Source organism: Gossypium hirsutum, chromosome A10 (genome assembly GCF_007990345.1).
Source record: "Gossypium hirsutum isolate 1008001.06 chromosome A10, Gossypium_hirsutum_v2.1, whole genome shotgun sequence".
Taxonomy (NCBI): domain Eukaryota; kingdom Viridiplantae; phylum Streptophyta; class Magnoliopsida; order Malvales; family Malvaceae; genus Gossypium; species Gossypium hirsutum.
The window spans coordinates 115776484-115918634 of NC_053433.1; the positions used below are offsets into that span (position 1 = coordinate 115776484).

General features: G+C 29.3%; 16 protein-coding genes and 2 non-coding genes across 23 annotated transcripts; 11 read left to right on the plus strand and 7 right to left on the minus strand.

The window, feature by feature from the left end:
• The first annotated feature begins 9152 nt into the window (after positions 1 to 9152).
• Positions 9153 to 11338, plus strand: LOC107951592 (uncharacterized). Its single transcript, XM_016886692.2, has 3 exons — positions 9153 to 9737; positions 9827 to 10195; positions 10600 to 11338. Exons 1-3 carry the CDS (start codon positions 9435 to 9437, stop codon positions 11239 to 11241), a joined length of 1314 nt encoding a protein of 437 aa, XP_016742181.2. The 5' UTR covers positions 9153 to 9434; the 3' UTR covers positions 11242 to 11338.
• A 995-nt stretch (positions 11339 to 12333) lies between these two features.
• LOC107951582 (uncharacterized) lies at positions 12334 to 14753 on the minus strand. The gene is made up of 2 exons (XM_016886681.2): positions 13871 to 14753; positions 12334 to 12930 (listed from the first exon to the last, which is right to left on the minus strand). The coding sequence occupies exons 1-2, from the start codon at positions 14221 to 14223 to the stop codon at positions 12684 to 12686; spliced, it is 600 nt and encodes a 199-aa protein (XP_016742170.1). The 5' UTR covers positions 14224 to 14753; the 3' UTR covers positions 12334 to 12683.
• A 4368-nt stretch (positions 14754 to 19121) lies between these two features.
• On the minus strand, positions 19122 to 21822 carry LOC107951568 (transcription factor MYB1). Of its 2 annotated transcripts, XM_016886665.2 has the most exons (3): positions 21407 to 21822; positions 21148 to 21195; positions 19122 to 20256 (listed from the first exon to the last, which is right to left on the minus strand). In XM_016886665.2, exons 1-3 carry the CDS (start codon positions 21753 to 21755, stop codon positions 19364 to 19366), a joined length of 1290 nt encoding a protein of 429 aa, XP_016742154.2. In that variant the 5' UTR covers positions 21756 to 21822; the 3' UTR covers positions 19122 to 19363. The 2 variants fall into 2 exon arrangements, with proteins under 2 accessions (XP_016742154.2, XP_016742161.2); XM_016886672.2 differs by lacking the exon at positions 21148 to 21195 and having other exon boundaries at positions 21407 to 21821.
• Positions 21823 to 67891: 46069 nt separating this feature from the next.
• LOC107951563 (proline transporter 2) lies at positions 67892 to 71676 on the plus strand. The gene is made up of 7 exons (XM_016886652.2): positions 67892 to 68388; positions 69603 to 69827; positions 69905 to 69999; positions 70080 to 70269; positions 70458 to 70585; positions 70670 to 70885; positions 70960 to 71676. The coding sequence occupies exons 1-7, from the start codon at positions 68301 to 68303 to the stop codon at positions 71335 to 71337; spliced, it is 1320 nt and encodes a 439-aa protein (XP_016742141.1). The 5' UTR covers positions 67892 to 68300; the 3' UTR covers positions 71338 to 71676.
• An 832-nt stretch (positions 71677 to 72508) lies between these two features.
• On the plus strand, positions 72509 to 75856 carry LOC107951555 (syntaxin-81). Its single transcript, XM_016886640.2, has 7 exons — positions 72509 to 72759; positions 72874 to 72957; positions 73033 to 73137; positions 73521 to 73661; positions 74400 to 74642; positions 74737 to 74868; positions 75650 to 75856. The coding sequence occupies exons 1-7, from the start codon at positions 72682 to 72684 to the stop codon at positions 75791 to 75793; spliced, it is 927 nt and encodes a 308-aa protein (XP_016742129.1). The 5' UTR covers positions 72509 to 72681; the 3' UTR covers positions 75794 to 75856.
• Positions 75857 to 76747: 891 nt separating this feature from the next.
• Positions 76748 to 78849, plus strand: LOC107951545 (60S ribosomal protein L35a-1). The gene is made up of 5 exons (XM_016886633.2): positions 76748 to 76910; positions 77045 to 77080; positions 77911 to 78139; positions 78229 to 78271; positions 78626 to 78849. The coding sequence occupies exons 1-4, from the start codon at positions 76879 to 76881 to the stop codon at positions 78268 to 78270; spliced, it is 339 nt and encodes a 112-aa protein (XP_016742122.1). The 5' UTR covers positions 76748 to 76878; the 3' UTR covers position 78271; positions 78626 to 78849.
• A 2782-nt stretch (positions 78850 to 81631) lies between these two features.
• Positions 81632 to 85346, plus strand: LOC107951517 (probable sugar phosphate/phosphate translocator At3g11320). Its single transcript, XM_016886587.2, has 4 exons — positions 81632 to 82452; positions 83704 to 83807; positions 83889 to 84117; positions 84798 to 85346. Exons 1-4 carry the CDS (start codon positions 82012 to 82014, stop codon positions 84942 to 84944), a joined length of 921 nt encoding a protein of 306 aa, XP_016742076.1. The 5' UTR covers positions 81632 to 82011; the 3' UTR covers positions 84945 to 85346.
• Positions 85347 to 85912: 566 nt separating this feature from the next.
• On the minus strand, positions 85913 to 89236 carry LOC107951526 (LIM domain-containing protein WLIM2b). 4 transcript variants are annotated; one of them, XM_016886612.2, is made up of 6 exons: positions 88637 to 89114; positions 88163 to 88325; positions 87222 to 87321; positions 87102 to 87133; positions 86914 to 87003; positions 85913 to 86389 (listed from the first exon to the last, which is right to left on the minus strand). In XM_016886612.2, exons 2-6 carry the CDS (start codon positions 88295 to 88297, stop codon positions 86177 to 86179), a joined length of 570 nt encoding a protein of 189 aa, XP_016742101.1. In that variant the 5' UTR covers positions 88298 to 88325; positions 88637 to 89114; the 3' UTR covers positions 85913 to 86176. The 4 variants fall into 4 exon arrangements, with proteins under 4 accessions (XP_016742101.1, XP_016742111.1, XP_016742083.1 ...); XM_016886622.2 differs by having other exon boundaries at positions 88163 to 88319; positions 88637 to 88927; XM_016886594.2 differs by having other exon boundaries at positions 88163 to 88353; positions 88637 to 88922.
• Positions 89237 to 90360: 1124 nt separating this feature from the next.
• LOC107953786 (glucan endo-1,3-beta-glucosidase 12) lies at positions 90361 to 91666 on the plus strand. The gene has a single exon (XM_016889197.2). The coding sequence runs from the start codon at positions 90436 to 90438 to the stop codon at positions 91558 to 91560; it is 1125 nt and encodes a 374-aa protein (XP_016744686.1). The 5' UTR covers positions 90361 to 90435; the 3' UTR covers positions 91561 to 91666.
• A 1413-nt stretch (positions 91667 to 93079) lies between these two features.
• LOC107951503 (uncharacterized protein At2g39920) lies at positions 93080 to 95119 on the minus strand. 2 transcript variants are annotated; one of them, XM_016886574.2, is made up of 4 exons: positions 94878 to 95119; positions 94101 to 94252; positions 93440 to 94022; positions 93080 to 93333 (listed from the first exon to the last, which is right to left on the minus strand). In XM_016886574.2, the coding sequence occupies exons 2-4, from the start codon at positions 94168 to 94170 to the stop codon at positions 93108 to 93110; spliced, it is 879 nt and encodes a 292-aa protein (XP_016742063.1). In that variant the 5' UTR covers positions 94171 to 94252; positions 94878 to 95119; the 3' UTR covers positions 93080 to 93107. The 2 variants fall into 2 exon arrangements, with proteins under 2 accessions (XP_016742063.1, XP_016742068.1); XM_016886579.2 differs by having other exon boundaries at positions 94101 to 94255; positions 94878 to 95112.
• Positions 95120 to 99169: 4050 nt separating this feature from the next.
• Positions 99170 to 102523, plus strand: LOC107951495 (sedoheptulose-1,7-bisphosphatase, chloroplastic). Its single transcript, XM_016886568.2, has 8 exons — positions 99170 to 99442; positions 99547 to 99669; positions 99752 to 99937; positions 100584 to 100665; positions 100743 to 100964; positions 101035 to 101135; positions 101971 to 102042; positions 102157 to 102523. The coding sequence occupies exons 1-8, from the start codon at positions 99329 to 99331 to the stop codon at positions 102436 to 102438; spliced, it is 1182 nt and encodes a 393-aa protein (XP_016742057.1). The 5' UTR covers positions 99170 to 99328; the 3' UTR covers positions 102439 to 102523.
• A 748-nt stretch (positions 102524 to 103271) lies between these two features.
• LOC107889668 (uncharacterized) lies at positions 103272 to 104306 on the plus strand. The gene is made up of 2 exons (XM_016814220.1): positions 103272 to 103304; positions 103800 to 104306. The coding sequence occupies exons 1-2, from the start codon at positions 103272 to 103274 to the stop codon at positions 104304 to 104306; spliced, it is 540 nt and encodes a 179-aa protein (XP_016669709.1).
• Positions 104307 to 112143: 7837 nt separating this feature from the next.
• LOC107951488 (laccase-22) lies at positions 112144 to 114868 on the plus strand. The gene is made up of 6 exons (XM_016886557.2): positions 112144 to 112305; positions 112385 to 112536; positions 112619 to 112863; positions 112947 to 113075; positions 113160 to 114080; positions 114530 to 114868. The coding sequence occupies exons 1-6, from the start codon at positions 112159 to 112161 to the stop codon at positions 114658 to 114660; spliced, it is 1725 nt and encodes a 574-aa protein (XP_016742046.2). The 5' UTR covers positions 112144 to 112158; the 3' UTR covers positions 114661 to 114868.
• Positions 114869 to 115690: 822 nt separating this feature from the next.
• On the minus strand, positions 115691 to 115763 carry TRNAR-CCU (transfer RNA arginine (anticodon CCU)). Its single transcript has one exon. It is a non-coding gene; the product is annotated as a tRNA-Arg (tRNA).
• A 1356-nt stretch (positions 115764 to 117119) lies between these two features.
• TRNAR-CCU (transfer RNA arginine (anticodon CCU)) lies at positions 117120 to 117192 on the minus strand. The gene has a single exon. It is a non-coding gene; the product is annotated as a tRNA-Arg (tRNA).
• A 1078-nt stretch (positions 117193 to 118270) lies between these two features.
• Positions 118271 to 120117, plus strand: LOC107951480 (transcription factor DIVARICATA). The gene is made up of 2 exons (XM_016886545.2): positions 118271 to 118844; positions 119615 to 120117. Exons 1-2 carry the CDS (start codon positions 118693 to 118695, stop codon positions 119961 to 119963), a joined length of 501 nt encoding a protein of 166 aa, XP_016742034.1. The 5' UTR covers positions 118271 to 118692; the 3' UTR covers positions 119964 to 120117.
• Positions 120118 to 122650: 2533 nt separating this feature from the next.
• On the plus strand, positions 122651 to 124587 carry LOC107951473 (transcription factor DIVARICATA). Its single transcript, XM_016886540.2, has 2 exons — positions 122651 to 123697; positions 124071 to 124587. The coding sequence occupies exons 1-2, from the start codon at positions 123447 to 123449 to the stop codon at positions 124492 to 124494; spliced, it is 675 nt and encodes a 224-aa protein (XP_016742029.2). The 5' UTR covers positions 122651 to 123446; the 3' UTR covers positions 124495 to 124587.
• An 8506-nt stretch (positions 124588 to 133093) lies between these two features.
• Positions 133094 to 137062, minus strand: LOC107951469 (coronatine-insensitive protein 1). The gene is made up of 3 exons (XM_016886535.2): positions 136146 to 137062; positions 134358 to 134829; positions 133094 to 134190 (listed from the first exon to the last, which is right to left on the minus strand). The coding sequence occupies exons 1-3, from the start codon at positions 136637 to 136639 to the stop codon at positions 133384 to 133386; spliced, it is 1773 nt and encodes a 590-aa protein (XP_016742024.2). The 5' UTR covers positions 136640 to 137062; the 3' UTR covers positions 133094 to 133383.
• Between the last annotated feature and the right edge of the window lie 5089 nt (positions 137063 to 142151).

A 142151-nucleotide genomic window follows, 5' to 3' on the forward strand; every position in this document is an offset into this window, starting at 1 on the left:
ATAATATGGACAGATCTAATATGGATTTAAGTTAAAATTATTTTCCAAATTTTTCAACTCATATTTCAGATCAGGCTTAAACAAGTATGAAATATGTTAAAATAATATGTAAGCCCGAACTATATCCAACTCAAACCAACGAAGACCTCCATTATTAACGAAAGTAATAATAACATATCCTAGGAATTTATAATCATCCGTTTTAGAATCAAACCCGATGATTTATTGAGGAAATTTTTTTTATTTGCAGGTTTATCCTTGTGGGGGAAGGATAAAGGTGACTTCTAATCACCACCAAAATTACTTGCAAATAAGGAAATTTTCCTCAATCAATCAAATTTAATTACTATACAAATAAATATTAAAATATGATCTTTGATTGAGATTGAAATCACTTAATATTTACTTAGGATTAACCAAAGATTGGTATTTAAATAATATTTTTTTCATCTCAATACTTAAAGAAAAAAATATTTAACTCGTAAATTAATACTTTAATTTTTCTTTGCTACGTAATTTTTTTTAACTAGCTTAAATTAATTTATACTATAATTTCAGTCAATAATAAACTATCATGCCATATAAAAAAATTTTAATTATTTTTTTAATTATTTTATTTCATTTTTTTTTTTACATTCTCTATCTCTCTTTACTTTTTTACATGCTGGATCTAGTAAGATTTAAAAAATTCTTTCATCGGCTAAAACCATGTTTTCAGAATTAAACTTGGTTAGGGTACTAGTCTAAAGATAGGAATTGAATTGATTGATTCATACAAACAAGTTGAATTGGGCTAAAAAAACATGTTGAGTTGGTTTTCTCTATTTTTAAATATATACATTTTTTTATTTTTATAAATATGTAGTAATTTATTTAATCGAACCAAACAAATGATAAAATCAAAAACTAATGATTTGATGAATCCACAATTAACTCGATTATGAAAATATTGATCAAAACCATATAATCCATATATACAACTATTCCAATTTTGGCTACTTCAATGTGTATAGCATGCAAATATACATAAGAAATTTAAGCAAAAAAAAAAGTAAAAAGACCTCAATGGTCCATCTTAATTTTGATATTTAGTAAATTGATCTCTCTAAAAAAAAGAAGAAGAAATTTAGTCATTGCCAATTTCGAAGGTAAGAGAACTAATCATAGCATTCACCATTTCAGTAAATTTATCTTACTTTTGATTGGTATAATAATAAATTTAACCCTCAATATTTATAAATTTTATCATTTTGATCTTAATTTTTAAAGTAGAAACAAATTTAGCCCTCATTGGATATAAATAAATTTAAAATCAATATCAAATTGATGTAAATATTTAAGGCTAAATGGATTTATTGCTTTCATTCCTTGCATTGATTTTAGAGGCCCTACACATCAAGCCTTAGATGGCAAGAAATGTCGAGACCAGCTTAAAGGATATTGCTACTACTATTCTCAAGCATATTGGAAGGGATTAAACAAGGAAACCACAATACATAAACCCGCAACTAAAAATAAACCGAAACTGAACTACCATAATTCTTCAAACCCATAAACTAGCAAAGGCTAACAACAATATTATTTTTTTGATAAATTATAAGAGGAGAATAAAGCCCTAACAATAACACGATTAGCACAATTCGAACTCAGTCCACACTTAAGATGGTGAACACCCTAACCATAGGGTTTAGGCTAACAACAATATTAAGAAGCTAACAAGTAACTATATTCCACATGAAGTGCATATCAAAAAAAATGCTCCCTACAATGTTTGACGCCTATTCCTCTCCTACTGGTTGATGTATTATATGTTCATCATGTTCTTGTCTTCCATTGATTAGAACCAGGCTCTCAACATAAGCAAAAAGGGATATGCAATGTGCGTAAGCATCTAGACAAGTATGGATCCTAAGCTTCTTAAGCTCCTGGGTGGAGAGGTCAAGTAGGACTATTTCATTATTTGTGCTTGTAAGAAACAATTCACCGGTTTTCCAAAACTCCAATGGGTGGCCAACTTCAGGAACAGATTCTATACTGAATTGTTTAGTCCATGCTCCTCCATTCATAACCCAGAAATGAAAATACTTCTCAGGTGCTATCCATGGTTCTATCGCTATGTATGTACTCGGGTAAACAATAGTACCAAGCGATCCATTAAAAACCAATAACTTAACACGGTATGGGTCTTCTGTATAACACCCAACAAATTCTGACATTAGTAAAATGGAAAACTTCTCATTAGCTATGTCAAATGAAACAATCGCGTCTTTATCTTTATCATCGGGATATTCCCTCATCATTATTTTCCAATAAAAAATTCCATCTAAGTACCCCACTCTAGTGGTTGGGGTAAGGAAATTTCCTTCCAAGAATCACTTTTGAGTGAATATAACTCAACTTGGCTTGCAAAACGAAAATCTGAAATTTCTTGTTCACTATAAAAATTAAGAGTAACAAATCGTATGAATTTGTAGTTATCAGTTTCGGAATCAAATCCGAAAGCAGCATCATTATACATGACATGTTGTAAAGTAAGGTAACCACGGGGTGGAAGAAGGATTTTAAACTCATTGGTTGATGGGCTCAAAAAAGAAGGGTGTGGGAGTAATGATGGAGGAAGGATTTTAAACTCTCTTGTTGATGTATTCCAAAGAATGACCTTATCCATAAAACTATTCTGTATACACAATAATCCATGACAAGCACCATAAACAAGAATATCATCATCCTTAAAAAAGGGTAAGTAAATGTTTTGTTTTATTAAAAAAATTTCATCCTTTTCGGTCGAAAGTTGAGAGAAAACATGGGTGTAGGTTTTAGCAACACGCTGTTGGAGAAGGAGATTAAGATTGTTGTTTTTATGGTTGTAGTGATAATGTTTGGAAACGAAATGTGGAGTTCGAAAGGAAGAACACCAATATTTACAAACACAACTAAAGCGAGTAAGGGATTTAACTGGAAGCTTTGATGATGGAAATTCTCTCAAATATAAATAATCTTGGCCTCTTCATCTTCCTCTTTTCCTTTTCTCTGATATTATTTTTAATTCACTTGCAAATATAAATAATCTCATAACCATGTTTTTCTACAAGTCAGGTGTCATCTATGGTGGAAAGGAAGCAAAGAAGACAAAGCATGTAATACATTTAGGAAATTTTCCTTAATTACAGGGTTATCCATGTGAAGAACAATCAAGATAACTTCTAACCATTACCAAATCGGTATATCAGGGAATTCAATCAAACTTAATTATTACAAACATACATGCAAATACAATGATGAAATTGTATAACTTTAATCAACCTCTAAAAAAATTTCTAACTTCGCCCTGTTTGAAGTTACAAGCAGTTTATTGTTGTATAAAAAATTCCCATTTCTTTATCATTCTAGTCCATCAAAATCAACAGAGTTGTATCATTTATACGAAATGAAGAACAAAAAGGTTTAGAAGATTCCTTGGGAGCAAGGAGAAGATCAAAAGAAATTGACGAAGAACCACTCACTAGTTTTCTGTTTCCAATATTAGAAATTAATGCAAAATTTGGGATTATATTTGAAACTTTAACTTATAAAAGATTGAGTTTAATTTATATATTTATAAATTACAATTCAACCCCTTAAAAATTATTAAATTATAAATTTATATATGGTAAATTTACATTTTAGCACCCTCACAAAAAGAAAAAAAATTATATTTTGTTCTTTTAAAAAATATGAAATCATAAAATTATATTTTGATCTCTCAAAAATTTATAATTCATTTCCGACTCCTACTAAAAAAATTTCTTAATTCTCTCCTAGGCTAATGGTAAATTTCTAAAATTACAATTTTTCAAATTTATCTTTTATCTTTTTAGGTCGACTTTTGATTCGTTTTAATTATTTGATAGGTAATTGTTTATTTTATTGTTTTGACTATTTTAATTCTATAAGTTAATTTTATGTTTTATTTATTTTATTTAACTTAAAATTTCACTATCAATTAAACTCAATCGATATAAACATTGTTGTCAATATAGGAGAACGTGGGTTCGAGTGCGTTGAAGCGCATTATCCTATTATTTATCAGTTGAGGAAAGACAAAAAAATCACTATCCGTTGATTTTTACTTTTTACTTTTACTATAATTTTTACATTTACTATTTACATTTACTATATTTAATATTTATGATTAAATTGCATTAAATTCCACAAAAGACAGAATATATATATGTGTGTGTGCTCTACCTTGACATGATCCTATGATTAATTAGTCAAATTGATGTCAGTATACACCAATAGTTGCTATGAACATGCCGTGATTATCGCTGAGGATTAGTCTTAATTAAATTCCAAATCAAAACCCAAACACATCAAACACTATCAATTTAATCCATAATTTTTTTAAAAAGCTTAAAATTTGTTGTTACTCCTTATACTTTTATAAAATTCGAGATTTAATCCCTATATATTAAAATTTAAAATTTCAACCCTCCTAATCTTACAATTTAAAATTTCTAATCCAATCATTATAACCACTGGTAATTTCTATTAAAATTTGTAAACTCAATGAGTTTATTTTTCGTTAATCATATGTCACGTCACATGATGAAAGTCTAATCAACATATTCCAATTTGATGAATTTTAACAAGGAAATACTTATGATTACAAAAATAAAAATCAAAACTTTTTTTTCTCTCAATAAGTGGGAGATCACTCATTATTATTCATTGGATTCCTTTTTTTTTCTTTTTGAAGAAAAAATAATGTAATCTTGGCTTTATTATACCCTACACGAGGGGTTGCATTTCTATAATAATATTATTATTATTTTTTCAAAAAGGAAATTGAATCATGAATTTATAATTAGATTTTTATATGACTTGATTTCTAAAGATTTTGGCTAGATTGTGAGAGATTTTATGCCTTTTGTCTCTCCCTTAACCCTACTAAAGAGGCAAAGCATGTGGTTCTAAAAATTTGTTTTGTTTATTTTTACAATTTAGTTCATATTGGTTAAGCATAATGATTTCGATTTAATTATGGTTTTAGTCCTTTCACTATGTTTAAAATTAGCGTTTAATCTCCTTAATTTAAATTGACTTAATTTGGTTATTCTATTTTTATAGTTTTCACGATCAAAGCTAAATGGAGATTCGATCAAATTATGCTCAACTAATAATAAATTTGCATGTCAGTCAAAATTATTTTAACAAAAGCAACTTTAGACATACTAATAACATAATAAAAATAGATTAATATCAAATTCGGATACATCAAAAGGACTAAAACCGAAATTACACCAATTTATTTTTTTAAAAATCCATAAAGGAAGGTTTAGGTTATCACTTGTTTCCTAAGGTAAAATCATTTGACATAAGTGCTTCTAGGAAATTAAAGATCATCATTGCATCTAGCAATCTTCTTGTTGATATATATATATATAATAATCAATTTTTGAAAAAAAATTATAATATTTGATGTAACCCATATTAAAATTCAAAATATGATAATTACACTAATTTAGCTTTACCAATAAAAAAAACCTAATTGTTTCACCAATATCTTATACATATATCAATAATGAAACGAATTGTCCAACTAAATTCAAATATTCAGTTTAAATAGCTTAAAATATTTTCAAATTTATATATCAATTAACTCAACTCGTAAACATATTTATAAAAAAATAGTAAAAATTAGGAAAAATTGAAAGATAAGAACAAAACATATAATTGTTGCCTTAATTATTTTTCTACATGATCAAAATCCAAAAATTATTAACAAAAATCCAAAAAATAAGATCAATAATATAGGTCCCTCACTACCAACAATCCAGGGCAAAGAATGTCTTATTACCTCAATCTTAGACATTAAAAATCTTTTTTTAAAATACTAAGAATCTTTTGTAATAAAACAAACCCACAGCCCTAAATAAAAAAACAAAATAAAAAAAATAAAAATCTATTAAAATATTTTCAATGAACGTGCATTACATGATTGGATTTGAAGGGAGATTGGGTTCATTCTCTTGAGTCTTATTTCATATTTTATTTAATTAAAAAATCTAAATAAAAAAAAATATTATAATAACTAATAAAGGTTTAGCAATACACCTGTCGTGATACAAGATATGAAGTTAATATTATATTTTAAGGGTGAATTACACCCAAGATCACTAACTATTAGTAAGTTTATATTTTGATCACTCAATTTTGTAAGCTGTAAAATAGTCATTAAATTGTTTGAAAGTTGTCATTTAAGTCACTGAACTATTTGAAAGTTTTTATTTAAATTATTGGGCTATTAATTTTTTTTAAAAATAGTTCAGCTAACAAACTCGAAACAACGACTCGATGATTACTAGTGTGAATCAACCCCCTTAAAAAATTTGTTTAGATTTTAGTTCACAAATTTGCATTCATGAAAAAAAATTTGAATTGTAGAAGAGAAGGGAAAAGAGAGTTTTCGAATAAAATAAGCAATGGAAACAAAGAAGGCTATACAACAACGATTTTAACAACCTAATAACTCAATTGAAATTTTTTAAGTTAAATAACTAAAACGTAAATTTATTAACAATTTAGTGACATTAATTATAATTTACCCTTAATAATAATAAAAATCTATTATTTGAGAAGATATAAATAATTTTGAGATTAATTAAACTAATTAAGAATACATTATTATTTTTTATTTGGAGAATAATAGCACCGCAATGGCGGCCGAGGGAAATAGATTGTATCAAGTTGTCGGTCGCATGCTGTGGCACAAGCCATGTTTAAGTTTACTTTTTCCCTTTTAATTTTGATTAAAGGTGTTTCATTAATTATTTATAAAATAAGTTAAAGGCATATTCTTATCCATTTAATTTCCCCAAAACTTTTTGTTTCTCAAGCTTTGTTGCTTCGAATTTTGAATTTAGGTTTAACTTTATTTACATCTGAATTATTGTTAATATAAGAAAACGTGAATTTGAGTATATTAAAATATTTTTATTTTCTTATTAAATAAGACACGTGTTACTCTTTAAAATTTTGTCTGAAGAATTCAAAAATTCTATTCATAATGTACAGAATAATTTTTCTAATTAATCAATTTTAGGTACACTTTAGCTTTTTTATAAAAAAGTTATAAGTATAGATACGAGTATAACCATAGTTATAATTATTCGAATCAATCAGTACAATGCATTATCAGATTGATAATTAAAATACATAATCTAAAATAAATCAAAGCTAGCAAGTAAGTGATTGGGTGATTGAACTCTTAAGGGGAAGACTCAAATTTGAACTTTGTAAATAACATTATCGAGAGAAATAGTCACGAATTCCGAACATATCGTAATCAAAGTTGTTGAATTGGTTGACATTTGGGTATAATAATATTTTAATGAACATTAAATTTAACCTTTTTATGCTTGTTGAAATATATAAATAAAAACAAAATATTTATTTGATATAAGGAATTAATATAAACCTAACTATTTAAATACTATGCCAAAACATTAACTAAGATCGGGTAGTAAATAGCTGTCAAAAATTTAATTTCACCTTTTCGGAGAAATTTTAGGAGAAAAAGATGGTGGAAATTGGGATGTCAAATTGTCAATATATACATATCTAATCGTATACGTGGGACAAACGGAAAAAAAAGTTTAATTCTAAATTTCATCCCTCACTCTATTAAAATTAAAAATCAACCCCCTTTACTTTAATTTATCAAATTTTGGTCCTCATATTTTAAATGAACATTGATAAGTTAATCCGTTGTTGATAAACACGAGTATGTAAATGGTTGAACCGCTAATTTTCAGGTACAATTTAAGAACAAGGTTTCACAATGTTGCCCAATTGAACTACGTATTATAAAGAAAATTGAGAAGTTAGTCTAATTATTGACAAGTACGAGAACTTAAATAATTGATTTTAACTAATTTATTGCATATAAAGTTCTGACTTTCAAGCAATAATTATCCAATTAAACTAATTTTTCAATTTTAATAAAATAAATGGATGAAATTTAGAATTACACCAAAAAAAATATTTCCTTGTTGAATTGAAGTCCAAAAATTGTAGGACCCTTTTAACTGAAAATTGGTGAGTCGAGATACATCTTATTCTGCCAGGCTTTCATTTTCAAGTTTCAACCTTTTTGAAAAGGAAGTTCCTTTAAGAGAAAATAACACAATTGAATTAAATTTTAAATTAATTTGCAGGATTTTTCTATATTGGGTTACTTGTAATTGTCGTATTTTCCCATTGACTTTCTTGTTTTTTAGTTCACATAAACTCAGAAATTTAAAAATGTTAATAAATTAAAGGATCAAACCACCCCCACCCCAAAAAAAAAAAATTTAATGTAATCCAATGTGAATGTCAGCTTCATTTTCTATCTGTTTTTATAAGTCAAAAAGCTTGAAAAAGGGTTTCTTTTTTCTTATGGATTAAGTACAACGGTCTTAAGAAAACATTGAAAGAAGTACATAATTAATGTAGATAAAAAAAATATTAAAATATACAAATTGAGTAAAAATAGGTTTAGTTTTATTTAACTTTTAAGTATATTAAATTCCGAATATTTATCAATTTTCTTGAGACATCAGAAGTCCTAATGATCAAATAAAAAGGTGAGTAATATATGTTGAATATCAGATTTTAAACTTTTATCGACCTTCTCGAAACATAAAAATAAACCCTAATAATCAAATAAAAAGTGATTAGCATATGTTAAATATCGAATTTTGAACCTTTATCAACCTTTTCAAGACATCAAAAATCCTAGTAATCGGATTAAAAAAGACTAGCACATCAAAAAACTTAATAAATAGATAAAAATAAAGTAATATAAACTTGTGAATTAGGTAGATTATATTAGATTTTGGGTCAAATTAATTTAGATTGAATTAATTTAAGTTTTAAAATTTTGTAAAGTTATAAAATTAAAATAATTTTAAATTTTAGTCATTTTGGATTGAATTAATTCCGGATTAATTATTTAAATCATTTTAGATTAGAAGAAATTCAAGACTGATATGATTAAATTTTACAATTAAATTAAAAATCAGATCCATTGACTGGTTTAAAATTAGTTACTTAATATAACATGGGTGTTAAGTTAGAATACAAAAGCTAACAATACTATATATATATAAACACATACATGTATATTTGTTGATTAACCAAAGATTTGAGAAATATTTCTGTGTGTATATATATATATATGCTTGAAACAAAGACAGAGAGATAAAAGCGTGCAAACACGACAGGGACAAAGCAAACCACGTTACAAAGGGACCAAAGTGGTCGGTTGTTGATGTACATTGTTCACCAGCTATCTTCTTCCTCTTTTTATCTCCCTCTCATCCCAATCCTCTCTTCTTTACTACTTTCATACTCTCCTATTTTTCAGTGCCAAAACACACACAAAAGCCCCCATTTTTTTCTTTCATCAAATGAGGAAACTTTGTCCAAATTATGATCTCCCAGATGGGTTGGAAACAGTCTTGGAAGTACCAATCCCTGAAGAAATGTTTGTTTCAAACAAGACAAGCAATCACCGATCATGGCAAAACATGAAATCATGGATGACTTTAAAACCAAACACCGAACAACAAAGACCTTCAATGGTGACTGTTTTTGGTGGTAGGAACACAGAGATTCAACTCTTGCTTGGTGTTATTGGTGCTCCATTGATCCCTCTCCCTATCAATCATAATGATCATTTCATTACCAAGAACATAAAAGATCATCCCATTGTAAGAAGATTTATAAACTTTAACATTACCAAATCAAAATCTTGTCTTTTTTTATGTTTATGAACTTTGGGTTTTGTTTCATTTTGTAGGAAGCTTCAATGGCGAAATATATAGTGAAACAATACATTGCTGCGGTTGGTGGTGAAAAGGCATTGGGGTGTATTGATAGTATGTATGCTATGGGGAAAGTGAAAATGGCTGCTTCGGAGTTTAGTGCCGGTGAAGGCAGTGTGAATAGTAAGGTTGTTAAGGTGAGGAATTTGCGGCACGGCGGCGGTGGTGAGGTCGGTGGTTTCGTTTTGTGGCAAAAAAGGCCGGAGCTTTGGTGCCTTGAACTGGTGGTTTCCGGCTGTAAAATCAGTGCCGGTAGCGATGGGAAAGTGGCTTGGAGACAAACACCTTGGCACCATTCTCATGCTTCTAGAGGTCCACCTAGACCCCTCCGGCGGTTCTTACAGGTATTGAATCGGATCAAACCTTTCTTCATCATTCGATCCGACATATTCGGGTTGTTAATTGATTTGGGTCATTTTAGTTTTGCACTTTTCACTGATTTCCATGTTTAATCTTTAAAGATTAAATTAAAATTTTATGATTTTACATGGTTAATTTATAATTTTATAAAATTCAAAGGCAAAAATAATCTATTTTGCTTTTGAGAATTTGGGTCAGTGTTTCATGTGAACAATTATTAATAAACTTTTGACCTATTACTTGCAATATGACCCACTTCAATCTGGTCTATGGCATGGTAAGTTCGGACTTACTCATGTCTGATACTCGTATGAGATACATAATTTATGATTTTGTCGTCTTTCAGTTTAATTTTGTTTACTAAATATCATCTCATGCCACTTGGTAGGGTCTTGATCCGCGATCGACGGCAAATCTGTTCACGAATTCGGTTTGTGTTGGTGAGAAAACGATCGATGACGAAGACTGTTTCGTCCTAAAACTGGAGGCCGAACCTTCGGCTTTACGAGCTCGAAGCAGCAGCAACGTAGAGATCATTCGTCACACGGTTTGGGGTTGCTTTAGCCAAAGAACCGGTCTCTTGATCCAACTCGAAGACTCCCATCTCTTACGTATCAAATCCCCGGGGAACGATGGTGTCTTTTGGGAAACAACAATGGAGTCCTCTATCCAAGACTACCGAACCGTAGATGCTATCAACATCGCGCATGCTGGCCACACTCATGTCTCGTTGTTCCGGTTCGGGGAGAACTCCGAGAGTCATTCGAGGACTAGGATGGAAGAGGTTTGGACAATTGAAGAAGTCGATTTTAACATCAAAGGGTTGTCGACGGATTGCTTTTTGCCCCCCGGGGATTTGAAGACAGAAGAGGAAGGTTTCGGGATCGTCCCAAGTGACGTACGGTTGCCGTTTAAGCTCAGAAACGATCGCTCTAGTAGGGTTCATGGATCCAAAATTGTTGCCATTGATGTTGATGAATGTGACGATATATCATCCTCAGATGATGATGATGATGATGAACTGTTTTAAATTTGAATTCCTTGTAATATTAATTTGTAAATATTGATACTATAATATGTATCCAATTTGTAGCCCTCAGCATATGAAAAATGCCAAGTTTTGTGTATTTGAGACCTTAGTTTTTTTCTACAATATATTTTGTAAAATTTTTCCCCATTTTATGAAAACAATATATAGATATAAATTATACTTTGGATGGATGTCGGATCAAGTTATTTGTCGATTTATTGATTAGGTGGGTCAAATTAATTTTGACTTGAATCAATTTAAATCAAGTCTTTGGTTTCGAATAATGAGTTTAAGTCATTTAGGTTAAAAGGTCATATTTTTTGGGTTGGATCATAATGGTACAGTGGAGTGAAAATCTAAAAAGGTGCCAATGGCATCTTGGTGAGCGGTAAGTCTACGGGAGAGACTCTTAATTGGCGCAGCAACGGTTGGGTTGAAGAGAGCCTTTCAAAATAGAGAAAGCAAAGCCTTAAAAATAAGTAAAACACAACAAAAGGAAAAGGCAACCAAGGATCAGTGTTGCCGCCCATCACCATCCCTAGCGGCTCAAGCAACCACCCATCCATTGTCTGAGGACTTGACAGTGTCATTGTCAACGTTGGTCCCTCCTCAAAAAGTTCTACATCAGGTGGGAAATGAGCCCCAAGGAACTCAATCCATCCCCTTGACAAGGAGGCAACACAGCATCCCCAAAGTGACCTCAGTGCCATAACCCATTGTTTTCAAAACCAAATTAAATCAATCAGGGTATCAATCCAAAGAGAAGTTGAATCGGTTGACCTACAAATTAGTATTAACTGATTGAACCAAGTTAAAAAATCAATTAAACCAAAAATCAATAACTTAATCGATTCAACCACCTGTTTAATTCTAAAAACTTTGTTGTCACCACTTGCACCGCCCTTTGTCACCACTTGCATCGCCCTTTAGGGTCACCAGACCACCCAAACCAAAACCAAAAGAGAATTACTCTAGAGATGACGAAGAAAAAAGGAAAATTAAAAGGGGAGGAGGGAGGGAAAGACGGTGGCAGAAAACCGACAACAACGAAGCGGCTTTCCGCCAAGTACACCATAAAATATTTACACCAAATTCAATACAAAAATTATTTACATTTCCTTCACAAATACAACTCACAAACATCATAATTGCTTTTACCACATTCAAAAAAAAAAGCATTTGTTGTAAACAAGCTTCAATATGCAAAACATAAACTACAAAGCGTTTGATAACCTTGCTTGTGTGAATTTAAACCCAGCAAAAACCATAACTTACACACTTTCATTCAATCTCGACGATACTAATATAAACATCATGCTTACGGTTTTAACTATCGTGAGTACCCGAAAATGGAGCTCGATTGTAAAACCTTGAGGCATGTCAAGGCACCATCTTGATCATCGTACCGTAAACAGGTGCCGCAAGCTTGGATACAAAGCATTTCAAGATGGTACATTGAAGTGAAAGAGCCAAGAGATAACAAAGGCGAAAACCATACAGGCTAACAGGAAATTTAGAAACCGATGACCTTGCCAAAAGTTTCGGGTTTCCACACCATGAATGGAAACGGGAGCCGTTGTTGCTGCTGTTGTTGCAGAATCATTCGGTTCGTTCCATGGCTCCATCGTGTCGGTTTCGTTTGCAGCAGCAACAACATTCCAAGCTGTTGATCCGCAAATCTCACAAGTTCTGAGATAATGAGACATTGAAACATATAAGATACAGATTGTTCATCTATGTTACTCGGATTTGAGAGTAAATGTCAATTACACAAGCTTCCGCTTAACTTTTTCCATACATTGAAAGATCATACACTTATACCATGTCGGAATATGTTTAGAATGTATCAAACACGACTACTTCAAGAAAAATGAAACACAAAGATGCTAAGGCAATAAACAGCATCGAGACCACGTAGTTAAAGTCTAGTTATACATTATACACAAGTGTTAAACACGGATATTTCAAGGAAAAAATGAAGGATCGAAGTAATATAGAATGAATATGTTGATTATTTGCACCTTTGAAGATAAACCCACTTTCGGAAAAAGTATAATAGAGGCAGCTGTACTTGCAATTTTTCCGGTCTATTTAAAAAATAGATAAATTAATCTCTATATATTATAGATTAAATAGCAAATTCATCTTTTCTGTTAAAAATTTTATTCAATCATAATGTTAAAAACTATCATAACTAACAAAATAATCAAACAATAATACCATATGATAAATAATTCTTAAAAAAAACCAAATTCGATGTTCAAAACTAAAGTCCTTACTTAATAATCTAAGAAAACAGAGAAAAAATATTCTCTGATTATATATTCTCCCCCATTGTATTTCCGGGCCATTAACAACAAAAGATTCCTCAACTTTTTTTCTTACAGAACAAAACCAAAAATAAAAACATAAAAAAAGGTCAAAAAGGGCAAAAATAAAAACAGAACCAAAATAACCTTAAAATAAACATCATGGATCCACCATTGTTTTGACCACTTTTTCAATTTAGTTACATAAAGCCCTTGCATTTCCATTTCAGTCCCAAAAATCACTGAAGATTCAAGCAAGATATACATAAATCATGACAGTAAAGACAAAAGACGGTGACAATGTCTGATGAATTACTTACCTGTTTCCTTTGATTTTGAACCAAGCTTCAGCACAATGTTTATGAGCAGCAGCCAAATCATCCTTACAAGAACAACCTAACTTAATAGGAACACCAGATTCATGGTTGATCGGGTCCAAAGTGAGATGACAAATCCTGCAATCTCTTTCCAGTTCTTTTGCTAAATGTGACTTGGTTTCAGACAATACCCCAGACTCAAGATCCAGTTCCAGAGAAGAAGAAGAACAGTGACGGCTGCTGTCTTCTTGTTCCTCGTTACCTGTCAGGTTTCCTTCTTGTTGCTCTGTTCCTTCATCAACAACATCAATGGCGATGATGACTCCTTGGGGTTGTTTTGGTAAAGATTGTTCCATTTTGGTTAAGACCCAGTTTTTGAATCTTCATGTAATTGTTCTTACAAACAAAAAATTCATCAAATTTTCCGACAGTAAAGCTAGTTGAGTTTAACTATGCATTAGTAGCTCTGTTTGTTTTACAGAGGCTTTTTCTTTTGGCTGGTAAACACTGTTTTAAGAATGGTTGGTGTTGTCCCTCTTTTCTCTCTCTGTGAAACAAAGAGAGAGAACCATGAACAAGAAGAAAAGATCTCATGTAGAAATATACATAGATTTGAAGGAAAAATATTCTATAAACCAACTTGGCAGAAAATTTTAAAGTAATATTTGTTGGATAATCGGGTAAATTCAACAATGGTTGGTATTAAGTTTAGGGTGTCTATAGTTAAATTTATTTTCAAATTTTATCTTTTAATTCCGACGATAGCATTGCGAGATTCACGAAATGAGAGCGCCTTAATACTCATTTTATTCACAAATGTGGTGGTGGTGAGGTACTTCCACTCCATGAATCTTTTGAAGTTTTTATCGAAATCAATAAATAAAATTCGATGATAAAATTAAGCACAAACACTCGAGCTTGATATTAATTATTGTTAGAGGTTCGATCACTTGTCTAACAGATGACATTTCGAATTTTTTCTCTAAAAGAATCAACCCCTCTCAACTATATTAAAATTTACTTCAAGTAATTTTTTAATTCACATCATTCAAACTTAAATCAATCAACATACGATAAAAGTATTATAAAGGGTTTTATATTATAAGTTAAATTATATTTTATTCGAAGAGTAAATTGATCTATTATATTAAAAATTTCATCTATTTTTAAGTAAAACTAAATTAGTTGATAAAATAATCAAACAATTAAAGTACTTCATTTTAACGTACATAATTAATTTTTAATAATAAATATAGATAAAAATTTTAATAAAAAAATTATTTATTTTTTAATTTAATACGTAAAAAATTGGATTATTTGTTTTTTTAAATATTTTTACTATAAAAAACTAATATGATGAAAGTAGTTCATTGAAGTGACCCAAATGAAGCAATCATGTTTTCTATATATGTAAGTGTGTTTTGTCTTTGCTTGGTTGCCTTTTTCTCTTAGGGCTATTGTTTTAATTACACATCATTTGATTTTGATGCCACACATCCCAAAAATCCTAAGCAGAAATTCCGAAACTACCCCTTTTTTTTAATAAAATTTTATAATTACATAGGGTATTCTCGACTTTGAAAAAGAAATTTATTGATTTTATAGAAAAATAATAATTGAGTGCAAAGATAAAAATTTAACTAAGAAATGGCACCTCATCAATACAAACAAATAATAATAATTAAAAAGTGTACCACAATTTAATAATATCTTCTCAAGTACTTTTAAGCATGCTCGCCTCGAATCAATGCGTTTGGATCCATCAATTGGATTAAAAATTAATTAAGATATCGATTTTAAAAAATTATTAAATTAAATTTAAAATTAATTATTTTTTAAATATTTTTATTTTTATGAATTTTTAATAATATATTCAACCGAAATAATATTTTATTAGTTTTTGATTATTGATCTGATTTTGAAAATTTTGTTTATACCATAGCAAGGCATTGTTAGAAGCAACCGAAAATATCCAAAATGGAACCTATGGCCAGCAATGGCGGATTTTTTTCCTAAGTTTCACACTGAGATCTGAACTTTAGGATTTTCAAAAAAATGTTGATGATTAACTTAAATCAAAAGAAATTTATACTCTGTATGAGAATAATTGTCAGTTTCAATGATCAACTTAGACAAAAATATGAGAATAATTACTAAATTTAATCACCCAAAAATGATTTAACTCTTTTTTTTGTTGTAACCAATTTATTCATCATCAACAATAATAATTAATACATTCGTTACATATACTTTCCAAAAACCTAAATAATTAACTATAAAATATACTTCATTCTCGTAATTAAAAATCGAACTTTCAACCATAAAATAAACAAATAAAATGTGTAACAGTCACACTTCACCTAACTGTTGATTTAACCCTTCTATTATGATCACAATTTAAGAAGAGATTACAGCACATAAAATAGATTGGTTGTATGCATGTATTACTTTGTTTGATGAACCAAAAAAATCTATCAACTTTAAATTGAGAGTGACAAAATAATGTCAGTATTCAAAGGATGGATTTTGATGGGTGTTTTCACGACTGGGTCAAAGACAAAAACAGCGGCAGACACGGCCTGCCACCACCCTACATTATTGTAATTTTTGAGAACATAAAAAGTGAATCACACCCCTATCCATCACTATTCACCCTTCACACCTAATCAATTTGCTTTTCTTCTTCTCACTTTTCCAGAATTTAAAAACAATGGACTTTTTTTATAATCTTACAATCTTTAGAGAAATTATATAAAAAGTTTGTCAAGACTCTTGCTTTGTCTCCTTTAGTGCTATCACCGATAATTTCTTAAATAATTTTATTATAAATTTTGATCGCATTTATTTTTTAACGTAATATTTAAAATTTGGTATAGTTTTTTTTTAATTTATAAATAAAAAGATAATATATTTTTATATACTTGAACCCACATTCTCCTACGTTAACAATAATGCTCATGCTAATCGAATTAAGACTTAATCGGCTACCATAGATAATTATATACAGAAACATTATTAATTTAATTAGTCGAGCATTAATTAATTCTTCATTTAATAAACAAAATTTTTAACCTTTTTTATAAAACCAATAACCTACCCTAATTTAGGACCAATATCTTTCACCTAAACTTTTTATGTTATATGCTGTGCGTTTCTTCGCGGTTAGCGTAAAAATAGTGGTGATAGTAAGATTAGATATTGTAGTTACACTATATCGTGAAACAAAAAGTAAGCTAAACGCACCGCACCCCACTGCCCATTCAAACTAACCCTAAGTGTAATAAAAAAGTTTTTTTATCGGAATTAAATTGTATTCTTTTTATGATAGTAAAAATGTAATTTCACAATTTTAATAACTTATATTTTTATAATTTTTAAAATATTAAATCAAATTTTTATCATTTTTAAACGTCAATGTATAATTTTATTATTACTAATTTAAAATTTTATAAATTATAAAAATTTTTAAATAATAATAAAAAAATCATTTTAGAGGATTGGGGCTTCTGCTAGCCTATTGTTTTTACCACTACACATGTATGAACATGAAAACCATAAATTTAGAATACAAATATCTATTTAAAAATAATATATAATAAATAATAAAACGTATAGTTTGAAATTAATTAATAATAATGCATAAAATATGTACGTTATTAAAATGAAAAGGATAGAATAAATTGTTTATCATAGTGTTGCCATCAATCTTGAGTCAATGTTGAGATAATAAAGTATTCATAATAAAATAAAAATATCAAAACAAAGTTTTAGCCTAGTGATAAATTAAAAGTTTTCCTAATGTAATTAGTGTAGATTTAAATTCTACCATATGTATATTTTTATCGATTTTTTAACTGAGTTGGTGGCCCGATTAAAGAGTGACACCAACTCAATTAAGTTTTTAAAGATTAGTATTTATGATAAAATCAAAGCATTTTATCTTGAAATAAAAACAACTTTCTCTCTTTGAATTTATTTTTCAATTTAATCCTTGAATTTTCTTTTTCACATTAACTTTTTTTCTAAGGTTGTTACTTAAAAATTTATTATTTTATATAAACATGCATGAATTAAAATAGAAAAAAAAATAAATTTCAAGATTAATATAAAAGAATTTTGATGGACCAAATTTTTAAAAAAAATACCTATTTTTAGATGCTATAACCTTATCCAGAAGGTATTTCATTTTTCCAGAAGATAATGAGCAGCTCCAAGAACTTTGTCTTCACTGACCCTATAACTACTGTCTCATGATATGATTGGTCAGTTCTTTTACATTTTTGGTTACAACATTAGGGTTAACAAAAAAGTGTAGATTAAAAACACAATACTTTATAAATATATAATTTACATGAATTATCTTTACCTATAACGATTTTAAGTATTTAATTATATTTTGTTCTCTTCATTAAAAATTAATTGATTAATTTTTGCATTTTAGATTTAAATGTAAATTAATCTATTTGTTAAAAATTTTATCTATCTTTAGTATGAGGTAGTATGCTACGTGTTATTGTTTAATTATTTTATTGGTCATGCTAGTTTTTAAAAATATAAATGAATCGAACTTTTAATAGAAAATGTTAATTTCCTCTTTGATCTAATATATAAAAATTGATTTACTCATTTTTAGTAAAGACGACAAAATACAATATAACTCTTAATACAAACTTTCATGGTTGTTTTACCAATATGATTACTATTAAAAGATATCTTGTACATTGAAATGTACAAAAAAAAAAGGTTAAATTTTGCTATTAGTCTCTGTACCTTGTAAAACTTGTACATTTAATCCATATAATTTAATCAAATTTAGTTCTTATATTTTTCGAGCTATTCAATTTTAGTCTCTATGCTTTTCGAGTTTTGAAATGTTAATCCCAACCCGAACGATAGTAGCTAAATCTGTTTAGTTAAATTTAATTACTAATTTTGTACTATACGTATAGTTGTAAATTTTAAGTCTCCATAATTTTAACTAGCAATATGCGAAAATAAAGAGCTAATACAGCATTATACATATGATAGCTATGTTTCTCACATCAAACTTTGTCAATATCAAAACTTAATTGAATAAATTTAATGGTTATTATTTGGAAAGGACTAAAAATTTAAATTTTAAAAAATATAATGACTAAAAATGATCAAATTAAAATATCGAGGCTAAATTCACAATTTTAGCAAACAACAAAGATTAATAGCTGACTTTAATCTAAAATTAAGAAGCATTTTACCTAAAAAAACAGCTAAGAAAAATGCAAACATTAGGTTAATTATTGAGAAACATATTTTACATATCTTCACCTAAAACCAAAATTCATGATCTCTTTATCAGAAGAGATCAAATATGGAGTTTTGCATACTGTAATATATATATATATATAAACAACTCAGCAATATATCAATCTATACCCTCCAATACGAAAAACCATAGGTCAAAAAAAATTTTAAGAGCAAGATGGTCACTCCTTTATATATATTGATTCTTCATCATCTTTAGCTCAAACCCTCGACTTCAGATCGCATTGTACACGTTTGTGTAGGTAGAACTTCCGTTGACATTCCGGTCAACTTGCTCTGTCCATCGCTGAAACACATAGGGTCACTCTTTGTGTGTCTATCCGATACTTGAGACATTCTCTGGCTTGTTGAATTGCTCGGGATCCTAACGCAACTGTTCTCAAGACCGCTTTTTATCCATGCGATATTGTTCAAATCGGTTGCTATGGAGATTAGTTCGTGACTTGAAAAAATGGGGGGCTCCTCATAGTCAACGAACTCAGGCCCTAACAAGGAAGTACGGGAATGACCCCCACAAGGAGTTGAACAGCAACCGAAACCACATCGCAAGGGAATGACGGGTTCACAACGAAGATCTTCTAGGATTTTTCCAACTCCCCAGTCTGGCCTGGATGATTGAGCCAGAGGCCCTTGCACCGGGATTCTACTTGTCATTCCAGATTCAGTTCTAGAACTGCTTGGAGTGTTATAACGGCTGAATGCACTAACACGTGCAACTGGACGACAAACGGCAGGATGGTTTTTCGGTTCAATGGCAAACTGTTCCTCTTGTATCGGAGGTTTGTCTTCTTGTAAGTTCCGTCTATCGTCCATCACCATATCTCTTCCTTCAAGATGTTTGAAGTGGTTTATATCTCCGACCGAAAGTGTTTCTTCCGAGGAAGCTTTTGTTCTCTCAAAGCTTCCATCTTCCATCGTATCAGCTGGTCCAGGCTTAAACCTACCTAGCTCCATGCATCGACGTCTTAACGTAGAGTTCCAATGGTTCTTAATAGCATTATCAGTTCTACCTGGAAGGAGCTTTGCTATCGAAGCCCATTTGTTGCCATGGATTGCATGAGCCGAAATTATGATTCGATCCTCTTCATCTGCATAGTTGAAATTCCTATCAGAAAATATTCACTTTTACGGCATCTTTTCTAACAGCGGCATAATGACAGCAAGAATGAAACCTCTGACTCGTCTCCAAAAAAAACTCTTAAGTTTCATAACATAAAGGCAAACTCGGACGCATGACCACAAACATTAGTATGATAAGACTCCAGTCCGTTAATGAAATGGAAGCTGAAATTAGGGAGTGTTGCTCTAAGTGATGATTTACACATTGCATAAGGCAATAGAAATCTGTCACTAAGATCGAGTAGGCAAAGATGCATTGTTCTACATACACCACACCGACTTTATCTCCACTCTCCGGGAATAATTAACAAACAATATGATACTTATCTCCCAAAATGTACATATTACCCTCGATAACCCCAAACATTCTTTTGTGAGATTGTGGGTTGGAGTGATCGTTTCAGCTTCAACTAACTTCCGATGGCACCCAAAGACACCTTCATTACACACGAGAAGGAAAAGCAATGGCAGTTGAGCTTAAAAAAGACTTTCAAGATACAAACATAAGACCTACATACATCCTATCATCTTCTTATTAAACTTTGAAGCTAAGATCAAGTAGGCAAAGATGCATTATTCTAAGTATACGACATGTAGCATAAAAGGGTTAAAAGTAAAATGAACTGGCATATGGCGATAGCGATGATTTCAGCTTCAACTCGCTTCCAATGGCATAAGAAAAGAATACCAATGGTGTTCTCGATAACAGGCATTGTACTGAATACATCTTCGTGAACTGGAACAAGCCGATAAGACAACAATTTTCAATAAGGACTAATAGATATCACACTCTAGAACTTAAATTTCCTACTAAGAAACAAAGATACAGCCTTTACAATACAATGTAACAAATAAAGTACCAAAATCCAACAAAACTTGGAACAGCTGCAGCATTTGTTTAAAACCAACTACAAAACCAAACAGAATCAATCAAACATTAATCCAAATGTAAAAAAAAAAAGGAAAAAGAAAAACATAAATAAAAACACAATCTTTTTTCACTATCTAAATCAAAAATAAAAAAAAAACAAAGAACCAACAACTACCCATTTAAGAACAACCAAAACCCAAACTAAAAAAATCCAAATCCTCATTCAAATAAAAGAAGAAAAAAATTACCAGTGAAAGGCTTGCGCTTAAGGCAAGGGTCAAGCTGGTTACACCAACGAAGCCGACACGATTTCCCAGACCGACCCGGAATTCCTCGGGCGATCAAACTCCAATTCCTCGCCCCGAACTTCGCCACCAACCGACTCAACACCGCGTCTTCCTCCGGTGACCACGGCCCTTTCACTCTTGTATTATTATTATTACTACTACTCCCGCCACCACCACCCACACCACTGCCACCACCGCCACCAAGCTCCGACTCAGCCACAATAAGCTCCAACTCATCACCACCGCTACCAGAACCACTACCACCAGCCGCCGGCGAGTCTTGACGGTTGCTTTCTTTTTCATCCTCCATATTTTGGGGCTTTTCTTTTTTCAGTTTATATTTTTTTTTTCCTTTTTTGCTCCTTTATTGTTAACCACCTGCCCAACTGCAAAATATTCATTTTTCTCGGTGTTCTTTAACAAAATGACCGTTATATCCTCTCAAAACGGTGACGTTTCTTTTTTTCTTATTGTCTTTTTTGACTTTGGTTGACTTCTGTTTAAGTGGGACCTAGTTTGTTATTGGTCAATTACGTTCTAAGCCCTTTCAATCAATGTTTGGTAATTAGGTTTTCGTTGTAATAATTGACTAATATTTGGGGTGTTTTGGGTATCTTTGATTCGGTTATTTGGTGGGCCAGATCGCATGAGAAACCGCCTTCAGTTTTTCGTCTTACGAAGTTGAATAATGTAGTCTTTGGTTTTATAATTACAATTTTACCCTTTTGGGCTTTTGTGTTCAAATATGGGTTATGCGCCCATGGGCCTATACTATAAATGATCTTATTGGGCTTTTATATTTACTACAGGCTCAATTTATTTACTAGTAAATTACATGACCCAATGGGCCTACACAACAAAACAAATATAAAAACCATGTTATCCTTCCAAGTAAACATCCATGGATCGGGCCAAACTAGAGGTGTTCATGAGTTAGGTAGTCTAATTGACCCGACCTATTCTGGGTTGGTCCGTTTTACTATTTATAAATAATGAAAAACATAAAATAGTTTTTTTATTTATATTCAAATTAATATTTTTATAATTAAATTTAAATAAAAATTTTATTATTTTTTAAATAAAAAAGGGCTTGTTTGGTGGGCCTAGGTGGGTCGTACTCGAATTCAAGTTTGAAGCTTTTTGGAGCTAAACTTTAGCCTAACCTAACTCATGAACACCTCTAAGCCACCAGGGGCGAAGCCAGGGGGGCTAGCATGGGCCCCGGCCCCCCCCCCCCAAAATGTAAAATTATTTTTTAGGCTCTTAAATTTTTTTAAAAAAATTAAATTAGTAAAGGTAAAATTACACTTTGGTCCCCCTAAAATTATAAAATTTCGATTTAATTCTTTACAAATTATAAAGATATAAACTATAAAAAATTAAAATTTCATCCGGCCCCCTTAAAAAAATTTTTGGCTTCCCCCCTAAGCCAAACTAACTTCCGAAACTTAGAATCAGGATTCATAAAAGTTGGTTTTAACTAACTTACTTGATGAATTGATGTTGGTCGATTAAATCTAACCAATTAAATCTAGTTTGGTTTAAGTAGATTATAATTATCAATTTTCTATTTACTCAATTAGATCCATCCTACCCATTCAATAAATTTAATAACGCTATTACCATAACCAACCCATAACCAAATTAGCTAAATACCTACATCCACCCAACCTAATTAATGAAACCTAATCCTATGGTACATCCATTATGTATAATTATAAGTTTTGATTATATCTACTTTTTTTAATAAAATGTCTAAAATTATTCATAGCCCCTTCCCAATCCATATATAGGAAGATAATACGTTTCAGCACATTTAAACACACATCTTCTTACATTAACAACAATTGAATCATCAAGCGAATTCATTAAATTAAGTTGGTTTAATTACTTTAACTTACAAAACAAAAGTTATCGGGTGATTTCAATTACTTTCTCCTAAATAATTAAACTGATGTTCGATTTTCTTGTCTCGAACCTACACATCCTTAATTTCTTTAAGACATATATAATCCTCTAAATAAGGAATTAACAATTTTGTATCCTCCAACATAGACCCCTTTCTAACAATTTTTTTTTTACCTTTTTTCATCTTCTTTATCCCTTTCCCTACAAGACTTGCCTAAATAATTTTAAAACATTAAAAAAAAACCCAAAAATTAAAACAAAAGAAATAAAAAGAACCAATGTTCCAAGTGGAGGATGATATAAAATGTTACTAAAAAGCAAGGTTTTAAGTTGTTGATGAGCAATGATGAGTCCAACAACCAAAGAAGTCCATAAAACTTTATATTATACCAAATCAATAATAAGAATGGGATTCTAAAATGTGACCCTTTTTAATGATTAGCATCCCCACATTTAAATTAACACACTTAATTTTCTTTTTATATAATTAAGTTGACTTATAATCATGAGAAGCATGATCAATCCACTACAATTTAAAACAAACATTCTCTTTAATCAACCTTTGGGATCTTTTTCATTATGTTTAATCTCACTTTTATTTCATCTTTGTCTTTCTATTTCACAAATATGGGAATCATAGGTTGTCATTTATAATTATACATAACGGTTTGATTTGATTTGATTTTAAAAGATATAGTTAATGTGTAGTATTTTGATACTTTTTTTTTTAAATCGAAATCTTTTTATTATTATATCGTTCATCAAGGAGTGGTTCAGATATTAATAGCTCAATTTAAGTTTTTTTAGTCCTTCAAATATAAATGAAGAAAAATTTGTTTTCTAGGCCCTTCTTAAAATTTATTATCTATACTGTTATTTAAAAGTTTGATTAAGTTGGCGTCACCCATCAAATAAATATCAATTCATCTGTAAAATTAACAAAAATTCATTATTCTTACAAAATAACAAATATTATTTTGAGGGTAATTTTATATTTTTTTATATTTTTGTATAAAATATAGGGAAAATCCAGTACATTCGTTTTGGTAATAAACCCAAGAGATTATAGTTTTAAGGCTTAATGACAAATTTGGCCACTAACGTTTACATGTTTTGTCAAAATGGTCCTGATTGTATTTTTTAGCCTTTTTTTTGCCATCAACCTTTGTTCTTTTTTTTCAATCTACTTTTCCTAATAGATTTCATGAAAGTACCATTAAAAAAACTAACGGGAATGATGTAGAATTTTATATGTGGAATATTTTTAATGAGATGTAATTTATTACTTAGATAACCCAATAAGATAATTACATGTGAAAAAATAATAAAATAAATAATACATTAAATTAAAAAATAAATCTAAATTTAAATAAAATAAACGTAATTATCTAAAAAAATTAACTAATTAGAAAAACTTCGTATAAAAAATTGAAATCTTTTGAAAGAAAATAAAAGATAAACTAAGTCTTTTAGTTCTTAAATAAATAGAAATTTTACATTTTTGATCCCTTCAAAAAAATTAATAATGTAATTTAAGCGTTTGAACACCAAAATCATCAACCTTGGTCATTTCAAAATATTATAATTTTATCTCAACCCCCTCAAATAAAATTTTTAACTTCGCCCCCTGATTCAAAGGGACAAGCAAAAGCCTTAGCTCCCTTAGTTCATATAATGAAATTACATTTTGATCCTCTCAAAAAATTAACCATTCAATCTAAGCTTTTCTTTCGCACAATCCTGGGGTTTGCCCCTACATTCATCTATAGAAGTTGACTCAAAACTTCCCTATATGTATGTGTATATATATATATACTCGAGTACTTGTGGGAGATTGGCCTTTCTTTTTCACTTATAAGCTTTATCTTTGTCTCTAAGCTTAAATTTGCAGACATGAACTTGTGGGTGTCTCTTTCATATACATATATGTGTGTATATATATTGAATAAAGGACAAAAAAGAAAAGAAAAGAGTGAGAGTGGAATAGTATTTGTTTAAGAGGTTTTGAGTAAATCAGTTGTTAGATTGTCTTTCGTTGTCTCATTATTAAAAGTAAAGATGCCTAGTGGACATATTTGCTAACCTATCTAATTTCCAAACCTTGTTTTGTTATACATTTTTACTTTTAAATTTTATAAGGTAAATTTTAAATTTTGATGGGATGAATTTGAAAATACTATTAGTCATTAAATTATGGGTAAGTTTTTATTTTGACCAATAAATTATACAAAAGTTTTTATTTTAAGTCACTGGGCTATTAAAATCGATGCTATATGGCTTTCTTTGTTCGCGTTGCCTAAACCAATCGCAAGCTCTCTTTCCTCTTCTTTTCTATAGTTCTTTTTTTTTATGAAACAACTTTGGATGTCACAAATCTAAAAATCAAAATGCAAACAATTTTTTTCTTCGATCTCCGACATTGACCGTCAAATCGACTTGGATCTAAGGTATATATGTTCTTCTACTTATCAATGAATATTGATCCATCGAATCAATCATTGAAATATTTATTAGAGCTCGCTTGCAAAACTTTTAAAAAAAAAAGCTCAACAACCTAGTGACTTAAATAAAAACTTTTGAATAGTTCAAGTATCAAGTTGTATTTTTTTTAATTAAGTGAACAAAATGAGAAATTACACATAATTTAGTGATTAATGATGTAGTTTCTTTTATTTTATATACTTTTAATATCTTAAGAATTATATTTTATTTTTTATGTTTTAGACATGAAACACCTAGAAAAATAGAATTTTGAGACTTGTTGAGCGGAGTAATTTGGATCAAGTTCTAAAATTTTCGAACAATTTTAATTTGGATCATTTCAGATTTATAATTTTTTAAATTCTGATTGTTTTGGTTTTTGATAATTCAATTTGGGTCAATTCAAGTTCAGATTGATTACATTTGAATTATTAACTTTTTATAACCTAATTAAATTAAATTAAATTAAAAGATAAACTACACTCTAAGTCACTAAACTATTAGTAAGTTTATGTTTTGGTCACTCAACTTTAAAAAATTACAAAATGGTCCTTAAACTATTCTAAAGTTTTCATTTAAGTTATTGAACTATTCATAAGTTTTTATTTAAGTCATTGGATTGTTAAGTTTAAAAAAAAAAACTCGACTAGCAAGCTCCATGTGACTATTCAACAATTAGTACGATGGATTAGTACCCATCAACAAGTAAAAGAATATACCTTAGATTGAAGTCGACCTAACAATCAATGTCAAAGATCGGAGAAGAAAATTGTTTGAATTTTGGTTCATAAATTCATAACATTCAAAACAGTTTCACCAAAAAAAAAACTGACCAGTAGAAGAGAAATGCAATGGAAGCTTTCGATTTGTGTAGGCGATGCATACAAAGAAGGCAATACAACAACGATTTTAATAACCTAGTGACTTAAATAAATATTTTCGAATAATTTAAGGACCATTTTATAACTTTTTAAAATTAAATGAAAAAAAGCATAAGATTATTATTAATTTAGTATTTATCCTAAAATTAAATATACCTATCTAACTTACATGTGGATAATATTGTTTGTAATAATAAAACCTCCTTTTTGACTAAGGAAGAGACTCCTTTATAAGCATGGATTAACACCTGTCAATGACCTGTTGGCTTTATATTAATTAATTCATTTTACAATTATTTAATAGAATAATTTAGATTTAATTAAGAATTTAAATTAAAAAAAACAATGCTAAAAGAGTTTTTTATTATTTAGGAATCCGATAAATTCTGATAATATTTCGGATAATAATCTAGACTCAATGTAACTATTGAATAATAAAAATTCGTAAATAAATTAATTTTTTGATGAAAAATCTTTATAATGACATATAAGAGGATGATCTAAGCAGTAAAATGAAAAAAAAAAAAAAAGGTTCCAAAATCAGCTGCAATGATCGCGCAAAGCCAGACATGACAGATTTATGACACTGATGAAATGAAACTATAGATTGGTTGTGAAATGTTTTTTTCTTTTATTTACTTTTGTTGTCTCAAAAGTTATATAATGATAATTGGAGATTGGAACTGTGTTGTTGGCTTTACAGATTTCAGTTTTCTAACCAGAATTTAGGCCACGAAAAACAATGTAAGAAAAAAGAAAAAACTATAAAAGATGGATGAACAATGTTTTAAAGGATCTATTGATATATGAAGGTTGATGACGGTTTACACGAAGGTCAAGATGAAAATGACGGTATAAATTTAATTATTTTATGAAGAGATTAAATATATAATTTAATTATGTCCAAAAAAAATTTGACTTCATCCATATTTACTAATAGACTTTTTTTCCGTGAGAGGAGCACCTAAAGAAAACAATAAATTTATGTTAACAACCTAATATTATCAAATAAATCTATTATTTTATAATTTGGTGCAAATATACATATACATGCACATGCAATGTTTATCTTAACATCACATATCATTACATCTGGTGAATATGAAACTGCTGTTTTTTGTAGTAACATCTTCAATCTGGAACATTTGTTTTGTCAAGAACATAATATGTATATTTTAAAATGAAGATAGTTAGGCACTATACATATATATATATATATGATATGGGGCTGCTAACTAAAGTTTCATAAGGGCCTCCCGAAATTTTCTATCATTACATGTTTTTAAAGATGATAAATCAATTTCATCAAAAGGGAAATAAAAAGAAGTTGATGGTTTGATATATCATGGAAATTATTTCGAGCCAATTCAGTTTGATTTTGTTGTGATTATGCGACAAAATTTTTAAAATGATCTTCAAAATACGAAAAATAAAACATCAAAAATTTAATTATACATATGTTGGACACAATACTCACACATAAATTCGAGTAATATTTGTTCAGGGAAATAGCTAGATGATATAGAGAGCAAAAGAGACATTTTAGGAGCATTTTTTTCCAACCAACCAAAGTGCTATGGACCATGTTTCCAATCTCTATTGTTTTCAAAAACACAAATAGGGGGCCAATGGGTTGTTTTTAGACAGACATAAGAACCCCTCAAAAAGCAAACGGGATGAATGTTCCTTCTTCATCTTCATAGATTCGTATAGCAAATGAAGGGTTGAAAATCCATGGCATGCAATCTTTTTTTCTTTCTTTCTTTCTTTTTTTATTTTTTTTATTTTTTTGACATGACTAGGATTTGCACCTTTTTTTTTTTAACTAAAGTGACAAACACAACATTTGATAACTTGTTTTTTCTTTCTTAGACCAATGACTTTGTAGAATGTTTTCAACAGGTCCTAAAAGAAACCCCTTAAAAAATCACTAATGAGAATTGAGTGGATGTTTTGTAATTTCACTTGATCTGTCAAATCTAATCAACAATCAAAAATAAGATTCAATTAATCAGAATTCAAATTCAGTTTGACTTGATATTATAACAGCAAGTTAACGTTCCGAACTAAAAATCATTTGATTGGAACTTACATGAATCCAAGATGATTAAAATTCAAAATCACATAAATCTAAAATGATTAAAAAATAACCCTAAATGACCTGAACTCTAACTTAACTCGAAAATCTTGGTTGCAAAACCTGAAACAACCTGAATTTGAAATTGATCTATAGTCGCAACTAATTCAAACCTGAAATGATTCGAAACCAAAATAATTTAAAAATTGTAAAAACCCAAATTTACATTATCCAATTTTTTTCTTATTCAAGTTTAGATTGCATGGGTTAAAAATAAAATATTAAATGTTTTTTATATTAATATTTATATATATTTTATAATTAAATTTTAATAAGGAATTTTAATTTAAAGAAAGAGAAAGATTAAAACAACACATGAATTTGCTTCAATAAATGCTTTGCCTTTAAACCTAATTAATTGGATTCTAAATACAAAAATTTTAATGACTATTTTCTAACATTTAATTGGAAGTAAAATTTGATTCTCACAATTTAGTAACAATGCTTTTTGCATTATTAATGGTTGTCGGCATTTAGATTTTATTGGACGTCTATTTCATATTTTACAACTAATATATATAATAATTAAAAAGTAATTATTTTATACATTAGGAGTTAAAATTAATTTTTATAATGTGTATTTTTTTATATAATTCATGTGTCTTAGTTCGATTGGAATTAACATTGTTGCCAGCGCAGGAGGATGTGAGTTGAGTGCGCATTATCTTCCTATTTAAAGGTTGTATGTGTCTTAGCTCGATTGTAGTTGGCATTGTTGCTAGTGCAACAGGATGTGAGTTCGAGTGCATTGAAGTGCATTATCTTCCTATTTAAAGGTTGGGGAGGAGCTATGGTTAATTCTAAGTATTACATCAAAAAGAGTAAATATGGGAAAAATCAATAATGAGATTATTATTTAAAAAAGTAACATATGGCACTCTCCTCATCGTATTTGTGGAGTGAGTGGAATATAATTTTTTATTTTAGAGTTCTTAAAATACATTAATAAGTTCAATCAAGATTTTATTTTTGAAATACTCTTTTACAAAATTTAGACTCTAATTAATTGAAAAGTTGAATTTGTTAGAGATTGTGTGACTCGAATCCCGTCACTTGTTGAAGAAATAAATACAGTGGCAAAATGGGGTGAGAGACCAAGAAGCTCCTGCGGTATGGAGCATACCTCACAAGTTGAGTCCATATAGAGCAATACTTCTACTATTTGACTTTGATTAAAATATGATTTTTAAAACCTTAAATAGATATAGTCGAAACTCCTCTTGTATCATTCGTTTTCTGAATTTCTTCTCCTCTACTTAAAATTTTTGTCCTAAAAGGGTTTTCACGTAAAATTTATATGTTCTTTTTTTCTTATTGCTTTGTGATCGTTTTACTATCATTATAAATAAACAAAATACATAAAAAAGTAAACAAAAGTAATTTTCACAAATTGATAGATTAATGGATTGGTATTAAAGAAATTTATATATCGATATAAATAATATGATGATGGCCTTGAAACAAACGACCCTTAAGCTAATAAACATTAAGAATAAAATAAAATAGAGTCCCATGGCCAAAAATGATTGATGGTGATCATAACTAGGGCTAACTTCAAATTTTCAAAATTATTTTTCTAGAAAAAACGAAATGAACAAAAGAATGGAAGAAAAAATAGAGAAAGAAAAAGAACCCTTAATCCTTTATATTTGAGGGTCCCAAAACCCTAATTTTTGTTGTTGTTAAAGGCACTCAATCCCCATTACTTACACACAATATAGGCTACAAACAATGATGCCATTGACAAGTAAAGCTAGCTAGGGTAGGATAGGGTGTCCTTAGCACTAATTGAATTGTCCTTTTGTATGAAGACCCTCTCCTAATTGAGAGAACCCATGTGACATTCAAAGTCCATGTGTCATTAAGGAAAACAACAATGGAGTACCTTCAAATATCATACATAAATTTGCGTTTTTAATTCCCTTTATCATATATATAAATTTGTGAGAGTATTATGGAGGCTTTTGTATTAAGATTCAAGTTATATTTTATTTTTTTACTAAAAAATGGGTAAATTAATTTATATATGTTAAATTAAAGAGAAAATGAGTTTTTTCTATTATAAATTTCAGAACTAATTTGTACATTTACATGAGGTTTATATAGTACGTCATGTGTAATTGTTCTAGTTATTCCGTCTGTCACACCAGTTTTTAACAAATGATCAATTTACTCTTTGATCTAACTCCCAATACATGGATCTCCATAGTACTTTTACCAACTCTAGGGTTTTTAATTCTCTTATACTCAAATAACCAGTTGTAAGGTTTTATTGAAAAATAATTGGATAAAATTAATGGATTGAATTAATATGCTCTTTGAATTTAGCATTTTTTAATTTAGTTATTAAATTGTTTTTGGTCAACGATAGTTTTGAAATTTAGCAATCTTTTCTAATCGAGATAAATCTCAAAATTATATATAAATTTTGATTTAATATGTAGTTGTATATATGAACTTTAATTTGGTGCGATTATACACGTGAAACTCTAGTTGTGGTTCAAGTGTATAATTGAAAACTTTAATTTTAATTTAATTATACACATTTAAAGAAATAAATATATCAGTTTATTTTTATATTAGATAAAAATAATTATTTATATATGAAATATATAAACATAAAATAATGTTATATCAATAATTGTGTTAATAATTTACAAGAATTGAATCAAATCAAAAATTTCATGTATAAAATTGCACTAAATCAAAGTTCATACATACAATTGCACATTAAACCATAGTTCATGTATAGTTTTGAGATTTATCTCTTTCTAATTTAGTTAATGAATTTATATTCTGTTAATATAGGATAGTATTTCACTCTGAGATTGTACCACATCATCATTTAATTTATATAAAATATAAAAGAATACAAAACAAATTAAAAATTATAAAGAAATTTAAAATTTTAAAAAAATTCAAGTGATGACATGATAGAATTTCAGAAGATCATGCCATCATACCTTAACGGAATTTAAGTTCGATTACTAAATTAGAAAAAATAACCTACCAAGTTTGAGATAAATGTGACCAAAAATTAAGAGATCAATGTGAAAGAAATTACTAAATTTAAGGACTAAATGTTAATTTATCCATTTATTTATACCATGATTTTTTTTTAAAATTTTTTAAATTTTATTTTTTCATCTCAGAAAGAATAATGATGCCAGCAATTTGTGGTCCAAAGCTTCAAACATCAAATCAAATAAAAGAATAGTTGTACAGGTTAGAAGTTGTAGGACCATCATCTGATAATTGCAAATGAATGAAAACCACAAAGTATTTCAAAATTCCATAAATTTTGGTACAACATTAGGTAATTTAAATTTCGAAAATATGATTTTTAAATTTAAAATCAGTGTATGTGGGATACTGTATTTAGTAGTGAATTTGATTTTTTAAAATATTTTAAAATTTTAAAATTCATATTTTTATATGTTCTGAGTACATAATTATATTGAATTTCGAACATAACATTCGAAATTCATAAAAAATTAAAATTTAGTCATTATAATTTTATCTTTAGAAATTCAATTTTTCTATTTTTTCAGATTTTAAAATTTTAATTTGATTGATAACGCCGATAATTTTTGTCAATTCAATTTATTGGTTTGAAATTTTTAAATAAAATAATTCACTCGGTCGATGTGTAACTAGAAAAATGACGACCAAATGAACTTAAATTTGACAAAAGATTTTTAACCGTGTTAACAATTAGACTTGTATTTTTAAATCTAAAAAATTAAGAGACTAAATACCTTAAAATAAAGTACAAGGCTTAGAGCATATTTTCATTTTTTATTAATTAAAATTTAATTTTTTTATAATAGTTTAAAATATTGAAACCTAAAAAAAAAATTTCCCCTTTCTCAAGCTAAGATCCAAAAAGCTAATTAATTTTGGATGTATATATATCATTAGCATTAAATTTCATTAATTATAGGAATAAATGTCAACAAGTGGCACAAATAATAAACTCCCTACATTACTTAATTGGCTTAAATTCAAAATCAATGCCTAAAATTCATCAGCTATTAATTTGGACAAACCCCAATTCAGACACCTAAAGTTAATTTCATGTAATAATTAGTGAAGTTTCTTGTTTGAAAAAGAAAGAAAAAGAAAACAAAAAGGAAATTAATTATTCACTAAAATCCAATAAAGGTACATTCATAGGGGTGACTTAATGATGTTATCATGTCATCATGAGTGAGGCCAATTGAAACTGAAAAAAGTCCACTCTAAAAACAACCATAAAAATCCAAACAAAAGAATTTGAAAAAAGCATCTGCTTCTTCGAATTTAGATTTTTAATTCTTCAAAAAATTTAAAGTTAGATATTCGATTTAGGTTGAATCGGATATCGATGAAAATATTTTGAGCTCCGCTCGATACTTAATTGAGCTACTCAAGTTTGAGCTAGATTAAACTAATTAGTATTAACGTTCTTTCTATATAATATGAGTAAAAATATATTAAAATTAAAAATTTAATTAGGCTCACAAGCTATTCGATTTAAGTATTATGGTACTCGAATATTGTTTGATAACTATCTAATCAAATTCAAATAGCTTTCGAGTATCACTGTTTCATTTACACCCCTGCATTTATGTATATATGCATGTATCTAGGTAACAATAAGGTCGATTCAAGTAGCGTTTTACGGTACCTAATGCCAAAGATATAAAAAAAGGGTTAAAATATACTATAAGTCTTTGTACTTTTCATAAATTAAAATTTAGTCAATGTACTTTTCTTGCTAGGAAATTAGTCCCTCTACTTTTTATATTTCAAAATTCAGGTACAGCTGTTAACATTGTTAAGATTATTTTGTTAAATTGAAGTTCATTACAATGCTATTTTTTAGCTATATTGCTATTAAGTGAGTAATTTTTTTTTAAAATGTCACACCAACAGATTTAACCCCTCAAAAAATCAACAGTGTTAACAATTGGACTTGAATTTTAAAATTTAAAAAGTAGATGAACTAAATCCCTATAAATAAAAATACATGAACTAAATTTCAAAGTTTTGAAAAATATAAAGACCTATAGCATGTTTTAACCTATAAAAAACTACGTCAAATTTTCTCGTATCTTACAAGTATATGTGTGTATGTATAAATGTATGTATGCATGTATGCAAGTAATGAGTAACATGAACTTTGAGTGGCGATGGAAATTTATGTCCTTCAAAGAAGGGACACATATATGCCCTTCATTGCACACTCTCTTCCCCTTGATAGAAACAAACCAAAGATCCAACTAAAACCCTTCCTTTTTTCCCTTTCCCACTATATGTAATGTGACACCAAATTCCATATCCAAAACAAATTTATAAAATTCTGCTACGATGCGTACGTAAAAGAAATTAAATATAGATTTGCGAGACACAATTTTACCAACAAAGTGGTGGGGCATCAATAGCACCATGGACAAATAGAGCCTGCACATAGCATGTGGTCGATTCATGCTTCTTTAGTGTGGACAAGATCTAGCACCATACACCATGATCTTCGGAGACCAATTGAGACCCTTCATAGCTTATTCAATTGCCCTATCATCCAATGGTTCATATTTCTTCCAAAGAAAATTACCAATTGTAGTAGTTCTAGTTCATCCATATATATACACAAATGATAAAAAAAAAAAAAGAAGCAATACCAATTGCTTCAGAATTCGACAGCTTTTCCCAATTTATCTTGATTTAAGAGCTTTGTTTCTCTATTTTGTTTTTTGCTTTTCTTCTATAATTTTTTTTTCAAAGTATGACATGGCACAATCTAAACGTTTTGTAACAAATAAACGATGATAATGTATCTTTCACTTCGTAGTTTAGAAGCAACAAGAAATGATAAGGCTTGGGAAAAAGCATCAAACTGACAATAAATAAAAGGTTAAAATTTTGACATGGTTCATGCATATTGCCCTTAGTCCACATACGAAGAAACTGTCCTATAGATTTCATAAACTTTGGTGAAAACTACATGATGATAAATAATTGTGGGTGAAATTATAATTTTATGTGATTTAGAAGATGAGATCAAGCGAGATCAGAAATTTTATTTAGAAATATCGAGATAAAATTATAAATTTTTTATTTATTCAAAAAAAATAAAAAAATCAGTTCCAATAATAAAATGTTTTTTTCGAACAATCTCTTCTTGACACAATATCTAGAATTATCTGTAGCCCCTCTTCAATTTATAAATAGGAAGATAATATACTTCAATGTGCTTAAATACACATACCAATGGAATTAAAACTTAATCAACCAGCAATAAAATAATAAAAAAGCAAAATCTTTTCTGAAAAAATAATGAAAAGAATCAAAGGCAGACCTATTAAATTACTCAATGTATCTGCCGAAAGAACCCTAAATATAATAATGTATCTTTGACGTAATCATATGGTCTAACTAAATTTATTATTGCTTTGATATTAATAATAATAAAAATACAGTCAAAATTGTGGTTTTAGTTTTTCGCTCATATTTAAGATTTAATCATTATATTTTAAATTTATCCTATTTTTATAATATTATTAGGTATTTGAAATAGTTATTAACTTTTTTCTTCAAAAATTCCTTTCCAAATTGTGATGTTGACATGGATTTTTTTGGTGTTGGAATAGTTAACGGTATTAACTATTTGAGATAACTGATAACAATGGGTAAAGATAAAAAAATATTTTAGCGGGTGAAACTAAATTATAAATTATTGGGGACCAAAGGATAAATTTACTATTATACTAATTTATAATTTTATAATTGTTCAAGAGACATAAAAAAATATTATTTAGTTTGTTTGGAGAGCCAACGTCACTAAATGCGCCCCCCTTAGATTCACCTTTACTAATAACGTTATAAATATAGAGGATCAAATAATGCTAAATTAAAACACAGAGATTAAATAAAAATTTAAGTATAATTGAAGGATCAAAACTACAATTTAACCTAAAATCATCGTAAAACTTGAGTAAAAGTAAATTAATAAATTGATAATCGTATGATATAAAATAGAGGTGCTCATGGGCCGGAACAGGTCAAGTTTGAACCAGGCGTAAACGTGATATTAACATATTTTATGTTTACTTAAGCTGTCCATATTTGCAAAAGACTAACCCAAGTTCATTTCAGGCTCGTCCATATTAGTTTTATTTTTTAAAAAATATTTTATTATTTTATTTTAATATTTAATATTTTTATTAAAAATTTTTATATAGGCATCTTAACATTATTTTAATGTTTACATTAGAGTAGTATTATATATTTAGTATAGATTTATTTTTTTAATGTGTTCTAAATTACATAATATATAAAAATAACATAATATAGAATATTATAGACTTAAACACTTGTTGGGTCTGGGACTTAAATGTTTAAGCTCGAGCCCAGCCCATTTTTTAAATAGGCCTATGCCCTTTGCCTATGCCTTTTGCCTATGCCCTTTTTTAAGCCTAATATTTTATCTAAACCTTCCCAAAATTCGGCCAAACTTTCAGATTTGGATGGATAGCTCAATCTATGAACAAGTCTATATACAAATAAATAAATATTATAAAAAAATTGAGAATGTATTCCCTTGAAAAATAAGTAATATAAAAGAGTTTGGTGTAAGGGATTGGATGGACCACAAAGCTTCATATTAAAATAAGCAAACAACAAAATGAGAAATTATTAATAATGGCCACCCAACTTGTTGGGAATTTCTAAGAAGGGGTAGCTTGACCCACTACTAGTAAAAACCTTTTCCATATGGTTGGTTGGTTAATTTCATAATGGGGTCTACATTTTCAATTTTTTTAAAAAAAATTGTACATTTTTTTACAAATCTCAACAACAACAAAAAAAGTTACAAATCAATTTTTTTTTTATAAAATTAACTCTTCAATTTTCACAATAAAAATTCAAAAAAAAATTATAGTGTTTAAAAGGTTAGAAAACCAAATTTCTCAATTTTATCATTTTTATCAGTTCAGTTAGATCAAGATTGTTAGAACTGGAACAGTGGTCAAATTGATCTAATTATTAGTTCTCGGTCTGATGAATCTGTTCAGTTCAATTAAAAAATTATAAAAATTAAAATAGAAAAAATCAATTCAGTGGATGATTGAACTGGTCAAACCCTTTATTCCAAACCAGTTATTGATCCAGTTGACAGTTCAATTTTAAAAACAAGGGTCTCTATTGATATTTCACACTTAATAATAGTTAAAAAAAATTGTTGTCCTAAAAATTTATATTTATTCTTTTTATCCCAACTTTCATTTAAAACTTTTAATTTAGCCCCTACTTTGTACTTAATTCATATATAATCACTAAATTAAATCCAGTCCGATTTTATTTCATAATCATTTCATACAATTTTACCATTATTTTTCTCATCTCATTACCATGAATTTTTTATAAATATTTAAAAAAATAATAATAATAATTTTGAGCAGTTGGCTATCTGTTTTTATATTGGAGAGAGGTCTCCTCTAAAAACCCACTTTTCCTCTATAAAAGAAAGAAACAAAACAAAGAAGAAAGCCCCCAAAAATTAAGAAAAGAAGAAGAAAGGGTCTCTCTGGTTTAAACACTGCCAAGTACTTGAGAAGGCATCCAAAGGGATCGCATTGATCCTTTATTTTTTTTCAACCCTTTATTTTTTTTTCTTTTCAATTCCCCCCTCCCCCAAAACAAATTCACAATTTTGGATCATGCTATCCCTTTGGATTCCTCCTTTGGTAGCTTCAAACATATACACATATATATATACATATATATGATAGCTTCTTGCCTTGAAACCAGTGGATTCGTAGAAGAAAATGGCTTCCCAATGGCTTCAAACACCCTCTTCGCATCATGTAAGTGAATCATAGTCCATCTTTCATACACACATATATACATATACATACATAGTTTGAGTTTTTGTGTTCATGGAAATCAAAAGCTGATCTCTGTCGGGTTTTCTTTTAGTGTTTTAAAACTCTTTAATTTGCATGAGTTTTCTCTTAGGTTTTTGGGTAGGGTTTTTTTTCACCATGGTAGCCAAGTAGTTAAAAGCTTAATTTTTTTAAAAGCTTTTTTATACCCAAATTTATAAATTGAAAGATAATATACACTTAAACGTTTTCTCACATTTACAATCATATAATATTTACTTTTACTCGTAATTTTAAATTCCAAAATTTTCCAAAATCAAATATATTATTAGATCTGATTTCATGAACTATAGATAGCTCGGCCACAGATATGGGAGATCATATATAAAATTATTTTACTTTATTTTATAAATATATACATACATATATATTAATTAATAGTATTTTTTAGCAACAAGAAGTTAATTATTTCTTGATTATATTAATGGAGGATCTTAATTCTGAGTTTATTTTATAGAACTAAAAGAAAGAAAAAAAAACCCAAAATATCTTATGTTTTTTAATTCATTAAATCATGTAATTTGAAGAAGCAAATGGGTTCTCTTTAGAGGTAAAAATATTTTTTTCAATTATTATATGTAATTTCTTGGAATATACATCATGGTCCCTGTCTATGAATCAATCATCATTGATAAATAACCAAGTGGAAGCTAGCTATTCATACCCATTATGAATAAAACAGTGACTATAATTTTTTTTTAAAAAAAATCTTACCCTATTTTTGGAAAATTCTTATTTTTTCTTATCATTACATTTGATTTAACCTTTTTGAAAAGTAACTTTATAAATGATTTAAACATAATAAATTATGATTTTTTTTCATTTTTTTGGGTGTTTATTCCTAAGTTTAATATGACAAAAATTGATTTTATTAAAATGAATTATATGGATGAATTTATTAACAAAAACCCTCAATCATATGCTTAAATGACTTTAATTAGAATCCAAGGCAGTGAAAGATTGGTATATATTTAAGGATTTCAATTTCTTGTAAAAAAAATTTCCCACATTTGGGGCTCACATTGAGTGTCCCAAAGGCAAAGGAATCACCCACATGTGATGATAGACCATTAATAAAATTTTATATAATTTTACTTAGACATGTTATTTCTTATATTTATATATATATTTATCATAATTATGTATAATTTATTTCATATTTACATAACTTTTCATAAATTTATAATTTTATTATGTAAGTTTTAATTTTTTTTAATGTTATATGTATGAATCTCTGATTCTTCTTTCTCCTTTTAATTTTCTTGATCCCTCTAAACCACATGACCCCAACATTCTAATATTTTTAATCTTAATTATTTACATATAAATATATATATCCCTTTTGTCACATGGCCACCAACAATACAAACTACCCATTTAATTTGCTTAATTACTCACCATTGTATACATGTGTATGCATTAATATCCCAATTTTTATTCGGTCCACATATAAAAGATTAAGATTGTTTTACCTAAAGTTTTAGATTCGAGTCTTATAAATAAAGAAAGTAATTTCATTTAAAAATTTAAATATAACATTGTTAGGTGTAGTAAAAAGATATATTAAGAGAACTCAAGCTTAAACTTTGAATATAATATTGTTGGGAGTGGTAGTCATGAAGTCCGAAATAATTAATTTTCATTGATAATAAAGGTAAAAATACCATAAAGGCCCTTGTACTATGAGTCAGATTATATTTTGCCCCCTCTACTAAAAAATAGATAAATTAATCTTTATATATTAGTAAATAGTCACTTCTATTAAAAACTAGTTTTTTTATGTCAGTTGAGGCATACAAGACATACTACATTTAATTGTAAGATTATTTCGTCAGTCACGCTAATTTTTAATAATACAAATTTACTTTTTAACCTAACATATAGAGATTAATTTATCGATTGTAAATGAACATAAAAAACCACCATTATTAAAGGAACATTTCCAATAAATGAAAAAAAACAACAAGTTGATCATCCCCAAAGACAAAGCAACAAACATTTACCCTTGAAAATGGGGATTTTTTACCCTACATGTTTAAGACAATTGCAATATGATTTTATAGTACTTGTAAGCTATTGAGATTGCAATCAAGATCTAAATATTAGAGAGGCATTAATTGCTTTGAATATTCCTTTTTATATTTTATTACAATAATTTACTAAACCAACTAGTAATTTTATGTAGTTTTTAATTTATGGTTCATTGTATTTATCTATGCTCAAGTAATTTGTACTCATAAAATAATAATATTTTCAATTTCTTTACTTTCTTTGTAGTAATTTTAGGTTCAGAGATAAATGTATTGTGTCACACATCTTGTGAGAAATTTTGTCTATTTGGAAACTTTTTATGTTATTTTTTAAGTTTTTATATTCAAAATTATAGAGATGGATAATAGAGCGAAACAAGATGATTTTTTTTTCACCTCGACTTTGACTCGATTTTTACATATATATTCCCAAACCCATCTCATCTTGAACCTCAATAGTAGATTTGGCATTAAATTCTAGAGGGGTCTAACTAATTTTTTTTTTAATTTTGAGGGATTTAATGAGAATTTCACCCTCATATCAAATAATTTTTTTTAAAAGAAAAAGAGTTGAATTCTTTAATGAAATGAAATAAAATTGAAAATGGTGAGTAAGATATGGGGCCTGCTAGGTTTCAGAAGTGGAGAATTTTTGGGGACATTAGAGTGTACAATTTGTCCTTTGAATGTGAAATATGCAGTTAAAATGTCTCCTCCTTGGACTCCACAAATTGTATCAAGGACATATAAACTTCCAAAATAAAACTATAGATTTTATTTAACAAAATATTTTTAATAAAATATTATTTTTCAAACTAAATATAAAAAACCCAAATTTCTTCTATTTCAACCCTTAATTATATAATGTATAAAATTTAAACATTTAATAATTTAATATAAAAATTTTAATTTAAACTTCAAATTTTGTAATTTTATCTAAATCCTTAAATAAAATTCCTCGCTATATTATTCTTATGAAATGAGATTTAAACTTAAAATGTCAAAATTACTACACAATAATAATTAAAGGAAATAAATAAATAAATAAAACTTCATGGTTTCTTATTTATCTCCTCAACTTGAAATGGAACAATAACTGCAAAATTGTCCTATGCATCATTTATGACTGGTTTTACAAGCTTTGTCTTTGGTCTGAAATGAAAAACAGCCCCCCACACACATTGCATCATTGTGTCTCCAAGGTTTATGAGAACCCAAAATTTTATTGATTCTTCATATATTTGCACTATGGATAGCTCATTTAGGCTTAGCTTTATTGCTTCTTATTCTATTAAAATATATCATAAGTAGATATATATTTTGAAAATTTAGAATATAATCTTTGTAATTTTATTTTCAAGAATTTATAAGAATTTAAAATTTTAATTTCCTAAAAGATACATGGATTAAATTTTAAATTTTCGAAAATACAAAAATTTACGACATATTTCAGCCAGACAAAAATATAACTAGTTTCATTCAATAAATATTGAGAATTCCAATCCGATACAACTTTGTAATCTTACTTATGTGGAGCTTTATTTAGAGAATGAATTCATTAAAGAATTTGTTATATACAATCACCACCGTGAATAGAGAAAAAGAGGAAGAGCTTGCCTTGCTTCGTGACCACCATGCTTAGACTATGTCTTTCTATGACTCTCAATACTTTTATGTGAATCATCACTCTTATCACTAACAGATCTACTAAAAATCGGTGAAAAATATATATTTTATCTATAATTTATGTCAAAACTATATGTATATTGTCTTGAATATTTGAAGAATTATATTTTTATAAAAGAAATACAGTTGAATATGCATAAAATATATAATTATTGAGTACTTAGATTTTAAAGAAAAATGAAGGGTTTCTCTACTGTTATGAAGAAATGTCAACCTGGGAAACTGGCCATGACCATGGGCTGCTAAATTAAGTGCTTTCTATAGATATTTGTCTAACAAGTTCCCATGTAGGTTTCATCATACTCGAGTTGGGTCTATGTGCGGTGTCAATACTATAAATAATTTTTAAAATTCGATTCGATTCAAAATATAAATTTTAAATTTTGTATAATCTTGTTCATAACTATAAATTGTTAACTCCAACTTATTTAATATGTTTATTTTTTAAAAATATAAATATTTTTATTTAATTCTAATAATAAATAACCTAATTTTTTTTAATATTAACATTATAATATCATATATTTTACACTATATAAGTTACGAAAATAATATATTATAAACTTTAAAAAAATTAGGTTGGATCGAAATCAGCTTTGAATATTAAAATTTAAATCTAACTCATATTTTAAATTAATTATTTTTTGTCTAAACTCATTTTTAACTTTATTTATATAAATCTTTCTAAAAAAAATTTAAAAAATTCTTGGAATTTGAACAAATAACTCAATACTTAAACAAATATTTCAATACAAAAAATCTTACGTTCCTTTTCTAACTTTAGAGATTATAATAAAGGTAGTAGTTGCTTAGTTAGGGGGTTGGTAGTCCCGACCCTTCTTAAAATGAAAAATTTTTTATTTAGACTTTTTTAAAATTTTAAATTAGTAAAAGTAAAATTATATTTTGACCCCTTAAATATATTTTGGATCTTTGTACTCTTCACAAATTTAGAATTTAGTCTTATTTTTCAAGTTTTTAAATTCAAGTCCAATTATTAAAATTGTTAAATTTATTGGTGTGACATTGTGAAACAACCAAAAAAAATCTACTTGATAGTAATCTAACTAAAGAGATGACATTATAATGAATTTAGAATTAACACAATATTCTTAACTGTTTAACAATAAGACAAAATTTTCGAAATCTGAAAATTAAAAAATTAAATTCTTAAAAATAAAAGTATAATAATTAAATTTCAAATTTACGAATAATACAGAAACTTATGAGATATCATAATTAGGGTGTTGCAATAATTTCCACATAGAGCATTGAATGTATCTGCAACTCCAACTAAAACACCATTTTCATTAAATGTTTTCTTTGAAGTGTTTGAAGCTGCCATGGCAACAGTAGACATGATTAAAACATAAACTTTACATTCACAATACTAACAAAAACAACACACACATATATATAGCATTTTTAAAAGGATTTGGAATGGCTGGCAATGCCAGAGTGGAAGAGAATCAGCCCAAGGAAGCTGAGTTGGCAACACTATACTCTATTTTGGTTATCAATTTGATTCTTATACTTCGATTTGTATAATTTATTATTCTGTTTGTATATTTTTCGTTAAAAAAATTAAATCAACCAATGATACGTTGTCATGTGTCGATGAAAGTAAAAAAATCTTAAATTTTTTAAAAAATCATTAGAAATTCAAAAAATCATAAAGAATTTAGGAAAAAAACCCAAAAATCTTAAAACTTAAAAAATTATTTATAAAATTAAAAATCATAATATATTTTTCAAAATTATAAAAAAATTATAAGTATGGAAAACTTTAAAAAAAAACTTAAAATTTAAAAATTCATTTGTTTGGAATTCTAGATATTTTAAGAAAATATTAAATTTTTATGTTTTTTTAAGGGTTTTTTTTGAATTTTTGTGAAATTTTTATATTTTTAATGAATTTTTTTTAGTAAAAAATATCATAAATTTCTTTACAATGTGGCTTAGTGGGATAGATGTCTATGTGTAAAATTATAATGTATGAAATTAAAATGTCAAAAAAACCATAAATTAGCAAATCAATTAGACATTTTAAATAATTCTCAAAATGCTTGAAAAAACCTTAAAATTCTTTTATTGAGTGATCTCTAACCCCTTCTTAAAGAAGGCTTAAGGGGTAAAAAAGTCTCTGAACTTTTTATAAAAAAATCAATTAAGTCACTCAACAAAAAAATACACTCAATTAAGCCATCGAACTTGAAAATTGCATCAATTAAACCTTTTGACCGACGAAATTCGTTGTTGACAGTTAGTTCCATTAAATGTTGATGATGTGGTAGTTAACAGTTACCAAATTATCCATTCTCTTCAACGTCATTAAGTTTACACATCATCTACCACTTGGAAGAAAATGCATGATTTGGTAATTGTTAACTGCCACATCATCAACATTTAATGGAACTAACGAGAGGTTCCGTCAAAGGGCTTAATTGATATAATTTTTAATTTCAAAGGTTTAATTGGATCTGCTTTTCGTGGAAAAGCTTAATTAATTTTTTTTGAAAAGTTGAACAAAAAATTTACCCTTTGTGATTTTTTTAATGAATTTTTTATTAAAAAACTCAAAAATCCTTTAAAATATAAAAAATTCATTAAAAGTGGAAAAACATTCCTAAAGTTCCCAAAAAAATCATATAATTATTTAAAATTTTCATAAAATTTTAATATTTTCTAAAAAAAACCTAGAATTTCAAATAAAAGGTATTTTAAAAATTTGTTGAAAATTTTAACTTTTTTTAGTTTTGCATACTTATAGTTTTAAATATATATTTTTTATAATTTCCAAAAAATGGATTATAATTTTTAAATTTTTAATATTTTCCAAGTTAACGTTTTTGGAGTTTTTATGATCTTTTTTAGATTTTTAATGATTTTCTAAAAAAATCTGCTTTTTCTTAAATTTTTTACTTTCATTGACATGTGATGGTGCATCATTGGTGAAATTCTTTTTTTTTAATGGAAAATATATAGATGTGTAATAGAATGTACAAAATGAAATAATAAGAGCTAAACCGATAATTAAAATAAAGTATAGGGATCAAGTTGATAGTCAAAATAGTATATGTATTAAAGTGATAATTTAGTTACCATTAATATTTTGGTTTAAAAAAATTATTTGACTCTTTTTTAAATATATTAAATTTAATTTAAAAAATAATAATTTAATTTCAAATTAACAAATGATGCAAATATTAAAATTAAAATTTATAGTTATTAAATGTATATATTAAAATGACCCTAATTACCCAATAAAAATTAGATGAACCCTTAATTGAATGAACATCTCACTTTTTAATATCAATACAACTTGCAAATTACAATGGTTAACACAACAAATTTTGAATGAAAAAAATAGCTTAGATTCAACTAAACAACCCTTAATTTATAGAACTTGAAATCTATTTCATAATAATAAAAAAAACAAGATTTTAGTCGTTCAAAGCAGTTTCCCTGAGCCAAAAATGGAACCTTTTTGCCAACTGCCATGCCTTGAATATTGAAACCCCTTTGTATTCGGACCCCCAATATAAATCACCCTTTCACCGTCCCTTTCCCAAAAGAACAAAGAATCAAAATTCCAAGAAAAAAAAGTAAACAAAAATGGCTACTTTTTCCATTCATAGCTACCCTTTCTCTTTTAATCTTCAAATCTTAATCTTTCTATTCTTTACAGCAAAACCCATTTCCTCTTTTGCCCTTCAAAACAACCCCCATTTTGATCCCTACATTTCCCTCTTTGGGGATGCCAGGGTCGAAAATAGAAGCTCCAATGTCATTCTCACGCGCTCTCACGCGCCGAGTTCTGGTCTTTTATTGCTGGACAAGCCCTTCAAGTTTGTAGGTGAACCGGTGTCGTTTTCAACTGAGTTTATCTTCTCTTTATCACCTGGTAATGCTGATGGTTTAGCTTTAGTTTTTGTTCCTAATGGATTTCAAACAAGGTTTACAAGTCAAGGATCATTTGGTCTTTTTGGTGAAAACATGTATTTGGGTATTGAATTTGATACTAAAAAAGATGATAAAGTTGGTGACTTCAATGCGAATCATATAGGAATTGACATTAATAGCCTTGAATCTATTAAAGTTAGTAACTTGTCATCATCATCAATGGTGTTAAACAATGGTGAACCATTGAAATCTTGGGTTGATTATGATTCAAGTTCTAAGCTTTTACAAGTTAGGTTAAGTACATTTGATTCAAAAAGGCCTTTTAGTCCAATTCTAACATACTCTATTGATTTGTTAGAAATGTGGGGTACTAAAGATGTTTTTGTTGGTATAATATCAACATCTATTAATGGATCTTCTTTCAGTAATGTTTATTCATGGAGGTTTAGGGTTAGACCTGTTTTGAATTCGATGCATTCATTGCCTGCAAATCCACATAAGGATAGTGATGGGTTTAGAACAGGGAAGAACAAGTTTTGTGCATTGACATTCTTGGCAGGGTTGATTTTTGGTACTGGATGTGGAGCTTTGTTCGCGTTCGTGGTGTTGTTTATGTGGGCGATTTTGGTTAGTAGGCATTCGGTGTTCCCGGTTGAATGTCAAGTAAGTCCCGAAGAGTTTAGGTACGAGATGGTCGATGTGGTTGTAGAGAAAGACAATCAATTCGATAAGAATTAGCGTACAGAACTTACCTAAAACTTATGTATTTTTCATTGTTGTGCATTTGTTTTATAAGTATAGCTTGCAATGCAATTTTATTCATTGCTTCTTTTTTTTTTTCTGTAAAACATTATGAACATTATATGAAAGACTTTTTCATTACATATATAATCCTTTGTGTTGCTTGGGTCCTAGTCATTCTTCTTTTGCTTTGATTCGAGTTGAATCTTTATATGGTTCTTCGATATCAGAGATAATGCAGAGCCTTGTGTGTGTTCGTGATGCTGTTTTTATATGAGGCAATTCTAGTTAGTAGGTATATGGTATTCCCGGTCGAGTGTCGAGCAAGTCCTGCAGATTTCAGGTACGAGAAAGGCAATGTATGTTGTTTTTGTTGTGCATTTGTTTTGTATGTATAGCCTGCGATGCAATCTTTATATGGTTCTTCGGATTGAAGATAATCTATGCAGAGCCTTGTTTGTGTTTGTGATGCTGTTTATGTAGGGCAATTCTAGTTAGTAGGCACACAGTGTTCACGGTTGAGTGTCGAACAAGTCCCAAAGATTTCAGGTTCGAGAAAGGCAATGTATTTTGTCGTTGCGCATTTGTTTTCTATGTATAGCCTGCAATGCAATCTTTATATGGTTCTTTGGATTGAGGATAATCTATTCCGAGCCTTGTTCGTGTTTGTGATACATATACTTATATCTAATACTCATACTCGAGTCTCAGTGACTTCGTTAAGAATTTTATATGGTTAATGGTATCATTTTCACTTGCATTTCTTGTTGCCTTTAGCATTTGTTTGCTTTGCTTCATTGGGTTTCAAGCAAACTCTATTCTTTACCCTTTACTAACCTGAAAGCTTGCTTCATTTTCATGGAGAAGAGATTCCATTGTAGAGAAGCAACGATCAAGTTTTTCTCTTTGTTTATTATTTATTCTTTAGGTTAAATTTTAGTATTAATCTCTGTATTTTGCGTAAGTTGTGATTTAATTCATGTATTTCAAGGGTGAAACTAGAAAAAAGAATTTAAGGGTGAAATTAAATTATATATTTTTACGAGAGCTAAAATGTAAATTTACCATTTTAATAGTTTATATTTCTTTAATTTTATCATTCGGGAGGGTCAAACTACAATTTTATCATAAACCAACTTAAAAATATCATAAATTTTAAAGGACTAAAATGCCCCCCAAGCATCGCCCTTGTGTAGTTTAATTTCTTCATTTTTAGTCTAATTTTTTTTAAAATTTTCAATTTTGACCGTAGTTAAAATTTGTTCTTTTCAGAATATGACTTAAATACATTATCACATATGTAATGTATACCAGTTTGTTATTTTAACATATTATTTTTGCAATATCAGTTTATTGATTTAGAGATTGTTTTTCGTGTTAATATTGAAATTTCGAATTAAAAAAGTATTAGAAACTAAGAATGATCTAATCGGACAACATGTATTAAATTTATAAGTTCACAAGTAGCATAGGACTAACAGTAGGATTTAACCAAATGGATTTAATTGCTACATCTGAATTAAAATTAAAATTTTAAAATTCAAAAAATTTAAATACTAAAATCAAGTAAATAGTTCAAATTCAAAAATTAATAGCAAATTTTGATCTAATTTTTAAATATATTTTAATGAAATTAAAAGGGTTTGTTAAAATCTAGAGCTAAAACTCACTTTGATTGGGAAGTAGAGCCTCATCCCGTTTTAGCCCATTCCAACTACATCTCTTCATTATTGGGCCATGGCCCATTATATTCTCTATCCAAATTTAACCCAAATCAAGTTGTCAGTCCAACCACAACATTACACTTTATCAACGAGGAAAGGAAAAAATAATAGAAAATTCATAAATAAATATTAATTTTTTATTCAAACATAATTGAAATTAATTATATTTTATTTAAAATCTTTGCTATTTCTTTTGATTTTACTTGTATATGGGTTGTTTCTTAACTATACATCAAATATTATTTCTATTATGTTAATTAAATTTAAAAGCGAGTATAAATATGAGTGTACATTCGAACCCCGTGTGTTGACTTCATAGTTAAGGTGTTCATCGTCTCAGGAGACTCATGCTAATCTCATTACTGTTAGAGCTTTGCTCTCCTCTTGTAATTCACTAAAAACATACTAAAAAAATCAAAATAAATAAGTTGAAGGGTGTGCGTCTCACTTATTTATTAATTGATATTGTTCTTCAAGTAAGCTAAGCTAACATATGAAAAAATTTTAAGGAGCAATCTTGATATTGGGATATAGTTCAGGGGCCAATTTACAAATAAATATATAATAAATTAGGATTTTAAATGTTTAAAGATAATTTAAAATATAAAAAGAGTTAATTGACATCATGAAACTATGATCCTCATTTTATATTGGCTCTCAAACTTGAAAACATTCTAATTACATCCCAAACCATCAATATTATATCAATCAAGATCTTACATTACTGAAATTGTTAATTTAACTGTTAAATGACACGTCAAATCTTATGTGGCATTATTTAAAATGAATATCGTAATGAATATCGTAAAAAATGAATGTTGTAAAAATCTTTTTCATTTTTAGTTTTACTTTATTTTTAGATTTTATTTTCAAAAGTTACGCACCAATGTTTTAGTTTTTTTAAAAACCTATAACACCCCTACTCTCGTATCCGTCACCAAAATAGAGTGCAAAGTATTACCAAACAGTACAAAACACTTACAGATAACTTAAATCATTTATCATTCAAATACCGAGATTGATTATAAAAGTTCCTTTAACGAACCCTTGAGGTCCAAATCATGCATTAGGTTAGGGTCGGGACTAAATCGGAGTTGTATGAAAATTTTCACAAAATCCCAAAATTTTTCTCATTTTCAAGGGTCACACGCCCGTGTGGTGTAGCCGTGTGGCTCACATGGCCATGTCTCTAGGGCGTGTAACTCTTTGACTTGCATCTATGAAGAAACTCGGGTCACACGGCCTTAGTATATGCTCGTGTCGCCAGGCCATGTGTCACACACAGTTATGACACACGCTCGTGTGTCTACCCGTGTGGACAAAAATTAGGCTATTTTCCAGCCATATTTCTTACTCATTTGATCCTTTATCTTCACTCACATTTAATACATACAAAAACCAATTTAGGATATTCAACCGAGCCTTACACTTAATGTAACAACCAAATTTTTCAGGTGTCGGAAACAGTGATTCGAGATCACAAAATCCAACAAGTAAGTTTAGAAATTTTAATAAATAATAATTATGGGCCAAGCGCGAATTTAAAAGAATTTTTGAATTAGTGAATTTTATGATTTTAAAAGAATTAATCAGGTAAATTAGGTTGAAAATGAGGTATCGAGACCTCAAATTCATAAACCGAGCCATAAATATTTTTAGAAATATTTATGGAGTATTAGTAAGTCAGTATTAAAGTTTCGCCAAGAAATTTTAAGGTTTCGGTAGTCAATTAGGTAAAAAGAACTAAATTGAATTAAGTGCAAAATTATGAAATGTGATAAATAGCTCTAGTAATAATTAAAGGAGGACTAAATAGGCAGTTAAACACCTATTATTGGGCTGGACGGCATGTGTGTGCAGGAAAAATAAAAATCAAGTGTGAACAAGGGGCAAAATTGGAAATTTCGCAAATTAAGCATATAAAACAACACAAAATTGAAAAATCTAGAGATATTATCATTCTTCTTCAGAAAAAACGCCATGGGAGGTCTGAAAGTTGTTTTTTTTCATACTTTGACATATGTGAGTTCAATTCTTGCCATTTTCTTTGAGATTTTTATGTTTTGTGACTTTTACAATTAGGTCCAAGTGTTTAATTCATTAGTTTTTGATTTTATGGACAAAATTAAAAGCTACCATTCATAAGTGTTGGCTGTTTATGATGAACTAAAATGGATTTGAAGCTTTGATTTTGTTTTTTGATGATTTTATCAAGTAATTTCAATAAAAATTGATTTTAGAACCTAATTGTGAAAAAGTTGTGAATTAAGGTTTAGTGTTGAAATTCTGATTTTCAAATATTGTGTAATAGTTTAGAATGATGGAATAAAATGTTAATTGAGAAAAATTAGCTTAATTGATGGACTAATTGAGCAAGGACTGAATTGTATGGCCAATGAAATTTAGAGGAAAAATGGCAATAAACATCTTGAACTAAAACAGTTTTGGACAGCAGCAGTAGGTTAACTTTGAAAAATCAGCATAAATTGTAGAAATTGAATTAGAAGATGAAAAAAATATTGAATTAAAGCTTATTGAGTCTAGTTTCTTATAGAAGAAATGATGTAAGCAATTGAATTTTCAATTATGAGATATAATGAATTTTGTGAGATAAGGTTAGAATGAATTCGAGTTCCCCTGTTCTGAATTTGGAAAATCACAAAATTTGTAGAAAAATAATTAGAGGCTCAAACTTATATTTTTAGAATCCTTAATGAGTCTATTTTCAAGATAAATCAACAAGAGCATTATCCGAGTTCTGTACTGTGAGATAATTAATTTTTAGTGAATAGAGGTCAGAACTGTCAGATAGTGAAACAGGGAAAATTTACGGATCTTAATTTGGAGCTCTGTAGCTCGAATTATAAATAAGTAAGTGACTATGACTCGTGTGGACAGCTTGATGTGAGCATTTATAAGTAAATTGTGAAATCGTACTTATAAGAATGTTATATACATTAAGGATGTAGAATGGAGAGGAGGAGGAGGAAAATAAATATATGTGGAATACATGGAAACTATGGTATATGAAATATTGATATAATGAAATAAATGATATGTGTTTAGAAGAAAACAGAAAGAGAATGATATGTATCATGGCATGTATATATATATGACTAGTTTCAATGTGATGCTTGTTGGGTATGAAGTTGAATTGAAATGTTTCTGGCAAACATGTTATTCAGCGCATCTGAATCGTGATATTTTATAAAGATATGATCTAGCTTTAAATATGAATGCTTGATGATTAAGCTGAAGATATTTGGTAAGATAATAATCATGGTATAAATGTATAAGTGGTACTATAATAGACAAGGTAAAATGAGTATGAGAGACACATGTATGATGACATACAAATGCTATGTTTGTGATTTAATTGAGAATGTTTAATCATTAAATGAATACCATGTTACATGCTTTTGATTTTGTATAAGTGTGTAAGAGATTAAGGTTGACCAAAGCTTGGAAAATAGCCTAGGTATTGACCACACAGGCAGAGACACGGCTGTGTGTCTCAGCCGTGTATGGAACACGACTTTAGGACACAGGCGTGCGATGTGGCCATGTGCCCCTAAATTGACGATGACATCATAAACAGAAAGCTCCACAGACAAGGGACATGGGCGTGTCCCAAGCCACACGGGCGTGTGGAATCCACATCGCCCAACTACCAGGGCGTGTGGGTACTGTTCTCAAGTAAAATTTTAAAAAAATTAAGCGAAAAATTTTATGAGAAATCAATTGAGTTCCGACTTGATTTTAATGTTCATGTTGGGCTTCGAGGACCCAAATAAAGGTCGTTATATATATATATATGATCTCAGAAAGTGAATAGTAAATGATTCGATTAATCTGAAAATGTTCAGTAAACTCCGGTAATGTCTCGTACCCTATTCCGGCAATGGATACGGGTAGGGGGTGTTACACTTAATGCCATTTGTTAGTTGTACACTTCATGTAAATAACAAGAAACGTATATGGGCTTAATTCCCATTAAATTTCTCTTGCACTTATACTTTTTCACATTATATATTCGTATAACATATAACAATCATACCTCTATATTTCATATACAGTTTCATAACAATTTGTCTTGGTTTCGAACTACTTCATATTTGAGTTTTACTCATCAACTCATTTGAAACATCATCTTTACACGTATAGTGCGCCTGAGGTGCACAATTCTATAATTATAAATGAACACATTTATCAAACATATTTCATGTTTTTATATATATAATAGTTTCATATTTCCATGTATCAATTACCATCACTTCCTCCTATTTCAGACAAATACGTGTAACAATTCATAAACATGCAATTCACTAACTCTTCCTGTCAATCACGATTTAAATTGACAAATCACTTATTGAGCCCAATTTCAATGTTCACTAAAATCTATTATATAAATTTGGATGTACGTATTGATCAATAAATTCCGTTTATAGATATCATCATCTCATATTTCCACATACATTTACTTTCCACATTTATGAATTCAAATAATATATACAAGACATACCAATGTATTTCAAGTACGTTTTCATGATATTTCATTTTGAATTCAGATTATTTCATAATAGAACTTTTCTCATTAATTCATTTGGAATACCAATTCATACAGATAATACACTCAATGTGTAGAAATATATAATCACAAATGAACTCATTCATCAACCAAGTTTTATGTTCATGTCTCATCAACTCGTACTTCCTTATATCACATAACTCCATGTAATACTTGCCAAACTTTGTCAAATTAGTGAACATCTTACGGAATTGGTCTGCACCGGTATGCACTGAATTTCACTGATAATCACTGATGCCATTGCATAGATATGGTCTTTTCACTAGAATGCCATAGCTCAGCTATGGTCTTACCTCTTCACTTTAATTATGCCATGGTGAAACCATGGACTTATCCGTCAATTCATCACTTTTTACTAAAATGCCATAGCCCAGCTATAGTCTTACATCTTATACACATATCACACCGATGCCATATCCCAGATATGGTCTTACACAAATGCACATATCACTCCGATGCCATATCCCAGATATGATCTTACACGGAAATCACTTGTCACTTGTAGCTGAAACAACCACTATTCACTGATCAGGTAGCTAGAGCTACCATTTTTAACTGATCAGGTAGCCGAAGCTATCACTTATAACTTTCACTTATCCTTGATCAGATAAGTGTAGCCGAAGCTATCACTTATCACTTGTTGCCATGGTCCAACCATGGTCTTTTCCGTCAATTCATCTTGTCACTGAACTGAAGTGCTCAATTTGATCATTTATTCAATTTTCATGCTTTTACATTATTCACAATTTTATCATCAATACATATGAAATAACAAATCATGAAATTCATAAAATTAACAAATGATCACTAAAATTTAGCCATATAAACTCACAAGTTTGATTTTTGTATTATAACGATAATCATAATTTCATAATAAATATTCCAAATAAAACATTATATCATTTCTAATTCAACACTTATCGATTATAATCGGGTATGTGATCAATTTATACACGAGTCATTCATATATTTTTCCTCCTCCTCCTCTCCATTCACATTCTTAGTATAAATAACACACTTGTAAGTAACATTATCCATAATTTTCACTATTTACTTATGTGAATATTCAAGCTATCCATCTATGTCATAGTCACTAAATTATTTTTATCTCGAACTAAAAAACTCCAAATTAAGATCCGCTAATTTTTCCTGAAACTAGACTCACGTATCTTCTTACCACAAAATTTTTAGAATTTTTTGTTTAACCAATAAGTACAGTTTATTCTTTAAAGTCACTCATGTTCGTCTGTCTGATAGTTCCGACCCTTCTTCACTAAAAATTAATTATCTCCTTGTACAGTATTCAAATGATGTTCTTGTTTATTTCTCTTGAAAATAGGCTCATTCAGGATTCTAAACATATAAATTTAAGCCCATGATTATTTTTCTCCAATTTTTCATGATTTTTCAAAGTCAAAACAGGGGAACCGGAATCATTCTGACCTTGTCTCACAAAATTTATTATATCTCATGATTTACAATTCCATTGCTTACATCGTTTCTTCTATAAGAAACTAGACTCAATAATATTTAATTTCATATTTTATTCATCCTCTAATTCAATTTCTAAAATTTTTGGTAATTTTTCAAATTTAGACTACTGCTGCTGTCCAAAACAGTTTTAGTGCAAAATATTGATTTCCATTTTGCCCCAAATTTCAGAGTTCATACTGTAATAGCCTAAATATTCAGTGGTGCCGGAACAGTGATTTGAGATCACTAAATCTGAAAAATGAGTAGAAAATATTAATAATTTAGTGAATATAAGTTAAGTGTGAAGTTAGGAAAATTTTTGAAATAGCGAATAGTGTACTAGAAATAAAAATTTTAAAAATTAGAATCGGAAATGAGATATCGAGAGTTTAAAAATTTAAAAACGAGCCATAAATATTTTTATAAATATTTATGGAGTGTTAATAAGTTAGTATTAAAGTTTCGTTAAGAAATTTTAAAGTTTCGATAGTTAATTGAATAAAAAGGATTAAATTGTAACAAATGTAAAATTATGGGAAATGATTAAATAGCTTAAATGTTAAAAGAAAGAGGGTTTAAAAGGGAAATAGACCCAAGGTCTATTTGGGCTGGACGGCAAGGTGCATGAAATCAGCAGGAAAATTGATGAATTAAGGGAAAATTGGAATATTGCAAAATTTACTTAATAAACTAGGACTAAAGTGGAATTATCTAGAATTCTCATTATTTTTATGCATTCTCATCAGAAAAAACACCATAGAAGGGTTTTATTAAGCTGGTTTTTCATATTTTTACTGCAAGTAAGTTCAATTCTTGATTATTTCTTGAAATTTTTGTGTTTTTATGACTTTTACAACTAGGTCCACTTATTGAATTCATTAGTTTTTGATTCTATGAAAGAAATTGGAAGTTGTTATGAATATGTGTTGGAAATATATGATGATTTAGCATGGAATTAGAGTTTTAAATTGTTTATATGCTGATTTTATTGAAAGATTTGAATAGAAAGTGAATGTTTGGGACCTAACGTTGAAAGAGTTTGAAGTTAGGGTTTTATGTGGAAATTATGAATTTAAATAATTGTGAAATAACTTATAATGTATAGGTAAAGCATTAATTGGTAAAAATTAGCTTCATTGAGGGATTAATTAAGGAAGGACTGAATTGTATGAACTGTGAAATTTGGGGCAAAAATTGAAATCAACATTTGCACTAAAACAGTTTTGGACAGCAGCAGTAGTCTAACTTTGAAAAATCACCATAAATTTTAGAAATTTAATTAGAAGATGAAGAAAACATGAAATTAAAGCTTATTGAGTCTAGTTTCTCATAGAAGAAACGGTGTAAGCAACGGAATTGTAGATCATGAGATATAATAGATTTTGTGAGACAATGTCAGAATGATTTCGGGTTCCCCTGTTCAGACTTTGGAAAATCATAAAAATTTTGATAAAAATAATTAGGGGCTTAAATTTATATTTTTAAAATCCTCAATGAGTCTATTTTCAATAGAAACAAACATGGACATCATCCGAATTCTGTACGAAGAGAAAATTAATTTTTAGTGAAGAAGGGTCGGAATTGTCAGACAGCAGAAAAGGGGTGACTTTAAAGAATAAACTGTACTTATTGGCTAAACCAAAAATTATAAAAATTTTATGATAAAAAGATATATGAGTCTAGTTTTAGGAAAAATTATCGGATCCTAATTTGGAGTTCTGTAGCTAAAGATAAAAATAATTTAGTGACTATGGCACTGATGGACAGCATTGGAATATACATAAGTAAATAATGAAATTATAGATAATATTACTTATAAGCGGGTTGAAGATGAAGTCAATACTGATAAGTGAATGATTTTACAATGAAAGATCGAGAACCCGAAGCAAGTCAAGGAAAAGAAAAAGTAGTTGATTGGTCCCTGAACTTTCACAAATTTTGCAAATCGACCCAGGTAAGTTCATATGGTTGAAGTTTAATGATTATATGTTAATTTTATGAATTATATAATGTAATATGTATGATGAAATATATTTATTGATAAATAGAGAATAAAATAACAACACGAAAATCGAATATATGATTAAATTGAGCGGAATGTCGGATTTGAGTACTTCTGATCAGTGACAAGTGATAAGTGGTAGCCTCAGCTACACTTATCTGATCAGTGATAAGTGACAAGCGACAAGCAACAAGTGATAAGTGGTAGCTTTAGCTACACTTATCTGATCAGTGACAAGTGATAAGTGATAAGTGGTAGTTTTAGCTACATTTATCTGATCAGTGACAAGTGATAAATGTGATCAGTGTAAGACCGTGGCAGGACAATGACTTCAAAAGGTGATAAGTGATCATACGCAAGACCATAGTTATACAATGGCAAAGTGAAAGTGAAGTACTCAATTTTCCGTAACCATTCCCTAATTTGGTTAAAGAATGATATGTGACAAATGGGCCCAAAAGAATTAAATGAAATGGATAAGTAACAGTAAGTTTATACAAGGGAACTCACCAATGGCTGTGGTTGACAGGTGAACTTAATAATTGTGTATATTGTATAAGTGTATAAATATTTGGTAAGATTTATGTTTTATGCCTATGAACTTACTAAGTTTCTATAAGCTTAAATGAGTGTAATCAATGTCTCTTGTAGATTGACGTGGAAGTATACGGAGGATCACACTATCCAGATTATCTCCGGTAGCTTTTGTAAATTTCTTTTTGATTTATATGGCATGTATAAGGTTTGATGATTATATAAATACTAAGACTTGTTTAAGAAATATACATTAAAGTAAAGAATGATGAATATGTTAAATAGTATAATTATAATCGTAGTATAATTTGGTATCAAATTGATTGAAATGAATTGGTTGGTTGGATTGGTCTCGGTTTTAAAATTTGCAGGGAAGGTTAGATATTTATAAAGGGGTTATATTGAGCAAAAAAAAAAACTTTGGGATTTTGCAAAAAATTCCCTATGGTTTCGATTTAATTCTGATTTGGTCTCGAAGTATGTTTTGGGATTTGGAGGTCCATCTAAAGGACGCCATGACATGTTTTAGTAAATGAATAGTATTTAACTCATATTAATGGAAAATTAATTCGGTATACTCCGGTAATGCCTCCTACCCTATTCCGGCAACGAATACGGGTAAGGGGTGTTACACATACAATTCAGTCATTGCTAAATTAACCCCTCAATTGAGCTAATTTTTCTCAATTGATACTTTATTATATCATTTTAAACTACTTCATAACCCTTGAAAATTAGAACTTTAGCACTAGACCTTATTTCCAAACTCTTTCACAATTAGGTCTAAAAATCAATTTCCATCAATTTTACTTGATAAAATCATCATATATCAAAATTAAAACTTCAATTTTATGTTTATTCATCGTATGCTTCCAGCACTCATCCATAACAACTTTAAAAATTAGCCATGGAATAAAAAACTAAAGAAATAGTAAGTTGGACCCAATTGTAAAAGTCCAAAAACATAGAAATTTCAAGGAGAAAGCAAGAATTAAACTTACATGAAGCTAGAGTATGAAGACCAGCTTAAACCCTCTTCCATGGTTGTTTTTAGCTGATGAATATGAAGAGAATTCTAGATATTCCAATTTAGTCCCATTTTTTATTTAGTTAATTTTGGCAATTTTCCAATTTTGCCCTTATTTCACCCATTTCCTGATTTTTCTCAGCTATTGTCGCCCAAAATATCTGCTTTGGGCTTATTTTCACTTAACGTCCTTTTTAATTTGACAATTGAGCTATTTAATCATTTTAGCAACTTTTACACAATTTCTAATTTAGTCCTTTTTATTTAATTAACCACTCAAACGTCAAAATTTTCTAACGAAATTTTAATACTACCTTATTGACACTCCGTAAATATTCATAAAAATATTTATGGCTTGGTTTATAACACCGAGATTTTGATATCTCTTTTTCTCAATTTCTTGACCAAATAAATATTTATAAAACACAATTTAATATTTCAAAAATCTTTTAAAAACTACATTTGGCTCGTAAATATTAAATAATATAATCTACGAGTTCATTCGTTGGGTTTGATGGTCTCGAACCACTATTTCCGACATTGCTAAAATTCGGGCCATTACAAAACCATTTTAAATTATATTATATAAGAATTGACGTGTCATTTAACAATTTTAATAATAGAGGGACCTAATTGATATAACCTCAATAATTTAAAGAAATAATTAAAAATATTTTAAAGCTTAAAGAGCAATTTAAAATGAATTTCATAGTTTGTAGATGATTGGTGCAATTAACTTTATAAGAAATAAAATGGACACGCGATTTAAATAAACATAATTAGTGAAAGTACTTGCCAAGTCCTTCTATTATAGGGATTAGATCAAATCAGTCCATCTATAATTAAATGAATCAATTTAATCCATATACTATTAAAAAAACAAATAAAGTTAAATTGTAATAGAGTTAACATTTGCTATTTTAAAAAATGACATGGAAATTATTATTTTTTCATTTGTAGTTCAACTCCAAATAAAAGATTCCATATGTAGAACATAAAAACTTTCAAAATAATAACTCTGTTAAAGCAATAAATGACATATTTTCAAGCAATAAATATAAACTTCATTGAAATTTAACCTTATTTAAATTTTTTAATAATAGAAAGACTAAATTAATCCATTTAATCTGGAAGTGCTTCTCTTGTGAGACCAAAATGGGGATTGGGTCTTGCGACATAGCCATTATCTGAGAAAGTGCACAGTCTTTAAGGCTAAATTATGGGGTATTTCGGATGGTATTTTTATTTTACTTAGCAAAGGTTTTAAGAGAGCTACGATTTAGTCTAATAATTTGGAGGTGGTTAAGGCCCTACATGTTAGTGAATTCAAGAATTACAATGTTTAGGAGGGTCCAACGGATTATAAGAATAAAAGAACAGTGGTTAATTAAGTATGTTCTTAGATAAGACAATCTAGATGCTGACTGTTTGACTAAGTTGAGTTTAGGATGGAAGACAGGCTTACAAGTTTATAATTACGTCTCTAATGAAGCATTAGGAGTTCTATATCAAGATAAAGCTAGTGGTACTTTCGATCGATTCAATTTGATTTGGTAGCTATAATAATTATAAAAAGACTTACCAAATACATTCACCAAACATAATTGATATCACGACGCCAATACCTTTTCAAAGTCGTGTTTAAGACACCCTTATTTAAAAATTAAAATTCAAATCACAATACTTTAACTATTAATAAAATTACAATCTAATTCTAAAAAAATTTATAATTCAATTTCGATATTTTTATCAATACAAAATTTCTCCATCCAACAAACTTAGTCAATCCTTATCAACTATCATTTAAATTTACATATTAAAATCATTTTTAGTATGTGTAAACTGTAACAGTAACCCTATTTATGTCAAAGCAAATATCGAGAAAGTTCCCTTCATGTCTTTTCTTTAAAGCAGTCATTGAAAATAAATACTACATAAAGTTGCGTGATAAAGTTTTTGTTTATGTGTGATATAGTTTTTAAGGTGAAGTTTGGTACATAAAATATAAAATTACCTTTAGTGGCTAATATGATATTATATAAATCAGTTTACTCGAATTAACGTCTTCTTATTACTGTAATTAAGAATGAAGCTAAAAATTATGTGATGAAAAATCAAGATAAAGCTAAAAAAAAAAATCAGGGGACTGAAGCTAAAAAGTTCGTATTAAAACGATTTAAATTAAATTTTAATAATTTGAAAATGTTAAAAATTATAATTGTTCCAAAAGCTGAAATGGATTAAATTAAACAATTGACATTTGAGAGGCTTTATAATCATAATTATACCATGTTGGAAAAATATGATTTTTTTTTTGGAATCGGCATATTTTCAATTGATAAATGAGGAGTTTTGAATCATAAAATTATGATTTTATATTCTACCCCATAAGAACTTTACAACGGGATATTATATGCTCAAAACAATTGAGTGATGGATGAAAAATTGATACTCAAAGTAAGCTACTAGTAAATTATGTTGAGGAAAATAAAAAAGATTAGTCCCACATTGATTGTGAATAAGTGTGGAACTTGTACATATATATGTAAACCGACTTGGTAATTATTGTATGACTAAGCTAATGTTTACCCCGTACGCAAGGGGATGCAAATCCAAATCCATTGAGCCAAAAGTGGTCAAGACTCCTTGCTATGCCCTTAGTTGTAGTAGCAAAAATGTTAACCGAATTAAAACTCAATCAATTTTTCTAAATAATAAACTATAAATATTTTTATGATTTTATATTCTGTAAATCAAACAATTAATGCTGGATATGTTAAATATAAATTTTCTTTTAAATTATTCAAGATTTAAGTTCGAATTTTATCTAAATTTATTTTTACCAATCAATTATATTTTGTATTATAATAATTCATGAAAATTTTATTATATTTATTTATTTTTTAAATTGAACCTAATTATTTTGCGGTGAAAAATAAGTACAACTCAAAGTATCAAACGTTTAGATGAAATCTTATCAGCCGTAAATTATTTCCTTTTGTACGATTTTGTCTCAAAATCTATTATCTTTCCAAAAAAAGATACTAAAAACACCAGTGAATTAGAAGCTTGTCAAACCATTCAATAAATCTAGACATTAAAACACTTTATTTCTTGTCTAAAGTATAAGTCAGTGAGTTTCTTTAGACCAAAAGCAAATATGGAGAAAGTGCCATTGATTTCTTTTGTATTTTGATTACATTAGCAGACAAAGAAATAATTATTGCCGACTACAACTAATTTATTAACATCAGGACAAAAAAAGGAAGAAAGAAAACTATTAAACTAGTCAGATCAGTTGGGTTAAATCAAGAATCGACCGACATATCAATATAAAATTCAACCTCAAAATTGAATTGAAATTTTTTAAATTACCTTAATTTTTAATTTAATTGATTGATTTAAAAAATATTAATATAAGTCATTAAATTTTGTTATACTCACGATATGAGTAAAAAATATATGTAACAAATTAAAAATTTAATATAATAACAAATTAAAACACTTAAATATAACAGATGTATAAATAAATTAAATTTTAATTCAATTAACATTACCATTAATATTAACGTAAGAGTTCGTAAATTTACTATTTATTCATAATGTGTCTAATATAAAGGACAAATCAACCACAGAAAAAAAGAAATAATCATCAAAATCAGCCACGATAATAATCAATCAATATCATGCCAAGTGTTTTGTGCTGAAGCACCTGACATAGTGAGATAAGCAAATTGTCCCATTGGGACTTGCAACATTCCTCAAATTATTACTATAGATAATGGATCAGACAGTCCATAATTGATAGTGACAACTTAAATCATATAATATACACCAGTCTATCCAAAACTATATCTTATACACTGTTAATTGAAATCTTGCACAAAAAAGTATATATATTATATTATATTATTTGAATAAAAAAAAGTTTATATATTATAAACCACTTATATAGCTGCAGTTGGCCTCAAAAAGTCCAAACCCGAAATGATTTAAGTAGAAATTCCATTTTTTTAAAACAAGTATTTAATTAATATATATATTTTTTACATTATCTTTTTAATAAATTTTATATACTTAATGGTAGGGATGTAAGAACAACTAAAGTAATATTTTTTAATAAAAAATTTCATTTAAAAACTGACTTGTTTGACTGATTTATCATATGTATTATATTTTAATGTATTGAAATCGATTTTAAATAATATTAAATAAATGAAAAGTATTAAAGAATAATCAATTCAATTTTTAATGTAACATATAAGAATTAATTTATTAATATTTTAAATAAAAAATATAATTTAATCTAATTCTTAATACAAATATCTTTGTAATATTTTTACAAACTAAAATTATGTTACATAATTCAAACTTTTTATGGGGGTGGTTGAGACTTTGAGGAAGCCATCATATTCGAACTTTTTTTATTCGTTTTTAATTATGTTATACAATTACACCTACGAGCATAATTGTTAGAGTGTATGGATTTTAATTAGTAAATTCACGACGTTTAAAATTATTTTACGAAAAAAATTTTAAAAGAAAACGGTTACAAAAACTTTTAATTTAATAATATTTTTAAATTAAATAATTAAAACGTAAATTTATTAATAATTTAATGATATTAAATATAATTTACCCATAATTTAACTTGTAAAACTAAAAATAATAAATTTAATCAGTTTAACCACTAATTTCACTGTCATCTCTGTTGTCGTAACTTCACCTAAGAGTCTATTGGTATAAAAGAAATTAGATGAACCAAACCTCAAGCATGTGATAATTTGACTTTAACCTGCCTAACTGCCTAACTCAACTATCGATGACGACACAAGGTATGATATCAGCCATTCAAATTAATCAATCAATATCCCCGTCCATTATTTTCTTTTATCAATACAATTGGAACTCAAATCCTTATCAACTACATTTAAAAATTAAATAATTAATTTTTTCATAATTTCAAAAAATTACATTTATTATCGTTAAAAAATTAAAATTACATTAATTCAATTAAGAAAGGACTAAAACTTTATTTTTTTATAAATCGCAATTCACCATATTAAGTGTGATCTACGTCCAAATCGTACTAATCTTATTACTGTTAGGATTTTGCCCTCCTCTTTTAATTCACAAATAAAATTATAAATCGACAATTCACCGTACCAAGTGTGGTCTAGGTCCGAATCATACTAATCTTATTGCTGTTAGGACTTTATCCTCCTCTTTTAATTCACAAACAAAATTATAAACCGACAATTCACCGTACTAAATGTGGTCTAGGTCCGAATCATAATCTTATTACTGTTAAGACTTTGTCCTCCTTTTTTAATTCACAAACAAAATTATTTTATAAACTAATTAAATAAAAATATAAAATTATTAAATATTTGTGCATAAAAAACTAATTTTTCAAGTATTTAAATAATTTTAAAATTTGTTTAGATTTTCATTTTTTTCTTAATTTGTTTATGCTTTATTTTATTGGATTTTTTAGACTCCTTGGCTCTTGTTCAATATGGGAAACGGAGGTGTGGGGTGTGGTTGAAGGACTTAGGCTTGCTTCGAGGAATTGACAGACGATTGATTCTCGAAATGGATAATATTGATGTTGTTAACATATTGAGAAGTGATGCTAAAGATGGAGGGTTTAACTTAATTCGGAAAGTTTGAGACTATTTGAAGGAAGAGTGGGAGATAGTTACTTAACATGTTTATAAGGAAGGTAATAAACTTGATGATGGCCTAAATTGATGGCTTAGAATAAACATTACAAAGTGTTTTCTATTATTCTCCTCCAGTAGCGCTTCCAACTTGGTGCTGATGCTATTGATGTTATGTCACCAAAAACCGAGTTTGTTTAATTTATATATTTCCAAAGTAAATAAATAAAAATCTATGAAATTTCCAGAACATGCGAGATCTCTTGCTTGAATCCAATCCATAGAACTGCTGAATCACCTGATACAGTGGGACAAATCTCATCAAGGTCCCTACAGCATTCCTCATTTCACTTTATTTCTTTCAACTGAAGTGACAAAATCAAAAATTACTCGACCATTAATTTTTTTTGAGTGGTTATATGCAAATTTATCACTATATTACATTATAATTTCACAATTTGTAAAGGGACTTAATTATAGTTTTATCATTAACATCCCCTTCAATGAAAAATTGCAATTTAACCCCTCTAAAATAAAAAAAAATGTAAGTTAACACATGATAAATTTATGATTTAGTCCTAAACAATTTAAAATTATAAGCTAATAAAATGATGGAATTACATTTTGACTCTCAAAAGAATTTATAATTTAATTTCGACCCTTCCCCAAAAAATTTTAAAACTTTACCATTATCTTCAACCGTACCATGGAGGCTCTTGTACTAAGAGTTAAGATTGTATTTTACCCTTCTATTTAAAAAAATAAACAAATTAGTCATTGTACGTTAAATTAAAGAGAACTTATCGTTCGATTAAAATTTCCATTCATTTCTACTGTTAAAAATTAACATAGCTGATGAACTAACCAGATAATTACACGTAAAATTTTTTTTTAATAATAAAAATAAATAAAGATTTTAACAGATTTATAAAAGTTACTTTAAGACATCAAAGCAACTTTGAGCCAACCGTCCTTAATCGTGAATGATAGTGACAATTTAACCATATTATGTGCACCAACGATATAGCTGCGGTTGTCCTAATTTCATTTGCTTTTCAAAACTTCACATTTACATCCATACATATTTATATAATTTTCAATTGCGTGAACATTTGCATTGCTCACCAACTTTACACTTTGTAATTTTCTCTCAGTTGCGTGATTCATTTGATTTTCAATTCTGTATATACGTCCTTCCTAGAAATTTACGTAAAAAGTAATGGGTTAACATAATATTTAGTCCCTAGACTTATTAACTAGGTCCACTTGTATTAGTATCTTATTTGGTTTACAATTTGATAATTAATTCCATTTGATCCCAAAACCTGATGTGACACTCTCAGAGTTTCATGCCATCAAAACTTGACGAAATTCAAATTTAAAGATTAAAAAAGACTTAATTATATTAACCCACTATTTTTTTTTACATAAATTCAAGTTATAAAAATAGATAAAAAAATACAGATACCAAAATATACGTAATTGTAATGTTTAAGGGTCAAAAATCATATTTAACCCTAAAATAAGATAACAGCATCTTTTATCACAGATTATTTCTAAAAGAAAATCACTTCATTTATTTTTAATTTTCACTCTCTAAGTTTCCAGAATATACACAAAAGAGCTAGAATTAACTGGAATGCTTGCCACTAAAAAGAAAAAGAGCATAGCTTACGTACTTTGGAGGGCATGCCCTTTTTTATAATTTTAAGTAATTTAAAATATTTTAATATCTTTTTTTATATTTTCACCCATATTAATTATATTTTTACTAATGGGATATGACTTTGATATCACCAATAACATGGATAAAGGAGAATACGGATGTTTATTCACTTTTATAGTGCATTCACATGATTTGTTGTTTCTCGTTATAAAAAAATAAGGACTAAATTTTAAATTTGTGAATTATATAGAAATTTATGAAATATATTAACTTTTATTTAATTAGTTTATAGTCTATTATCATATTTATCGAGTCGGTGTTATTCTTAATCGAGTCTCCAACTCAATAATGAATTTACTCAAATATCTTTATTTTTAATAAGTAATAGATGTAATTTTGAGGGCAATTTTATCTTTTTACATAAACAATAATGAGATTCAAACCCAAAACATTATAGTATCTAATATTTTAACTTCATCGAATCAACCAAAACTATCTTTATGTTATTATATCAAATTTTTTTTAAAATTTGTTACATATATTTTTCCAGTGTGACAAAACCTAATATTTTTATGGTTAAAAGCATAAAATAAATTGCATAAATAATTATTTCCATTGAAGATAATATACAATTTCATCCAACATTTTTACCTTTAGAATCCTTGAATATAGTATATTAATTGTATAGAAAATGTTAACCAATGTTGAGTGGCATTGATTAATATAAAAAAATAGTACAATAAAAATAATTAATGCATTGCTGTAAATAATATATGATTTCATAGAAAAAGGAGTAAATATCAAATGATGTCATTGATTAAAAATTTCCATGCCCAAAATGATTACCTTTTTTTCCTCATTGATTAAAACTCCATTCACTTTGATATTTTGTGAGACAATATCTTTTAGATTTAATTTCCCATAAAATGAATTGCATAAATCATAAAATATATAAAAAAAATTTGGTCCTTATATCTTAGCATGAGGCACGTCATGTGTTTTTAACAATATAAATGGATATAATTTTAATAAAAAACAATTTATTATATGATTTAATATATAGAGACTAATTTATTCATTTGTTCGAATAAATGGGATAAAATGAAATTTTACTCTTAATATAGACACTTGTCTTCATTTTCAATCACTTTCTTACTTTTTTTTCCCTTGGAAACCTCTAATTAAAGGATACTTATTTGATAGTTGAAAATGTTAATTAATGCATTACCTTTTAAAAGTCAATTAAATTGGTTAATTATTTTTCAAAAAGTCCTAAGATGATAATTAAATAATCAATCTTTCACAATCTCACTTGTAATAAATGTTCCTCATGAAATTTTATAAAATATCTTAGGACCTATGGCTGAGGGACACCTTTAAACTGTTAACCTGGGGGTTTGCAATAAAATAAATCTAGTGATTGGTAGGATTTGGGTTAATTTAAATTTCTAAAATTTTGAAATATTTTGAGTTTTGATGGTTGCTGAGTTGAAGTTACTTATTTGGGTCATTTGTATTATTTATAATTCAATTCATTTTGGCTTAGATTATTTCCGAGTATGGGTAAAGATAATAATAGAATAGAGCGGAAATAAATGTCGTCAAATCTATCAATAGTTAACAATATAGATGTATGATCGTGAAAATCATTTATCATGTCTATAGATATTAGAGTCATTCATCCTTGTTCCACCTCATCTCGCTCCACTTAAATTTAATTTTTTTTTATAGTTATATTTAATATTTTCAATTATTTTAAAATTAAATAAATATTTTAAAAATATTTAAACATATAACATATAAATTTTTCTCGTAATATTTATATATGCACAAAAATAAAATGACAATTTCATAATGCTCACTGTCCAAAAAATTCCACCTCAGCTTGCTCTATATTTAATTTTAAAAAAATATCGATTGAGTCTTAGTTTTATTGGCATTGGTATTATTACCAATACAAGAGAACGTGAGTTCGAGTTTGCTGAAGAGTATTATCCTCCTATTTAAAAAATGAGTAGATAAATATAATAAATATTTTTTTAATAATTAAGAACCAATTTCTTAAAATAAAAAATCGAAAAAATAAAGTAAAAAATACGTTTTTTATTAATGTCTTCAATTTTAAAGACATAATAATTAATTATAAATCATAATGAAGCTTCTTTCATTGAAAAAAAAATAAAGTGAAAAATACCTTCTTTTTTTTCTTCTCGATTATTTTTTTTTATAAATTATTTCCTTTCTTTTAATTTTTTTTCTATTAATCTGAAAAAAGTATTTTATTATTTTTAATTATCCAAATCAGATAGAATTTTAATTAAATCCAAATATAGTGGGAAGTGGTTGTAGGGTGCTTCCTAAAATCCAGTAAAATTTATTACATTCTTACTTATTTGTAGATTACACAAAGATCCTCAATCCATTTTCCACCGTCCGATCGACATGATCAAAATCACTTATATCTCATGATCTTAAGATAAAATTTAGGGTAAATCCTTTCTGAGGCCACTAAACTATTAGTAAGTTTACATTTTGGTCATTTAACTTCAAGGAGTTACAAAATAATTATTGAACTATTTGAAAGTTTTCATTTGAATTACCGAACTTTTAAAATTGTTGTTGTTGTATGATATTCTCTATTCACACAACTTATACTAATTAAAAGCTCTAATTCCTTTTTTTTCTTACAATTCAGTTTTGTATATTAAATAATTTTAAATATTACGAATCTTCAAATCAAAATTCAAACAATTTTATTCTCCAATATTTGACACTGACCGTCAGATCACCTTATATCTAAGGTATATTATTCTACTCGTCGATGAATATTGATTCATCGTACCGATCGTTGAATCATTTCTTAGAGTTCACTAGCTAGACTTTTAAAAAAACTTAACACTTTGGTGACTTAAATAAAAACTTTGGAATAATTCAATGACCATTTTGTAACTTTTTCAAGTTGAGTGACCAAAACAGAAACTTACTAATAATTTAGTGACTTTGGGTGCATTTTACCCTAAATTTTTAATCCGAAGAAATTGATTAAATAGTAAAAAGATATATTTTTGTTTCCGTTTTGTTTAGATTTTTATTTTCCCGGAAAATCTTGTACACATCCTCGTGTTCATATATATATATAGAAATGTGTGCTCAAAAGAGAGAAAAAAACCAGGAGGGCAAGTTAACTGAAACATTACTTTCTTCTACCAAACCAACGAGCATTTAGATTCTTGAAAAGAAAACCCAGATTTCAGAATTGAAAATTTTATTGTTATTGGGAAAAGAAAGGATCTTTAATTGACTGTAATTAAGTTTTTTTTTCTCTGACATAGAAATTCAATAAGAAAGAAAGTAGAAGGATTTTCTCCCCCAATTAGCAACCCTGGCGTTCATAGATATATTTGTTGAAGAAAATAAACAAGAAGAAGACCAACAAGGGGAAACTGTTTGGCTCTTTCAAGAAGAAGGGAAAAGTGAGCCAAATATGGTAGCTGATAATGGTGATGAACCAGATGATGATATTAATAAGTTAACTCTTCATGTCCCTGAAACTTCCCATCAAATTAGCACTGGTATATATATATATATATTTTTTTCTCTTTTTTTTTTTGGTCCCATATTGAAGATTGTTCTATTTCTAATTCTGGGTTTTTCTTTTCCTTTTTGAAATTTGATTGGATTGTTCATTTTTTAATCTTGGGATTTTGATGTTCTTATTGTTTGCATGGTGAAAAAGTAGTTTATTTTTGGGTTTATGATTTTTTTTCTTTTTGGGATTTTTCATTGTGATTGTTGTTTGGTCTCTTATTGCAAGTTTCTGTTGGATTTTCACCACTTTTTTGTGGCATTTTCATAATAATTTCGGGTATTTTGATTGTTATTTTCTTTGATAATTTGATGCCACAAAGTTTCATCTTTCTGGGATTTTTAAATGATCCTTCTATGGTCTTTTATTGCATGTTTTGTTGGATTTAAGACTTCTTTCTTTTACTTCATCTGATTATGTTGTATTTGCTGCTGCAAAATGTTATATTTTTCATACTACTTTTGGGGGTCTTCTGATTATCTTATTTGATACTTTGATCCCTAAAAGTTCTATCTTTCCGGGATTTTGATGGTCTTTTTATTGCATGTTTTGTTAGATCTCAACACATTTATTTATTTTTTCTCTTATTATGTTGTGTTTGCTGCTGCAAATGTTGATCTTCTTGGTGTTTTTCATTATGGTAATGGTTTTGTACGGTCCAAATAGCTCGTTGTGTTGTTTTTCCATGGTCTTTTATTGCATGTTTTGTTGAATTTCTACACTTTTTCTTGTACTTTCCTTTATTGAGTTGTGTTTGCTACTGCAAAATTTTATCTTTCCTTTGTTTAGTGCCTGTTTCATACTATTTTTGGGTCTTCTGAGTTCTGACTAGGTAAAGGTATTATGGAGGCACTTGTTTTTTTTGAGCAAAATAATCCCTATACCTTAGATCAAAGTGCAAACTGGTCTTGACCGGTCTTGACCAATTTATCCTTTGATCTAAAGGGGACTAATTTGCCCATTTTTAAGTACAGAGGGCAAAATGCAGTGTATAGAGCCCTTATTTTCTTTGATATTTGTTTTTTCCGTTATTGTGTTGTATTTACTGCTGCAAAATGTTACTAAATCATCACTTTTTTACCTTAAAAGATGCCTACTTTGTTGGAATCAAGTTCTTGATTGTCTTCTCGAGTGAGTTTTGATCTGATTAAGCTTGATTTACGATTTGAGCTCATTGACCTTTTTTGGTGAGTTTTTCAGATTCATGGTTCCAAGCTGGTTTTGTCTTAACCACTGGAATCAACAGTGTATTTGTCTTGGGATATTCTGGAACCATCATGGTCCCTCTTGGTTGGGTCGGAGGTGTAGTTGGTTTGCTTTTAGCCACCGCGGTATCATTATACGCAAACATGCTTGTCGCCAAGCTTCATGAATTTGATGGGAAGAGGCATATCAGATACCGAGATCTCGCAGGACAAATATATGGTATGAGCCTTAATTAATGTTAATGAACATTAATGTTGTCGTTATACGTTGTATGCTTATCGTCTCGTTTTCAATAGGTAGGGAAGCTTATTATATTACGTGGGCGTTACAATACATCAATCTGTTCATGATTAATATCGGGTATCTCATTTTGGGTGGTTCTGCTTTAAAGGTAAGACCCTGTAGTTATATTTTAGTTATAATTGCTCAAAGTTTTGTCGGGAATCGGTAACATACCGATATGCAATGCAGGCTTTTTATGTACTTTTCAACGAGGAACATACTTTGAAGCTTCCGCACTTTATTGCCATAGAAGGAGTCGTGTGTATTTTGTTTGCCATTTCGACGCCCCATCTCTCGTCTCTAAGAATATGGCTAGGATGTTCAACGGTTCTCAGCCTGATATATATCATTGTGGCGTGTGTGCTGGCAACTAAGGATGGTAAGTTCCAACATTTTTCGTGTTTTTATTTTTTGCATGGAATTCATATGCCTATGCAATTATATGTATGAAACCGGCTCGATATTTGCCTGCCTTCGTTCAATTTTTCACTTTGTCTGATATTGTTGGTCAAAATTTATGGTTTTTGCTGCGTTAATACGGAAATAACGAATCTTGTGCTGTTATAGGACTTAACGCTGCGCCTAGAGATTATACCATACATTGGACATCAACCACCAGCCGGATTTTTTCAACCATTGGGGCATCTGCAAATCTTGTTTTTGCTTTCAACACCGGAATGCTTCCCGAAATACAGGTAGGTGCCAGATTATATCCCCGCTCGGGAGAATTCCCAAAATTCGATTAAATTATTGTTTAATTTGTAGTCATTGTTTAACAGGCAACAGTGAGGCAGCCTGCGGTGAAGAACATGTTGAAAGCTTTATACTTTCAGTTCTCTGTTGGAGTTGTACCTATGTATGCCGTTACCTTCATCGGCTACTGGGCTTACGGATCTTCAACACCAACATATTTACTTAACAGTGCAACCGGTCCACTTTGGGTCAAGGCATCTGCAAACATGTCCGCTTTCCTACAATCCGTCATCGCTTTACACGTAAGTGTATATATATACCCGTTCATAATATCAAAAAAGAAACCCGACCCTAACTATCTCTTCTTTTCCTGTAGATATTCGCGAGTCCAGCTTATGAGTACTTAGACACTAAGTTTGGGATCCATGGAAGTGCGTTGAAAGTAACAAACATAGCCTTTCGAATCTTAGCTCGAGGCAGCTACCTTACAATCAGCACGCTAGTATCAGCCATGTTACCATTCCTTGGAGATTTCGAGAGCCTAACGGGAGCATTAAGCACGTTCCCTCTAACATTCATCCTCGCGAACCACATGTTCCTCATGGCGAAGAAGAACAAATTGAGTTCATTACAACAATCATGGCATTGGTTAAATGTTGGGTTCTTTGCACTCATGTCTGTTGCAGCCACAGTTGCAGGTATAAGACTTATTATTGTGGATTCGAAAGAGTATCATATATTTGCCGACGTGTGACGATAATGCTCGTAAATTAATGAATTGATGAAGATGAAGGGGTTGCAGATATTGAGATTACGAACTCGGGGTTGTTACGGGATGTGCATGTGTTACGCTGACCGTGTTAAACCTCGAGTTTGTATGGAATATTATTACGTATTCCATCGCTCGAGTGATTTTTTTTTTTTCGGTTACGATGAGTGTGTATTCTTTTTTAATTCGCAACCTCTGATTCAACTAGATGTTGAATAAGGGCTAGTTTTGTATTGTTAGAAAAATAGTTTGGTATATATATAAAAACTGTGTTTAAAAAGTACTGTGAAGGAAATATTAATAAAAAATACTGTGTTGTTTTAATGAAAATGTGCTATGAATGGGAAATTTTTATTTCAATAAAAATAAGGGGAAATTATCAAATTAATCATTTTTTGTTTACGAAATGTTATGTTTTAGTTATTTACGTTAATGTGTTGTAATATTTTGGTCATAGAGTCGTTAATTGTCGCTAACTGTGTAATGATAAGCTGACGTAACACGTTAAATGATTATTTTAAACAAAATTTTTAATAACAATTAACGGTTCAGTGATTAAAATATTATAACCATTAACATAAGTGGTTAAAACGTAATATTTCAAATATAAGTGACTAAAATGTAATTTGAGGTAAACAAAAGTGATTATTTTGATAGTTTATCTTAAAAATAATTTACGGGTTTAACAATTGAGTTTGAATTTTAAAATCTTGAAAATAAAGAGATTAAAAATTTTTAAACATAGAAGTATATGAGTTAAATTTTAAATTTGTAAATAGTGGAAGTTTGTAAATTTCACTATCTCTATTGTAAAACTCTTTCTATTTCGATAAGTAATTTTTTAGTGCAACTATTTTGATAAATTTTTTTTCTATTTCATTTTAAAAAATGTTTTTAATTAAAAATCACACACTTGACAAAAATGCTTTTCCTTTAAAAGAAGTTATTTTATTATTAAATTTATTAATTTATTCATTATACTAATAAAAATAAAAAAAATTAAATTTTAACAAAATTAGTATTTAATATTTAAAATAGTTAAATACCATTCTAAATTATTAGTTTGTCTAGAAGGACTAATTTGCATAATTTTAAAATTGAGGGTGAGTTATTGAAAATGTACATCTTTATAATATTTTAAACCATTAATCGCTTTTTCCATCTCTTTTCTCTAGATTTTCGTTTTCTTCTCCTAGGCTTTCAAATCTTCTCTTCAGTTCTGGATTTTCAATCCAATTAAAGTATTTAATTACTTTTTAGAGCAAATAAAAAAACCCTAAATTCACAACGAAATTTGAAAAAGAACAAGCAATTGAAAATTACAAAAATATGTCGAGATTCAGAGATCGGACTGAAGATTTCAAAGACGCTGTACGGCAATCTGCAATTTCATCAGGTTTCAACGAGGTAATCGATTTTATTTTGATTTAGTTTTGTAAATTTTTAATAATTTAAATCTTTGATATTTTTTCATTAGTTTTTAATAATTGTGTTGGATTCTGATTTTTTTTTTGTTGATAGTCTAAATTAGCAGCAATTATGGCGTCTTTCATAATCCATAAACCACGGCAAAGGACGCCCTTTCTTAAATCTGCACTCAAAACGGTAAATTGCAAAAAATTTCCAAATTCTTTTTTTGTAAGAGGGAATTCTTTTTAATGTTTGAGCTTTTTTAATTAGTTGGAGAGTATCGGAGCTTTGGATCAGTTCTTGTTAAAGCACCGTAAAGATTACGTGGATCGTCACCGAACAACTGAGCAAGAAAGGGACAGCATTGAACATGAAGTAATGTTTACATGCTTTTGCTCCAACATTACACTGTTCTTAGTTTGATTAGCAAATTTTTGGGAAATTTTGCTTTAATCCACCTATAACTCTAAGGTAGTAATGCATTTTGATGTGGTAAAATTTGTTTATGCATTTAAAGGATTAAGAATTTTTTAGTTGATTTCAGATTTTTGGTGTTGTTGTGTTCTTTATTGAGTCATACCAAATGGGGTGTGTGTGTATATAGCGGTTATTTCCGGAGAGAGGAAGTGTTCGGCTGTATTCAGTTCTTTGTTGCTTTTGATACACCGGAAAATTTTTATTTTTGAATTAATTGAAGTTCGTGATTGTGAGTATTAGATTGTTTACTTCCTATGTTACTAAGGCAGAATTGGTTGCAGGTTACTGCTTTTGTTAAAGCTTGCAAAGAACAAATTGATGTTCTCAAAAATTGTATAAATGATGAAGAGGCAAGCTCGAAGGGGTGGCTTGGGATTAGGGATTCCTCGAATGCTGATACGATAGCGCACAAACATGGAGTGGTAAGGTTAAACTCTTCTTACTGTTTTTCGAAGCGAATTGGTTCTAGGACTTTGTCTACTTTCTAAAACTGTCCACCTTAAGTTGATTGATTTAAAGAATTGGTTCTAAGGGTGAAAGTATCATGGAGGCCCTGTACTAGGAGTAAGATTGCATTTTGCGTTCTCTTACTCAAAAGAATGGGCAAATTAATCATTATACGTTAGATCAAAGACAAATTAGTCCTTTTTGTTAAAAATTTCATCCATTTGTATTGTTAAAAATTGTCGTGGTTGACGGGATAACCATATAGTGACATGTAGCATGCCACGTATACTGCATGCTAACGTACAAAGTCTAGTTTTTAACAGTAGAAATGAATGAAATTTTAATAGAAAGATTAATTTGCTCTTTGATTTAATGTACATAGACTAATTTGCCCATTTTTTGAGTACAGGGGGCAAAAAGCAAATTGATTCCTACTACAGGGACCTTCATAGTACTTTTACCTTCTAATTTGTCTCTTTTCCGATAGGAGCTAAATGATCTTATCAAGATTCGAGTCTTTATCTTTTTCTTTTCATCTTTTTACGCGATAACTTGAGTTTCCCTTGCAATAATATTTTATGGCCTCGGCATTTGTTCTTTCGTTAACTTTTTATTTTTGCATGGTACTGTTTTCTTCATCTCTCTAATAAAAAAAAAGATAGTGGTATTGTTAGCTTGATGAATGAACATTTGTGCTCTTCCTTAATATTCAGGTACTAATTTTGAGTGAGAAACTTCATTCGGTCACGGCACAGTTTGATCAGATGAGAGCTGTTCGTTTCCAAGAAGCTATCAATAGAGCAATGCCAAGAAGAAAACTTAAGAAGGTTGTTGACTCAAATTCTATAGATACCTCTAAACCATTGAACTTGGAGCACAGAGAGACCTATGAGAATCAACCTGAACCTCTTAGACTCCAACAGGAATTACTGGACGATGAAACCCGTGCTCTTCAGGTAATCAGAATACTTTCCATTGTAGGTTTCATATAGAATAAGTTTTGACTACTTTCCATTCTATAGATACTAACTGCTCTGCTTATTTATATAGGTCGAGTTGACTAGTCTTCTAGACGCTGTTCAGGACACCGAAACTAAAATGGTGGAGATGTCTGCACTAAATCATCTCATGTCCACACATGTTCTGCAGCAAGCTCAACAGATAGAACATCTTTATGATCAGGTGTGAAAACGTTCCGCTGCACATTCACTTTCGCTTTGCACTGCCAATATATTAACCTTGTATTTTCCTTTTCCTATATTAATCCATTGTTACTCATTCACTTAACATCATAAAATCTCATTTACGAAACCTGATTAGATTAAGTTCGATTGTATTAGCTGGATTTACTTTATGGGACGGTAATTCTAGTTTACAATGTCCTTTTATTGAAAAGTGAATGAAGTAGATACACTTTATGGGACGATATTTCTAGTTTACAATGTTTATTATCGAAAAGCATCTAGGGTCAGATAGTTCATTACAGTAATTGAATCAGGCATTTCAGCGTGAGACAGTGGGTAAAAGTATCATAGAAGCCCTTGTACTAGGAGTCAAATTGTATTTTGCCCCCTCTACTAAAAAATGGGTAAATTAGTCCTTGTAGGTTAGATCAAAGTGCAAATTCATCCGTCAGTTAACAATTCTATCCATTTTTACTGTTAAAAATTGGTTTTTGTATGTCAGCATAAGGTACAAGTGGCATGCCACATGTAACTATTTGGTTATTTCATCAGTCATGTCAATTTTTAACAGTAAAAATTAATAAAATTTTAACAAAAAGAACTAGTTTACTCTTTTATCTAATATATAGGGACTATTTTGCCTATAGTACAGGGGCCTCTATAATACTTTTACAGAGATAGTGTCATATTTTTTTCAGCTCTAAGCATCGGCTTTCCAATTTTTTCCTCCTCTTATGCAACCTTTAAATCGACACCACCATTTTTATGTCTTCCTGCAGGCCGTTGAAGCAACAAAAAACGTAGAGCTTGGTAACAAAGAGCTTTCACAAGCTATCCAAAGGAACCGCAGTAGCCGGACCTTTCTAGTGCTTTTCTTCTTTGTTCTTACCTTTTCAATCTTGTTTCTTGACTGGTATAACTAAAAACAAAATTGTACTTTTTTTACCATTTTAAATTTTTAATACACTGATCTGTTTTTTTCTTTCCCCAAAAGAATAGAAAAAAAAAGTCCCAATCTTTTCCTTGTAGATTTGATGGGGCAAAGCATCAAACAATTTTTGAAAGCAAAACTAGTGTGAGTTTTTTCTTACTGTAGTTCCCTTTCCTTTATGAAGAAAACAAGGTTGAATTTTTTTGTGTTCAGCTGAAGTATACATTATATGTTTTAGGCAAATGTGCAAATTGATGGAGATATACATACATATATATATATGGTAGTCGTTACGAACAAGATTTGTTTAAGAGTTGGATTACTTGTTTAACGCATCAGGTTTTGCTTAGGTTGAGTCGAGTTTAAGATAAGAGTTTTGTGATGCAAGTAATCCCAAGATATCAAACCTCTTCTTTCAATCTGGGTTGGGTCAATTAGGGATGAAAAAGTTGAGGTATTTTGGGTTTATGGCATTTTAAGTTTCGAATCATTTGGGTTTTTGAGTATTTTTTGAAGTTAGGTTATATCAAGTTTGGTCCTTTTGAATTTGGTCATTTCTAATTCAAAAACTTTTTAAGCTCGGCTTCGGCCGATTTAGGAGATGTTCAAATGCTTAACTGTTATCGGTTATTAAATTTTATAATTGAATCACTCGATTGAATCGACTTAATAAATATTATTTTTAGTATAATAAATATATAATACATAATTTAAATCAAATCTAATCCAATTTACAAAACGAACCCAACAGATGAACCCAAATCAAATTTATATCAAAATCAAAATATAATTAAGAAAAAAAATACAATAAAAAATTGTAAATTAATCGAGTTAACCGAACCAACTGACTGAACATATTAAAGTTAAAAAAAGACAAATCACTCTTCCGAAAGGTCCAATGACTCAATACTAAGGCCCAAATCCATATATGGTTATACGTTGGACTTACAGTCTTTTATATTTCAGCCCCGTTATATAACTTCCCCCCAAATTAGGGTTTTTAGTTCTACCCTGTGCAGCCACCTTTATCAGATATCAAAAGGAGTAAACCTCAGATTCCAAATCGGAAAAAAGAAAATGGTGAAGGGACGCCAAGGGGAGCGAGTCAGGTCATTTTGATCTTTGCATTTACTCTTTCAAAACCCTAATTTTTTTAATTTTCGTTTTTAGCTTATGTTATTAAAATTTTTAGCTTTAACTTGTTATTTTTTTAAATTGTTTTCTATTTGTTTCCCATTTGCAGACTCTATGTAAGAGGAACCATCTTGGGTTACAAGAGGTAATAAAACTCTAAACAGTTTTAATTGATCTTAAGCTTTTCTTTTGTTTTAGGAATTAGAGAATTTTTTTTAAAAAAAAATTGAGTACTTAATTAACGTTTGAGTAACATTAGCCGGTTTAATGTGTTAGGGTTTAGGGTTAATTGTGTGATTGACTTGCTAGGATTTGCTTTGTTGGACAGGAAGTAGTTGGTCAACGTACAATAGAGGTCACTTTATTATAGGGACGTTAGCCGGTTTACTGTGTTAGGGTTTAGGGTTAATTGTGTGATTGAATTGCTAGGGTTTGCTTTGTTGGACAGGAAGTAATTGGTCAATGTACAATAGAGGTCACTTTATTATAGGGACTTCATCAATTTAGTCCCTCTACTATTAAATGGATCAATTTAGTCCCTGTACTATTAAAAAGAATTGGAATAGAGTTAGCATTTACTGTTAAAAAAATCATTTACTGTTTAACAAAGTTAATATTTTAAAGTTTTTATGATTTTATAATTGAAATAGTTTGTTTGGTATTGAACTGGCATTGAAAGAAATAACTTTCAAGACATTTTTTATATGGTAAATGTTAACTCTTTTTACCATCTAGACTAATTTCATTCTTTTTAATAGTATAGGGACTAAATTGATCCCTTTAATAATAGAGGCACTAATTTGATCCGGTCCCAATAATACAAGGACATCCTAGATACTTTAACCAAAAGTAATTAGTTGTGTTAACTAAATGATGAATCAGGTTATATATTGTTCTTTGAATTTTTTTTCCTCCCTTTATTGCCTTGTTTTTGAAATTGGTGCTTATGATTTGTTCGGTGCCGATGGGTGTTAGGTCGAAGTCAAACCAGTATCCGAACACTTCATTAATCCAAATTGAGGGAGTTAACACCAAAGAGGAAGTAGCTTGGTATGCCGGCAAGCGTATGGCTTATATTTACAAGGCTAAGGTGAAGAAGAATGGTTCTCATTATCGCTGCATTTGGGGCAAGGTAACTAGACCGCATGGTAACAGTGGTGTCGTTCGTGCTAAGTTCAAGTCGAACCTTCCCCCTAAATCTATGGTAAGCGTGTTATATTTGTTGTTACTTAATCGGTTTATGTACATTCTGCTTTTAGTCTTACATGTATGTATGTTTTCGTTCCTTTGTAGGGAGATAGGGTCAGAGTCTTCATGTACCCCAGCAACATTTGAGGTAATGTCGACTTCCTGGTTTATGATCTTTGTTAGTTGATTTGTCGGGTCGTTTTAATGAATGTATAATGATAGTACCGATAATGATTCATATATCAGTTGTATCAGCTCTAGCCACCACATGGCATAATTCAGCTTTACTGGTTTTTTATGTTGTAGCTTTTTGTCGTTTCTGCGTCCTTGTGATCCCGATTGTTGCTACGGTTGAAACAATCCATCATCTTTTATCTTCGTTATTATAGCGATATTAAGCTGTCGTTCTAAATGTGGAATCTCGTATAATTATGAACATTTCCCATGTAGAATTCAAACCTTTTGTCCAAGCTCCCTAATGTTGTATCTTCTTTCCATGCAGTTGTCTAGACGCCTGACGGCATTCAATCGATGACTCAAGTGACTCTGCCTTTCCACCAGGTTTTACAAACTTCGTCGAAATGTTTTGTTTTCGAATAGTCATTTTGTTTCTTTACTACCATAGAAACTCCGCTTTTGTCCAAAATGTCTCTTCTATCTCGGATTTTTTGCGTGTTTGTTCATGGACTTCGAAGTTTTGGGTAATCAATCATTTATGGAACTGAATAGCAACTTTGTTCTTCTTGGACCATGCATATCGTTATCGAAGTGTTGGGTCGGGTCAGGTTAGCCCGAATTCATGAAACTTTTGTTCGAGGCCCATATTCGTACAGGTCAGATGCACCATATCTATCATGGTAGTTTGATTTACATGCAATTCTGAATCCAAAATATATCGGTTAAATTATGGTTTTAGACCCTCTACCTTGCTCAAGTTGTATATTTTGGTCCTCTACTTTTAAAATGTTAAGTAGGTCGAAATCTGTGAACACTTTAATGTCATTAAAGTGATGACATAGATTTTTACTGTAAGAAAATTCTATTTTGACCGTAAGAAAGCTACTAACAAAAAAAAGATCTTTTTAACCACTTCAACATGTTATCAATATGCATTTATTAATGACATTATATCAGCATACAATCAGATCATACCAAATAGTATCAAATCTTAAATCTGAGTATAATCGAGGGACTAAAGTCATAATTAGACTAAAAATATTATGATAATACATGTGGTGTCTACTTTTCTTGTGTTATTTGTTTAAACGTGTCATAAACTATTAATTCTATTAGAAATTTTTATACCATTCTTATTATCTATCTTTAAATATCTTAAACTCATAAATTAGAAGATAATATGTATTTAAATGTATTTTAAATCATATCTCGTTAACACGGTAACAATGTCAATCGAGTTAAAGTTTCTTTGATAAATTTTTAAAATTTTAAATATATTTTATATGAATCATTACATGTTTTATAATTTTAAAAATTATTAAATTTTAAAAACTAAAACAATAAACAAATATTTATTGGGTAGGCATTCAATTTTCGATTTAATCGGATTTAAAAAACCAATAATTTAGTTAGCTAATAAATGTTAATGTGCAAATAAAGTAAATTACATCTTACGTAAATGCATGCATGTGGACTTGTAGAATTCCTTGGCAAACCCAATTGAATAAAAATTACACTCAAAGTGCACCAATTTCCCTTATGAAATAAATTTGTATATGTATGAGTATGAAAGGGATAAATTTTTTAAAAATTGATCCAAAAATAAAGGAGAAGTCCATATGATAAATGTATTAAAGAAGAAAAGGGGAAACATTGATTGGATTTTTCTTTTGAGTTGATTGTATCGGACATTTTTAAACTATTGATGTTATATTAATTACGTCCTTCAATTATTAAAACCATTAATTTAACCATTAAATGATGTATCAGATTTTAAGTGACATAATTTAAAATGACAAATTTTAAAAAATAAAATAAAATGTTAATGCCTATCTTTAAAAAAAAAAACTGAATTTCTTTAAGTTTTTCATTTTTTTTTTGTTTCTCAAGTATCCACTAAAGCGAGCCTAATAATTAACAATTCGCGTACGGTAGACCCATTAGGGGAAACTATGACAGATAAGATTTAACATCTTATTTACCGTTCAATTAATAATTTTAGTAATGAAATGACTTTATTGATATAACTTCGAGAGTTTAGGATATAATTGGAATGTTTTGAAGTTTAAAAATCAAATTAGAACGGAATATATAGTTTAGGGATGAATGGTGGAATTAACTTTTTTTATAACGTAAAATTTATTTGGGTCAATGGACTGAAAAAACTGTTTCCCCTTTTATTGTTGCCTTAATTAAACAACAAAATAAAGAATGGAATCTATGCATGTATTTGAAATGCATTCTTTTAAGATTATTTAATAAATTATTGAAAAAAAAATTGTTATAAATGTAAATATAGAGAATTTCATTTTGGTTAAAATATACTTCAAATTTATGTATTCTTTATATATTTATAATTTAGTCCTTTTACTTTTATTTCAAAGAATTTAGTTAATATAAACTTCGAGGCTCAAGTCTCAAAATTTTGAGGGGGCCATTATATAATTTTTCTGCGTCTAAAAATGATTTTTTGTTCATTAATCAAAAGTTATAAAAGGCTTAAATTAACTAATTAATTACTACGAGGGGCTATAATTGCAATTATTTTATCATTTATCTTAGTTTAAAGTTTTTCTAAACAATCTCATTATAGTTTTTGATCATATTAACTCTTTTTGACACAATGTCTAGAACTACCCATAACCCCTCCCAACCCATAAATAGGAAGATAATGTGTTTCAACGCATTCAAATCAACGTTCTTTTGTATTAACAATAATACCTATGTCAATCGAATTAAAACTCAATCGATAAATTTAAGTTTAGATATATTGAAGTTTTTAATATTGAATTGATTCTAATCTAATTTATTAAACAAAAAAAATAACAAAATCTAATTTATTACCAAAAAAAAAAATTCCTTGTATAAATCACAATAGTTTCCTAATTAAAATGAAAAATAATTAATAAAAAATAATTTATTAATAACCCTTCCTTTTTAAAAAAACCAAAGGTTAAATAGCATCATAAGTCCCTATGCCCTTCAAAAATTTAAAATTTAATCCTTGTATTTTTATATTTAGGAATTTAGTCATTTATTTTTTCGCTTTTGAAATTCAGGTCTAATTGATATCGTTTTAATTTTTTCTTCTTAAATTTAGGTTAATTACACCAAATTTTTTATTACCTGACTATAAAGTTAGTACTTTTTATTAATAGTACTTTTTATTATTTCAAAATACCATACAAACAAATTTAACAGTGTTAATGTTGGGCTAAATCTCGAAACAAAAATATAGGGACTAAATCTTAAATTTTTAAAACTATAAGTACTTATGAAAAATTCTAACCAAAACCAAATAAAAAATTAAATACAAACGCGTTTACCTTCTCTTCTTTAAAATCCTTTTTATCATTTATATTCACATTGTTCTTTCAAATGAAATTTGCAGAGAGAGAAACCCACTTTCTTCTTCTTCTTCTTTTAAAATTTGATTTTTTTTAGATTTTTTAGTAAAATCTTCTATTTTTTTCTTCAATTTCTAGTCCCTTGATTTTATAATGAGAAGCTTGAATCCTTGGAATTAGATCCTTATAACCTAAATTTCATCAAATTATTGCCCCCTCCACCCCCCCATAATTTTCTCAGGTTCAACTCAGATCCACCTTCAAACAATTCCTTATAATATTCAAAACCCAGTTTTCTTTTCCCTCAAAATAAAGATACCCAGATCTTCAAAACACCAAAAAATTTAGAAAAATTCAATAAACCATGAAAACCAATTCGAGATTCTTCACGATCGGGCTAGTAACATCCTGGTACTCGTCCAATATTGGAGTGTTGTTATTAAACAAGTATTTACTAAGCAATTATGGCTTCAAATACCCAATTTTCTTAACCATGTGTCACATGACAGCTTGTTCATTGTTAAGCTATATCGCGATTGCATGGATGAAAATGGTACCAATGCAAACGATTCGATCTAGGGTTCAGTTCTTGAAGATCTCGGCTTTGAGTTTAGTCTTTTGTGTGTCGGTGGTGTTTGGGAATATCTCATTGAGGTACTTGCCGGTTAGTTTCAACCAGGCTATCGGTGCTACGACGCCGTTTTTCACCGCGGTCTTTGCTTACTTAATGACTTTGAAAAGGGAGGCTTGGCTTACTTACCTTACACTTGTGCCTGTTGTTACTGGTGTTATCATTGCCAGTGGGGTATGTATTTATTTGTCTAATTTTTCTTTGTTGGTTAATGAATTGTTTAGCTTTACTCTTTTCGTAGTGAAAATGGGTTGCCTTTATTTTTTATTTTTATAGTTTAGGTATCGAAATCGGTAGCTTTTAATTATGGAAATGGCTTTTACTTTTAATTTTGTTGAAATTTGTGTTGTTTTGCCTGCTAAATTTGTCACTTTTATAACTTTTTATGGTTAATGGAAATGTTAGCCTTTTTAGGGGATTTATTAAGGATTTGAACGGTGTTGTATTAGGAGTTTGAGATCAAAGGAAATCTGGTCCCTCTAGTAAAAATTTCATTCATCTCTGTTGTTAAAAACTGGCCTTGTACCTTAGCATAAGATACATATGTCACGCTACATGTCACTTATGTCAGTTTTTAACATAAAAAATGGATGAAATGCAAGGATTGATTTGTCTTTTTTTGAGTAGAGGTCAGAGGTGCAAAATGCAATGCAATCTCACTAAGTACAGGAGCTTCCATGGTACTTCCATGGATGAATAGCATGTTGAAATTTTGTTAAAGCTTTCATATTTTCTATTGGATAATGGGAATATTATTAGCTTCATATTTATGGAGGATAAGAATAGAATGTTTAAAGGATTTCTTTTATTTCAATTGAACTATGTTGGCTATATATGATTTCAAGCTGCTATTTTGATTTGATATAAGCGGTTTTAAAAGTGTTCTTTAGCTGGAAAGAAGTAGATTCTTAAATCCGATTTGGAATTCGGAACAATTATGCCATGTTAGCATATGTCACTTTTGTTTAAATCATGCCACGGATTCGTTTTTTAAGAAAAGCTCAAGTGTTTATTATAAATCATATTGTGATGATTGATTGATAAATTGATTGAATTAATAAATAGTTCAGTTTTTTTTCTAGAAATGTGATTACGTGGCATGATTTGAATGAAAGTGATATATGCTGACCTTTCTCGGATTTTGTAAATTGAATAGTTGCAAGGCAAAAACGGTACAATTATGAGTAGTAGAAGTTGTAAAAAAACTACCATCTGTGGCATTTGCTTTAAGTTCTATTCAATTGTTGGTATCTAGTACCATAATCTATGTTTCGTTTGTGGCATTTAGAAGTGTCTGGTCTTGGGTTTTTCTGCTCTATTTTATTGAAAAAACCGTCAAATGTCCTCCTTTTACCTTTTATAAATTAAAACCCTGTATTCTGCATTATTCACATTTAATATGCTTTTCTTCTTCCATGGCCATAGGGTGAACCGAGTTTCCATCTATTTGGTTTCATCATGTGCGTTGCAGCTACCGCTGCAAGAGCTCTCAAGTCGGTTTTACAAGGAATTTTACTTTCTTCCGAAGGGTAAGGAGATTTTATAGCTTTTCTTATGTTGAGTTCAGGGATTAGAACGAGCACTGAAAAGTTCTTGTGATTTTATTTCAGCGAGAAGCTGAATTCCATGAACCTCCTTCTCTACATGGCACCGATAGCTGTTGTGTTTCTACTTCCGGCAGCGCTCATTATGGAAGAAAACGTGGTCGGTATAACCATTGCCCTTGCTAGAGATGACATGAAGATCGTTTGGTATCTAATATTCAATTCAGCACTCGCTTATTTCGTGAATTTGACCAACTTTTTGGTCACAAAGCACACTAGCGCCCTCACTTTGCAGGTATGATATGTGTGATTACTTATGGCTGGCTTTTCCCCAAAATTTTCGGCTTTTAGGAATTCATTAAATTCGTTCTGTACCTTTTATGTGTAATGGAATTAAATTGACATAAGTAGACTTGCTAGATTATGAAGGTTTAGGTAGTAAAAGTACTATCGAGGCCTTTATATTAGGAGTCGAATTGCATTTTGCCCCCTTTACTCAAAAAATGGGCAAATTAGTCATTGTATGTTAGATCAAAGAGCAAACTGGTTCGTTATGTTAAAAATTTCATTCATTTCTATTGTTAAAAACTGACATAGCTGATAGAATAACCAGAAAGTTAAATGTGGTGTGTCACGTGTACCTCATTCCGATGTATGAGGACCGGTTTTTAACAGTAGAAATAGACGAAGCTTTTAACAAAAAGGACCAATTTGCTTTTTATTTAATGTACAAGGACTAATTTGCTCACTTTTTTATTAGTGAGAACAAAATGCAACTGACTCTTAGTACAAGGCCTCCATGATACTTTTACCAGGATTACCTGCTTCGAACATCGATATAGACTCTCCATATAAGTAACTATTGTCAGTCGGTTTCATATATACGCATTCCTTTGTTTTGGTATCACCATTGCCTATATTCAAAACAACGTTAAGCTAAGCTTTTTGGGATGCTGAAATGTTTTGCTCTTGCAGGTTCTAGGAAATGCAAAAGGAGCAGTAGCTGTGGTGGTTTCTATTTTAATTTTTAGAAACCCAGTTTCCGTCACCGGAATGCTCGGTTATACACTCACAGTCTTTGGGGTTATACTCTACAGTGAAGCTAAGAAACGAAACAAATGAGACTATCCTGGGAAAACACGGTACGTACGTTACCGGTCATATATTTCATTTCCTTTTATTGCAAAGAACATCGACAATGTTCGGAGAGGATGATGTGGTAGCAACATGATGACATGGATTTTGCACCTTAGATTCTTTTAAAATTTTCCCTAAAGCCTGGGAAACTGGTTTTTTCGTATTTTTTTATCGTTGACATTATGCAGGATTAGTCAACCATTAGGAAACTCGAATAAGCCCGGATTTGGTCGATTTTCATTTTTATGTTTTTTTTTTTTTAAATTCTTTCAGGAAAAGAGAACAAAAAAAAGGTTGTAGAATTGGTCTTTACATAGTGTTATCTGTTATTAACATTTCTAATATTGATTATTAATGGAAAAAGGAAAAAAAATCATAATTTTACCATTTTCTTGTTTAATGTGTTGATATCTTGTTTCTTTATATGCTGGGAATTATGAATGCATATGATGATGTATTTAGAACATGAAACATTCATGAAGTTATCATATGGTGCATTCATGCATAACAGGCAATTTGCCTATCAAAAAAGGTTCCATACATGCTATCATTGATAGTCAAAACACTAACATGTTGAATGCATGCATGCATATACATGTACATGAAAATCAAGATGAGAGGAACTTTAAAGCAAACATCAAAAGTACATCAACATGTTGTCTCACGCAAGCAAAGCAAGGGTTGTTTTACAAACTCTAATTTGGAGAATGCATATCCTCATCCATCTATGCATGCATGATACATACATGCACATGCATACATACATAGATCCATACATATACATGAAAATGAAGATTAGAGGAACTTTAAAGCAAGGCAAACATCTAAAGTACATCAACACGATGTATCATGCAAGCAAGCAAGGGATGTTTTACAAATTCCAATTTGGAGAATGCATGCATACATGCATACATAGATACATTCATATACATGAAAATGAAGATGAGAGGAACTTTAAAGCAAGGCAAACATCAAAAGTACATCAACATGTAGTATCATGCAAACAAAACAAGGGTTTTTTTTACAAATTCTAATTTGGAGATTGCATATCCATCCATCAATAAAATGCCATTACATATCTGCAGGTGAATAAGCCATAGAGGAAATTCAAGTTTTTTCTTCCCCTTTTTTGTTCATAAACATAAATCAAAGGATTCGTAAGGAAAAAAATCCAGCAAACACAAGAACAGAAAGAAAAACATGAAAAAAAGGGATTTCTATGAAGCTTCTGGAACAGAGGTGGCTGTGCGCTTAATCGATGCGGACTTGATCAAATGATTGTAGCTTCCTTTCTCTTTGAAAAGCTGGGAAAAGTGATGCTTACAATACAAAATGCCCTCAAGTGCTGCATAATTTGAAGGGCTTATAGGGCAACCACCATGAGAGCACTTGAAACATGATTTGTGGTAAGATTGACCTTCCACTGTTACCTATCAAAATTAAGCACAAAGAAGCCACATTTCATGATCCGATGCTTACATCGACCAATTTTACGAGAGCAATTGGTTATTCTGAATGGAATGTGCATGATTCTAAACCGATTCATACCTCTCGTTTCCGAGAGGTGCCCCCGTTTTAGCATGAAATAAAGCATAATGTAGAAGGCAAACCAAGCTGCACTAACCCTGCATGTCTAAAGAAACTACTACAGGCTTTATGCTTTCTGGATTTGATTAGTTCGAGAACTTGGCTAACGAAACAAGGACACCCTGAGATCACCTAACTTATGCAAGAGGGAAACAAAGTATATTTCATTGGGATAAACCTCATAAAGTTAAAAATCGATGATGACTAGTATAAACTTAAGGAGGTTGATCATTGGTCATCCTGCGTGTTCCCCCCATGCTGCGATTAATACCTATGATCATTTCTGTTCTTCCCTATGGCACCTTACAATCGCTTAAAAAAAGATGCATTTTCAACACAATGACTTAATGAGATCTTCAAATTTTACCTTCTCGAGTGGATAAGCAGTTTTCCCACAGGTAGCACATTTGTCTTGTGTCCCGGAAAACATGCCAGCCGCTTTGCTAGGCGATCTTGTCTGAAACCGACACAAGCTATTGGGAATCAGCAAGCAATCTCCTATAATGCAACTTTCTACTCAAATCAAACATAAACAATGTTGCAGGGTAGATTTACCAGTTGAGTTAACTTCTCGGCTGACTTGGCAGCTGCAGACAATAAAATTAACGTCAAATCAAACCGGTAAAATAATGTTGATGACTTCCACCCAGCAAGAGAAAATGAAAAAAGACTTACGTGACTGAAAATTCTTGTTGTAGTTACCCGCCTCCTTGAATAGCTGCTCGAAATGAGGCTTGCAATAAAGAACACCTTCCATTGATGAATAATTACCCCACTGTAGATAGATATAAGATCCAAGTGGTTACATTAGAACCCGAAAAACTTCATTACATACAAGAAAAAGTTCATCAACCAAATCTATCATGTGAAAAACTCGTGTTCACAGAGCCTAGAACAATCGTGTTTGGGTTAAAGCAACATTTGATTACACAGTCTAAGAGCTATTGAACTAACCCAAAAACTTCATTACATAAACCAAACAGAGTTCATAACCAAATCTATCACGCGAACAACTCTTGTTCAAAGAACCTAGAATGACCATGTTTGAGTTAAAGAAACATTTGATTACACAGTCTAACCAAAAGCTACTTAACTAACCCGAAAACTTCATTACATACACCAAACAAAGTTCATCAACTGGATGTATCACGCAAACAACTCTTTTTCATACAGCCTAGAACAATTGTGTTCGAGTTAAAGCAACATTTGATTTTACAGTCTAACCAAGAGCTACTGAGCTAACCCGGAAACTTCATTACATACACCAAACGAAGTTCATTAATTGAATATATCACGTAAACAAGTCACGTTCGAAGAACCTAGAATGATCGTGTTTGAGTTACTGCTTTGAGAAACATTTGATTACAGAGTCTAACCAAGAGCTAATGAACTAACCCGAAAACTATTAACTAAATCTACCACATGAACAACTCATCGTGTTCGAGTTACCGGTAGCTGAAAATCGGACAAAAGGCAATAGATACTTCATAGTTTCATATACCATTGTCTTCAAAGCTAATCAAATGTACTAAACACAAGCATATTCAGCTAACATTGACATTTAATCAAACAGATGACCTGCAAAATCATAGGAAAAGCAATTTAAAAAAAGCTACCTTTAATGTCCCTTTGCAATGGCTGCATTTGAAGCAAGATTTATGGAAAGGAACCCCATCTACTGATACAAGTTCCACTGGGTAAACAGTCTTTTCGCAAGCCTTGCATTTTTGTTGGGTACCAATAAAAGACATGGCTCCAATATATGCTTTAGATCTAGAGCTTCAATTCAATATTTTGTTGTTTAATACTAACAAAAAAAAAACACACACACACACAATTTCAGAATCAGATTGTGAAAAAATCCAACAAATTAAGCTATCAAGCTTAGAACTTTATTGGAGCCATAAACAAAAACATGAACTCTAATCCTTAAAATCTGGGATTTTCAAAAGGAATCATAAATGAAAACAAAATTCTTATGCAAAACCCAGTTAGATTATCTAATTTGAGAGCTTAAACCCAATAGTAAACAAAAACTGAGTCAAAGATTGAAACTTTAAAAAATAAAGGGATTAAAAAGAAAAATGTACCTTTGAAAGAAGGAAGTATTGGATCTATGAAATAAGATTAACAAAAAAATGAAATCAAATTAAAGAGAAAGTTCAAAAGCTGTAAAAGAGTCAAAAGGGTGTTCTAAGGAATTAGAGAAGAAATAGATAATGAGAAATTATTGGGAAATAACTCAAAGAAACAAGAGAATAATATATATATAATATATAAGGAATATTATATTATATGGTTTGATGGATGGAACAAGTCATTGTTTTCAACCAAACTCATCTATGGTGGCTTTGATTATTTGACAACGTTGGTGTCATGTCGATTTCTATACCTTTGGATTCATGTTAATTTTAACTGAATTATGTTCTGTCAGGATTTTTTTCTAGATATTTTTTTCTTTAATAAATATTTGGAAAATTCTACTAATTTAAAATTTAAAAAGCAAATATACATGACTAATTAAGGCATGCTATTTGTAAACACCAAAAAAGAAGCTCTAGACAAATTATGGTGGGCTAGTGGAGGTGGAGAATTGGAGATTATATAAGAATTGTAGGTTAAAAGAATGTGATGATAAGATGCTGCAGGCAAGTTGTCTGAGTGTAGGTTTGTATGCTCGAGAGTGGATCTCCTCTTCATTGTCTTGGGGGTTATTTATAGATAAAGTACAAATGGTGTTAACTTAGTGAATCCACAATCAGGTCTTTATTATGGGATGTATAGGGTGGATGTCTTTTGATGAGATGAAAATATATGTGATTCATTTTATAATCTAGAGTATGAAGCAATTGATCTCACGTGAGCTTTAATAGAAGATCGAGTGCCTGGAGGAGTGGATAGTTAACTTCCTTGAGCAGTTGCCTTTCGCTTGTTCATTCCGGGTAGCTGGTATGAGGAATGTGACTTTGAGTAGCAGTTAAAAAAAATGCCATGTCTAATTTATTTATTTTTTAAATATCAATTAAACACATTAGACATATATCTTAACCTGGTTTATGGAGTTAAAAAATTTTACTATCTGTATTTAAAAAAAAAAAGGTTTGATGTAAAATTTAACATTTAATGTTTACATCAATTTTCAATTTGGCCTCCGAACTTTTAAAAAGAGTCGAATTTAACCATTAACCATTTAAAAAGAAAGTCAAATTACTCTTTTTTTAATGATATTGACTAAAACATTAAATTTTTAAATATGGTAGCTTGCGTAACAATCCACATATATTTCGTGCTAATTTATTTGAATTTTTATGAACTTTTTATAATTTTTTATTTTTTAAACATTTTTATAATTTATAAGTTATTTGTTGACATAACATATGAGATAAATAGTACTGTGTCAACATAAAGTACACGTGAATTTTCACGCCTATATTGATAAAAATTGGATACTTTAGTTAGTATTTCAGTTAAAAACGATTTAACTATTTTTAAAAATTTAATTGTTAAATTTAACTAAAAAATAAAATTGATAAAAAAAAGAGCCCATATCTTGGCCCAAATCAACCAACGCTAGCCCATAAATAGATCCATAATTTTCATAAGATCCAAACTCACACAGGCTAAATCCTAATAGTATGGGATCCGAACCCAAATACATCAATAAAAGGATGTAAATGCAACGGTTCAGATTAAAAATTAAAATACAGCTTTCCGCACTCAATCATCACCTAAACATAACTAAACTTTCCCGCCTAAAGTAACGAACACCTTTAACTGTCACTACTTAACTAACTCTCGCTTTCTCTTTCACTTAAAAAGTCCTTCATTTCCATTTTCTATTTTCTTTCCTCCCAGACAAACAGAGAAAAGAAAAGAAGCTCTCAAAACAATGCCTTCTTTTCTCTTCATTTCCCTCCTACTTTCCTTCATCCACTTCAGTTTTTCACTTCCTTCAATCGGAGTCACTTACTCCACCACCACTACCACCGCATCACCACCGCCGGATAAGATCTCTGCTACCATCTCCACCCTCAAGATCCCTAACGTCCGTCTCCCAGACGCTGACCCTTCTCTAATCAAAGCCTTTGCATTCACCAACACTTCCCTTTTCCTCTCAATCCCAAACCCTCTTCTCCCCGCCGTCGCCGCTAACCGTTCCCTTGCTCTCCGTTGGCTTTACCGTCACGTCCTCCCTTTTTACCCTCGATCCAAAATCACCCTCATTTCCGTCGGAAACGCCGTCCTTGATTCCGTCGCGGAACAAGATTTCACCCCTTATTTGCTCCCGGCAATGAGGAACCTCCATTTAGCTCTTCATGAATTAGGTATCAAAAAAATCCCCGTCTCCACCACATTCTCCTTTTTTTCCACCATTACCACCGCTTTCCCACCTTCCTCCGCCGAATTCCAACAACCCGCCGGCGACCTTATCATAAAACCCTTACTCCAATTCTTGGAAGAAACCAACTCATCTTTCTTGATCAATCTCTACCCTTACAATCTCTACCGTCTCAACAGCGAAATCCCAGTCGGATTCGCCTTGTTTCAAGACTACCCTTTCAATTTCCGAGACGATTTAGTCACCGGAGTCCGATACTTCAACCTATTCGACATGATGGCGGATTCCGTTTTAACAGCAATGGCGGTAATGGGGTACGAAAGTGTTCCGGTAATCGTAGCTGAAACCGGTTGGCCGAGCGGTGGAGGTGAAGCCGGGGAAGTCGAAGCGAATGAAGCGTACGCCGAGATGTATTTGAAAGGATTGGTAAGGCATTTGAAATCAGGGGTGGGGACACCATTGAAGAAAGATGGGGTAGCAGAGGTATATGTTTACGAATTGATGGATCATGAAGGAGGTAATAATGATAATAACAAAGTAAAAGGGAGGAAATGGGGGATTTTAACAGAGAATATGACTAGGAAATTCAATGTAGAGATTTCTAGTGGGGTTAAAAACTATGGGTTAATGGGGATTTTCTTGTTTTTGATTGCTATTTTCTATGCTCTGCCTTAGATTGTTTTCATCTTTTTCTATGGGGTTTTTTTATGTACATTTCTGCATGACTTTATCATCTTATGATGATGTGCTTGAATGTGAATGAGACTCTAGTTTTGTTCTTCATATTACTATTTCTTGTTTAATTTTGAACTTTGGGTCTTTTCTTGTGTGTCATTCTAGCTTTTGCCATGATGATTTTCATTCTAGCTAATGGTGGATGAGGTTTTGTTTAGCTCTTTTTAGGCCACTAGGTATGTGATTTTGACTCATTATGTATGTTGATTTAGATTTAATTCTAGATTTAGTCTTTGAAGATATATGATTTTCATATAAATCTTTTTACTTTAATCTAATACAATTTAATTCTGTTGATTAAGTTTTAGTTCTATTGGCATCGTTATTCTTATCAATATAAGAGGACGTAGGTTCGCGTCAAAGTTTATCAATTTGAAATTCCTTAATTAAATGGAATAATATCAAATTTGATAATTAAAAATTGTCAATAGTTCAAAGTTCTTTTAAAATAAAATTTTTAGCTTTAATAATTCCATTTCGTCCTCCAATACCAAAATTTTAACTTTGCTCTTGATTTGGACCTACAATTAATACCATAAATTAAAAGATTAAATCATGTTAAATTGAATTAGATGATTGTTATGGTAATTAAAGTAAAAAGATTAAATTTTAAATTTCAAAGGGACTAAAATTATAATTAAACTATTTGTTTATATGGTTAATTGAAAGTTTAATTGAAAAAGATTAATATTTAGTCCACTGGTAGTGTATTTTTTTATTTCATAAGTAACCTTAAAAAATTATCATGTGTCTTTATTTTTTAAAATGTTTGTTTTTTTAAATATTATTATACCCCTATAGGACACTCGTCAATCTTTAATTTTACTCATGGAGTCTAAAAATTCTACTGATAATTTACCAAATATTATTCCATTTAAAAATGCAAATTAATGCACAATAGCATAGATGAAGTTGATGGATCAAATTTTGGGTTAGAATCGAGGCTAGTTTTAAGGCCTGAGGAGGAGTTATCGATAGATGTGTTCATAGGTTGGGTTGGGCCAAGTTCAAGCCAAGCCTAAATATGATATTAACATATTTTATGGTTACCCAATATCAACTTGACTCAAAATATGAGTCTAAAATTTTACCTAATCTAACTCATATTTGTAAATGACTAATCTAAGTTCATTTTAGGCTTGTCCATATTAGTTTTTAAATCAAATTTAAAAATAATTTATATATTTTTTTAATTTATCCAAATTTTATATATAGTCATCCTAATTCGAGCCCAGCCCATATTTTAAATGAACCTATCTTTTTTTGGCTCAATATTTTTATCCAGACTTTCTAAAATTTTATATGTACATTCAAGTTTAGGTGAATAACTCGACCTATAAACAAATCTAATTATGAGTAAAAATAGACATTATATAAAATAAATTAACATATCATAAAATTGAAAACGAATTGAACTAGTTTCCGACCTTGAATTTCAAAACGTAAGCCCGATCCAAAATTAAATGGTTTAATTTTTCACTTAGAATCTAATTTTCGCTTTGTACAAGCCCATGGATCCTGCTTTCATAGTTATTTTCAAAATTATAATACAGAGGATTTGGAAGCTTAAAAAGCCGAATTCCCAATGACAACCCCATTAAAGCATCCATTTGACTGCTAATCACACTCATTATTTCATTACCTTGTTCCTTCATTTCAGTTCTTCGTCTACAAAAATACTCCCTTGTTTCCATTTCCATTTCTAAATCCGACCTGCAAACAAAATTTTCCCGGAAAATTCAATGCACGGATGATTCCCACATAAAAAAAAAAAAAACAATGCAGAGAAAATAAGAATTGTTTTTAGTTTTTTTTTTACCTCATAATCAATGAAGACCAACCATTAAATCCTATAGAATTAAGGTGTTTAATGGTAACATGTCGTTGTTTCTCATGTTTTCTTGATAAGAGAATCAATAACCATCCTTTAGAATGAAGTTTCGTGTACGATTCGAGTATCCGTTGGACGCTCGGATCCGACACAAGGATGTTGTCGATGTCTATTAACACTGCATCCGTTTGATTTTTCGACGGTGAAACAGTATCGAAAAAGTTTTCGATCATACGCATTACGAAATCCAAGTCTCTTCTGTATCCTCCTGTTTCGATGTATTGAACGGCAAGGTTCCTACAGAGCGGAGGGACGTTGTCGGGTTTAAGGCCGTTGAGCTCACCGTGGAGGGCGAGAATCTCGCAGTAATGGTGATTATCGTTGGCTTTATCTATCGTCGCCACGACTCCTTTGCTTTTATTCTCACATGATTGCAACATTACCGCTAATGAAACTACTGAAGTTACTAACAGGACACCGATGGTTACTAAACTGGCGATGAAGATCGTTGCGGCGAAAGATGTCATGTAGAATCCCGACTCGGAGACGTAACGGCTTCCCATCTCGGTTCCTGGTTAAACAATTACAAGCAAGATATACTTAAAAGCATCGGTATTCAGGTATAAGAATTCAAGTAGCGACATATTACCGGTGTTTCCCCTGCTTAAAAGACTCTGAGCGGAGAATTCGCGTTCCATTTGATGGCCGTAAGCCGACATAGTGGTTCTATTTAGCTCGATAACACGGCGGCACTGCGAATATTTCTTGGTTCAGATTCCTTCCAAATCATAGAAGGGTCACCTGCTACAACAAATGTTCTTAGCTTCATTGTTACATTTATAGGCACATGAAAAGAAAGTAAAAATTTGTCATGGTGGCACATGTAATATTATTTAGATTGCATTTTTATCCCTTTAATCAAGATTAAAGAACAAAGGGAGCAAAATACAATTTAACTTTTAATATAATAATCTTGGTCATGCTTTTACCTAAAAGAAAAACAATTAATTAAGGCGATTTTTCGTGCCTAATACTATGTAATTTAAATGTAGGTAAAAATACAATCTTCACCCTCGAATAACGTGGAAATATCGAGAAAATTTTAACATATCTATGTCTGAAACTAACACTCAAATCCTGAAATCTGAGTTCATTCTCATCATGTTTCAAATGTTATAATTCAGACAAGTAATATTGACAGAAAAAGAAACCTATCCAGATATAACTCAAATCGAAAATGATCCGAAATTGAAATTACTCGAAAATTTTTATAATTCAAATTGATTCTATCCGAAACTAAATCCATAAGCCCAATTCATCTTTTAATCTTTTAAGACATGAAAAAAAAAACAAAACAAAAAAAAAACCATAAATAAGCACCAGTAACCATAAAACAATGGAGAAAAAAACTATATCTGAAACTAACCTTAAAGGAAGGCAAAACCCAGAGAGATACAGAAGGTGAAAGAGAGGCATCTGAAGAAGTTGGGGTTATAGTTGTAAGAAAATCAAACATTAAAAGTTCAGAACTGAACTAAAAGACCAAAAAATAAAAGAAAGTAAATGAAAAACTTTCTTTCTCGTGGAGAAACTTCCTTTTTTTTTTTTGGCACCTCGTAAATGATGATAGCCAATGGCCATTTTTGCAAAAATGATTAAATTCAAATGAGTTTAGACGTTATTTTGTCCAGATATATTTTAGATCAGTATTTATATATATATTTTTATCAATTTTAGTACTTGAAATTGACAATTAAATTCATTTTGGTCCCTAAATTTGGAAAAAAATAAAAAAATTTGATGATGTGATACTCTGAAATTATTTCATATAATCACTTGAAAATAAAAAAAGATTGACAAATTTAAAGTGTCACATACAATGTTTTAATAACTGAACTGATTAGACCAATGGATCCCGATTCAATCAGTTCTATCTGTTCAATTGCTAAATCAACAATAATTAACTAAGTAATTAAAAATTTATAAATTTTTTTAAAATTTATTAAATTGATTCAACTTGTTTTCGAATCAATCAGTTCAATCCCTTATTTGAGTCAATATTTTGGTTGGTTTTTGGTCCATTCGGATTGACCTACCAATCCAGTTATATTCCAAGAACATCGATCATACTATCAAATCTTGATGGAATCAAAATTCATGTACCAAAATTGACATAGTTTTTAAGTCCAGGGTCAAAAAAAAATTATATTATCCCTTCATAAAAGAACTAAATTGCTGGATGGAGTACAAGTTCAAAGATTAATATATATAAATGTTCAAGGATCAAATTGTGAAAAGTTACTAAATTCAGGGACTAAATGTTATTATTATTTGATGCAAAAATATCATTTATGGGGCCCACCATCTTAATCATGCATTGCAGAGAACCCACCAATAATGTTGGAAAGAAGCCATATTGGTGATATTTGTTTGGTAGTCAAATTGATTCTCAATCTAGTTGGAAAGATTCAGCATTTATATCCTTTAAGATATAACAGCGAATATAAATGGAAATTTTGAATTTTATCTAATAATTTGTGTATATAAAAATGATTTTTTTAATCATACCCTTTCAGATTTCGTGACGAAAAATTCGACTTTTTGGATTGATTTGATTTTTTTTTATTAATTTACGGATTATAATCTAAAAAATGTACTTAACCAAATCAAAGCTCCAAAATCAATATAACTGATCTGATTTAACTGACTTTAATTATTGAGCTTAAATAATATATATTTATTTTATATCTTTAATATATTATAAATAATTAAAAATATATTAAAATTAAGTAAATTTTTTGATCGGATCGATTTGAAAATTTAAAAACCGATAATTGACTAAAATAATCACTCAAACCGAATCCATAACTGAAAAAACCACACAAACTGCCCAAACTAAAGCCGACTAAACCGCTTGAGTTAGGTTTCTCAGTTTTAACTGAAAATTACTCTCCCCTATTGCTTTAGGATAATTACTAAAATATTTGAAATTTTTGAAGTTTACCCGGAACTTGTTTGTATAAAGGATTTTTCTGATGATATCATCTCGAGTTCCGATGGGAGGTTGGACGGATTTAATTGTTTAATTAGTCGGATTGGGTTTAAGAAAAACTTGTATTATCCCGAGATAATTATCAAAATATTATTTTTTTATTTATAATATTAGTTTAAAGTATATGATGATAATAAAAATTATATTAATATTTGCTCTAGCATAATTATACCTAGAAAATTATTATGGTATCGTTATAAAGTAATAAAGAATTAAAAATATTATTCTATTTCAATAAAATTTCAAAAAAATTAAAAATTGTGGTATATCAAGTCAGATCGGGTATAAATTTATTTTTTCGAATCTAGTTCAAAATAAATAAATTAATATTTAATTTCGAAAAGATGAGTTGTTTGAGTAATTTCCAAACCTTCAATAAAATCATTTCTGTAGTCTTTGATGACCACCCATCCCCCGAGGTGAAGCCATGAATTTTAGTATTGAGATGTGAAAATAAAATTATAAATTTTTGGGAAACTGAAAATTTTACTTAAAAAAACTTAGATTAAATAATGAATAAATGTAAGGGATTAAAAGTGTTATTATCTAATTTAATCATTTTACGGTTTATGTTCGGGGTTTATGGTTGTCTCTCTTAATATTATTATTTTCAAGGCTCGAACCCTATTCTTTAGATCATTTTTAGTTTATGTTATTTTAGATTTAAAATCATTCTAGATTTAATTTATCTCGAACATTTATTATTATAGATTTGAGTTTTTTATAATTTAAATAATTTTTTAATTCGGGTTGAATGGGTTGAAATTAATTTTTTTCAGTAAATCAAAATTGAATCAAGTTTAGATTCAAATTAATTTGATGGAGTGGATAAATCTATTTTGAACAAGAGGTCGAGGACGTGGAATAGAGCATCTTTTCTTGGGTTTTCTTAGGTAAACCCTAATCCCAAAACCCAATCAAATTGGTACTATTTTGGCTCAAATTTATGATTGAAGCCTAAATAATATAAACGCCCAAATTTTAGTGACTTCCAAAAACTTAAAAAAAAAACCCGAACTTAAAATATATTATAAGTTTTTGTATTTCTTTTATAAATTTAAAATTTAGTCATTAAATTTTTATTTTTAAAAATTTAGTTATTCTATTTTTTAAATTATAAAATTTAAGTTTAACTATTAATATTATTTTGTTAAATCCAAGTCCATTATAATTTTATTTTTTTTATTTACATTACTAAAAAGTGAGTATTTTTTAGTTTAAGAATGTCACGCTAATAAATTTAACAAAAAATTGAACCTGAATTTTCAGGAATTTACTCTCTACTTTTTTAGTTTAAGAATGTCACGCTAACAAATTTAACAAAAAAAATTGAACCTGAATTTTAAAATCTAAAAAGTAGAGAGTAAATTCCTGAAAATAAAAGTATAGGGACTAAATTTTAAATTTGTGAAGAGTATAAGGACCTATTTCATATTTTAACCTAAAACTAAAATGCAAATCATCCATTAAGTGAAGGTTTAATATCACCTACATATATAATCCAACTTAATTTTCACTAATTTGGTAAAAATAAAAGAAACTAAGATTAAATAGAACTCTAATGTGATACTGTCTATATATAGTTGAACATCACAAATTAAGATTGAGTTTGATACCATAAGATCAAAGTTAGGTTAAATTATGTTGTTAGTTCTTGTGTTTTTATAGAATTTTAGATTTAGTCACTGCATTTTAAAAGTTAAAAATTAAATTATCTTACTTTTTTTAATTTAAAAATCACACTCCAGTCATTAATACAGTTAATATTTAGTCACTACATTTTAAAAGTTAGAAAATTAAATCTTCTTACGTTTTTCTACCCTGGTCTTGAACTTTTTTAGGTCCATATTGTCTCAAAATTTGACAGAATTTTCCAATTTGGTCCCAAATCTTGAATTTTGTCAAAGTATGATGGTGTCTCATTCCAAGATTGTGCCACATCATCACCAAATTGAAAAAAAAAAGTTGTTAAGTTCCAAAATTAATGTGCATGAAAAAATATTCAAGGACCAAGGTGAAAAGAATTACTAAATTCAAGGACTAAATATTGATTTATCCCTTAAAAAGTTATTAAAAAAAAGGCACATTGTACAATGAATGAAGAAAATGGTGATGTAAGCGTGGTCCTCCCCATGCTAACATCCTTACATATGCAGAAACAGTCAGTAAATTTAGCCTTCCCTTTTCCAAGTTGCAAAGGCCCCTTAGCCACTTAGCACCAATTTATAAAGTTCAACCAGTTAAATCATCGATTTTTAGTTTAATTAATTTGATTATCAGTTTAATATTAATTAATTAATTAAAAATTATAAAATCGGTTTAATGGATTCAATCGCTGATTTTTTATCGATTCCAAATGATTTGCTTAAAGACCGGTTCGATCCCTTTATTCGAATCAATATACTTACCGGTTCTTGATTCAATCGATTCAATCCGATTGTGGCACTATTTAAACAATATTTTATCAACAGTTAAATTGGTTAAACCATCAATTTCTGTTTCAATTAATTTAATCATCGATCTACTAATTAATTAATAAAACCTAAAAAAATTATGCCAACTAATTATTCAAACATCACATTTTATCAGCACGCAAAGACAACCTTCCTCTTATCGCATATCTCTCTACAAAAATATAAGAACCTTAGCCACACAATAAATGTGAGATTCTAATTTCACCATAGCCTAACCCATCCCTTTTTCTCCACCACGTGTCATCACACAATTAACTACTTATCTTCTATCCTACTCATACACCCTCAAAGATTCATATCAAAAGCTTCTTCTCTTTCACAGCTCTAAGAAGAAAACCCACTTTGCCAAACATGGAGACTAGTGTCACGTGCTACGCTCGTGGGATTGTTCTTCCTGGTGTCTCTTCTAAGCACTCCTCGGCATTAGTCTCCCCTCCATCCACATCTCCTTCCTTCAGCTCTAAGGTAGGTACATACATACATACATACATGCATGCATGCATACATACATACATATACATGTATGGTCTGTTTTAATTCACTATACTGGTATATAACATGTATTGCAGAGCCTTAAAACAAGTTCACTATTTGGAGAATCATTAAGGGTTGTTCCAAGGTCATCATTGAAGGTTTCAAAGGCAAAGCACACTACTTCACTAGTGACAAAATGTGAAATTGGAGAGTCTTTGGTAAGTTTAAACATATATTAAAAATTCTTCGATCGGTCTGTATCGGTTTACAAGATTCGATTTTTGGGGGTTATTTTTGTAGGAAGAGTTTCTCACAAAGGCAACAACAGATAAGGCATTGATTAGATTAATGATGTGTATGGGTGAAGCATTAAGAACAATTGCTTTTAAAGTTAGAACAGCTTCATGTGGTGGTACTGCTTGTGTTAATTCCTTTGGTGATGAACAACTTGCTGTTGATCTACTTGCCAACAAGCTTCTTTTTGAGGTACCAAATACGATATATCTTCGGTAAAATGATTTATAGTCCCTCTCAATTTCGAAATTGAGTAAATTTATCCCTCTCAAAAAACTCAATGTAATTTAATTTCTCGATTTCGAAAGTGAGCAACTATGAGGGCAATTAATCACAATGTTAATGTCTTCCATCAATTGTACATAATTTTAATTGGTATAATAACAAATTTAGTCTTCGATGTTTACTTATTTTGTCATTTTGGTCTTAGTTCTAAAAAAATTAAATAATTCAGCCTCGATATTTACACATTTATACAAATATTGTGGGATAAATTTGTTAAATTCAGCCCAAACTGATAGGATATGTAAACTTTGAGAGCTAAAATTGTTATTATATCAATCAAAACTATATGCAACTGATGGAAAATATTAATGTCATGATTAACTGTCATTAGTTGGTCACTTTCGAAATTGACAGGGATTAAATTGTTCTAATTTTTTTGAGAGGGACCAATTTGCCCAATTTCAAAATTGAGAGGGATAGAGAGGTTTTTTTTACCTATATCTTTATAGTTTATATATTATATTCCAAGTGTTTGATAAAATTACAGAGTGTAAGGGATGCCCTTTTCTAGAAATTAATGGTATTTTTGTTGTTATAATCCATGATGTTTTAGGCTTTGACATACTCGCACTTTTGCAAATACGCGTGCTCCGAAGAAATTCCCGAGCTTCAAGACATGGGAGGACCTGCTGAAGGTCTGCAAATTTTTTAGTCCCCAATGGTTTAACTGAAACTATATGTGTGGTCATAAATTTATCTCTATATGAAATAGGTGGATTCAGTGTTGCTTTCGATCCGCTCGATGGTTCCAGCATTGTCGATACAAATTTCACCGTAGGTACCATCTTTGGTGTTTGGCCTGGTGATAAGTTAACCGGTGTAACGGGGCGAGACCAAGTGGCTGCCGCGATGGGAATTTTCGGTCCTCGAACAACATATGTTCTCGCACTTAAGGACATCCCTGGCACCCATGAATTCCTCCTCCTTGATGAAGGTAACTTGCATTGCAAGAAACAGCATTTAGTATCAAAATTTGATCTCTAAAATATTGCATTATATATCAGGAAAATGGCAACATGTGAAGGACACTTATGAGATTGGTGAAGGAAAAATGTTCTCCCCTGGAAATTTGAGAGCTACATTTGATAACCCCGAATATGACAAGGTTCGATTATGTTGCTCTGACTTTTCATTTTTCTTACAGTACGTATATGACACATATTTGTATATGAACTAAAAGTTAATTGCACCAGACATCCTCAAACTATAATTTTCATTTTAAGTTGGCCCTTAAACTTTAAACATTTTAATTATATTCCCAATCTATTGATACTGTGTCAATCAGGTCTTTTTATTACTGAAATAGTTAATTTAAAACAGTTAAATGATACGTCAAATATTATGTGGCATGATCTAAATTAAAAATTTTAAAGAAAATAGATGCTGTAAAATTTTTGGTTTTGAGGTTCTCGAAGCTTTATCGTCCATTCTTTTTTTTACTTGTCTTTACTTTCAAAATTTTTGTTGCAATGTTCTATTATTCTTTAAAATTTTCATTTTAAATTATATCACATAAAATTTGATGTGTCATTTAATAGTTAAATTAACGATTTTAGTAATGGTAAAGTTGCACTTTGAACCCCCAAAAATGATAAGATTTTAATTTAGTCATTTAAAAAATTATAAAGATATTAGCTAATACAAGGATGAAATTGCATTTTAATTCTTATCAAAATAACTTAATTCCGACACCCCCCTCTCCCCAAAAAAAGTTTTTTTTGGCTTCATCATTGAGAAGGACCTAATTGATATAACTTTGATAGTTTGGGGATGTATTTAGAACATTTTGAAGTTTGAGGATCAATTTAGAATGATAATATTAGTTTAGAGATATATTTAAAACATTTTAAAGTTTGGAAATCAATTTAAACTGATGATATTAGTTCAAGGATATCTAGTGTAATTAACTCTGAAACTAATTTATGCTCTTTATGAAACAGTTGATCAACTATTATGTAAGAGAGAAATACACATTGAGGTACACTGGTGGAATGGTACCTGATGTCAACCAGGTATTAACATCCCATACTTCTAAAACACATTAATTTTCATCATAATTCATATTTTTTTCATCAAATTTAAATGATTTAATGCATATTTGTTTTGGGTTTTTTTTTACATTAAAGATCATTGTTAAAGAGAAAGGAATATTTACAAATGTGGCCTCACCATCTGCCAAGGCCAAGCTGAGATTGTTATTTGAGGTAGCACCATTGGGGTTCTTGATTGAGAAAGCGGGTGGTTATAGCAGCGATGGGCAAAAATCGGTGCTTGACAAAGTGATCGAGAACCTCGACGATAGGACTCAAGTCGCGTACGGTTCTAAGAACGAGATTATACGGTTTGAAGAAACGTTATACGGATCGTCGAGGCTTAATGCAGGGGTCCCTGTTGGAGCTACTGCTTAAGCAACAATGTTTTTACTTTTGTTTGCCTTTTCAAGACATTTTGTTTTCGTTGTACCTTAATGATCTCAAACAAAACTTTTAAGTATTTTCCATATAAATTTTGTGAAATAGTGTATTAAATGAAATGAAATGCTTTGAATTAGGCTTATTAATACAATAAGCCCTTGAAATTTACAAAGAAAAAGTTAAGTCCCGGCCTCCGAACCTTTTGTATTCAATTTAGTCTATGAAATGACAATATTTACTCGCGGGACCCTTTGACCAATGTTAATTGTTAATAGACATCACGTAGTTAACAAATGTTAATGTGACGATCCATGTCAACATTGATTACTGATGTTACGCCAATTAAGAAATGAAATGAAGGGGTTCCTTGATATTTTTCTGATATAAATTTTGTGAAATAGTGTATGAAATGAAATGAAATGCTTTGAATAAGAATTGTTGGTACAATAAGCCCTTGAACTTTTAAAAAAAAATTAACTAAGTCCCTCCAAATCTTTTGCTCCTAATTGAGTCTTGAACTGACAATTTTGACCAATAATGACTGTTAAAAACTAACTACAACGCTAACATGGCCGTTAATAGATATCATCTCAACCAGCACATACTGATGTGATAACTCATATCAACATTGATTGCTGATGTGGTAGTGACACATCAACAAAAATAAAAAATTTTAAAAAATATTTTAATTTAAAAAAAAGTATACTACGAACTTAGACAAATTGTTGTCTAGGCTAATTTGAATTTGTACAGCTTGGTGTGTAGATTCATTCTAGAATGATTAACAACATAAAAAAAATTATAAAAAATAAAATTTGTCAAGATAAATGGCTTCTTTTAATGGTCATATTAGCGTTGCCGTTAGTTTCTAACGATCAGCATTGGTCAAAAGGTCTCACAGGTCAAATTATCAAGCAAAACCCAATCGGATGCAAAAAGTTTGGAGGGACTTAATTAAATTTTCTTTTATAAAGTTTGAGCACTTGTTGGACCAATGAGCCTTTGAATTATGATGCCATTGCAGTGCCAATGCATCTCTCGTTCTTCTACGAAACTTTCGAACTTCGGAGACAGGTCGAACATCGAAAAAGTACAAGAAATGAAAATTACTAAGAATTTAAGCATTGGACTTAACTCCCATATGCATAGCCTTATTGTTGATATAATCAAAGGAACATACCTGCCAAAGCTTGACACTATTATAAACATTAGAATTGCAGACTATTACATATACAACATTTTTGGGAATCATAAATCCGAACAACATCGATAACATGGTAAGCATCGTGTGTTTTTTTTTTTTTTGCCCTTCGATTCATATCATTACATGATCTCAAGTTTCAACTTCGTTGCAGGCCGTCGAAACCGAGGGAAAGAAGCGTAAATGGCACGGATCGGTGAGTGGGATAGTTGATTCACCACTTGACAAGGTTTGGACCATTGTTTCTCAATCAAAAAGGTTATCACAATGGATGCCGATGGTCGAGCAGTGCATAGACTTAGTAGGGGACGAAGGTGTTCCTGGGTACGTTTGTCTAGTTTCTGGCTTCATGTTCCCTCAACAAGATGGAGAAAGGTCGTGGATAAAAGAGAGGTTGGTCACAATGGACTTGACATCACATAGTTATGTATACAAAATGGAAGCAAGCAATGTGGGATTAGATGGATCTATAAATTCCTTGAAACTTATAGATTATGGAGATGGGTCAACATTGGTCAATTGGTCATTTGAGATTGATCCTTTAGAAGGTACATTTGAGGATAACATCATTGATTATCTTGGATTTCTCTATAAATCTTGTATTAATAGAATCCAAGGTGCCATTGAAGATGCTAACAAGAAAGTGTATGAAACTTGTTGATTAAATAATACTCTAATCAAAATTCTCATAAAATAAAAATAATATTTAGTAAACAAAATTACATTAGGAAATTTTATTAAAGATACACTATAAATCTTATTGATTAATATGTTATAGTTTTTAATTTAAAATTTTAAATATAATTTAAATCTCGAATGTTATTATAGGTGTCTCGAATATGGTTATAAATGTATAACAACCACTTTTCTATAACATAAATAAGATTATTATAGAGAAGGTTAACTATGTTCTTGTATGCATTAACACTACGTGCTATTGAAGTTGTTAATAACAAGAAATCTATTAAACTTGTTCATCAATTAATGCCCTATCAATTTCTCATAAAATTGCATGTTTTGGTATAATGTCAAATTTAGCTTTTAACGTTTATATTTTAGTCAATTTGACCATTATTCTTGTCGTAACCATTTTTTTTGGAAAAACGAAAACGACTTAGATTTTGAAAATGAAAATGAATAGAGGAGTCGCCACCAATCTTTTTGATGAGGTGTGATCGGATCACCTTAAATTAATCATTTTAATAAAAGTCAAGATTTACTAAAACGATAATTTTTGGTCTACAAAAAATCAGAAAACGAGTTCGGGAGTCGGTTACGCACGAGGAAGGATTAGCACCCTCGATACGCCCAAAATTGGTACCTAGTTGATTAATTAATGTCTTAGTGTTGAAAATTTGAAAACTTGAAAGAATTTAAAATACGATCCCTCTTTGTAAAAAAGGCTCAAATGTTAAAGACCTTCTCGTCTCGAAGTAATAAATACCATGTCCAGTAAGTTAGGACACGGCATATCGAACTTTGAGAACGAGCTTGCCTTTATTTAAAAAAAATTCGTATATTTTAACCCCCTTTTAAAAGGATATTCGGTTGGTTAGGGTAAACGAGAAAAATCGAAACCCAATAAGTTAGGGCGCGTTTCCTCGAATTTCCAAACACCGAATATTGCCTTTACTTGTGAAAATCTTATTTCGAGCTAACAAAATGTCATACCCGGTAAGTTAGGGAACGATAGCTCGTATCCCCGAGGATAAGTATTTTTCAAAACTCGTATTGCAATTTAAAAGAGTATTTCGTATTTAGGTTAAATGAGAAAAGTCGAAACCCAGTAAGTTAGGGCACGATTGTCTCGAATTACCAAATACGGAATATTTACTTTTACGAAAGAATTTTTATTGGGTTGGATAAAACCTAAATTCGTGATGGAATGAGAAAAAAAATGCATAACAAATAAAAATCGATAATCATAACAAGATAAACATGAACACAAAGGTGAACGAAAACGATAAAAACAAAGATAAAATAAATGCGTCAAACGAATAATAAGTAAATGAAATAGTAAATAAGCTAAAAAAATATTTGAAATTAAGAAAGAACTAGTAGTAAACGAATAAATATTATGCAGAACTATTTAAGGAATGATAGTAATGATAATAATATTAATGGTTATAATGCAAGGAATAAAATCTTTAAATTTGAAATGATGTAAAAAGAAAAAAATAAATAAATAAATAAATGATATGCAACGAATGAGGAATAAAAATAAAATGAGATAATTTGAAGAGTAATAGGTAAGGATAATACAATAATATAATAGTAATAATAACAATATAAAAATAGCAATGATAGTAATAAAAAATAATATATTAAATAATAGCAAATAATAATAGTGCTAATAGTAATAATAGTATGAAAAATATAACAATAGTAAAATAATGATATTAATACCTAAATATAAATATAGATATAATATCTAAAATATAATAATAATGAAAATATAAATACATAAGAAATATAAATAGATGAGTAATAGGAAAATAAACATAGATGAAAATATAATAGTCATAATACAATAGTAATAGTAATTACAAAAATGATAAAATAAGATAATAATAATAATAATAGTCGTAGTAGTAGTAAAAATATAATAATAATAATATATTAAATAAAAAATAATATAATAGTAACAATAATTTTAAAAAAATGATAATAGTAATAAAAATAAAAATGATGTTGATAATAAAAAACCTAAAGTTTAAAAACTATATAAAAGTATATAAATAAATAAAATAATAACGAGAGTAAAAATAAAATACGGTTATATAAAGAAAAATAATGAAAATAATATAATAAATGGAAATATAACAACAATAGGAATAGATAAAAAAGATTAGATAAATAATAGTAGTTTTAGAATAAGAAAATAAATATAAATAGGAATGTAGTAATAATATATCAGATTAGTCTAATAATAATAACCAGTAAGTAAATAAAAAAGGAAAATAATAGTGGCAATAATAATATTAAATTGGTTAATACAATAATAACAATACCACATAAGTAAAAAGAAGATATAATAATAATAATAATAATAATAATAATAATAATAATAATAATAATGTGAGTAGATACGAAAAGAAAATATATGATGTAATAATAATAATATAGAATTAATTTGTCTAATAATATGATAATAATAATGATAAAACTAATTAAAAGGCTGAAACTAAATGAATAAAAGATTTAATTGAAATTAAAGTGAATTAAAAAGGTATAAATTGCAAGCAATAAAAGGAAATAGGTTGATAAGGACCATAATATCATTCTCTGAAAATAATGGGGACTAATCGGATAAATATCCTTGGTCCCTATGTGCGCAATTTTTTCAATGGACCAAAATGAAAAACAATTAAAAATACGGGGTGAATTTAAGAAGACAAAAAAGGCTAGATTAAAGTAACTCAAAATGCGGAGGGATCAAAAGGATAAATAACCCTTTTTAAACAACAACGGGCGGATCCTGAGTGGAGAGGGTTGGATCGGGTCGGGTCACCTCAAAACGACATCGTTTTGGAGTGTTTTGCAGCTAAATGAAACGGCGTCGTTTCGGTAGTATTATAAAAGGCCAAGTTTTTGCAAAAAACTTCATTTTCCTTCTATTTTCTTCAAAAAACCTGAGAGCATCCTTTGGTCCTCTCTCCTTCCCCTCTGGTCCGGTCACCGGATCGTCCCCATCTGCCACGCCCGGTGGCCGGAAATCCAAAAAAGGGTATATTTTTTTATTCTTTTTATATATTCGTGTATGCTGTTTTTTAAAATATAAAATAGAGAAAGATATGTATGAATGGGTCCGAAATAAGGAAAAATAAAAAGAAGATGGATAAACCTTCGGCTCGAAATCTTTGGACTGCCTTCTCTGTTTTTTCGCTGCGACTTTATGCTTATCTTCGGATCTGTTTTTGTGTTCTGTATTTAAAACCAAAATGTTGTTCTTATTTCACCAATGCCGAATGTTACAAATGGTAATGAATTCAGCCTTTTATAGGCGTTTACAACTTTCTTCTTGTTCTGTTTTTCTTGCAGGAAAATGGGCGGTGGACGTGACAAGGGCGATGGAGCAGACGTCGGTGGTGGATGGGACAAGGGTCAAAGGCGGCTAGGGTTTTTAGGTTTCTTTTTCTGATTTTTGTTTTGTGTTTGGGTTGGGGCTTTGATTTGTTTGGGCTAGGGGTTAGTTGGTTTGGTTTAGTTTGGGTTTTAGGGATTAGAAAGTGGGTTTGGGGCCAAAATGGCCTGTACAATTCTTTTTTTTATTAAATTTTTCTGTCAACTTTTTAAATGGAGTGAAATTGTTTTTTTTTCTTTTTAATAAAAGTGTTGATTAAAAAATTAAATTTTTAATGAAATTGGTGTGGCAAGCCGCGCGACAATCCATGTATAGTTTATGCTGACATGAGACTATTTGTCTTACATGTCACATCAAAAAATAATTTAAAATTTATAAAATATTCAAAAAATAAAAATACAAAAAGTTCATAAAAATTTTAAAAATTTTTAAAAAATAGCATAAAATAGATGTGAATTCCCATGCAGACTACCATGCTTATAAATTTAACATTTCAGTCACTATTTTCATTAAAAAATAGCAATTCAACTCGTTTTGAAAGGTTTGTGGTCAAGTTCATTTTTTTTAAAGATTGAAGTTAAATTTAGCTTACAAAAAATAAAAAAACCAAATTGATAAAAAATATAAACATTGGGGACTAAATTTGATATTATACCCCATGTTTTTCTAGGAAAACAAAACATGTTTTTCATTAATTTTATGGGTTTTTCTTTTTGGGGTCTGAAATTGTCGGTAAATTCAGTTTTAAGACAAAGCCAAACCCACATGGAATCTTGGGACTCTTACAGGTTTGGGGGATTGATCTATTTAGGTCAAACAAAATGCTCAAAAAACATGAAAAGTACCAAAACATTCAACCTAAAAATAAATTCATAAATTAATATTCTATGGAAAGTTGTGCACTACCAGCTTATCTAATTCAGTTTCCTCAATAATTCTTTCCATTTTCAACCATGTAAACTTAGTTACTTGTACTCGGGTGTGAATCGGGTGTGAATCGGGTGTGAATCTTATACAAGGATTAGATCTATCAATTCTATCCTAAATCCGATCCATTCTAATTTAACTATAAAAGGTCAAAACCCCGAATCGCAAATTAGAATGATCTAAACTAAAAAAAGTTAAAACATTAAATGAACTCTAAACCCAAAATGATCTAAAACTTAATTTTCGAATTAACATGATCTAACTTGACCAATTGACAAGTTTAATATGAGTATATCTTTTAAAGGATTTTTCAATATATTCAAATACTCGTACCCGAAAATAAATATGTATTCAACATAAATATCGAAAATATAATCAAATTTCTGGGTTGTTCATAGAATTTTGTTAGGATGTCAAAAGCAAAACATTCTTTCAAAAGAAATAAAAAACTGGAAAGACAATGCATATCCATCTTCATGGAAATGGAAATAACTCATTCTTTAAACTTTTTTTTTTAATATTTCTTTTGGTTTTTAGAGTATTTAAATCAACCCTTCATTATCTGCTTACCAAAATTATTAATTTAATCAACTATCAATTCTAGTTGTCTTTAAGGGCAAGGATCCCCAACCAAAGAAGATGCATTCATCACCTTTAAAACAAGCTTTAATGTTTAATTTGATATATAAATTTTTTATTACTATCATAAGTTAGTGTTTTAGTTTAGTTTTAATGTCATTTTAGTATCTGAAGTTTTCAATTTGATACATGAGTTTTTTTTAGTCCTAATTAAATATCTGGGTTTAGTTTTAATGTTCAAGTTGGTATCTAAGTTTTTTTGTCTCAAATTGGTACTTGATTTTGACTTCAATATTCACTTTGGTACCTGAGTTTTTCAATTTGATATTTGAGATTTTTTCAATGTTCAATTTGGTACATGATCTTTGTGTATCCTAATTAAGTACCTATATTTTTTTACTAGAGTACACGCGTCAAACATTCATCAGCCATAAGATGTTGTTTGGTCTAGGTACCATATTAAAAATTGAAGCCAGACTTAAGTATCAAATGATATATTAATCCAAAATTTTATTAGTGAGAAAAATGTGGGGTTTACCAAAAAAAAAAAGAGTAAAAAAACCAATCAAGTTGAAAAAGAGATGAGATTTGAAATCAAAATCCAGGCAAGTTGAGCTGTTACTACAAAGTGTGAAAAAAATAAAAATAAAAATTATTATTTTAAAAAAAACCCATTTTATTAAAATTCTCAAAGTTTCTAGACAGCTGACCAGGCCATTCATTCATCATTTTTGAAAGCCATTTCTCAACTATAAAGATTATCTTTAAACTCTCAACATCAGTAATATTTATACACATATATATGTTTATATAGAGACCATTACCCACCACCATAGTTGGCTATTTCATGCATATTTGCTTGTATTTTGTACTCTTCTGGAAGGTCTGCTGATGTATACATATGGGGCCATTGCCAATTATAAGACTTAAAAGAAGCATTCATGGCGAGGCTATCGATATTCAATGATATTTGTATGTCTTGATATCGATGTATTTTGATAAATAATTTAGAGTCAATTTTTAAATAATTTTTATATGTATAGTCTAACTTTAAATGTAATTATAAAAAAATAGTTAAGATAAATAAAAAATTAAAAGTGGATTTAAAATATCAAAACCTCGTATTAACCACTTATACAAGCTGGTGTTGATTGGAACGGGCCGTAATACATCAAAATTCTAACCAAAATGACACTTAAACTTTTTGGTATTGGTTTAAAACTAGAACAAGATGTACCGATGTTGTATTGACTACTATGATTTATTGTGCATACAATAACTTTTATTGATAGATAATTTTAAAATACAAACATATTCAACCTATCAAAATAGAGCACGTTGTTATTTTATGTCAAAAAAGTCATTTATAGGTGAATTGACGAGGACTTGAGAGATATTTTAACCAAAAAATTAGGAAATAGGGCTAAACTTTTTTAGTTTTGATATTGGTTGGGACCTAAAAAGCATTTAGACCAAAAGAAATTGAGGTTGCAGGGGTCAATTTGTCCAATTTCAAAATTGAAACGGACATAAAATGTGTTTAACCCCTAAAATTTTGGGGCGGAGGATGGGGCGGGGCTCAATTTGCCGAATTTTAAAATTGAGAGGGACCTAAAAGGTCTTTAACCCTAAGAAACTGGGGGGCTCCCATTTGTCCACGTAGTTCCGTGTCTGCCCGTACGTACACAATTGATTGAACTCAAAATATCTCCAAATTATAGTTTATATTTTAAATTGGTCCCTAAATTTTAAAACATTCTAACTGGATCCTTAAAGTATGAGTATCATATCAATCAAGTCCTTCAATTAGCCTTCCATTAGTTTAGTCATTAAATACCCATTCGGATATGATTTAGACTATATTTAAAACACATTTATACTACTATATAGCTTTGATCTAACGTATTAAAAAAAAGATAGTGCCATTAAAATTTAAGAACGTTATTGGTTTTTAACATGCCAAATTTAAGTTATCCATGTAATAGATACAAACATGTTTAAAATTTGATCTATTTGCTTTAAATATACTCCACGTTAAATCTAAACTAATATTTAAAGCCCAAACTGACAGAAGGACCTAAATGACATAAAATGATGGACTTTTGGTGCAATTAACTCGAAAACTTACATATATAATAATCCTTAGGATAAAATATGCCATAAGTCCTGTACTCTTCATAAATTTGAAATTTAGTCCTGTACTTTTATTTCTAAGAATTTAGTTCCACTACTTTTTAGATTTCAAAATTAAAGTCCAACAGTTAACACTGTTGAGATTATTTTGTTAAATTCAAATTCATTACGTCCTTTTTTTAGTTATATTATTACTAAGTGAGTATTTTTTTTAATCTCAAAATGTCACAACAACAGATTTAACAAAAAAAAAACAGTGCTATCAATTAGACTTGAATTTTAAAATCTAGAAAGTAGAAGAACTAAATTTCAAATTTATGAAGAGTATAGGGACTTATGTCATATATTAACCTAATAAGTAAATTTACGCAGATACATGGGGCCATTTCCATTAAAAAAAACAACTGAAATAATAAACTATATATACATTTGTTATAACTAAAACAGAATTGTATTTTTATCAACAACTTTTGAACTTTAAATGTTGTAAGAAAACTACATGAAACTAGAACATCATTTGTAATGAACAAGGAAGAATTTTAAGGATACACACATTGCAGAGATTTTAAGTTGTGCAGATGGGAAGTAAGTTTCAGACATAATCCAAGTATCAATCACTTGAAAATGGCGACAACCTTTGAAAGAACATACGATGACTTTGAGCTACTACTTTGTGTAACATCCAAGTAAACTTTGTGTAACCTGTCATGGCATCTTCTTCATTCACCTAACCAGCTAAAACGACATTGCATCATTGGTGATTTTGCTATAAAAAACCCGGTTTGCAGCCATGGTTTCTTCTAAATTTAAACAAGACAAGAGGTTAGAGACGAAAGCAGCTGTTTTAAGTATGGTTTGTTGGGTTCGGACATTGTTGTTTATTTCTGTTTTGGTTCCTGCATTTGTGGAGTGCCGGATTCGGCATTACCATTTCAATGTAAGTAAATTTAGGTGCCGTGTTGAGTTTACTAAACGTGTTATATCCGTGTCATGTTTACGAGTTATGTTTGATTCAGGTGGTTGTAAAAAATGAAACGAAGCTTTGTTCGACCAAGCCGATTGTGACCGTGAATGGGAAGTTTCCGGGACAGACACTTTATGCTCGAGAAGGCGACAACGTGCTCATAAGGCTAACTAATCATGTTCAATACAACGTTACAATCCATTGGTAAGCAAGTTTTATAACAGAAGTTTTATGGAACTTTAGTGAGTCTACAAATTGTGGAACGTTATTCGTCTTGATGTTGTAGGCATGGGGTACGGCAACTTCGAACCGGTTGGTCCGATGGACCAGCATATATCACTCAGTGTCCAATTCAACCAGGCCAAAACTTTCTTTATAACTTCACATTAACAGGTCAAAGAGGGACACTCCTTTGGCATGCACATATTTCGTGGTTGAGATCGACTGTGCATGGTGCTATTGTTATCTTGCCCAAAAAAGGTGTACCTTATCCGTTCCCGAAACCGTATAAGGAAAAAGTCATCGTATTAGGTGAGTTTCAGTCATTCGGGTCACGTCGAAGCTCGTTTTGCATGCATAGAATGTGTTAATAAGATTAATTGCTGATATTGCAGGGGAATGGTGGAAAGCGGATACCGAAGCCGTGGTGAACCAAGCAATGCAAACTGGTTTGCCTCCGAATATATCAGATGCACACACGATTAATGGCCATCCGGGGCCAGTTCCTAACTGTTCTTCCGATGGTATTAGCATTAGACCATATACAATCCGTGTTCCATTTGATCATAATTGTAAAAATCGTAATTTCCTTCGATTTGTGAATGCAGATGCATATACTTTACATGTCGAAACTGGGAAAACCTATCTACTTCGGGTCATCAATGCCGCGCTGAACGATGAACTCTTTTTCAAAATTGCAAACCACAATCTAACCGTTGTGGAAGTCGATGCGTGTTATACGAAACCCTTGGAAACCGATACATTATTTCTCGGTCCAGGACAAACCACAACTGCACTTCTTAAAGCAGATCAAGGCATTGGCAAGTACTTAATAGCTATATCTCCATTTATGGACACTGTCGTTGCGGTCGATAACTTGACCGGAATGGGATACTTACGATACAATCACACCCTTGCCTTTACACCAACTACCTTTGTTCCCATCCCTGCCGTAAATGCAACACCCGTGACATCGGTTTTTTCTGATTCTCTTCGAAGCCTTAATTCGAAACAATACCCTGCCAACGTCCCTTTAACCATCGATCATTCACTATTTTTCACCATCGGGGTCGGGATTAACCCTTGCGCCACATGTTTTAATGGTTCACGAGCCGTAGCAGCTATTAACAATGTATCCTTTGTCATGCCAACTACAGCAATCCTTCAAGCACATTACTACGGAATAAATGGCGTTTTCACCGATGATTTCCCAGCAAAGCCGGCAATACCGTTCAATTATACCGGCACTCCACCGTCTGGTATACAAACGATGAATGGTACCAAGGTATACAGATTGGCCTATAATTCAACAGTTCAACTTGTGATCCAAGGGAACACTATAGTAGCACCCGAGAGCCATCCAACCCATCTTCACGGATCCAACTTCTTCGTAGTCGGTAGAGGGGTTGGAAACTTCGATCCGGATAAGGATCCATTGAAATTCAATCTTGTCGATCCGGTTGAACGGAACACAGTAAGCGTACCAACTGCAGGGTGGACTGCAATAAGATTCAGAGCAGATAACCCAGGTAACATTAAAAAATTTACAAAATGCTTTATTTTTTTGTTGCTATCAAATCTTAAGTAATAGTACCATCCCTATATGTTAAATCAAAGAGCAAACTAGTCATTTCTACTGTTAAATACTGTCCTGATTGACGAAATAATCAGATAGTTATATATGACATGTCACATGTACCTTAGACTCACGTACATGATCCAGTTTTTAATAGTAAAAATAGATAAAATTTTTAACAGAAACACTAATTTACTCTTTAATTTATCGTGCAAAGACCTCCATAATAATTTTATCTAAGAAATTGCATCTTATTTTTTGTCATTTTTGACATTACTTGCATAGCAAGCAAGGTCTTCATAAACTGTCAATTCAGCTAGCTCTAACAACAAGCAACCAAATTTTCTTTAAACAAAAAAACATGTTCCATGTTCCAACACTATGCAATTGGGTTTTTTTTAGGGATCTGGTTTTTTCATTGCCATTTGGAAGTTCATACAACATGGGGACTTAAGATGGCATTCTTGGTGGACAACGGAAAAGGACCGAACGAGTCGATCGAGCCGCCTCCGAGCGATCTTCCGAAGTGTTGAACTGGGTTTTAAGACAACTTTGAGAATCAAAGTTTGAGGTTAGAGAGGAGAATCAGATGCTGAGTTAGAAATGTTGAAAAAAGATAAGTAAAGATAATAAACAGCAGATGATGAAAGGGTGGTTGTTGTTTTCTTTTTTGTTCATTTTAAAGATTAATTTTAAGTTGTATAATTTGAAATCCTTGTAATAAGCTTTCATTTTCAGTCATTTTGAGTTTTTGGTGGGGTGGATATATATATTTTTATATATATATATAGTTTGAGTGTATGTAATGCATGTATATATCTATAAGAGGTTCCAATTAAAATTTATGATGAAATTGAAAGTTTGGGAAATTTGGAAAGATAGTATTATTTTAACTATTTTTCAAGTATGTTTAATAGTTTAGTTTTTTTTTTTACCAAAAGAAAAAGAAAAAGTAAAGAAAATCAATCCGAATTTTATATTTTATTTAATTCATAATTTTTTAAAAATTTGTATGATGTAAAATCAATTATTTTATTTTTTAAGTAGTGAAAATAACTTAAAATACTGTATGAAAGTTATTTTTAAAAATATATATGAGTTATTGATTATTTTTATTTACTTAAAGATAATTTTTTAAAAATATATTGAGATTTTACCCAAAAATGTCCAAAAAATCATTAAAATGCTGTTAAAATAAAGTAAAAAGAACTCAAAATTAATATGAAAACTGAAAATTAAATTGAACCAAACGAAATTATTATAGATGGTTAAAATCTGTCTAAATTGTACCAATAAGGAAAAACATGAAACATCAAATGAAAATTCTTAAAATTATTTTTATTTAAAAGATAAATTTTAAATAGTATTTATAAAAAGATATTCAAACTTTACTTAAAAAATAAAAAAAAGTCATAAAACGAAACCTATTTTATTAAACTAAAATAAAAAAAAAACCTTGAAAATAATTTGAAAACTGAAAATTAAATTAAATCGAAATGGACAATTAAAATCTAAGCGAAACGGACCTAAAAAAAAAAAACCCAAAAGGATTTATGGTTAGAGCGCGCCAAATAGGGGTCGAACCTATGACCTTCTGCTTAGGAAACAGACGCTCTATCCACTGAGCTACAGGCGCTTTAACGACAAGGGTGCGTAAAACATAAAAATAACTAATAGCTAGACAGGCTTTTTTTTCCCATGAGTTCTATGAAAAATTAGTAAAATTGTTTATTTCCTCATTTATTTAGCAAATTAGTAGAGTTGCAGAGGGTGAGAGGTGAAGTCGATACCTTAGGGGACCGACTTCAGTATATCAAACCAAAAACCCTACATTGTGCATGCATGCACACTAAAGGAGTACATGAAGGTTGGGAGATACAATTTTCTTGTGCATGCATTTTGAGAGGCTAAAAAATGTAGATGTTAGGTCAGAAGAAAGCTGTTAGGAGATGATGGAATAAGGCAGAACGTTATTACATGTCATTATGTTATTGGTTGTTAGTGCCACATTAGTATATTTTAACACGGTTAATCAGGTACATACAAAAATATTAAAATTGACTTACAGTGTACATGTTTAGGTACTAGTTAGATTAAAAAAAAAAGTTTAGGTAGCAAGTAGATATAAATTGTCAAATTCAAGTACATTCGTATATGTAAACCCATAAAAAATATTTAATAAATGATCCCTAAATTTTAGAATGTTCTAATTAAGTTTTTAAAGTATCAAATTTATATTGATTAGGTCCTTATGTCAATTTAGCTATTAGGTTTTTAATGCTAGCACAAATTTGAGTTGGAATATATTTAAAATGAATGGATCAAATTGCAAGTACGTGTGTACCTACCACATCAACTTAGATCTATATTGTAGGTACACATATGCTTAAAATTTGTTCCACGTATTTTGAATATATTTCATGTCAAATTTAAACTGGTACTTAACAACTAAGTTGGTCGGTAGACTAACAAAAAAATCTATTTAATAAAATATGATACTTTAAATATTAAATTAAAATGTTTTGCAAGAATATTTTAATAATTTAGTCAATTTTTTTATTAAAAAAATTGAAAAACAATTCGAATTGGTGGTATTTGGATGGTTTTGTTCATAGTTTTAAAATTTTTAGTTATTTGAATTGAACTGAAATTTATTTTTATTTAATTGATAATTAATTTTAATTTTTATGATGTAAAATTAAATATTTTATATTTAAAATAAATTAAAATAACTTAAAAATAAAATATAAAAATATTTTTTCCAAATATTTACTTAAAAAATTAAAAAAGTATTATCTACCAAAAAAATTTAAAATTATTTACATATTGAAACTTTATAAAATAATTTAAATAATCATAAAAAACCTATTTTATTAAAATAAAATAAATCAAAACCAAAAATTAAAATCAAAAATCAAATTTAAGGACGATTCAAAAAATCATGTCTAATACCAATAGGGCAAAAAAAAAAGCGTAATTTGTTAAAATAGGACGCGCCAGATAGGGGTCGAACCTATGACTTTCTGCTTAGGAAACAGACGCTCTATCCACTGAGCTACAGGCGCCTTGATGCCATCATTTTGTTTACCAATATTATTTATTATGAAATAATTTTTAATTCATGAAAAGACAAAAGTGGGTGATGGCTAAAGATTTATAACAAAAGTGTTCTAAAAAATTGCTTTTAAAAATTTCATGGTATTTTCTATTGTTGTTTATAAGTATTTTTAAGAAGATAAAATGTTTATTTTAGACATGCTATTGTAAAGTATAAGATTTAATGAGGGGATAAAAAAGTAATTTCATTGGAAAACACTTAAAATCCCATTTTAAAATCAATGTTTGGTTTGAAAAGTTACTTGTTTATAATTTTTTTTGATTGAAATTATGGTTTGAATTGAAAAAGTGCTTTTTCAACTTCAATGATAAACATATCATTAATGTTTTTAAAAACAGATGATATCAATAAAATTTATGAGATAACACATGCTTACAGTTTAATAGACATATTTTAAATAAATTTCATATCTAAATTGATGGGTTAATATCACATGATACTTTAAGGATTAAATTAAAATAATTTAAATTTAGATATCAACTTAAAATATATATTCACAATAGCTTGAGAGCGTTTGGCACAATTAATCTTTAATAAGTATGCACATATAATTAATATAAAAATCATAAAATATAAAATCTATACACAAATTATCATAATAATTGAATGGTGCAAAGCTCTATACTTTTTTATAATGCTTTTTTTTTTGGGTCTTTTAAGATTGCCATTACAACTTTATACATATATTTAGGATTTGAAGATAATATGTTATTGAGCTTAGTATGTTAGGGGTTTAATTTTATTAGTTCAATTTAATTTTTGGATAATATGTATAAATTATTAATTAGGTTTAATTTTTGGGTATTAAATATAAATTATAATTGGATTTGGATATAATGAATAATATGTTGGTTAATTTGATTTTCGCATTTCGAAATCGAAATCAATCTAATTTAATTGTTTCACCACACCTTTCAAACCAAATTACAATCAGCCCGACAATATCGAATTAACTAGTATTGGTTTAATCTGTTTATTCAACTTTGCACACTCTTATATATCCGATACTAGAGGGTCAATAAATCGGATGGTAAATCTTGCAAACGATGAAAACCGAGCTTTTAACCCAATTTAGAGGCCACTTTAAAACTCCCATCCAATCCTAGCAAGCCACCTTTCCATAGTTCTCTTTCCTCTCTTTCAACTCATCCACTTTCCAGCAATGAAACCCAATAAATTTTCGAACTTTCTTTATTTATTTTCATTAATTCCAAACATTTTCCCTTCTGATCAAATTATGTTTCTTCTCTTCAAAGAAAACTGTTTTCCATCAGTTTTTAACCGTCCCAAAGAATCCACTTTTTTTCATTTCTTTTACTCAACCTAGTGTTTAACTTTGCCCACCACCTTCCATATCTTGCTCTTTATTTAGCTTGTTCTCATCTTTTTCTTCTTCTTCTTCACTTTGTTGTCTTGCTTTTTTAGTACAAGTTCTAAAGTTGCAGAGATGATATCTGGAAAAACTGTCTCAGACTCATCTTTTACATTAGAATTGGTTGGTAACAATGATTTTGATGCTTACAGGAGGAGCTCTAATGGTGCTAAAGGCCCTAATCATGAAAGGAAGAAAGGGATCTCATGGACTATTGAAGAACACAGGTGATTATTTTCCTTCATAAACCAGTTCAAAAATAACTTTAAAATTCTGGGGTTTTCTTATGTTTTATGTTGGCGATTAATTATAGTGTTGAAAAGTTTGATGAACATTTTAGCTTAGGGTGACTTTAATCAGGTTTCTTGGTTTGCAAGTAAATTTTACCAGTTTCACAGTTCATTTAACCTAGAAGTTAATTTTTTTTTGTTAACATATGCTATTAGTCCTTATAGAATTCGAGATTTATTTTCTGTCAATCATATACCATGTAATAGGATGACAATCAGGGAAAAATACAAAGGGGTAGGCAAGGTCCTAACCCCTCGAAATTGAAAAATTACAATTCTAACACTATAAATGATCAAATTCTAAATTAATGTAAGGGAAAATTATGCTTTGCCTCTCTCAAATGAAAAAAAATTCTATTTAGTCTCTTCAAAAATTATAAATTAATAAATTAATACATAATAAAATATATATTTGACATCTCGAAAATTTATAATTCAAATTTGGCTCCTCTAAAATAAATTTGGATTCGCCCCTGATGATAGCTTAATCAAAATTTTAAGTTGATAAATTTTGACAAAAAATAGTTATGATTTTAATTATTGGACTAAGATTTTTAAATTAAAAAAAAAAGTAAGAGGATTTAAATTTTCAACCTTTTAAGTATATGGAGTAAATCTCAAAATTTTTCAAAGTATAAGGACTAACAACATATTTTAACCTAAATTTTTCTTTTAATGTCTAACAATGAGGTTGCTTTGATTTAAAGGATGTTTCTAATGGGGCTTAAAAAGTATGGTAAAGGGGATTGGAGAAACATCTCAAGGAACTTTGTGGGTTCCAAGACACCAACACAAGTTGCAAGCCATGCTCAAAAATACCAGAAGTGGAAGCTTCCAAGGGGAAAAGATGAGAAGAAACCAAGCATCCATGACGTTACAGTTCTCGATCTCACCGGCACAACGGTGTTTTCGGATGATCGTAAACCGCCTTCGGCAAACCATTCTAATGTAGCATCGCAGCAAAAGCCGGCTAGTATGTCAAAAACAAGCCCTAATGATGGATCAGCTACGGTTTTCGATTTGGTGAATGACCAGTATGTCAAAAGCAGGCTGTAATATTGTATCCATGTAATAATCTTTTTCATTTTCAATCGTTTGATATATATACACTTTGAGTGTATGTAATGTAAAATATAAGTAGCTGAATCCCAATGTTTAGCCTACTGTTGATTGGTGCTATCCTCGTAATTCACGTCGTAAATTTGAGTTATGATATGAGTGTGATAGTGATTTATTTCTATTAAGGGTATGTGAATTGTACCATATATACCCAAAGTTTAGCTTACTGGTCATAGGTGCTATCCTCATAATTCATGTTGTAGATTCGAGCCATGATGTGTGTGTGACAGTGATTTGTTTCTATCAAGGGTACGTACATATATATATATATATCCAACATTTAGCCTATTGATCATAGGTGCTACCCTCATAATTCACGCCGTAAATTTAAGTTATGATGTGTGTGTGACAGTGATTTGTTTCTATCAAAGATTTGTGAATTGTACCATATATATATATATATATGACTATTAGGTTCCGACCAATATTCTTTGAATATGCTCTTCATTTCATTCGAGACACAAAACTCCAAAAAAAAAGAATATGGTCTATGGTTCCCTTTATTGGAAAATCATACAATTACGTCGATTTCATTCTAGACTAAAATTACCCATAATTCCTATTCGACCTTTAAATAGGAGGATAAATACACTTTAGCGCACTCAAATTCACATTCCCTTGCATTGAGCACAATGCTGACGCCAAAGCTCAGTCAACAAAAAAAAATGTACAGGACATTAAAAAAAATAAATGTTTAATTGTGTTAAATTTTAACCTTATTTGATTTTTTTTAATACTGTAAAAATTAAATTGATCCATTCAATAGTATAGGGACTAATTTGATAAATTATTTATTTACTTTGAGAAACACATAAGTAAAAAAAGATTTTATTACAAATCTATTGATTGTAAATCTTGAATTTTTACAACAAAATGTATCGTATTAAAATTATTTTAATATGATAAAATCTAAACAAATTTTAAATTTTACATAAAAAATTTACATTTTCAACTTATATGTTTATCCAAATAAACAAATAATTTACATATAATTTTTTTCATTAAATTCCATGTTATAAAAAATTATCCATAAATTAAAATTAAAGATTTTTATGTGCATTTACTAAAGAATAAGTTGTTATATACTATTTATTTTTACATTAATCTCATTATAGGTTCTTAATTTATCATATCAGCTCTTCTTGATATAATGTCTAGAACTACCCATAGCCCCTTCTCAATCCTTAAATAGGAGGATAATACGCTTCACCGCAATCGAACTCATATCCTCCTACACTGACAATAATACTAATACTAATCAAACTAAGACTCAATCAGTGTAAAAGAAATTATTTAGACTTATTTTAATAAGCTACTATAGTTTATATACATTTTTAATACATAAACCATATTAGCTAACTTTAATGGTATGGTATAGATTTGCATGATTTTAAAAGTAAGATAATTTTGAACTTTAAGCAGGGAATTATGACATTTTATGTTGATGATGTGATGGGCTTATTAATTATTTTCTTTTAAAAGTTCATAAAATGACAAAAATGGCTACGGTTAAAGTTTGACAATAAAAAATTGTTTAATAATTTTATTTTATTGTTAATTTAATTATTTTAATTAAAATAATTCTTTGATTTAACCATTACCATTAAAAATTCTGTTAATCTTAAATTAGAGACCTCTCTATAACTAATCTAAAATATTTTTATTTATTTATACATAGGTACACATGTGTTTATAATTTGCTACACGTGTTTTAAAATAACTTCCACATCAAATTCAAACTGATATTTAACGCCTAAATTGATGTATAAACTAACAGAAAGAACTGATTAATATGATATTGATGCTTTTAGAAATTAAATTAGAATGTTTTGAAATTTAAATATTAAAATTTAAAAAATATTTGATAGAAATTTTTGTATAATTAATATAAAAATCATAAAATATAAACACAAATCATCATATCTAATTGAATGGTGCATAGCTCTATACTTTTTGTAATGGTGTTTTTCTTTTCTTTTTTTCTTTCTTTTAAGATTATCATTACAACTTTATGAAAATGTGATAAAAAAATAACATAAAACACATAACACATACAAATAACCAAATATAATTAAATAGTGGTGGATAAATGTACAATTTTTCTTTTCTTTTCCCTTTACAAGATAATCATCATATTTATGAAAAAAATTAATGTAAAACAATATGTTTATATATAAAAATAAAAATTTCATCATTTTAGATTTTTTATTATAATATAATTTATTTTATAAAGTAATTAATTAAGGTTTAATTTTTACTTCCGCTAATAGTGATGAATATTAAATTTATTGTAGTGAGTCAATATTAAATTATAATTTTTAAAGGAGGTCAAAGTATGATTTTTTTATTGTATTGACATATTATTTCATAGTTTTTAAAAGAGTTATAAAGAAATTTTACCATCATTTGCGAGGGGTCAAAGCTCCCGCCTGCCGCCTTAATGTCGTTTTTGTCAATTAATGAATATTGGGTGGAATATTAAAAACTCAATAATTTTTAAAATCTAAAGTATAATGCTCGTTTAGATATCTAACCCGATTCAACTCCAGATTTAATTGCTCAAAAATCTAAAGTATAAGACAAAAAATTTATATATACCACTTTAAAAACTTCAATCCAATCCTAGGATGCCACCTTTCATAGCCTCCTTTTTCTCTTTCTTTCCCTTGAACTCATCCACTTGAAAACTTTTTTTTTGTCAAATCTTCTTCTCATTATTTTCCTTAATTCTCTTCGACATTTCCCTTTTGATCCAAATTCCATTTCTTCTCTTCAAAGAAAACCCAATTTTCTCACTATTTCCATCAAATTTTAACCATTCCAAAGAATCATCTTTTTTTTTTTCATTTATTTTGCTCAACTTGTTCTTTCTTTAGCTTGTTTTTTCATCTTTTTCTTCTTCACTTTATTGCCATGTTTTTAGTATATATATAAGTTCTAAAGTTCCAAGCTTTGCTTGTTATAACCTTCTTCAAACAATTTCAGCTTTGTTTTTATTATTGTTATATAAATAAATCAAAAAAGAAAAAAAAACCCAGATTTTCTTGCCTTGGTTCTTTTTCAAAATTCACTTGATTCTTTAAAAGATTAGTCTTTTTAGATTCTTTAGCAAAAAAGAAGAAAAAAAAAGTTTGATTCTTGATTCCCAAGTAAAATAATTCTGATTTTTAATGCTCTTTTTAAGCATCTAAATATTACTTCTTTCATCTCCAACATGATCACTGTTTTCCCAACTTAAAATTTTCTTCTTTCTTTTCTTTTTGGTATGAATTTTTCAAGTATGGAAGCTTTATTTTCAACATCTTTTATGTCAAATATGGATTGGTTTCATCAAGAGAACCAAAATACATATTGGACTCAAGAAGAAAACAAAAGGTTTGAACATGCTTTAGCTATATATGGTGACGATGTACCTGATAGATGGATAAAGTTGCAGAGATGATACCTGGTAAAACTGTTTTAGATGTTATTAAACAGTACAGGGAATTAGAAGAAGATGTTTCCGATATCGAAGCCGGTCGAATTCCGATCCCCGGTTATCCCACCTCATCTTTTACATTAGAATTGGTCGATAACCATGATTTTGATGGTTATAGGAAAAGACCTAATGGTGCTAAGGGCCATGATCATGAAAGGAAAAAAGGTGTCCCATGGACTGAAGATGAACACAGGTGATTATTTTTAGTTCGAAATTCAGTTTAAAATGCTGGGGTTTTCTTATTTTTCATGTTGGTGATTGTTTGATCGATGAAATTTTAGCTTAGAATGACTTTAATCAGGTTTATTGTGTTGCTAGTAAACTTTAGGTAAAAAATTTTCTTTAATGTTTAACAATGGTTGCTTTGATGAATTTTGTTTAAAATTCTGGGATTTTCTTATTTTTCATGTTGGTGAGACAATTGATGAACTTTTAACTTAAGAGTTACTTTAATCAGATTTCTTGTGTTGCAAGTAAACTTGTAGGTAATTTTTTTTCTTTAATATCAAACTTGTCTTGCAAGTAAACTTGTACTAACAATGGTTGCTTTGATTATGGCATTAAAGGAGGTTTCTAATGGGACTTGTAAAGTATGGTAAAGGGGATTGGAGAAATATTTCAAGGAACTTTGTGGTTTCAAAGACACCTACACAAGTTGCTAGCCATGCCCAAAAATATTACCAAAGGCAACTTTCAGGGGGAAAAGATAAGAGGAGACCGAGCATCCACGATATTACAGTTCTCAATCTCACTAGCACCACTACGTTTTCGGACCATCGTAAGGCTCTGTCTGTAAACCAGTCTAATGTCCTTGCATTGCAGCATAAGATAGCGAGTATGTCAAAAGCTGTAAGCCTTAATGGGTCGGTTACTGTTTTCGATTCGGGGAATGGAAACAGGTTTACATCGTCGCAGTACCAGGCTGCTCAAAATCTGTATGGTAATGCTTATCATGGAGCTCATATCAAACACCAAAGTTCAGTATTCTAAAACCCTTCACAACAGGATATGTAAGGCTGTTGTTGTTCTCTGTTGTACTCGAAAGTCGTCTCGGTTTTTCGAATCTAATAATGTTTGGGGTTCTTTCATGATGTTAAAAAATGGTCTTATTGTTATACAAGGATGAAAACAAATCATGTACTGTAAATTCGAAAATAAATACGCTATTCCGGTTCGCCAAAAAACCAGCCATCCGGAGTACGATAATAACATGTTAAACACTTAAAATCTTTCATTTGTTCATAATTTTCATGCAGGGTACTAAAAAGCCTTGTTGGGATGATTATGACATCCATAGCTTGAAACCAAACCCTACGAGGCCACGAATTGAGACACGACCGGACACGTTCGAGGCCAAGATCGATGATTATCTGTAAACGGCATGGAACCGCAATGTCAAATTGTGATTTGGTCTTGAAAAAGGTGACTCAATGGGCACTCTCCCATTTGAAATTCCATGGTATCTAATTGCTTTGCTTTGTGTTAGGGACCCCTTTCCGCCATTTTCACCTTTTCTTTATGGATTCAATATGGCCAACTTGACTCAGTTTTTGATTGCAATCACTTAGTAGAAGCTGAGTCTGCATTCCACTTAACTCAGCATCACATGCTTCAAATCTTCTACAGAATATATATACACTTATTATATATATAATATGTTTATATATATGTTATTGATCAACTTTATATTGGTCCAATCCAAATTCGCCATTTTCTTTTGAGATTCCTCTTTCAGCCAACCCAACTCTCAATGCGTGGCAAAGATTGATTCATTTAACATAGTAGCTTCTTTATGTCCTTTTGTGCGGTCCTCGACTCTCTATTTTTCTTTGAAGCGTTGGTGTCGGACAGACATTTATATCTAACGCAAATTTATACATACTAAAAGGTTGTAAAAGAAAAACTTACCCGTTAGGGGTGTAATTGAGCTCGGTAGAACTTGAATACTAACAAACTCGAGTTTAATTGAACATTTATTTTCAAGTTCGAGCTTGGCTCAAGATATAATTGAGCTTGATTAAGCTCGTTTATTAATTTTGTACTCAAATTCAAACCCAAACTTAATAAGATTCACGAACCGTTTGAGCTGAATATTACTAAACTCAAATTCGATTCGAAAAATTCAAGCTTATCTCGGTAATTACTGAATTGGAAAATGTTTACTTATAAACCAAATGTGCTTATGTTTTATTTTCGCATTTTATTACCATGTTGAAATCTAGCTTTGAAATTAGGCAGAATCTGATGTTTGACTTTTTCTCTCCTTGAACTTAAGAGTATTTTTTTTCCCTTATGGATAAAGGAAAGAATATTATTTACTTTTTTTTTTTTGAGATTCCTCCTTATGGACTGGAACTGCTAATTTATTACTTTATTATGTGCTTAAATTTGTGCTAAATGATCCTGGAAATCAAGCAAAATTGCCTACTGTTTACAATATATTCCAAGATAAAAGAAAATTGTTAATCTTCTGATAAGAATCTGAGAAAATACTGTGTTTTAATTTAATACATTCTTTATCTTTAAAAAAATATTTATATTCCACGTATATTTAAATTTAAATCGGTAGTGTTGGGGATTGATCTGTCTACGCAATGAATAGAGACAAAAAAGAGAAAAAGAAAATTGGGCATACAAATATTTACGTAGAAAAATCTTTCTGAAGAAGATAAAAAAAGAATGGACAAAGTTGGCTTTACTGATTGAGCAAATAATCTGAAAGTGTACAAGATAGAGATGACCAAAAATAGAAAACCTTGGGTCTCAAAAAAATAAAGCTCTTTAGCTAAAACAAGAAATTCCCTTAAACTCTCTCAAAAACTCTCTTAATCTTCTCTTAATCTTAATGTGATGAAGATGTAAATTCTAGGGTTACTAGAAGAAGATATCCCTAAAATAATCAGAGTTGAACTAGGAAAAGATAGTAGAACTTAACTAAGAGAAGAAACTTGATTTAAATTGAATACACGCCGCCACATCGTGACAAGACATATCGTCTCATCGGGACGTCGTCTGTCGCGTCGTCGTGCTCCTCCCAGTCGTGACGTCCATTCTATTTCTTCTCTAGTTTACCCGAAAACGCAAAACACACCTCACAAATAATATGATAATCAAGAATTAATCTGATATTTGATTTTAAAAGGGAAAAATACACGTATAATCGAACGATAAAAAGTAATTTAATACTTCTTACATGTTAATATTAATTTACTTAAAAAAACATAAATCAAAATATTATTCAGAATAAAACACTATTTATTAAATTTTGACATCTTAAATTTTACTCTTCGAGTTTTCATTAAATCGAAGTAAAGTTATGTCCTTCTCGATGTATGCCACTGAATAAATAAAAAGAATAATATCTTCAATTTTATTTGGGAGCATTGTCTTCACTAAAATTAAGTGATAGAACATAGAATACTTACGTCAAAATCCTCTAAGACGACTTCTCTACATAAAAATCCGTAGCCTCCACTTGGCTAATTAATGTCCATTTGGCTAATCCACTCTATCTCATAGGTAGCCAAATAGGCATTGAAATTGTGGGATTTACCACCTACCATTGCTACTTTTCATATGCATGCGATTAAAATTAAATTGGATTTTATTTTTCACATTAATCTAATAATAATTAAATAAATAATTAAAAATATATATAAATGGCTCAATTAATTAATAATTTTTTTTATTAATTTTCGAATTTTTACCAATTTTAATCTCTTTATTTAGATTAGTAATGCTAACTGTTTCTCGATTCGATTTTAACAACATTGTATTCATGTTTTATTTTTTCTTTTTTGTATCCGACCTTCATATTGAATATATATTTAAATATAAGTATAAAAAAATTATATTTGAAGACTTAAGTAGATGAAAAAAAATCCTTATAAAAAATATAGATTTAATATAACATTTAGTACTTGAACCTTAATATTTTTTCTTAATTTGATATCTAAATATTTTTGTGGTTCAATTTAGTACCCAAACTTGATACTTTTTTCTTAATTTGGTACATTGACATTTTTTCTTAAGTTGGCACTTAATCTTTTTGGGCGTCTAATTTATTACTTAAATTTGACTCTTTTTCCTAATTTGATACTTATCAAACGTCTTACAAATTACTCCAACATAATAAAAATGTTATTTTTTTATGAGGTAGCAAAAAAAAATTAATGTATAATCGACTTATGACAGATGATATGATATTTTTTTTATTTTACATGTTCATTTACTTTGAGTTTTATTTAATTTATTGATTATTTTATTAATTAAAAAATAATAAATTTATTTTAATTTGGGGTTTTTTTTCTTATTTAATATTAATTCGTTAAGCATTCAATACCTATTTTTTAAACATGATTTTCCTCTAATACAAACAATATTTTTTGTAGCAAAATAAAAACAATTTTACCACCGTTAGTATTTTACGTAATTTGTATAACATTTAATAAATTTAGGTACCAAATTTAGCCCGAAAATATAACATATAATTAAAAAAAAATTGTAAACCCATCATTTTACAATTGAGTCCAAAAAATATAGATTATTGGTAGTGCTACAACTATGATGAAATAGCTAAGTTAGTGCCTTACCCCATGTCACATTGCATGTAAAATCTATCATTTTCTATGCCCCCCAAAGAAAAGCTTTCTTTTTAGGTGTTCAAAAGCTACAAATCAAACATGATTATTTTTAATTTACTTTATTTTTTTTTCACATAAAATGACAAAAACCATCTACTTTATATTTATATATGTTTTCTAAGCAAAAGAAACCTTTTTGCAAGTTGAATATGAAAGCACTCTATTTCCCCACTTTATTCAAAAAAGATTGATGAAACCCTTTTGAGAAGGTTAACATTATATACTAATTTCTTTTTGCCCAACTTTTTCTTCTTCTTTTTAAATTACTCCATAAAGAAATATATGGCAATCTTCAACTTTAACAACAACCCAATTATCAACCTTCTAAATACCCATGCAAATATGAGACCTACCTCTTTTTATATCAACCCCCTAGTGACTCGATTCAATTAGTCCTTCTACTATTAAATTATTCAGTTCAATCCTTGTATAATTAGAATGAATCAAATAAAAGTAAAACTGTAACCGAGTTAACATTTATTGTTTAAAAAAATTGTTAACTCTATTGAAAATTTTTAATTGGAATTTATCTTTATTTAATTTTTTTAATAATATAAGGATTAAATTAATCCATTCAATAGTAGAAAGACTAATTTAATTCGGTTCCTATAATAGAGGGACCTACCAAGTAAATTCTCTCACACACACACATACTAGATTATGGTATACACACTTCAATTGAAATGGAAAAGTAGAGAAGTTGAACCACTTGGTGTTTTAAGTTAAAATCTCGTATATTTTTTTAAATATAAAAAATTTTCAATCGAATTGATATTTAATTGACTCGTATTACTAATATAGATAAATTTTACTATTACATTAGCATGATGTATAATTTTGCAAATTGGTCGATGCTTTTTATTTAAACGATGATGTTTGGTTTTAGTACTCTCTTTTTTTGTCGTCAGATCTCACACATGATGTTAAAGTGGAGTTGATGTTATCACTTTGGTACATATTTTATTTGGCATAATCTTTTTTTTTAATATTGTAAAGCAAGAGATAGATTTAGTGTTACAACGTACATTAGATTAGGCTTCTTTATTGGAAGGACATCAATTTGGGGTCACGAGGGATTTTGTTTTAGTTTTTGTATCAATGTTGGATAAAAATATAGTTCACAAACCCTTATTTTAAAAATAATAATAATAATATTTTAGATAAAAGAAACTATTGGTTAAAATATGGCGTAAGTTTCCATACTCTTTGAAAATTTGAAATTTAGTCTTTGTATTTTTATTTATATGAATTTAGTGCTTTACTTTTTCAGATTTTAAAATTCAAGTCCAGCTGTTAACACTATTAAATTTCTTTTGTCAAATTTGTTGGTGTAGCATTTTGAAATAAACAAAAGTACTCATTTTTAAAAATTGATGTTGTAATGAACTTGAATTTAAAGAAAAAAATTTAACACCCAATTGAACTTAAATTTTAAAATCTAAAAAGTAGATGGACTAAATTTTAAATTTTCAAAAATTATAGGGACTTATGGTATCTTTTAACCAAAATGATTTCTTATAGTTGTTGAAATCATACTAGATTGGCCAATACATTAGGTTGGAGTAAGAGAGAGAACTAATTGACCTATGAATTGGTATGAAATGAGATAAAAAAAAAAACCAATTGAGTCAAAAGTTGGAATGAGTCTTATAATTTTTATAAAATTTTAATAATTTATTTAATTAAAACTGATCGAATCAGTAACTAATTGCCCAATTGATTTTAGCATTGATCCGGTTTCAAAAACCATGTTATTCCACGTTAACTTGTCAATGTTTAAATTATAATTTTATGGGATAAATATCAATTTTATAAATGAACTTTTAATTTAGTGCAATTATACACATGAAACTTGAATTGTGATTCATATGTATACATGAAACCTTGATATTGATTCAATTGTATTCATTTAAATAAATGAATATGTACATTTATTTTCATATTGGATTAATACAATAGTTTGTGTATGCAATATATCAACCTAAAGTTATACTAATTTGATAATGGTGTTAGTAATTTCTGAAAACTGAATCAAATCAAATTTTCATATATAAAATCGTACAGACTACAAAATCAAAGTTCATATACAATATTACACATTAAATCAAAGTTCATGTATAATTTTAATATTCATCCCTAAATTTATTGAGTGAATTAATTGCGAATAAATTTGCAGCATTGATCATGAATGGAGTATTAGACAGGTGGAAGGTCGGATGGAATAAGTTTTTAAAACTTTCATGTTGATTTTGGATTTAGATTGTTTTGATTTAAATCATTTAAGTTTGAGATTCGAAGTTTTCAAGTCGAATTATTTTAGACTCGGGTTAATTCAATTTTTAATTATTTTAGATGTGGTTAATTTTAAATTTAACTCGATTTTGAGTTTGGATAAATTTAAATTTAGGTTATTATTTTTTTATGATCAAGCAGTTGAATCAAGTTTAAATTTAAGTTGACTAGATTGAATTTTTAAACTCACATTCGAAGTTACATGGTTTACGCTTAATTGTAGCGGTTCTAGTAACTCTTGGCCACGAGAAATATTTTATCAACCAACGCTTATTGGATTAAGTGATAAAAAGTTTGATGTCTTTTAAATAAAGTTTTAAATCCAGATCTTATAAATAGAAATACTAAAAAATGTTATCTCAATTTAACTGTCCAACCCGGCTCTACTTTAAATTTAATCGAGATTAACATAATTATTGCACATCGAAGGTTTTAGACCCCCACCCCAAAAAAAAGATAAAAATGAAAGCTACTTCTAGAATGGGTCCTGAAAATGAAAATGGTATGATGTAGAATCTGTCCTGAACTGTCAATATCTAGAAAACTTTAAGGCCCAAACCAGCCATAAAATGTATGGGTGTTATTGATCAGATATTTAGACCACCAAAACCCTTTTTAAAAGAATTTTAAAAAATAAATTATTTGGATACAAATTTGATATGAGTAAGTAAAAATATCATAGAGGTCCCTGTATTTAGAATTGAATCACATTTTACTTCTTTTACTCAAAAAGATAGAAAATTTAGTTCTTATACATTAGATAAAAAAGTAAACTGATCATTTTGTTAAAAATTTTATCTACGTTTATGGTTAAAAAATGATTATTGTATGTCAACATGAAATACATATGACACAACATGTCAATTTTTAACAATACTAATGGATGAAAATTTTAATAGAAAGGACCAATCTGTTCTTTAATCTAATCTATAAGGACTAATTTACCTGTTTTTCGAGTAGAGGGAGAAAAATGCAATTTGACTCATGGAATAGAGGCCTCCGTGATACTTTTACTGATATGAATATATTCAATTTTTTTAAATTTTCTCTTTATATTTTGGTGATCGATAGAGAATTATATTCTTATATTTGAATACGTATCGGACACGAGTCTTCCAAGTAAAAAAAAATCATATTTTTCTATCTTTTGTTATGTACTCAAGTACAAAACTAAATTGCAAAGCTATTAATTATGGTTTCGGTACATTCTTTTTTTTTTTCTTTTCTACCTTGTGGAAAAAGGATGAAAATGACAATTAAAGAGAAAATAGAGGTCAATTCTTATATAATACATACACACCACTTTACAATAAGTACATTTCTTTTCTGGTCCTCAAATCCAAGGTCCCATAAATTCCTCTTACTACCTGTACTTAATTGGAAACTTTCGAGTATTTAACGGATAAAAAAACCCAATGATAATGATAATAATTTGGGTATGTTTATGGTAAAAATATTATGGAGGTCCTTGTACAAAAAGATAGATTGTATTTTGTCCTCTTTATTAAGAAAAAATAAATAAATTAATCATTCTATATTAGATTAAAGACCAAACTAATTCTTCTTCTTTTAAAATATATAAATATTTATTTATATTTATAATATATATAATGTTTCATTCTCTATATAGCAATAAGTAATAATGTTATATATTTTATTTTATATTATATAATAAATATTCATTTAACCATAAAAAATTATATATTAAAATGGACAAATATGAGTGGGTCAAATCGGGTTTTAAATTGAATTTTTCAAATTGAACTTCATTAAAAATTATTTTCATATTTAGATTAAACTAAGCTTAGATAATTATAAAACATATTAATAATCTACTTAAACCCGACTTCATCGATGAATAAATATATTCTCTTTATTATTGTTCTTTTTAAGTTTAAATTCCCCCCATTATCAAATTAATAATATAGGTGGGCATGTCCTATATAGTATAAAGATAACTTTTATTACCCATAGGGATGATAATTGAGCGAGATAAGGGAAGAAGTTGTCAAATCTACCATTATTCTACAGTTGTCACGTTATATTCCATCACTCGTCCCATTTCACTATGAATGTATAATAACGAAAACCATTATCACCTCCATGAATATTAGATACATTCATTTCAATTGTTTCACTTCACTTTATTTTTTGTGAATATTTTTTAATATTTTCAATCTTCTTAAAGGCAGGTAAATATTAAACATAATTTTTTTAAAAATTAAACATAAAACACGTATTTTTTCAAAACACTTTTTATAATTTTATCATTTTAATAGTTATAAATACAAATGTAAAATGATAGTTTCATAAAGTGGGATGGGACAAGCAAATATTATAATCGCTCCACATTCATTGTCCAAAAAGAATCCACTATGCCTTGAACTATGTCCACCTTTTAAAAAAAAATCTGCTTCATTCAGAGTGGATAAGTTCGAAATTCATTAAGCAGTTTAAGTTTTGTCATCCCTAATCATCAATGCTCATTCGATGGAACGGGAAGGAGTAAAAGTACTATAGAGGCCCTTGCACTAAGAGTCTTGGTTGCATTCTTTCCCATTTACTCAAAAAATGGACTATATTAAATGAAACATTCCAAGCAATCAAAAATCCTTAGCAAGAATAAACCTTTTTAATTGAACATTTCCAATGTCTGCCACTATAAAAATGTTATTCAATTAAGATTCAATATGCATAATCAAAAGTAAAATTATATCAGTAAAAAGCTTAATACCTAAGCTACTTATCCATGGTTGCCCACTAAGCAAGTAAGACTGCAAATGCTTTTTTTTTTCTACCGAAACGCAAATCTTATTACAAAGACAAAGTCGAGGAATGAAATCGAAAAAAAAAACCGAAAATATCAAACCGAAACCCTCTAAACCGTAAAGGTACATAATCTGTATAAACAGAAAAATCGGACGTGCGAAAAAAGGGTTTGTATTTACAGCACCGGATCCAAAGGAATGACAGTATCTGGAAAATCTGTTCTTGGTCCAGCTAGGGAGTAATAGGCAAGTATATGAGCCGGATGTTCGACCACGACTGGTTCTCCGACTTGATTAGTCATATTGACTCGTCTTGCAGGGATCAGTTCGATGTTCCAAAATGGACGTGCCATGGCTAATAGATCGCGACCGGCTGGTGATGCTCGATATCCTTGCACCCATAAGTACCTCAAAGAGGGTAACCGCATCACGGCTTGTGCTATTGCTTGCTCGCTAAAGCAGCAACCCCTCATTTCGAGTTTCACTAAGCTAGGACATCCACGGGAGAATGCCAAAAGCCCGGCATCTGACTCCCCGACATATCCTAAAAGCATCCATCTAACGTTAGGGCTATATTTCCCGATATAACTGAGGCCTACATCGGTCAAACCACCAGCTCGGAGATACAAAGCGAATCTTCTAAGCTTTTCACAGCCTCTCAATAGTGCTCGTACTCCATTGTCAAGAGGCAAGTCTGTTATCCTTTCTTCTCGGTCAAGTAAGACGAGACGAAAATCACAGAGATTTTTGGAGTATGTCCCGAGGGATTCCAATGATGCATTCGTGATATCAGATACATAAACGGCTATATATGTCAGCTCAAGGCATCCTTGAGCTAACGCTGTTAGTCCTCGTTGTGAAACCAGACCTTCTTCATCACCCATTCCTTGCTCATCTGCACCTCGCTCGATTCTAAGCCTCGTTAGTTTCTTACAACTTTGAGCAAGAACTTCTAGTCCTCTATCTCCAATAACATTCCTCGTCTGTTCACCCAGAAAATACATTCGATAAGACATGATTGGAAACTACAATGACAAACAATGTCCTAGAATATTTCTCGGAATTTCAGCATTTTGCAGTGTCTCAAGAGTTGCAATTACACGAAAGCGGTGCAGCAAAATATTAAAAAATTATAGGTTTGCAGTTTTACCTCGAGAACTTCTAAGTTGGGGCATCGTTGAATCAACAAGCAGTGATCTTCCGTGTCGAGTAATGCGTAGAGGAGGTCCAACTTTTTAAGCATCGATGCAAAAGGAAACACGATTGGCATTTCGTTCTTCCCCATGTATGTTAAACCCAAACGGCATAGCCTTGGGGGGAATTTTACGGCATTATACCTCTCCGATTGTTCATTGAAAGAACCACCACAGAATTCTTCTAAAGCGGCAGCAGCACGAAAGAAGCCAGCAAGATTCAGAATTTCACAATCACTAATTTTCACCGAGGTCAAGTTGGGACAATTTTTGGCAATCCGTTCAAGGTCATCGAAACTCACTTGGACAAGATCGGTCATGTAAAAGTTTAAAGTCTCGAGAACAGAGTTTTTTACCGCAATCTCGTGAAGCCATCGACCATCTTTCTCGACAATTGAACTCTCTTCAAGAAACAAGGTTCTTAGTTGCCTGCAGAAACAAATCAAGACTTCAGTCATAAACAAGGAATTTTTACTTCTTTCAAATGGCTATGAAGCAATTATATGGACCTTGCTGGTTAATCTTAAGATTCTAAGGAGAATTATTTGGTTTATTTTGAGTTACCTTTTTAGACTTCAAAAACAAAGTTGAAAGGGTGACATGTGATGGTTGGATGTAGTAAAAAAATTAAAAATTAAATATATAAAAAAACTCAGAGGACCAAATAGAAAACCATATATTAAATAGCTAAGAAACCTTTTTACTTTGTGAAATCTCAACTCTAACTATGGACTACCACACATGCATTCTATAAATGAACCATTAATTGATCAATCAAGTAAAAGCTCAACCATTGCTATCAGCATCCTATAACTTACGCTAAAGTGCCTTGTGCAACCTCAATACTTCATAAAGATACATGGCATTGTATGGCAATGCTCCAATCCACTTCAAGCATTTAAAACAACAAAAAGAAGCAATCTTCATACTCATTTCCTACTTATTCAATAAGAGAACCAATACAAGTTCAAGCGAGGTTTAAGAAAGGACTAGTTTAATCTTTGATCTGATGAACAAAGACTAATTTACCTATTTTTTGAGTAAAGGGAGCAAAATGCAATCTAATTACTAGTACAACGGCCTCTTTTACCCTTCAAGCAACTTTAAACTCCGCCATTCTTCGGCACATATGAAATATCAATGATTCACATGATGAGGCAATAGTTTGATACTGATTTCCTATGTTATTCAAACTCGGGAATGTGTGAGATACAAGTACGTATCCAATACGGGTATAGTTGAATTTTTCTAAATATTTCAATGTATTTGGAGAATCTTAGGAGGTCATATCCTTATAAAATGAAGAGTAAAAGTAAAATAACTCATGTTACATCAATAAATTTGATTGTTACACATTGAAAAAGAGAGATCTACCTAATTTTCAATAAACAAGAAAAAAAAAATTCAGCTGGCTTGCATACAAGTCTATTAAAACCCTTCAACTACAAACAACCCCAATAGTTCCTCCAATTCAAATCAACCCTTTTTTCTACACTTTCCCTCTCAGGCAAGCCATATTATTCTATTAAAGATGCCCCCATCCCTTATTAGATCTATCAAACACAAAGAAATGCAGAGATACCAATTCAATTAAATTCCAGATTATGGATTCAAAGCGGGATCTAGCAGTTCGTTGGATCAAATTCAATAACATTGAATTAAAGAATGAACTGAATCGCACTTAATAAGCAAAATTAACACTGTCGAATTGAAAACCATTAAAAAAAACTGAAAATGAAAATTACCGGCACATGCTTCCAATGAGGAAGAGTCCATCAGTGGAGAAACCAGAGCATTTATCAAGCTTCAAACCCTGTAAAACGTTCCCTCTAGACCGAGCTAAAATTTCGAGATCCGTATCCTTAACAATCATCCTTCTAAAATGAACCGATTTCAAGAAATTGAAGTTCTCTGCTATTTCAAACACCCATGGAGTCACGTACCCTCCCCAATCTTCAGGTATTAAATTGAACATCGCCGCCCGTGGCTTTCCTTTCAGTTTCAACGACTCCAAGTGCGGGAAACGCCGCCGTAACCGATCGGTAGTCGTCGTGTAACAAAGCGCTATAGTTATATGCTTACGTGTCAACGCGTCGTGTTCGTACAAACGCCGGCAAACAAGCGAAACGGCTGCACGGTCTCTTGCGTCTTGTATGTACGGTAACACACAGACCAATACGACGTCGGACATACCGGTAAACGGAACCGTTCTTCGCCGTTGGTTATCATTTTCCTCCATCCAATAATCAAATCGGAATAAAAAAGACCGAACCCGGTTTTCTTTTCTTGGAACAAAAGAAGAAAAAAACGAGAAATAAGCAACAAAACGGTTTTCCTTCGAACCTTTCTTTTTATAGTCGCCGAAGTAGAAGAAAACAACCGGCGGTATGATCCGAAACGGAACGGGATAGGTCCAGTAATGAAACGAACCGAGTCGGGTATGAACTGGATCGAGAAGACATAGTAGAGAAGAAGAAGACGAAGAGAGATCGCACACAGAAAAAAATTGAAGAAAAGCTGTGAAAAAGCTTTGTAGTAGAATGAAGCTAAGAGAAGAAATGAATGGTCGAGATTGGTTTGAAAGATAAGATCTGACGATTGATAATGAAAGTAGTAGATCAAGCTCGGCTCTATAATTTAAAAATAGAAGAAATAAATGAAAGTGACTGAATAATATAATACAATGGATTTTAATATAGATGTAATAATTTGGGTGGAATATGACGTGGAAGTAATTGATTGGTTAATTTAACTGTATTATAGTACTTTTTAGTGCAGTAGATTCCTGCTATCTTATGGGACAAATCTATAACGGTAAGAAAAAGTTGATGTAAGAATTTTTATTTTTTTTTGGATAAATGTAAAATCTTGTTTGATTAATTAAATTATTTACTGTTTTAAGTTTAAAAGGTTTTACATATTTTTTTTGAACTAAAAAATCAACTCATGTGATTGCCATCATAAAGCTTTTTTTAATTTTTTTCAATAAAATCAACTTATTTTGCTTTTCTAAAATATTTAATACAGAAGTCGAGAATTAAGTTTGCTGAAATTAAAATTTTATCATTGTATTAAAAGTCAATGTACAATTTGATTATTAATAGCGTTGTATTCGATTCAATTGTTACATTGAATCACGATTAATCAGACATCGAGTTAAGTCAAATCTATAATTAAAAAATAAAACTTTTTCGATATTATTTTCTCTGTCTATAAAACTTGAATCCCGGAAATTCTTTGTTTAGAACATAATCTCAACTTTTAATTTGTCTTTAATCTTTAATCCATACAATCAATTAGTGGCTTTTAGAATTTAGATAGAATTGTGTGGATAAAAGAATATGTAAATAAAATTATATGAATTAAAAATTATATTAAAAAATAATAAAATAAACTAAATTTGGAATAAGAATAAATAAAGTAAACATTTCCATATCTTTGAGTTAATTTAGTGGGGAAATTTTTAACTTTATAAAAGTATTTAACCTAAATTATTCACTTTTAATAAATTCTTAATTTTAGAATCTTTTTTGACAAAATAAAATTCCTTTCTTACTATTATTTTATTGTATTTTTAATATCAATAATTACTTTGATGGAAATTCTAGTATTTAATTATATATAAAAAATGATAAATTAATTATTATATAAACCAACCAATTTTGAAAATAATTTTAAAATGTTTTTAATTCTAGTACATAATAATTATGTCAAAGTGGAGCCAATATATTTTAATAAATTTGCTAATAATTTAGTTAATGTTTGAAACAAAGTTCTCTCTTTGTTTTTTTTAAGACAAAGATGTCCACTCAAGGCTTACAATATTTTTTTAATAATTTATTTATGCAATTTGATCCATTTTTTTAATAATTTATTTAAAATAAAATAAGCCAAGTGGGAAATCAAAGATGTCCTATCATGTCTAACAATGGTTCCACTGCTTTCCATAAAGGAAAATGATTTTGTTTGCATTTTTTTATTTTTTATGGTGTTTTAACTATAAAAAATTTTGAAGGGTTAATTATGCTTTCAGTCCCTATGTTATTTGCATGTTTAAAATTTAAAATTTTTACTTTTACCTTCAGGAATTTGATCATTCTACTCTTGATTTGAAATTCAACTGCTATCACAATTAAAGGACTTCTATTTTAAACACTTATTATTTAAATAAATAATTTATTTTTTTATAATATTTAAATGAAGTAGTAAAGTAAAAAGAGAATAGTGTCACATCCCAATGAAATCCAAAAAGTTGAAATAAGAAAGATACTTTTGGTAGCCGATAATCATAAAAAGGACAAATTTGCGGCAATATTTTTTATTTAACTTGCATTAATTTCAAAGCTTTGCCTAATAATTATTTAAATTTAAATATAGTTCTAGTTTGGTATTGAATCAATAATTAGTCATTTAGTCAAAATCCTTTATATGTTAATTAAAAATATTATTTTTATATAAATAACCTTTTCAATGTCAGTTAACAATATTTTATTACTAAATCTAATTTATTTCAATATTATGATTTATTTAAATTTCAATATTTTGTCAAACATTTTGAAAGCTCACACATCACAATGGTAAAATAATCTGAATTTATTGAGTTCAAATTTGATTCGATTTTGTAAAGGTTTATTCTTTCTTAAATCAAGTTCGAGGATGAGAATGATGAATTTTTAATTACAATTTTTTGATTGGGTTAAATTTATATTAATCTCGCACAATTTCTTAAAAAAGAAGAAGAAGATATTAACATATTCTTCTTTTAATTTTATATTATTTTGAAATAAATATTTATTTAATTTTGTAAAAAATAATATAATATAAATATGTATAATATTTCGAGGCAAGTCAGATTAGAGCTGGGAATTTTTCTTCTTTCAAGGTCAAAGTCGAGTATTAAAAATTTAAATAGAATCAAGTTTGGTGTTGGATTAGGGAATGAGGCATAAAAATCAAGTCGGGTCAAGAAGTGCAAAAAAAAAAAAACCACTCACTTTGCTTCATTATCATTCTTATTCATACGACGTACTATACTGAAATTACAATAAATATAAATTGTTATTCAAATTTTTATAAAAAATTAACACGAATTTTTTTTTTGAAGTTATAAATACAAATGCAATTGTAAATAGAAATTTACAAATTTAAATTCTTTTAGTATAACCTTAAGTGTTCTCCTCCAGTTTACAATCGAACTGAAGACTTTAAAAATTGAGCCCAATCTATATACCCGAGAAAAAAAGTCAACTCTATTTCTTCTATCCATCTATTAATATTTTATCAAAATTAACTATTATAAATTTAAATAAACTAAAATTATAAAGTGAAATTCGAATTTTTATTTCAATCTTATCATAATTTATTATGGAACATACAAATTTCTACATAATTTACTTTCTATTTTAATTTATAATATTATAATATATATTTAAAAAAAGGAATAATTATTCATAAAAAACAAGAGCAGTGTGACAAAAGTTAACTGATGGCAGTTGGCAAGATCATGTGACAGCTGTAATGTAAATAGTGGTTGAGGGCTATATGTAAGTCAATATTAAACACTGTATGACGTGGCAGCTGCTTGTGAGGTCATGTGACAATCATCTGACGACTTAATGTTAAAAGGCCTAATTCTGATTTTAGTCCCTCAATTTTAATTTGACTTGATTTGGCATCTATACTTTTATAATATTTTAAGTCTAAATCAATAATTACGTCAATTGAAACCATTAAAAAATATTAAGTATTGAATTGACATATAATCTAGGTTAAAATATGTTATAGTCCCTATATTTTTCATATTTCAAAATTTGAGTCAAATTATTAACACTATTAATTTTCTTTTGTTAAATTTATTGGTGTGACGTCTGAAAATAGGAAAAAATAGCCACTCGGTAGCCTTGTAATTTAAAAAATGACGTTGTAAGAATTTAACAAAAAAATTTAACAATGTTAACAGTTTGATTTATAATTGATTGTACGATCTAATGAAAATATATAAAAAAACATTAATGTCATCGCTTTAACGGCAACAACTAACTTTATAAACGTACATGATCAAATTATGTCAAAATTAAAACAGATGATTAAATCTCAAAGTTTAACATAATACAGGGACTAAATCCAAAGTTAAGACCATGTTAAATTACGTACGTAGAGGGTAAGTTTGTACGTGGCAGCCATCAATTGGATGTTTATTTTGTCTATTTTGATTAGGATCAAAATCACCTGAAAATGTCTGCAACAGTATTAAATAAGAAATGTCAAATTGTCAATAAAATTAGGTAAATTGCCCAAAAAAAAGAAGAAGAAAAAAGTACTTCATTTATATTATACAATTTTTTTTCTTAAATTACACATAAATATATTTTACATAAACAAATTAAAGTAAATATTATTTTTAAAAATATAACTAAATACTCATATAAAAATAAATATTATATTTTTCATTATACTACTGTTGTTGACATCAGTGAAATATATTTTATTAATAACAATACACATTAAAATATTCATTTACTTGACTAATTTTATTATGTAAATACTATAATTTGGAGGCACTAGCTAGGATTTATCAAAGAATATAAGTAGATTATGAATCCTAGCCTACTTGGGATTTTAATTTATCAAAAAAAAAATAATCACCCAAATGTCTACTCTATCTAATAAATAAACCTATGATTTTTTTAAATTCTTATAGTTGTTTTTAATAAAATCAAAACCCGATTAAATTAATAACCGAAATATATAATAAATCTAGAAATGATGGTCTGTATATAATTCACGAGAAATTATTTTATGAATTTTTCCCACCACATCATCTACGGTTTATTTCTAATTATTTAATAACATTGGGTTCAGAGTTTAAGATTCAAAAGCAGAGTTCAAAGTTCTAAGTTGAGGGTTTTAGGGTTTAGGATAAAATATTACCAAATTGCGTGTTAACAATAGTTTGAGTTTTTTTGTCAAAATGAAAAATTTTAATTTAAGAAGTTAAGAATAGGTGTAAGTATTTAATTGTGAAAAATGAATTCCATTGATAGGTATGTAATTATGAACATCGTCATCAACCTTTCATTAACAATAAACAATCAACCAACTAATAATTATCCTAATTACTTTTGACTTTTTAGCATTAGCTATTTGTCATTATTTAAAAATCATCCCATTGATATTTTATTTGGTAAAATTGTCAACAAAAATATAAAACCATTATTTAAAAATTTTAATAAAATAATAATATATGGCATATGAATATTCTAGTAAAACGTACATAAAAGATTCTATTTCAAAAATTAAATAACTCGTTAACACTATCTATGTAGATGTCCGTGATAATAAATGTTGATAACAGCGGTAAAATAATCATAAAACAACAATAATAAAAAAGAACATGTATATTTATGTTGGAACCTTTTCGAGGAAAAATCATGGGGAGGGGAGAAGAAATTCACCCATGTTGAAAAACGAATGATACAAGAAGAGTTTGACTACATCGTTAGAAAACTCTATTCTAATCAAAGCCAAATAGAAGAAGAACAGTTCTATACCGATTCAATTTATGTTGTACGGCCCTCGACCTTTCGCCCTACAGATTCTCTTGTTTTGCTATTGTATTTATTTCTTAAAAAGTGATTGAATCTAAATTTAATGTATTTTTTTAAAACTTGAATCTAAATTAAAATTTTAAATAAAAATAATTTCTTCATGAAATAGTAAATCGAGGTAAACAAACTTGAATTGAAAAAAAA

Coding starts and splice junctions, on each gene's coding strand:
- LOC107951592 (XM_016886692.2), top strand. CDS start 9,435: ATGAGGAAACTTTGTCCAAATTATGATCTCCCAGATGGGTTGGAAACA. Junction 9,738..9,826: donor ACATAAAAGATCATCCCATT/GTAAGAAGATTT, acceptor TTCATTTTGTAG/GAAGCTTCAATGGCGAAATA. Junction 10,196..10,599: donor CCCTCCGGCGGTTCTTACAG/GTATTGAATCGG, acceptor GCCACTTGGTAG/GGTCTTGATCCGCGATCGAC.
- LOC107951582 (XM_016886681.2), bottom strand. CDS start 14,223: ATGGAACAATCTTTACCAAAACAACCCCAAGGAGTCATCATCGCCATT. Junction 12,931..13,870: donor TTCAAAATCAAAGGAAACAG/GTAAGTAATTCA, acceptor TCATTATCTCAG/AACTTGTGAGATTTGCGGAT.
- LOC107951568 (XM_016886665.2), bottom strand. CDS start 21,755: ATGGAGGATGAAAAAGAAAGCAACCGTCAAGACTCGCCGGCGGCTGGT. Junction 21,196..21,406: donor TAAGCGCAAGCCTTTCACTG/GTAATTTTTTTC, acceptor TTGGTTTTGTAG/TTGGTTTTAAACAAATGCTG. Junction 20,257..21,147: donor CCAAGTTTTGTTGGATTTTG/GTACTTTATTTG, acceptor TCAACTATGCAG/ATGAAGAGGATCGAATCATA.
- LOC107951563 (XM_016886652.2), top strand. CDS start 68,301: ATGGTAGCTGATAATGGTGATGAACCAGATGATGATATTAATAAGTTA. Junction 68,389..69,602: donor TTCCCATCAAATTAGCACTG/GTATATATATAT, acceptor TGAGTTTTTCAG/ATTCATGGTTCCAAGCTGGT. Junction 70,586..70,669: donor GAATGCTTCCCGAAATACAG/GTAGGTGCCAGA, acceptor ATTGTTTAACAG/GCAACAGTGAGGCAGCCTGC.
- LOC107951555 (XM_016886640.2), top strand. CDS start 72,682: ATGTCGAGATTCAGAGATCGGACTGAAGATTTCAAAGACGCTGTACGG. Junction 73,662..74,399: donor TAGCGCACAAACATGGAGTG/GTAAGGTTAAAC, acceptor CTTAATATTCAG/GTACTAATTTTGAGTGAGAA. Junction 74,869..75,649: donor TAGAACATCTTTATGATCAG/GTGTGAAAACGT, acceptor GTCTTCCTGCAG/GCCGTTGAAGCAACAAAAAA.
- LOC107951545 (XM_016886633.2), top strand. CDS start 76,879: ATGGTGAAGGGACGCCAAGGGGAGCGAGTCAG. Junction 77,081..77,910: donor ACCATCTTGGGTTACAAGAG/GTAATAAAACTC, acceptor GATGGGTGTTAG/GTCGAAGTCAAACCAGTATC. Junction 78,140..78,228: donor ACCTTCCCCCTAAATCTATG/GTAAGCGTGTTA, acceptor GTTCCTTTGTAG/GGAGATAGGGTCAGAGTCTT.
- LOC107951517 (XM_016886587.2), top strand. CDS start 82,012: ATGAAAACCAATTCGAGATTCTTCACGATCGGGCTAGTAACATCCTGG. Junction 83,808..83,888: donor ATTTTACTTTCTTCCGAAGG/GTAAGGAGATTT, acceptor ATTTTATTTCAG/CGAGAAGCTGAATTCCATGA. Junction 84,118..84,797: donor CTAGCGCCCTCACTTTGCAG/GTATGATATGTG, acceptor TTGCTCTTGCAG/GTTCTAGGAAATGCAAAAGG.
- LOC107951526 (XM_016886603.2), bottom strand. CDS start 88,297: ATGTCTTTTATTGGTACCCAACAAAAATGCAAGGCTTGCGAAAAGACT. Junction 87,134..87,221: donor CAACAAGAATTTTCAGTCAC/GTAAGTCTTTTT, acceptor TATTGTCTGCAG/CTGCCAAGTCAGCCGAGAAG. Junction 86,390..86,913: donor CTGCTTATCCACTCGAGAAG/GTAAAATTTGAA, acceptor TAATTTTGATAG/GTAACAGTGGAAGGTCAATC.
- LOC107953786 (XM_016889197.2), top strand. CDS start 90,436: ATGCCTTCTTTTCTCTTCATTTCCCTCCTACTTTCCTTCATCCACTTC.
- LOC107951503 (XM_016886574.2), bottom strand. CDS start 94,170: ATGTCGGCTTACGGCCATCAAATGGAACGCGAATTCTCCGCTCAGAGT. Junction 94,023..94,100: donor TTTAAGCAGGGGAAACACCG/GTAATATGTCGC, acceptor TTGTTTAACCAG/GAACCGAGATGGGAAGCCGT. Junction 93,334..93,439: donor TGGTCTTCATTGATTATGAG/GTAAAAAAAAAA, acceptor TTTTGTTTGCAG/GTCGGATTTAGAAATGGAAA.
- LOC107951495 (XM_016886568.2), top strand. CDS start 99,329: ATGGAGACTAGTGTCACGTGCTACGCTCGTGGGATTGTTCTTCCTGGT. Junction 99,443..99,546: donor CTCCTTCCTTCAGCTCTAAG/GTAGGTACATAC, acceptor CATGTATTGCAG/AGCCTTAAAACAAGTTCACT. Junction 99,670..99,751: donor GTGAAATTGGAGAGTCTTTG/GTAAGTTTAAAC, acceptor TTATTTTTGTAG/GAAGAGTTTCTCACAAAGGC.
- LOC107889668 (XM_016814220.1), top strand. CDS start 103,272: ATGGCTTCTTTTAATGGTCATATTAGCGTTGCC. Junction 103,305..103,799: donor ATGGTCATATTAGCGTTGCC/GTTAGTTTCTAA, acceptor ACTTCGTTGCAG/GCCGTCGAAACCGAGGGAAA.
- LOC107951488 (XM_016886557.2), top strand. CDS start 112,159: ATGGTTTCTTCTAAATTTAAACAAGACAAGAGGTTAGAGACGAAAGCA. Junction 113,076..113,159: donor TCCTAACTGTTCTTCCGATG/GTATTAGCATTA, acceptor TTGTGAATGCAG/ATGCATATACTTTACATGTC. Junction 114,081..114,529: donor ATTCAGAGCAGATAACCCAG/GTAACATTAAAA, acceptor GGTTTTTTTTAG/GGATCTGGTTTTTTCATTGC.
- LOC107951480 (XM_016886545.2), top strand. CDS start 118,693: ATGATATCTGGAAAAACTGTCTCAGACTCATCTTTTACATTAGAATTG. Junction 118,845..119,614: donor TGGACTATTGAAGAACACAG/GTGATTATTTTC, acceptor TTTGATTTAAAG/GATGTTTCTAATGGGGCTTA.
- LOC107951473 (XM_016886540.2), top strand. CDS start 123,447: ATGGATAAAGTTGCAGAGATGATACCTGGTAAAACTGTTTTAGATGTT. Junction 123,698..124,070: donor TGGACTGAAGATGAACACAG/GTGATTATTTTT, acceptor ATGGCATTAAAG/GAGGTTTCTAATGGGACTTG.
- LOC107951469 (XM_016886535.2), bottom strand. CDS start 136,639: ATGGAGGAAAATGATAACCAACGGCGAAGAACGGTTCCGTTTACCGGT. Junction 134,830..136,145: donor CTCATTGGAAGCATGTGCCG/GTAATTTTCATT, acceptor TTGTTTCTGCAG/GCAACTAAGAACCTTGTTTC. Junction 134,191..134,357: donor CCAACTTAGAAGTTCTCGAG/GTAAAACTGCAA, acceptor CTGGGTGAACAG/ACGAGGAATGTTATTGGAGA.